General features: G+C 31.6%; 8 protein-coding genes across 10 annotated transcripts; 5 read left to right on the top strand and 3 right to left on the bottom strand.

Annotated features, from left to right (window-relative positions):
• Positions 1 to 2430: 2430 nt before the first annotated feature.
• LOC113394012 (esterase E4-like) lies at positions 2431 to 5644 on the top strand. The gene is made up of 3 exons (XM_026631179.2): positions 2431 to 2713; positions 3199 to 4496; positions 5399 to 5644. Exons 1-3 carry the CDS (start codon positions 2585 to 2587, stop codon positions 5559 to 5561), a joined length of 1590 nt encoding a protein of 529 aa, XP_026486964.2. The 5' UTR covers positions 2431 to 2584; the 3' UTR covers positions 5562 to 5644.
• On the bottom strand, positions 5544 to 8254 carry LOC113394011 (juvenile hormone esterase-like). The gene is made up of 3 exons (XM_026631178.2): positions 8036 to 8254; positions 6515 to 7806; positions 5544 to 5851 (listed from the first exon to the last, which is right to left on the bottom strand). Exons 1-3 carry the CDS (start codon positions 8168 to 8170, stop codon positions 5686 to 5688), a joined length of 1593 nt encoding a protein of 530 aa, XP_026486963.2. The 5' UTR covers positions 8171 to 8254; the 3' UTR covers positions 5544 to 5685.
• Positions 8255 to 13401: 5147 nt separating this feature from the next.
• LOC113394014 (10 kDa heat shock protein, mitochondrial) lies at positions 13402 to 14003 on the top strand. Its single transcript, XM_026631181.2, has one exon. It carries the CDS (start codon positions 13542 to 13544, stop codon positions 13851 to 13853), a length of 312 nt encoding a protein of 103 aa, XP_026486966.1. The 5' UTR covers positions 13402 to 13541; the 3' UTR covers positions 13854 to 14003.
• A 186-nt stretch (positions 14004 to 14189) lies between these two features.
• LOC113394013 (glucose-fructose oxidoreductase domain-containing protein 1) lies at positions 14190 to 15942 on the bottom strand. Its single transcript, XM_026631180.2, has one exon. The coding sequence runs from the start codon at positions 15809 to 15811 to the stop codon at positions 14606 to 14608; it is 1206 nt and encodes a 401-aa protein (XP_026486965.1). The 5' UTR covers positions 15812 to 15942; the 3' UTR covers positions 14190 to 14605.
• Positions 15943 to 24252: 8310 nt separating this feature from the next.
• On the top strand, positions 24253 to 31384 carry LOC113393931 (transcription factor 23). The gene is made up of 4 exons (XM_026631053.2): positions 24253 to 24523; positions 26717 to 26804; positions 27047 to 27194; positions 30975 to 31384. Exons 1-4 carry the CDS (start codon positions 24427 to 24429, stop codon positions 31284 to 31286), a joined length of 645 nt encoding a protein of 214 aa, XP_026486838.2. The 5' UTR covers positions 24253 to 24426; the 3' UTR covers positions 31287 to 31384.
• Positions 31385 to 34156: 2772 nt separating this feature from the next.
• On the bottom strand, positions 34157 to 54717 carry LOC113393930 (arf-GAP with dual PH domain-containing protein 1-like). 2 transcript variants are annotated; one of them, XM_026631051.2, is made up of 8 exons: positions 54523 to 54717; positions 46297 to 46522; positions 44866 to 45039; positions 43013 to 43105; positions 42005 to 42181; positions 41137 to 41372; positions 38670 to 38864; positions 34157 to 38025 (listed from the first exon to the last, which is right to left on the bottom strand). In XM_026631051.2, the coding sequence occupies exons 1-8, from the start codon at positions 54602 to 54604 to the stop codon at positions 37961 to 37963; spliced, it is 1248 nt and encodes a 415-aa protein (XP_026486836.1). In that variant the 5' UTR covers positions 54605 to 54717; the 3' UTR covers positions 34157 to 37960. The 2 variants fall into 2 exon arrangements, with proteins under 2 accessions (XP_026486836.1, XP_026486837.1); XM_026631052.2 differs by lacking the exon at positions 43013 to 43105 and having other exon boundaries at positions 54523 to 54713.
• Positions 54718 to 67168: 12451 nt separating this feature from the next.
• LOC113393971 (WW domain-binding protein 11) lies at positions 67169 to 73351 on the top strand. 2 transcript variants are annotated; one of them, XM_064217335.1, is made up of 11 exons: positions 67169 to 67361; positions 67438 to 67563; positions 67644 to 67741; positions 68031 to 68177; positions 68718 to 68831; positions 69456 to 69614; positions 70302 to 70513; positions 72105 to 72256; positions 72342 to 72476; positions 72608 to 72802; positions 73091 to 73351. In XM_064217335.1, the coding sequence occupies exons 1-11, from the start codon at positions 67298 to 67300 to the stop codon at positions 73297 to 73299; spliced, it is 1611 nt and encodes a 536-aa protein (XP_064073405.1). In that variant the 5' UTR covers positions 67169 to 67297; the 3' UTR covers positions 73300 to 73351. The 2 variants fall into 2 exon arrangements, with proteins under 2 accessions (XP_064073405.1, XP_026486904.2); XM_026631119.2 differs by having other exon boundaries at positions 70293 to 70513.
• Positions 73352 to 87009: 13658 nt separating this feature from the next.
• LOC113393893 (ATP-binding cassette sub-family G member 1) lies at positions 87010 to 143838 on the top strand. Its single transcript, XM_026631001.2, has 10 exons — positions 87010 to 87099; positions 103362 to 103426; positions 124339 to 124459; positions 124743 to 125000; positions 129943 to 130129; positions 138300 to 138414; positions 138622 to 139002; positions 142022 to 142186; positions 142586 to 142842; positions 143131 to 143838. The coding sequence occupies exons 2-10, from the start codon at positions 103372 to 103374 to the stop codon at positions 143470 to 143472; spliced, it is 1881 nt and encodes a 626-aa protein (XP_026486786.2). The 5' UTR covers positions 87010 to 87099; positions 103362 to 103371; the 3' UTR covers positions 143473 to 143838.
• The last annotated feature ends 341 nt before the right edge of the window (positions 143839 to 144179 follow it).

Below are 144179 nucleotides of genomic sequence, written 5' to 3'. Positions count from 1 at the left end.
ATGTCCATAGAAGAGTTTTAAAGTCTAGGCCAGTCTTCAACAAAACGGCTTATAATCATGGCGGGTGATTAACACCTTCAAAGATAAAATTCATTAAAAATAATAATATAACATTAAAAATTGAAGATATCTAACATCTAACGCGTCTAAAACATAACTATTCATCTTCGCGTCAAACAATAATACAATTTAAAAAAAGAGTACGAGAGAACATTCGACTCGCTCTGTGGGAATCAAATCACGACTCACGCGCAGCATCGTTAAAGGATCTTAGTACATTTTCGTATACAGCCTGCTTTAAATTTCCGATTTATTAAAAGTACAATATTGTTTTAATAATTTGATTTTATTATTTATTTTGTTGTTATCATGATTATTAAAAAAAAAATACTTTTAAGCCTTATATCGTACAAACAACATTCATAAGAATTTTTCGCTTTTAATGTGTTGCTGTCACGAAACAGTAAAAACAGTTTTTTGTGTTTCGTGGTTGCTGTACCTTTATGGTAGTTTTTGGGTTTTTTATAATTCATAAATAATTATTTGAGTTATTACTATTTACTAGATAAGAGTTAAGGAATTTTAATTTAGATATTACATCGGATCCTGTTTCTATAATATGTCAATCAAATCAGTTCAATCAAACTAATCACAAAACTTATAACGTAAAAGCATTTAAGAGCAGCCTGTATAAAATCCGTAGACAGGTACGGATGCACCTGAGTATTTTACGCGGCGACTCACAGGCGCCGAACTGACCGTCACCGCTTACCGACGCGTTACAACGACAATGCCCACATCATTAGTACCTACCGCCGCCTAAACAAACTGCTTTAACCATATAGATCACTACAGTTTACTGAGATTTCGTTCATTAATTTTAATGAGCACAGGTGTCTTGCTAACTTCAAAATAAATTACGGCAAATTACTTTATTTTTATAAACGATATTAGTATAACATTATGGAAAAGGGTGCGCGTACGCGCCTTAAATGTCCAACTTTTTTGGCATAATTAAAAATAGTTTTTAATTGCATGCCAATAAATAATAATGATCTACTTATTAATAATAAAATAATTATTATGATTACGATAAATATAATTTCTTTAAATTTGTAATAAAATACACATTGTAAAATAAGATAAGGCGTGAAGTTGTCTATTTCGAGTGACTTGACACTTATTGGTGGTTTTGCGGGCAACTACATCGTGTTGTTTTCATGTCATCCTGTGCACTCGCAACATAATATAATTATTATTTATTAGTTGATACATACTCTCATAACTTTTTCATAATTCAATTCAATATGAAATGTCATCATAATAGATATTCTACCGCCAAAGAGCAGTACTAAGTATTGTTGTGTTCCGGTTTGAAGAGTGAGTGAGCCAGTGTAACTACAGGCACAAGAGACGTTACAACGCCATTGTCTATGGGCGGTGGTGACCACTTACCATCAGGTGGCCCATTTGTTAGTTCGCCGGTTTTAAGAACATTTAAGAGCTTATTTAAGAACATTTGGAGCATATTTCACCAATCTGCTCGTATGCGGATTCTTGTATACTCATTGACGGTTTTTCATACAACATGTGTAGGATTCCTCAGTATGTTTTCCTTTACCGCCGAGCAGGAAATAAATTATAAACACAAATTAAGCACGTGCAAGTTCAGCGGTTCAAATAGTTCAAACAGTATAGTTTAAGCCATAATCTATGATTAAGATTCATATGTCTTAATTACTAATAACATACGAGGGTGCGTTTCTATGTTCGCGGAATGAGAGCGTTGGGGGGGGGTGATTAAGCTCTTTAAGATCGTAATGTGTTCAGAGATTCATAATTAGTATAAATACGAAGTTTCATTTCAAAGATCTGAAAAATGTATCGGTCTTGCAGATATGGCAATAATTTGGTTTTTTTATGTCCCCCCTATATACCCCATTCCGCGAATGTAAAAACGCTCACTCGTACTTTTAAATAGAACCTTGATATGCGAACAAAATGTTGTCCATCTTTTTGCTAAATTCTTTCCTAAATCAGCTCTTAGAAGCTAAGCAGTTTGACCGATTCAGAGGCCCCAGGTCAACTAGCACGCAAGGGTTATTCTGTTATGCCTAATTGGTTCTTAATGTTGCCTCTCTCCTTGTGCAAATGTCGATTATATCCAGCGGTCGGCCGATTGGTTTCGGTAATTATAATAAATGTGCATGAGTGAGGCATCATTCGAACAAAAACATTATTTAACAAGAAAAGTATTCTGTTTGATGATTATGTAGCAGCCTCCTTGTTTTTGTATACCACAAAATATTCGAGAATATTTTATCTTGCGACGAACTACATTGGTCATTTCTGCACGTGACCACTTAAAGCCCCCACTTCAAGACTCGAAATGACGTATGTAACTAAAGCATATTTGCTTCGACTCAATCAACACAGTCGTGTTGATTAGGTACGGTCACCGTTTTACGAATATAAATTATTATCACAGTCACATTGATTTGATATCTATATACTGTTTAATATTTTCTTTTATAAAGATAACATTTATAGGATAAAACTCAGTGTAATAAGATACCTCGGCGCAATGGGTGTCGTATCAATAAATCAAGGAAAGCTGAAAGGTGGTGAGGCAATAAGTGATAATGGTGTACCATATTATGAATTCTTGGGGATCCCATACGCGAAACCCCCCATTGGAAACTTGAGGTTTAAGGTAAGTAAAAATATAACTGAAATATTCAATGATTTCCTAAAAAAAAATCACTTGCACTTATGATATATGTATCGGTGAATTCTTCATAGGATTAATAACCTAATTTTTTTAACAGTCTCTAACCTTACATACACACATATGTACGACACATCAATTGTGTTGAAATCATTGTTCCGCTCGTCTAATTTAGGTAGGTAATTGAAAAAAAAGAGCCGTATGTACGTATCATCGTATGTTATAAAATATTCACACTAAGAAGAGAATGACACATCGACATTATTGAATACTCAAATCGTATGTACTGAGAATTGCAATTTGTTTTCGTCTATAAACTGCAATAATTATTTCAAATACTTTTGTTATAATTAATATTAGTTAAAATAAATATAAACTTTAAAAAAAACTTATGTCAAACTCAGTCAGTCAGTTGTTAAAAATATTGCAATAATAAAATCTTAATAAAATGATATTCTGTTTTGTTACAGAATCCTCAGCCTCCAGAGTCATGGGATGGCGAAAGAGACGCGACGGCTATTAATGAAGAGAATATCTGCTGTCAGATAGATATGATGAAAGGGACCCCAATGGGCAGCGAGGACTGCCTTTATCTCAATGTCTACACTCCGAAGTTACCTGAAACGAATACGAAACCTTTAGCAGTAATGGTTTTCATTCACGGAGGAGGTTTCATTTATAGCAATGGTATTGTCAAAAAAGATTTGGGTCCAGATTACTTGATTGACAATGACGTAGTGGTAGTTACTTTTAATTACAGATTGGGTGTACTTGGTTTTCTATCGTTGGATATTCCTGAAGCCACTGGGAATATGGGCTTAAAAGACCAAGTACAAGCCCTTAAATGGGTCCAAAATAACATAAGTAAGTTTGGTGGAGATCCCGAAAATATTACAATATTCGGAATAAGCGCTGGGTCAGCTTCAGTTGACTATCTTCTTTTATCACCTTCAGCAAATGGTCTTTTCCACAGAGCAATTCTTCAGTCGGGTTCCAGCCTTAACCATTGGGCGATTAATTATGAACCCAAAAATATAGTAAACAAACTTCTAGAAAAAATGGAATACAGCGGATCTACACAGGACGAGCGTGCCATATACGAATACCTTATGGAAAGTCCTATTTCCAAATTATTAGAAGGAAGTTACAAAGCCATTGATAATTTTACAACCGACAGAATTTATTTCGGCTTTGTGCCAACTATTGAAAAGGATTTCGGTGATAACGAGGCTTTTATGACTGATAAACCTTACAAATTATTTAAAGAGGGCAGATTTAATTATGTGCCGGTCATCAAAGGAGTTTGTAATAAAGAAGGTTATTTAAGTAATGCCTTAAAGCCAAACGTTGTCCTTGACGTGATCGAAAACAAAAATTTCGTCGAACACTGGGCATACGAATTAAAAGGAAGTGACAAAAATAAATATAACGTAGAATTCCTAGAAGCTTATTCAGAAAATCCGCAGCCCGAGGATGAAAGCGACAAAATAGGAGTAGACTTCTTCACCGACTTGGATTTTACGTCAGGCGTTTGGTTAAGTGGAGAAATGATGGCAAGGAAAGGTGTTCCTGTATACCTTTACGAATTCTGTTACGAAGGGAAAATGAACTTTTTCCAGCATTTTTTCGGAATGCTGCGGAAGGGTGCTGCTCATGGTGATGATATGTGTTACGTTTTCAAACACGATATCTCTAATTTTGGTGACGCAAAAGACAAAGAAGTGAGGACAAATGTTTGCAAAATGTGGACCAATTTTGCTAAAACAAGGTAAGTTACTTTTTATCTTAACCGCTTACGATATGATAACCAATAAATCACGTAACAAGTAAGTGTAAAATAATTATCGAAAAGTGACAGATAACATTACGATTAGTGAGAAAAAAAGTCACGACTTGACGTCGAAAAATATACGTTTTCATATAAAACTAAAATAAAATAAAAATTGTACTGTCTTAAAAGATAAATAAAAAAACAGTGACACACAATTAAGTACATGAAGTTTGCTCATCTTGTCAATATATTTGATAAGTATTCCATTCATGTATGCTGCTGCCAGGACCATACATAATGCCATGTCGTTTAATCATGTATATACATATTTATATGTATTGAATAAACGACATATACATATTAAAATAAACTAGTAAAAGTGATAATAATTTTGTAATATGAAGCAGCTGTCCGTCCCAACTTCGTAAGTATAAAATTGATACAAATATTCCTTCCCATTTTGTAAACAAAATTAAAGTTGAAATTTCCAAAAACCCTTAATAAACGTCAACGTCGCGAAAGTTTATATGCTAAAGTTCAAGTCAATCGGACTTTTGTTTCGGAGATCTATTGATGAGTGGTATTTTTCTTGTGACTGCAATGTACTTCTGTGAACTGTCAATATTGCAACTTTAAAATTATTTTTTATAAAAAAAATATTTTGCAAATAATCATTTTATAAATTTAAAGTAATTGAAATAAAAATAATGATTTTGGTCCATTGCAAATTAAAATTCACGCACTGTTGCTCTTTAATTAGCTAGCTATCGTTGATTTAAGTAAATATGTAATATTTATATTTAAAAAAAATATGTATAAGGTGTAAATTGTAGATAATTCTTCCATTACTAAGCATAAACTGAGTACAGATATTTTATGAAGTTTTAATTCATTCACAGCAATCCTACATCAGAGGACATATCTATTGAATGGACTGAGTATAAAGAAGACCTACCAGCCTATCTCTGTATAGACGAAAAAATGACAATTAAAACTGACTATAAACCCAAAAAGATGGCTATTTTCAAAGAAATATATGAGAAGTATGAGAATAATGTATAATTATTATTTGAAAATATAACAAACTTCATATTTCTACACTGAATTACATTAATAATATAATTATCACATTTAAAGTACCAATATTCCTGATGTTTGTTTTATTTCGGAGGTGATCCGAAACCCCTTAAGGCTTATAATATTTTTCATAGAGCTCCTTAAACAACTTCATTCGTTCTGTATTTTCATATTTCATAGTCATTTTATCATCAATCACTAAATAAGCCAAGCCAGTCTCGGCTATTGGTTCCCATGTAGTTGTAATAACATTGTCGACTTTCGGTGTTGGGTCTCTGCAACAAATTAATACATATGTATGTTACACATTTGAGATGGCGTCGAATAACGCGATACGAGATTGTTACATCAATATGGCTGTAAATCAGACAATGCGTTGTAAATATAATTCAAAAATTGTATCATAAACAAAAAATGTAAAAAAATATATTTATATACACAATAATAAGAAGAGGCATGCATGTAAATTTTAATCATATAATTATCTGGAATGTTGTATGAAATAGTCATTTATTAATGTGCATTGATATGTGAGCATAAAAGTTCATTGAATTGAAATTGAAGTCCAAAATAGAATACTATTATTAAAAATGAACTTAGGATATAATCTAAATTTTTTCAATACATTTTAGTTAATATTGATTCTGTCAACAAAAATTCATATTTTTTTAACTAACTATCAACAATTTCTTTCCCTTTTAGGAAAACTAAAGATACCTAAAACACATTTAGGAAAAAAAAATCGATTCATACACTCCATAGCATTAGCTTTTTTTATTGTATATTAATACAATAAAAAAAATGTTATAGATCATACTTTACTAGATATAATTAATTATGTTGTTTTAAAAAATATGTATGCAATATGGACATTTCACTTAACATAAATACTTTGAGCATACTCAAATTATTTGCTCATAATAAGAAATTAAACTTACCCATATTTAGCAAAATTAGTCCACATTATACACATTCTATCACAGACCAGCTTATCAGTATCAGACAGATTGCCTTGCAATAAGGCACTTTTAATAAGATAGCCTCCATCGTCCCCATGACATGCTCCTTTCCGATCAATATTCAATTTCTTTTTTAAATAATTCAAGCCACCATCATATGCAAATTGATAAAAGTATACAGGTGAATTATTCTTTGCAACTAATACAGTAGAAACATAAATGCCCCCTATGAAATCAACGTCACTAAAGAAATCAATAGCGTACGAGTCAATGTCATCATAGTTTTTGTCTCCTTCTAAATAAACAGTTTTTAATTTGGTTTCCACATCAAGTTTCTGTGTATCATCAAGTTGGAATGGTAAGTGGAATAAAAAATCTTTGTCTTCCAATAATCTTTCTAAGTTAGCTGCATAATTTGAAGATAGCATCAAAAGTCCTTCTCGATTACAGAAGCCAGCCATGTATGGTACTTTTTCAAATTCTCCATGAGACAATAAGTCATAAGTAGATTTTGTTATAAATGGTTCCCAATCACCATCTTTTTCAAGGGCCGGTACAAAACCAAAATGTATTCCCCCTCGCCATTTATCAGTAGCCAACACTAGCATTGAACTTGTAATAAGATCTTTAAGAGGCATGTCTTTAAGATATTTCACTAAATCTTTATCATCAGTTATTATTTTCTTTTTCGTAATAGGAATCTTTGCTGCTAATGTTTTTACATGATTATTTTGAGCCCAATGTATCAATGATGAACCAGACTGTGCAATAGCCTTGTGAAACAAGCCTTTTGACATAGGGGACAACATAAGGTATTCTACTGATGCACCACCAGCACTTATTCCAAAAATAGTTACATTATTAGGATCACCATTAAAATTTTTAATGTTCTTTTGAATCCATTTTAATGCCTGAACTTGATCCTTCAACCCCATATTACCAGGAGCTTCTTTGCAGTCTAGTGATAAAAAGCCAAGGACACCAAGTCTATAGTTAAGAGTCACAATTACAACATCTTTTTCTATAAGATAATCTGGTCCATGAACAGCATCATCTGTACCATTACCGAACATAAATCCTCCTCCGTGAATAAATACCATTACAGGTAAAGGTTGAGAATCAGAATTAGGTAAGCTTGGTGTATAAACATTTAAATATAAGCAGTCCTCATCACCAACAACTTGCAATGTTTCTCTATCAAACTGGGCACATATATTACAGTTAGTTGTTGCATCTCTTATTCCTTCCCAAGGTTCAGGTTGTTCTGGTGGCTGCAAAAAAATATGATGATTAAAATGTTTGTGTAATAGAAGACTACTTTCTTTTTAATATAATGTAACGAGCTATAATAACTATTGTATAATTTTACAACATATATTACTACACTGTTATATTCTGTTTTAAATAATATAAATTATTGGTTAACTATTTTGTTACATATTGAAAAACCAATATAACAAAAAGCAACTTTTAGCCAAGATAAGTTTGAGTTATACTTACAGCAAATCTTAATTCTCCAAGTGGTGGTTTAGCATATGGTATACTTTTAAAGGTAAAAAATTGTGTATTATCGGATGTTTGACAAACTTTACCAGATAATTGACCTTCCGCTACTTTCACAACTGGGCTCGACATATTTCTTTCGTACAATATACAAAGTAGAAGTCAAGTTATTGCAGTAAGAACTATAACCTCTGTTGGTTACTGGTTTCTAAGAATCAAGACTTTATCTACAGATATCGTAATATATTTATATTTAGAATTAACACATTTTTCACTCCTAGTAAGTATTTAAGTACCTATTAATTATTACTTGTTACATTATATTTTTAAGCCATCAAATGGGTAAGGCATATATATCATGGATATTAGACTTGAGAATAGTTATTTTATAAAAACAAAACCGCAAAGTTGCAAAATGCTAATTCCACTCTTATATTGACAATTGACATTTGTTATTATAATATTTAAGCTAGAATTGCCCACATAAATTTTGTCCTTAAAAAACATTAAATTATGCCTAAATAATAAATTACTTATAATATGCAAAACCAAATTGTTTCAATTAATCAAACGAAAACAACGCAAAATTGAGATTTAAAAAAATAAATTATAAGGAAAGAATATTATTTTGTATACTAACAAATATATTAATTTCTCTTTATAACTTAATACTTAACAATTCTTATTAATTATAAATGCCAATCTAATAATTTTTCTCTAAAGCTTTTTATACGTCGGCTGAGATATATGTTGGCAACATTGTTTTAACAAAATACAATCGCAACTTTGGACTTTAAAATTTAAAATACAGTACCGCCAGAACACGGGCAAAATTATGAACATGCTACATCACAATTTGAAAGCGAAACAATTCCTTTTTTGATAACATATGCAAGGGGACAGGAAAATGGTCATCACTGCCTATAGTCATTGGAGCCGTATCAAATTTTAACCATTGTTTACGTCGCCAATGCGCCATGAAAACTAAGATGTTATATTCTTCGTGCCTATTGTTACACTGGCTCACTCACCCTTCAAGCCGGTACACAAGAATACTAGTAATATAATATAATAATCGTACTGTTTATACTTTTTTTTACTCTTTAAAACTATCTATCTTAGAAAAATAAATGTTACCTAAATACGTAATAATAACAAATTCTGTATAATCTATATATTTATGGATTCGTATAAAAATGCCTACCCGTAGCAACTTTCCGCAGGTTTACAAGGTTATTGCAAGGAGCAGGTCAGAAACATCGTCGTTATTCATACTGGGCATGGTTAGCAGTTTCTCGGAGTGCTTATCAGCCAATACCGACCTACTGCGGTGACGTTTGTACCATATAGATCGCTCCTATCAATTCTCTGTTTAGCAGTGTTCCACATGAGCGACCCTGTTATACTTCGGGGCGTACGAGGAGTTTGGTGGGCCTAGTGTTTTTACACAGGTAAACCAGTCATAACTTAGCAGAAAATGGCAGAGCCAGGTTATTAGAGAAGGAATTTACAAGTGTATTTCCTGCTTATGATTATCTCGTACGATTGCTTAAATTTTAAAGCAATAATAGCCGCCTCTGAAAAAAATCTATACAATTCTAACTTTAATAAGTTTATCTGTATTTAATACCTTTTTGGTCAAAGTTATATAGTTATATCTTATGTGCAAATAACATATTTTTACTTATTTTTATGCAACCAAAATATTTTTACTGCACTTCAGACTGATGAAGCATATTCTAAATAAGTTGTCTTAAGATATTTTCTAAGAATCAAGGTGGAGCATAGTTTATAATCCTTCCCGATCCTCATTATATAAACAAAATGGAGGGCTTTAATCCCGTGACGTTAATAACTCTGATAAATAACTGTGATCAAGTCATAGTAATCCCATTCACTCACCTCGGTAACTCCATTTAATCGCCATTTAATATTTAGATAATAAATAAAATGAATATAAGACATTTTCACTAAAATATAACACATATCAATATTTAAAGGAATGCAATAAGAGTTACATTATTAGGATGACATATAAATCGTAGGTAATAATGGTAATAAAATGAAGTCGTTTCTTAATGAGTTTTAATAACTTGAAAAGTAAAAGAATAAAATAAATTAAAAGATAAGATTAATAAGTAAAATAAAAATAAGTGTCTTGTGGCACTCCTGAAATGACCTTTATCAGTGACTGGTGGACATAGTACATTTACACACAAAAATAATAAATATACAAACAACAAAAAAAAAAATCCTTTTTATCGTCAGTATCTCTTAAATTGTAATAAAATTCCGATTCCAGGGAAACGTAAAAAATAGAGAACATTTAATATGGCACGGCAGTCAGATAAGATAACGAAATGAACAAGTTCTTAACTAAAAAAGATCTCAACTTAACGTCTAATATTAAGAATTTATGAAGAATATAATAAAATATATATATATATATATATATATGTATTTATATAACCAACTTCCAAGTACTTATAAATAAATTCCGGGTGCTATAGCTGCCATTGCGAAGCTTCATTATGTAATAAGTCTATTTACATAAATATTGTTTTAGTTTTTACTAAGGACTAGGTATAAACCAAAACATTTGGCAATAGTATAACTTACGATAACTCACGTCTGAATATTTTTCTTTCATAAATTCCAATCTGTTGTTTCACGAATATAATTAGAGCCGTACTAAAATGATTCAAATCCCGGTGTGGGACTGAGATAGCCGGATGCGCACCTGTGCGTGGTTATGTCGTGAGAACGAACCACGATCTCTTCCAGACAAAAAACAACTCTATCTATGCGGCCAATAAATAAAACATATTTAAATTTGAACCTTAAATCTTACACAATTAGGGCTAGGTTTCGATAATTAATGTTAATTTTATAGAAGTTGTACGCATATATAAAGCTGTATCAGGTGTTTTGCGGTGTTTGTTGTGTTATTTTGTACGCTTTGAACATCCGCGTAAGTCTATTATCGCAACTTTTTATTCTAAACAGTAACCACGTTTTATTAAATGAAAATACTATTCAATGCCAACCCAATGTTTAACAATAATCGAATAACAATAACCACTACTTAGACTACCGAAAAGTCAGGATCTGAACTAATAAAATGTATCAAGAATGAGCTAATTGGATTGCATCTTATAATTATTTATTAGTTAGTAAAAGTACGGGTATACATAAAATTAAATGGAAACCTCTTTGTTAAAAGAGTGGTAACAATTAAGAAAATACATTTTACATTTAAAAACTTTTATAATTAAATGTAGTTCAAATTAATGCATTATTAAATATTTATGTAACTTTTGACACTTAAATTTTGATTGCGTAGTATGGTAACCCTACATCTGTACACGTGAGATGTTTGCAAAATTTGGCTCCGTAGTCGGCCGTGTGAACCCGATCACAGAATGATCTTTTTATCTTTTTCGAACTATAAAAAGTCTTTTTAAAGCTTATTCAATTCGCTTTGTAATTTTAAAATACCTTATGTATCATGGGTCTCGTTCTCATCATTCATATGATGTAAAAGAAAAAAAATTGAAACAATGAGCTCATCGTTAGTATTAAGGAATATTGCATTAAACGTTTTTCTTAATATTGTGTGATAAATATCATAAATAAACTAGAAAAAAAATCCCTTGAACTTTCTGTTTTTTATTTACGTTTCAAATAGTTAAGCCAACTGGCAAAAGAACCATCTGATGGCGAGTGGTCACAATCGCCCATCGACTTTGACACTACAAGAAATACTATATACTATATGTCAATGCGCCACCATACTTGGGTACCAAGATGTTATGTCCCTTGGTCACAATTACCCCTAAAACTGGAACACAAAAATAATAAGTATTGCTGTTTGGCGGTAGAATATGTGATGAGTCGGTTTTAACTATTAGGACTAACCCAGTGGGCTGCCATAAAGCCCTACCACCACCAAGAATTTAATGTATAAATCTTTATATTGTAACAGTAATAAAGACGCTTTTATATAAGTACTTTATAAACAAAATGTTTCATAGAATAAGACTTAAATTTCCTACGTACACAAAGAAACGTAACTTTTAATTAAGTTTTATTTTGATTTCGAGTCTTTAAATAAAAAAAAAACATCAAAATCTATAGTCTATTATTATACCGAGTTATAATAATGATTAAGGTTTCTATAATGTTTGAGGTCAGTGTAGTACAGTACAATGAAGTAAGTGTCAATTACGTATTCAAGAGCTGTCAAATTGAACACGGGAACAATAGCGACTGTGCTTTTATGTTACCGCGCAATGCGGAGGCGCGGTTATTATAAATTGCGATGCGCAGTCTTCTTTTCGTAGTATCAGTTGAAGTTGCTATTCATATTTAATTGAGAGATGATCGTAAACTGTAGTATGTATGAAAATATATTTAAGAATAGTTTTAACTGCTACATATGTGCAAGGATTAGTGTATTCGTTTTAAATCAATGAATGAGTTTGGTAAAATAGTTCGGTTTTAAGTAAGTACAATCAATAAACACAAGTAATTTCATATTATTTAGATTAGGCAAATTAATATATTGTCATTAAGGTATCTCATACCTCTACCTAGGTACATACCTCTTTCAAATAATAAATCAGTATCTAATTGTAAGCGTATAGGCATAAAAAAACCATAACTATTATTTTGATAAAGAATAGATCTACAGTACCTAGACATTATGTTTGGAACGTAAGTTGGTCTCAAGTATTTTGTTAGTGTGTGTTCTGCTCGCGCAGGTGTGTCCGAGACTGGCCGGCGCCGGCGCACATTCCATCAACGGTCACGGCGCCGAGTGCGTACTTGATGATTGCGGACATGATTGCGTTACTCGCCCTTAGAAACCCTTATTTTATCTTAACATTAATTTGGTATAAATATTTATTTATCTCGCTTATTTATTTCATTTATCGTCAAACAAAATTCATTTTAAGAATTTTATAAATCTTATACGGATGAAATAATAATTATAATTATTTTATTATCATTATGAACATCAGATTGACCTTTATATAAGATTAATTTTCTAACTACTAGAGACATCTATGTCAATTATAGTAAATTTTAAAAGTTCGTTTTAAGCGCAGCGCCATCTATATATAAATTATGATTTTTTAGTTTTTGCTATTCGACAATAGATGTCACGTCAATTTAATTTATTATTTTCTTAATATTATAATTAATTATTCATACTACCAATAATAAATAACGAATTAAAACGACTAACAAAGTTTTATTTATTTACCTGTAATAAACTCCATATGGAGTATTTAATTTCTAGAAATATCTATGGATTAATTTAATTTCAAATATTATTGCTAATGGCAGCCCCATAAACACATGGAATTCTGATCTTCGGTAAAATTCGTGCATATCGCCGGTAGAGTCACGAATATTCTAGATTTCTAGATAACAAGCAATTTGAAAATCTACATTCTTATTTCATTTGTCTCACGACTTGACAGACATAATCCAAAAAATGGCCAACGCTGTGAAGAAATTAATTCCGCTGCTCGACAGAGTTCTTATTAAGAGAGCAGAAGCAGTTACAAAAACGGCGGGCGGTATCGTAATTCCAGAAAAGGCGCAGTCCAAGGTACTTCATGGAGAAGTGGTCGCAGTAGGCAACGGGTCAAGAAAAGATAATGGAGAGTTCATCCCCGTGCTTGTGAAAGTAGGTGACAAAGTTCTTCTACCAGAATACGGCGGCACCAAAGTTAGTCTAGAAAACGACGAAAAGGAATACCATCTCTTCAGAGAATCTGACATTTTGGCGAAGATTGAAAATTAAATTTAGTGCTAGTCTTTATTTTATGCGGTTTCGAATTAATTGGTTAGTTAGTACATTGTAGTGTATGAACATGATGTGATTGTGTAATATGTTCAATTCTGTGGAGCATGATGTTATCTTCTTTGCATTTATTATAACATTGTTATAAAACTGGTTGTATTACTTGCCCAATATTTCCTCATTAATGCATAATAAATATAAACTACTGATATTATTTATCATACAATTTCACAACCATGATCTAACTTATAGGTTAGATCATCAACACTTCATATTTACATAATTAATGTACTTCAATGACCATCTAGAAGATACAAAGTTAAGGAATATACACCATTATATATTAAAACATTTATTTTAGTCGGTAGTTTTGTACATATCATGAAATATGTTGAAACATTTAGTGGTATTACCATTTCTGTCTGATTAATGACATTAATTAATGTATTGATATAAAATTTTAAACATAAAACATTTGATGGCAAGTAAAAACATGAAAATGTAAAAGATTTGTTTTTTTAATAACAGCTTGCTAAAGCATAATAATACTGTGATATACTTTTTTAATTTCTAACACAGATAAAACATTTTTCTAATTAATTTCTTAAAACATACATTTCTCAATTCATGGAAGTTATTAATCCAAATAAGATAGACATTCACACATAAAATATGCAACATTTACAAATCATTTTAAAAGCTATTATATAAAGGTACATCATAATGGCATACAGAAACATTTTTCGATAAATCTACTGAAGGGATATGGCCGTGCGTCTCACTGCTGCTGATAGTGCAGGGTTTGGATCTGGTGGTTCAGTGAGAAGCTGTACAGTTTTCCAACAACCATCTTCACTAGACTGACGTAAAGCTTCCATCGTTGCTTGGACTCTTTGTCCATCTTCAAATGTAGCAGCCGCCTTCACTGGCTCCTTTATCCAGTCCATTTGTTCCTTGACTGGTAGAAAGGCTTCCTTAAGAGCACTTATCATTTTACACAGTCCTTTTATATATGGCTTCGGAATAACACTAGAAGCACAACTTAGATCCTCAACATCAACATAAATCACTTCTTCCTTATCATGAGGTCTTTTGCCCTCTTCTTCAATTATACTTTTGGAGTTTGACTTGTGTAATCTTCCATGCAAGTCTCCTCCTCTAACAACTAAGTAACCTTTTTTACTGCACACATATATTTCTTGGTTGAAACATGGTCCAGGTAAGTGATTGTTCAAGGTTGCTGTTACTAGCAAGCCTTTGTCCATTTGTAATTGGAATGTGCAAAAATCTGGAGCAGTGATTTTTCTGATTCCATTTACTTTTTCCGTCTCTTCTACAAAAGTTCTTAGTACTCCGTGGGCTTTCATAACTTTCTGACCACTAAGGTATGAAACCAAATCTATCACATGACTACCAACTAATGTGAGAGTACCACCACCCATAGTATCGTCACACAACCAATTATATGTTTCACCTAGCAATGAACCCATTTGTACTCTAACATCAATCAGAGTTAACTCACTTGGATTGCCTAAATATCCATCATGAATACATTTTCTCATATGAATAAATGCTGGTAGAAATCTAAGAGAGTGATTGATTATTGATATTAGTGTAGGGTAATACTGAGCTGCTCTGACCATTTTCAACGCCTCAGCTTGGCAAAGTCCTGCAGGTTTGTCACACACTACATGTTTCCCAATACCAAGGGCTTTTACTGATATTTGCGCGTGTAAGTTAGGCGCACAAACGATAAACACTAGACTCACATTCTTCTTAAGCAAAACATCGTCAATTTTATTGGTAAAAAAAGGGATTTTGAGTTCTTTTGCTGTACTTTCGGCTTCTTGTAAAGTTACACCCCATATTGCTTCTACCGAGAATCCCTTTTCTCGTAGAAACGGCACTAAAACTTTCGCAACTGACCCAGTTCCAAAAACTCCAATGCCAGGCAACATTATGATACTCTTCAATCAAATTAATAATAATCGCACATAATTTAACAACAACTTTGTATAAAGCTTTGTGTATACAATCTGTACACAAAATATCGATGATCTTGTCAAACAAGTTGTCAAAACTCAAAATCAAAGGGAATCAGCTTGACTTTGTCAACTTGACAACTACGCTTTGTGTTTAGAAATAAACTTGAAATAAACTATTATTTTTTACTTTTTAGAGCATATTATTTTTTTTCTCTTTTGAAGTCGGTTTTTTTTTGTCAAAATTTTTGTTTCTAAAAGATTCGGCCGAGTATCGCTAACGTGCTCCTTAGAATTGTTCCGTTCCCTTCCGTACCGTTACTTTGTCATGGATCCTATGCTCAGAACCTTACCAAACTTTCACCATAGTACCCTTGAAGTATATCCTTTATAATAAAAAAAGAATCATTAAAATTGGTTGGCACAATTTTGAGTTATTCACCTATTTATCGCGCACATACATAATGCACATTTAAGACTTATATCGTTTTCATAAGGATACCATCATCGTAACAGGATAAAATTAAAATGGGGCCCCACGGGAAGCACTACCTTTCAAACAAAAAAAAATTATCAAAATCCAGTGAAAAGTTATGAGGTAACAGACATATAAAAAAAAAATACAGACGAATTGATAACCTCCTCCTTTTTGAAGTCGGTTGAAAACAAACAATATTAACTTAAACGTAATAAGATAAACAAACCGAACAATAAGAAGTTTAGATTGTTTCTCCTTTGGTGTTATTATTTCATAAGGTGATTATAGTACAACCGTGTTGAATATGCTTGAACGTAATAGAAATTACTTGAAATATTGAACTACCAATTTATTTGTGTAGTCATTTTAAACGATATTCACCTATTTGCTTATTTGCATAATTTATTTTCTCAGTGATGATTAATCTGCATCGGTGAAAGTATCGCTCGCCATTTTGAACTTTTTTACGTGTGTAATGTAATTTTTATACCTTATTTATACCGTGAAACGTTTGAATTGTTTACTTGCAAAGTACGAAGGAATGTTCATTGAAATTTTATCTTATATCGTAAGTTAAAACTACAGCAGATTATGATTTAAATGTAACCGATTTTAAACGATAAAAAATAATGAGCAAATAAGCTGATAACAAAACCTAATTTTGATAAATAATTTAACTATTAAGAATGTTAATTTTTTTAAGTCGTTATGTGCATTGCTACTTCGCAGAACTACACCGCGGGTGAGAGTGGCGAGCGCGGCGGCGGGGCTGACCCGCCTCCCCCTCATCCGCCGCCGCGCCCCGCCTGCTAGCACACTCTTAACAAATAGACATATAGTGTCACGGACTTTTTTTTTATTATTAAAAGAGGAATATATCTTTCATACACATTTTTTGAGTAACTTAAAACGTTTATGCTGCGCACGCATCGAAAGTCCATAAATGTGAATAATTTTCCCCGTTTTTGCAACATTTCTCACTGTCGCTGCGCTCCTATTGGTCGCAGCGTAATGTTATATAGCCTAAAGCCTTCCTCTATAATTGGACTATTCAACAAAAAAAGAATTTTTCAAATCGGACCAGTAGTTCCTGAGATTAGCGCGTTTAAACAAACAAACAAACAAACAAACTCTTCCGCTTTATATATTTATTATTATTATTAATTATTATATTATTATTATAACATGATTTGGAACCTCAAATACATTTATAATACAATTGCAAAAATGGCTTTTATTATAATTCCGTTTCTTTTTTATATTTGTCTATATTATTTTGAGTTAATTATCTATACTTAAGAAAGTTTAATTAATTATAAGTATATAAAATAGTTAACTCTAAATAATCCCTTAAATTGTATAGTCAAAATCAAAATATACTTTATTAAAGTAGGCTTTTACAAGCACTTTTGAATCGTCATTTAACAAACTATATTCAGTATTTACTTGGTGGTAGGGCTTTGTGCAAAACCCGTCTGGGCAGGTACCACCCACATCAATATTTAAATATACAGTCATGTTAGTTAAATACAATTATATATGTTTGTAATGTATTCCGCCTGGAAGTCAACAAGTATTAACTCCACGTTTTTTTATCATCTGTATAATCTTGTATTGAATAATATGCCTTCTTTACCAATGTATCTTTTACAAATGATTTGAATTTATGAAACTGTAAAGTTAAAAATGTCCTTTTCTCCGAAAGCTTGCATAGAAGATCGGTTTTTAACAATAAGACCTCCACTTGTAACATTTGTTACTTTCTATTCGCGGGTAACTGTTTTGTTTTGGTAAACATTAAACTTAATTATTTTTTGTTATATAGTTTACTATAGTTTAAAAAGCAAAAGTTTTTCTTGTATTTTATAAAGACTTTGCAATTATTATCAGTCGTCATAGTTGCGTGTTTTTTTTTTTCATTACTGAATACAATCATGTTTAGCCATATTTCGTAGGATTATCTTTACTCGTTTGTGATCGATACTAATGTGATCGCTGTCCTCAAAACAGGTCGTAGAAGTTGCAGGATCGATTTTACATAGGCATGCTCTCATGTTTTACGCAGCTTTTGGCTCGTCGAAGCTCTCGTCGCACCCGTCTCTAGTGTGCAGCGCCGCCCGTTGAGGCCATTTCACAGAATGCACATCGTGAAAGTATAATCTTTAATAATTTACAAATTCTACATCAATTGAATGAAAAGTTTTTGCGTGAATCTGGAATAAAAAAATTAACGAAACTTATATCTTTAGTACAAATGTATAAAACTACTAACCTAAAATTTTATTATGCAATGATTTTTATGATAAGAAATATAAGTGCATTTAATAAAAACTTGAATAAAGGTAGATTTGAACAAAAGAGAAAGAAATATATAAATCCATGAAATGAGAGATTTATTTATAAATGACGTAGGGTGGTATTACCCCGAGGGTAAGACATGCGCAAGCGATCCTCTGACGTCCCTGAAAAGACGAAGTGGGTACCGTTGGTCTTTTAGTGGTTATTTCGATGCACCCAGTGTAAGTGAGTCCCACAAACCCCATCTTTACGTGGGGGTAACGCCTAAACGTGTTTTACAGCGAAAAAAAGGCCAGTGTAACTACAGGTACAATGGACATAATATCTTATTTCCTAAGGTTGGCGGCGCATTAGCGATGTAAGGAATGATTTCTTATAGCGTCTATGGGCGGTGGTGACCTCTTACCATCAGATGGCCCATGTGCTCGTCCGCCTACCTATATCAGATATAAAAAAATGCCTTGCTTATAGCTAGGCACCGGTTTGTTGACTCTTTGCGGCATTGATTATTAATATTAAGAGTTTCCACGATCTGTTACTTCTTCTGTTAGCAAAATATTGTGGCATCTTAATCAAATCAACGTGTTACATTACCACTTTTCGTGTTAGTATATGTGCGTGTGGGGTGTGTGTATGTGTATAAGTATCATATGTGTGCTAAGTTGAGATTAAGTTATAGAATGAATTTATTTTTCTTTATTATCGTACGTCATTTTTAGTAGAAACGCAAGCACTTTTTTACAGAACACTTTTTTGGCAAATCATATACCTATAGACAAATCTGCTCTCAGCTTATTATACAAGTAAGGAACGATATAATAACCGAATCGTTTAGTGAAAGCAAATTTCCGACTATGAAAGCAATAAATATTATTTTTGCGTCGTTTAACAGTAGCAGTGAAAGGAATCTCCTTATTGTGGTATAGAATATAATTTAAACACAAATTGAATACAACAAATTGGTTGGATGGAGTTGTGGCCGAAAAGTTGACACTTTTAAGATGGCACTTTGAGCGATTTCTAGGGGCTTTATAATAATTTTCTGTGCATCATCCCAACATGAGATTTAATATACAATGAAAGATTGACATAATGCATAATAAACTTTTCGATTTACTGAAAAATTTGCATAATATTGGGCCCAAAATAGGGTAGTATTTTGGGGGCAATATTATTTCTTACTAGCTGTTCCCAGCGACTTCGCTTGCGTCAATTTCTATTATTACAACCGCGATTAAGAAGTTTTTAAAAGAATATATTTTGAAGTACTTCTGCGTAATTGATATTTTTATTTTCTTGTGGCAGAAGAACATACTGATTTTCTCCGCAATCCGATCTTGACAACGCAACATTTATAGTTGGCCGTGTTATGTAAGTTTAGCCTAAAGCCTTCCTCTATAAAAGGACTATCCAACACAAAAATATTTTTTCTATTCGAACCAGTAGTTCCTGAGTTTAGCGCATTCAAACAAATAAACAAACTCTTGCGCTTTATATATTAGTATAGATATAGATTTTTGCAGAATGCCGTAAGATATCGTTAGCTCATCACTAAGACGGTTGCAGATTTTAGTAATTTGAGATCGACGAGTAAGATAGCTGCGAAAGATATTGTTTTGAATACCTCTAACACCTAGTCTTTCAAGTTTTAGTAAGAGTGTGGGAATTTAAACGGTGTCAAATGCTTTGGTAAGATCCAGGTTAGAGCTTAGTGTCCGTTATTGAGATGTTCGACTATGTAATTGGTAAGCTCATGGACGGTATCTGTTGTACTACTTTATTTTCAATTTGTATTGTTTTTCGATGAATTTTGTCACTAAAATTTATTCTCGTAATTATATAATTCGCATGTTTATTTCCAGGAATTTGAAACATTATAACTATATTTCTCAATTTTTATAGTTTGTCTCAATAATTGATGTGATTGCACCTTACCTTGGTTCTGTATTCACTAATGTTGTTCTTAATGGCGTGTTTACCTGACCTACCTAATATGCCATAGTATAGTAGTTCCAATATTTAAATCCGGTAGTACTTCAAGTCTAATAATTTTAGGCCATATATAACAGGTTGCTACACAATAAACAATTGGACATTACAAGGGGTCGCTCGATAACTAACGCAGGAGTTGTGCTCGTTAAATATATTAATAAGGCCTGGATTTATATTTATATTTGATTATGTGCAACACGAAAATTTGGTCAGAAAGCTACGTCATTATGGCATTAGAGACACCGCACTCAATATCCTGATTTCGTATCTGAGCAATCAGACACAAAAGGTTGATGTAATTGGAAAGAGATCTTCCGGGGCTCCAGTTACTATAGGGGCCTTCAAGGATCAATTCTTGGTCCATTTCTCTTCCTCGTTGTATAAATGATCTGCCACATCTTCTAGATAACACGAGATATTATTGTTTGCTGATGATACTTCTTAATTTTTTAAAATAAGAAAACGTTTTTTAATATATGACGATGTGAATAAGTAAATTGGAAGTAGTTTAGTAGTAAATATTAAGAAGACAAAACGTATTAAATGCACTACTCCTAGCGTAAGATGTGTCAAAACGAATGGACTTTTAAATGGGGAAGCGCATTCGATGTTTTAGATACAACGAAGTTCCTTGGTATCACAACAGACTCTAAGTTCCAAACGTTTATACAATAAGATCCCATAAAATTTTCAAAAATAATCAATTTTAAAATTTAAAAGAATTATTAAAGAGCGTTTATGTGCTAAAAGATATTACAAAACTAATGACTTCTTAGTTGATTGCAAACCTTGGGAATAAGATAAAAAAAATTTTTTTTGTATGAAAACAATAATCGTAATTTATAAAAAATTATTCCCGCCGAATTTCTTTCGTCGGTTCTTCTCAGGTCTGAAGTGATTATTTTCAAACTAGTGTTAAATTTATATTTACTAGTAGTTAAATTTATATTATATTATATAAGAAGCAAGTGAAACGCTTCCATACTTAATGTAGATATTTGACTTTGACTTTTGTCAACAAAAGGAACATTATTTAGCTAGGTGGTATGGTAGACCATTATTTTTTTTAAATAATTTTTTCATAGCTTTGGCTTGTGTAAAAATAAAATGTTTGATCAAGGTCTTTAAAAATAAATTATATAAACACATTTGCTTTAGATTAAATTTGGCCTGAAACGATGATGATATGAACCATTTAAAAATAACGACCAAGAAACAAAAATTGAGGAACTTTCCACAAATGTACCTAAAATCAGTATTTCTATTGTTATTGCTAAGACTGAAAATGATAATTTAATTGATCTAAAGTACCGAGTCCTAAGATTTTTTTTTAATTTTAATAAACTTAATAATAATAAAGCTTATATTAAGCTTTCTATATATTTTTGTGCAACAAACTTGTTATGAATATTATTCAAGCTCTGGTAGTAAATAAAAACTGGGTCTTGCCGGTCAAACAAGGATTTCATGAAGGATCCATTCAGTATTTTAGAAATCATGTGAAACAATAATAAAAAACAAAAAGACTTAAGTGTTTTTCTTTTCAATTAAAACGTTTGATTAGATAACGTATAATACAAAAAATAAACTATAAGGAAACGTCGAAAATATTTAAAATAACAATATTTTAAAGTAAAAATATACCCTATACTAGTTGAGACGGGTACGTCGACCCTTTTTTAAATATATTATAATTATTAACTGAACTATGCAATCGCTTTAAATTTTCCAAGGTATGTTTAATTCGTATTAGTTATAGAACGTGTAAGTGGAACAAAGAATAATATTTGTAGAGTAAACATTAGGCACCGTCGTAAGTCACACTGGCGCTTAAAACGAATCACTTCAGAGCTTCAACTCAGTGCTTTGATACTTGCCACCTGGACAAGCTAGGGTTGCCGATACAACTGTAAAATGTTGGAGACATTTCAGTTACTTGAGTCGTTGCTTATACCGTGAAATATTTAAATGTAAATAAAATTAAAGCAACTTTATGCAACAAAGCAATTAATGAATCATATTTTTATTACAATTTTACTCCCTGAAGGGTAAAAATAGAGCCTGTCCGTCTATGGGATTCAAGTATTGCTTCGTACCAAATTTCATCAATATTGGTTCTGTGGTTTAGCCGTAAAAGCGTAACAGACAAATAGACAGACGTACAGAGTTACTTTCGCATTTATAATATTGATATAGATGTTAACAATATATTTAATGTAAACAAATTAATATAAAGTTAAATAAATACTTCAACAAAATATTTAAACCTCCAAGATGGCAACCCTACCCATATCCTATTTGAAGCAGACTTACTTTCTCAGTTTAAAGCCACTGTACTTTATCATTTCCACAATTAGGACCATCTCAAACAAAAGCTTTGCATATCTGTATACAGTAATTTATTTATGATATTTTTTCCTCAGATAGGTATAATACGCTAATCGATACTGCTGATGGAGAAGGTCATGAAAAGATCAGGCATCGGAGTTGTGCTTTTAAAAAATAAGGAGTGAAGTTGTGTTAGTAAACATCATTTGCCAGAAGTGTCATTTTGGCGCTTTAGCATTTTTACTTCCTTTCACGATGTTTACATACTTTACAGCAGAGCACTATTTCCACATATTTATTATATATTTTTTATATCCTCTTAAGTATTTTTTACGGTTGGTACAGTTATCTGGAAATAATTATATAATATTTATTAAATATTATAAAATTTATAAATAAACTAATGCTCCGTCCCGGTTTTGCACTAGAATAAGGATATAGAAAAATATTTATTAAATATTTATATTTTTTATAAGCCTCTTGTTGGTGAAAACACCTCACAAAAGTGTCACCTCGATCAGACGAATAGCTAAAATATGTACAGAGGTCAATAAAAAAATAAAAAATACTTTTTAATTTCTAAGAAAATGAAGAATCATAATTATACTCCTATGAATTTTTGATATGATTCAAACAATTGTTTGAATTTTGAAAAGGAAACTAATTTGGACTTTATTGGAAACAAAACAAAAAAAGATTGAGTAAAGCGAAAAGAAAGTTAGTTTTTTAGATTAGAAAAAAAATAATTGCATTTTACGAATCCGATTTCTAATTCTGTAAAATATGCAATAGTGTAGTGTAGAACGAACGAGACACAATCTTTGATATTATTCGGTTAAATTGTGTGGGGTTGCATAGCACGTGTTGGCGTTTTCAAAGTATAATATGTCGCGGAAGTGTGACCCATTCTGAACCCATCCGTCAATCTCTTTATCCTTATTCCTTACATATAGAGTTCTAACCTTGTTCGTGAAAAATGTGAGAATGCACTTAAAAAAACGTAATTAAAATACCATACTGGACCTATAGAGAAAATCCCATATAAAAAGATATAAACGTCCGTTTATATCTTTTACCGATTATAAAATTGAGTTTACTTATGCAATATTATTCTGAATGCAACTATTCTTGGTGTAATTTAGCAAAATCGTAATACGTTAAAATGTATAGGAATATTCATTAATGTATTCCTGCATTATATATGCACTCACAAATTAACGTAGCTTAATTAAATCTTTCATGTCCCATTAATTACGTTTTCAAAAGGCATTTCTCATTTGTCGCGGGATAATCCTGAAATCGAAACGGGAGGGGCGTGCGTAGGCGCCGCCCAACACGCCCGCCTTGCTCGGGCGCATCTCGAAAAGTCAAATGATAAACTTCACGCAACTAGTCAAGTCACGCACCCCCTAACCACAGTTTAAGGTTTGAAGTCTGATGATATGAGTAAAATGTGTCGAAATCAGTGTTATATGTGTAACAGTGAAATTTAAAAATGCCGAGAAAACGTATTAACCGTTCACCGCCTATTGAAAAGAGAGATGACGTGGACGATGATGATTTCCTTTTCGATGATTCTCAGTCCAGTTCTGGTGAGTTATGTTATACAGTTATCCTTTCTAGTGAGGACTAGCATATATAGAAGAATACTATTGTATTTTTGTAAAAAGGTTTTAAGTAATTTATTTTTTTTCATTTATTGTTTTCACAGTCAAAATCAAATTAAACTTTATTGAACTAGAGAAGTTTTCAGGAAACTTTAGAATTGTCGTATTTCAAGATATGTTTAATTCTAACTTCCGAATCTATCTATCTAATCGGATTGTAGATTTTACCGGGGATAAACTTTAAGAATTTTTTGTAGTAGGATGGAATAGAAATACCTATTTAAATGCAATAAGCATTTAATGCAAAATAAAATATTCAATATATATATACATGAATTATGAGTTAAACTTTTTAATAAATTAATATTCGATTCGTTTTTAAACTAAGCTGTTTAATAATGACTATAGTAAGTTAGTAGGTCTGTGCTTATATTTACTAACTAATATAACTTAGTTTTTTAAATGTTGGACTAGAGTAACTACTGAGTTTTTTGCTCCAAAACGTTGTTCCAAAACGGTGATAGTTTAATATAATATATGTATTTTTGAAAAGTTTTGATTTTTGATTTTAGGTACGAATAATTCGCTTTATAATCATTATAATTTGCAATTATTTGAAATACATGTGAGAGCCGAGATAGCCTAGTAGTTAAAACGCGTGAACCGAAGTGTGGGTTCAAAACTACTAAAGAATGTCTTACAACGTTCACAGTTTTTCAGTCATTAGACAATACAATACAAACCGCTATGTCCTTGCGTTTTAAATCTGTAATATCTTCGATAATATTAATTTAAATTAAATGATGTAAAGGGTCATATTGATATATGTATATTAAATGCACAATGTATTTAAGGTACTTAATTGGATAAGGATTAATGCTGTATCTATTGCTTAAAATCGCTTCGAAAATAAGCCATCATTTCTCGTACAAAGTAAAGAATAAAAAATAGTTATTGTGGGCTATCCCTAAGAGATATACATTTACCATCGCAGACTTTCTTGAAGACCTTTTTAAGGTGTACAATACTGTAGTACGTTATATTGATCTATCTCGTAGGGTTCCGCTAGCGTTTGCAATGTAACCGCAAAGTGTTTATTTACGACATCACTTTAGAATTCTCTAAAATTATCAGTTTATCTCTAGTATATTGTGTATGTATTATACATATAAACCTTCCTCCTGAATCAATTTATCTATTGAAAAAAAACCGCATCACAATCCATTATGTAATTTTAAAGATCTAAGCATACACAGGGACAGTCAGTGGTAAGCGACTTTGTTTTATACTATGTAAATATAGGAGATAATATTCGATTATCGTAGGTACTTTTTAAATTTACACGGAACTATATCGAGCAGAGTATATGGTTTATATAATACGTGGATTTTAAGTCGAAGTTCGTAGAATATTTTCTAAGAAAACGTCAATGATTTTTTCTTGTAATTTTTTTTTTAATATGTAATTATGCTACAAGTCGTAATTTTGATTCATCATGGATCAGCGAAGTGAAATAAACTCCAAATCCATCTCCAGTATACTAGCGGTCTAGTGCGATTCTGTTCTTAACAAGCACATATTATATCTTAAAAATATGGTAAATTAAAGAGTTGGCATAATATTTACTATAAATACCTACGCGTTAAACAAAGCGATTGTTATGTGATAGAATATATACATTTACATATTTTGTTTCTGTATTATGTTTGTATTTTATCAATGTTTATTCTAACAAATAGTAAGGGCGATTTAACATTACTATAAATTTTATTATAAACTAATTAAAGGATCGTGAGTTTATATTATTATCGATTATATACTGGCAAATGTGGAAATAAAATACGTACGAATTTACAATGATTCGATTTTGGTGAAATATAAATCAAAATATTAATTATAATATTAATATCATTAAAATAGATTCTTATTAAGCACTTTGTATGGTCATGTTAAAGGATTAAATTGAACGTATCATTCGGCTTGTGCCTTATATTACGAATTAAACCCTGTAGATACACTTTCTCACCAATTAAATTGTGATCTACAAATAAATGTCACAATATAATAAATCTCAATAAAATTAATTAGTATGTCTTCTAATCAATCAATCTGCGCAGCAATTTTTTTTATTAGTTACTGTTAATTTTTAAATATATTTTTGTTATTTTTCTATAATAGGAAGAAGTGGACATGAGCCGCAACACAGGAACGCAGCCAACGCCCGGGAGCGGGCTCGTATGAGAGTACTCTCCAAAGCTTTTTGCAGGTTCGAAACCACTCAATAATAAACTTCTAGATACGTACATGTTATCAGAATTATGCCTACAGTATATAATTCTGGTTCCAATCCATGGAATCGTAGAATAGAAGCCAACGATTAATATAGAATATAACCTTGCTTAGTAAACGGACACGCAGCACCTGAGATTAGCGCGTTCGAAGATTATAATAGATTTCCTCTCTAGAATTATAACATTAGATAAATAAATTTCATCTTTTCTATTTTAGATTGAAAACCACTTTACCGTGGGTACCGGCTGACACAAAGTTGTCAAAACTAGATACATTACGGCTGGCCGCTTCGTATATAGCACACCTACGGGCGTTACTGCACGAACCGAGATCTGCGCACACGCCGCCGCATCCTCTTAACCTGGTAAATATCTCAAACATCATTAAAATTAAAATTATTACATAATATACTAAATTAATATGATTATAATACGTTTTGTAAGCTTACTTATGTTCTAAATCAATCGTAAAAAGAGTACTAATAGTAATAAAGAACAAATCTCAGATTTACGTATTCCATATAATTTGTAGAAAGTTCTGTGATAATATAAACGTTAGGTACGTTTATATTATCACAGAACTTTCTACACAAACAACTACAAACAATTCTTGATTAATATATCTATTACTAATGCAACACTGTTTCACTCAACTATTTACTTTTTTTTTTAAAGTAAATTGTTCGTAGATACTTTATTAATATCATAGATTATTTAATATATCGACCATTGATATCTTGTCAAAGTGGTGCTGGAATAAGTACACTTTTATTGCTTTGTACTGTGCACAATCAATTCTTAACGTTAGAATATTTAAAGCAATAATTTATTTAAGTTGTCATACTAGTCTATTTCGGATGTATAATTAGTTCCATTAGTTAATTTGGTAAAAAAAAAAAAATTAGCTAGTATCGTAAATGAATTGAAAGAATTTTGAAAATATTTAAACGTAAATAAACCGATTCAAGCGCTTTAGAAGTATAAAATAAATAAAGTTAAGTATTTATTTTTATCATGTTGTTGGATTGTTTGTACGAAGAGGTAATTTATTGGGCACAGTTGATCGGCTTTTTTTTAAAAAAAGCAGCGTTGAAACTGGTCGTCTTTTACACTCCCGTGCTTCAAAAAACTCAGCCGTGGGTCTTAAATGACTAGAATATCTCCTACGTAGTGCATAGTTGACTAGTGTCCGTTGAGAAAGGCCAATCGAATTTTAAAATAATAATATTTAATTATTCACTAATTGTCTCATATTGATCTATATAAAATGCGCAATATATTTAAAGTCCTTAATTGGATAAGGATGAATGCTGTACTGCTAAAAATCTTTTCGTAAATAAATCATTATTTCTCGTAAAAAGTAAAGGATACAAAATGGTTATTGTGGATTATTCCTAAGAGTTAGGCATATACCATCGTGAAATTTTTTTGTAGATCTTTTATCATTATTTTGATCTATCTCGTAGGCTTTAGCCAGCGTTTGCAATGTAAGCACAAAAATATGTTAATTTGCGACATCATAATAGAAACCTATAAAATTAACAGTTTATTTCTACTATATTATGCATGCATTATACATACAAACTTTCCTCTTGAATCACTGTATCTAGTAAAAAAAACCGCATCAAAGTTGTGCAGTTTTAAAGATCTAAGCATACATAGAGACAGACAGACAGCGGGAAGCGACTTTGTTTTATATTGTGTAGTGATTAGTAACAATAAGCATTTTATTTAAATAAAAAATTCGAACGCATTAACGCGACATTTTACCGCAATGAATCAAAGGCATTTGCTAAACGCCACCGTGAACTATAGCTGTCGTCGACGGATTAGGGGACACGTTCCAAGAAGATCGATTTGACAAATATGTCTCCTTCATCTTACTATTTATTTCTGTTTACGATTTTAGTGACATTCCGGGTTACAGTTATTAAATTTAAGGAAGAACATTTGAAAGCTTCAGTTTTTTTACTAGGTTTTATATTATGTTTTAGGTTGTTCTAGATGGTAAATGATTTTCTAATTCATTGAAAATATTTGAGTCAACTGATCAAATGACTTATGCTTATGTTTTTAAAATTATTATACATTATATTTGTAATAATAAATTATGTAAACTATGTATAAAAGTCACACCAATATTTGCCTTATTAATGTGCGTTAGGTATACAATTAATTTATTTATGTACTTATATCTGTGCTTATACACGACGAGAGTTTGAATTTTTATTTTATGTTTATATAAAATGATATTTTTTAATATGATATGATTTTAATCACTTCAAGCATTTTGTACCGCATATAAAAAATTGTTAGAATGTATTTACGTCTCTTTAGAATCAAGATGTTGGCTAAACCTTACCGCGACGCATGAGTGCCGTCTTCAGTGGATTATAAAAATTCTAAGAAGGATGTGTGATCTATGTTAAGCTAAATCTATGTTAAGCTAATATTGTAATCGCTAAAATTCGTGAGGATGGTAGGATCATTGTCAAATTTTTCACGCAAAAACTGCTGAACGTATTTGAATTTAATTTCAATAGGGGTAGCTTATATTCTGACAGTACACGTAAGCTACAATTAGCCTTATAAAGATTGATTCTAATTTTCACGTCATTCGTTCGATTGAGTTAAAATCATACTTTTTAAAGCATCTGTGAGATAGTGTCTGTCATATTTCTAGTGTAGTATTGTACTTCCAATATATGGTGACGCGTGAGTCATTTAGGATAATAATCCTACAAATTCTACAATATTATAAAATCCGACAATATTGCCTACAAAAATAATATGGTATTGTAGCGTATGTCAGACAATATTGGTTACGATGCCCAATTAGCTAGTAGTAGTAGTATAAAGTAGTATAAAGGTTATATGCAATTGAACAGCGCTGATATATAATATACATATATATGAAGATAAACAATGTTATATTTGTATATAATAACTTTACGAGGCTCCATTAAAATCTTCCAATCTACTTCCCGCCAACTGAAAAACTACACTTCTAATTAAAATGTAAGCTGGCTGAATAGCATTTTTATTTTATAACGATAACGGAGCACTGCCATGTCGTATTGCTTTAAATAAAATAAAATATGTTTAAGTGTTAGAGAAAATAAAATTACTCACTACATTTGCCTAAATCTTCAGATATTCAGTTTAAGTGACTATATAAGCTCCGGTTTATGCTTATACATGCTCATTTTTTCATCGTTAAACACACTTACGGCAAGAGGTTAAGCCTTTTAAAAAGTAAATAAACAATACATCGGAATCTGGATGCAGAGATAGAAACAAAAAGATTATAACAATAAACACGGGTTTAACGCGCGCTGACCAAAAGTTTGCAGCTGTTTCGGGTATAAATAAAATTTATCTCCGGACGTTAAAGAGATGATCCAGTTTTATTGTTTCCCTGGACATGCCTTTGTATTAGTGAAATGTAATTGTTAAGAAAAAAGACTAATCAACTATAAACTATACTCTTATTTTATAAAGTGGATGCCTTTTTATTTCTAGAATCATTCGTTCCGCATTTTATAGCTTTTTTTTTATCGGTTTTCTATTGTATTCTCTTTCGTTCTTTTATGTATAATTAATTTTATAAGCATTTTACAATTAATGAATAAATGAATTACTATATCAGAAGTTTTAAACTAATTTTTTTTTTATGAGTCAACTCAATATTTGAATATTTTATGGTGCTATAGGCACATGTTTATGAGTCAACCATACAATAGCTATTCGCACTTTGAATATCGAATGTCGCGTTGGGAGGTCGTTTAGACCATACGTTCTGTATATTACATTCTAGTAATATTTATAGATACAAATTTAAAAAAACTGAAAAACTTTAGCAAAAATAAAGCAATTTGTACACGTGTGAAACAATGAATGTACAATGGCCTATTAGACCTAGTCAATTTTATATTAAAAATATATCATATTATCTGTTAAATGGAAGAAACGCAAAGGCGCCAAATTGTTTCATTTAGGAAATGAGGTTAGGATGATGATGATAGGTATATTTTGAAGTGATACCTTACTTTTCCGTTCTTTAATAAAAGTCTGGTCTTAAAAGTGTTCACGTGTTCAGAATTTAATATTCTATCGATTCATATAAATCCTTTTTTTGTTCTCAGGCCTGGCCATTTGCTTTTCAACATGGCGGCACATTGAGCTGCACGATTTCGCAAAGATGGAATATTAACTCACAGAATACTGAGTCTTCAGCTATGAATCGAAATCAGACTTCGAGGGAAATCCAAAATGGCGTTAATTGCAATGACAGTTATGGGCAAGATTATTCCGAAAACGACTACGAAGAAAGAAATTATGACGATCACAATGAAGTGCCTTGTAATTCGATGCAGTATTGCAATTATGGTTACAAAGAAAATTTTTATGAAATGAGAAATTCGTACTCATCCGAAGGTTTAATGAACAATGTATGATATTATTATGAATTTTGATGAATTATATTTATGTACGAATTATTTTGTATTTTACGTTTAGTATTTAACTAATAAATTACAATCACTTCTTGTCTATATCTTCTTAATACTTTATTTTTCATCTCACAATGTTACTTTTAGAGGGAATCAATTATTTTACCTTATGATTTTATTGATCAAATTGATGTAGGTAAACGTAGGTACCAATTGGAACAATCTTGTCTTATATCATAGTCTAGTTATTGAAGAAGTAGATCTTATTACCATCAAGATTTTTTTTAACATTATTTTAACTGATATTCGGTCATTATTAAATTAATGTTTCAAAAATACAAAGTCAAGAAATCATTACAATATCATTAAAAAAATTATGAACACATTATTTTAACGCCATGTTTTTAGAGTATTTAGCAATAATTTATCTGTACATCATCTAGTTGGTTATTATATAATGTACAGATAACGCATAACGATTGCGAATTACAAAAAGGTAAATCATATTTTCAAAAAAATCCCAGTTTTTAATTAATAAATGTTTTTTTTTGTCTAGCTAATCTCAGGAACGAATAACTTTTGAATAATTATTTATGTGGTACGAACTTGCTAATAAATCATTAGTAAATTTTCTATAAAACAGATACACACTCGTATATATTCTTAATTATCACCCCGTTGAAAACTACGAGGCACAACTAGCCATTAAATAAAATTGCAAGCAAATTATAACAAGCTGTAATTTCATGTCATTCGATATGAGTTTACGAACTCTGTCTAAACCGTCAGCCGACGTTTGATCTAAGATGAAAGTGACGTTGTAAGTGGTAACCGAATATCTTAACGCTCCCTCGACACTACGGAACCTGACAAAACAAACAACGTCTTCCGCAAAAAATATCCACATCCATTAAGATGTTTAAGCATATTCATTGTGTAAGAAAATTCCTTTCCACAATTTAGTGTAGGTACTTTAATTATTTATTAAAACTCCACGCTCAGACTTTATTTTATCAATTTGTGAATTCGTTTTTCAAATGTAACTTATTGTAAATGCCCGCTATAAATACCTGTACATTTACAACAGATAATACAATCGTAACTTCGGCCATAAGTCGATTAATAAATGAATATTTGATTCAAGTAGACATATATAATTACTGGTTCAAATATTAATTACTATTATAAATTATTAAATACTATTCTAAATTTAAAAATGAAAGATTATTATAATTTCATTCTTTACATGCACACATTTGTACATTTACATAGAACTTTTTAATCTAGAATTAGATTTTTTTAACAGTTCGTTTTATTTATGGTAATATGTAGATGAAAGATTTTACTGTAAAGTTAAACGTGTAATAAAATTTATGTTTTATATAATCTTATCCATAGGTATTTTCATCGGATGTATGGAATCGCATGTGTTTGTTCCTTCGTCTGTTAGTTTAATTTAGAATAAAAAGTTTAGCCAATCCTACTACGCTTTACATGAAACGCTCACTCTTATGAAGGCGAACATAAATTGAGATTAAGAAACTCGGGTATAACGTTAAGTTATAAGTATGAAAGAATTGTAGGGCTTTGTGCGAGCCCATCTGGGTAGGTACCACCTACTCATCGGACCATTCTACCCCCAAACAGCAATATTGTATAGTACTGTTGTGTTTCGGCTTAAAAGGTGAGTAAGCCAATGTAACTACAGACACAAGGGATAGAACATCTTTGCACAAAAGATTGATGGCGTATTGGCGATGGTAAATATTTCTTACAGCGATGTCGGTGGTAACCACTAAGCACCAGGTGACCCATTAAATCGTCTGCCTACAAGTACTATAGAAAAAAAAGGACTGCATTTAGCACGAGCATAGTAATCAAAGCTTTCCTGTGTACGGCGTGTACAGATGAATAAAATTTATATAAACACGTCTTTTGTCTTTATTAAAAAAGATGTAAAATGAAATCGGATATTTAATTGAACTACTTTTGTTAGTGGATATTTAAATAATAATGCTTGTATTTATTTTTGCATCACGTAGAAAAGTCAAACAAACATTTTAGCCAATGGAACTTCTAAAATTTTACTTTATTCGACAACAGACAACCGCTGCGCCAATTAAAGGTGATTTTGGATTCATAAAAATAATTATAAAAAGTGTACGCAAACATATCAAATGCTTCATATATAACATAGTAGGTACCCGTTATGTATGAAGCATTTGAAATGTTTATTTTATCATAATATATTTTGGAAAATGTTAAAATAAAACAGAACATTAGCCGGTGAAAATGTTTATTAATCTTATAAATATTTAATTACATGTATGTATTATGCCAGAGCACACTAAAATGTTTTAAATTATTTACAAAAAATAATAATGTAACTTAAGCGAGGCAACGTTTTGGTAAAATTTGTTTAAATAATTATACTACAAGACTAAGTAAAGCGAAGGTGATATTTTTATCTTATACACTTATTTATTTATGGGTAATTGTAGTGGCAGTACAATACAATGTAAGGTTTAAAATTAGATATAATTATATGAGAAACTACAGGGTGTATCTTTTACATTGGATTATATGCGATTTATAAGCATTGCTACTCAGGCGTTCAATAATGAAAATTTTACAGAAAAAATATCGTATAAGTCCTTAATTTTCAAACAAAACCCTTTTGATTTTGATACATTTTTCTCTATTCTAATAATGATTATTAGAATATATTTATTATATACTTTAATTACAACTGTTTCCATGAACAAAATATTTTCTATAGAATTCTTGTTTATTACTTTAGTAACGATACTGTAGTAATCAACAAAACTATGTTTTAAAATAAATATTCCTCAGTGATATTGTTTTGTATTTGATAATATGTGTTCTGTGCTGAAGCATAAAATGAAAATGGCGAACACAAAATTGTATTCAACTTATTTTTATTACAAAAATCATGCAGTTTTCTTTATATTTCATATTTTAATTTAGTTACTTGAATTAATTACATTTAATTTCATATGAAATGTCATGAATGCGTTAATAAAAATATATTTGAAAACCACACGCTTATGATAAAACATATAATCTCTGTATTTGCGGTGGCAACACAGAGAGACATTGTATACATTGAAAAAAGATTTTGTTCAGATTGTATCAGCAATTTATACAATATTCTTAGCATCGACGAATTTTATTCATCATTTTCACACACATTACCATTCCTCTTCAAAGAATACATTAATATTAAAATATTATTCTACCTTTTTGGTAGTCTCCTAGCTTTTAATACAATCTATTCAAGTAAATAAAATCATTCGTTCTTGTCGTAAATATCACTAATAGATTTAGGTCAAATTATAATAAAAAAAAGAAGAAACAGATGTCAAAATTTTAAAATAATAGCATAATAATTAATTTCACGGCAAATGTCGTTGTAAAGGAGAACAGATGAATTAAACAGAAATAATTTTATTATCAAAAATAAGAATATCAAATTAATTGATTCGAAATTGTTAAGTAGGAAAATTTTGAAATTGAACTATAAAGTTCAACTTAATAGTCATGAAATACATAATTTTAAAAACATGTCGATGATTTATCAACAACTAATTGATAAAATTTCATAGATGTTGTAAACGGGGTTATTAATTAAACCATAGTCAAACAGAACTGATTATTTTTCCTTCGATTATCAAATTAGTGATGACAGAAAGAAAGATAAAGTTTAACTAAGATTTCATCATCTTTTTTAAGAAACAAATTGATTGTACGTAAAGTTTTTACATGAGTAGATATTAATCTCTGAAATTACGATTAACCCGATATTAGCTATAAAATCAATATATAAAACTTAATTTATATTGAATATCTTACTCTAGCAATAAATAATAAATAAATAAGAATATAAAAATTTCGTGATATTAAATTAACTGTTATATAGAATTCCAAATACAACCCGGTCATAATCTGTGCACCTAGCGTAGATGACGTCATATCGATACTGGTACGGTGTGAAGAAAAAATATCAATAACTAAATATTTTTTTCGTAAATGTACGGAGTAAAGAATATTTTACGGAAAATAAAGAATACAATCGTAATTACAAACATATTAATATAACTGCCCAAAAGAGAAGTGTTATGTGATTGGGTTCATGTGAGTTTCTAAAGAAACTCACATACACACACATGAATCCACTTATTCCATCATAACTATTATAGTTTAAATGCCTGAACACATTATTTAAACAATATACACATTCAAACTAGGTGCAAGGGTGTGACCTTGTTGTATATTTTCAACTATTGCAATTGATGATGAAAATACTACATCGCTAAACCCTACTAATTGTACGCTAAATTATTGCGTTCCTAATTACTTATGTGTATTACGTATTAGATACATAACTATTTGCATCAAACGATCGATTATTTTATTTCATTATAATAATACATTTTAACTACTACTGATATAGTTGGTTATATTTTATATTATTACACTATAACGCTATTCCAAACGAAGAAGGAGTAAAGATAAACCTTAGTTTTAAATATGCCATGAGATTTTCTAATAGCTCAACGACATTATGCACTACAATTTTTTTTTCATTCACAACACTATTTCACTTAAATACTAATATCCATTTTAATTTTACTTTCAAAGTTTCGACCACTTTACCGCCTTCGTATACGTAATGAATATCATAGATTATTATTTAACTTTTCGACCAATGATATCGCGTCAATTCAATGTCAAAGTTGTTTGTTTGTCTCTACTCCTTCTATGATTGGCTGTATTATATCATGCTAGAAAAATACGTTTTCATTAACATCAAACCTTCCTTTCAAATTAATTGTTAAATAATAATTTTGTCTACTAACATTTGCTTCATCATTTTAAATAAACAAAGCAAATAATTAAGCTATATACGAAAACCCCCGATATTTAATATCGGTCGTCGATATCGAGTATCGAATTGGTACATTACTGTTGTTATTGAATTTACTAAATTGTTTTTTTTTAATTCCATTAAAATATGATACTACGTTAAAGATAAATCCCGTCAGCCAGAAACAGTTTACGTCAATTTAACAACACACAGCTTTAACTCATTATGATTAAGACAGATGAATACTGTTATTGCTGTCTTGCTCATACGCTAGCCGTTTCAATACGAGTGACCGAGAAGATTTTAATTTCGTAGACGTGTATTTCACCAGTATTTTGTGATACTGCGTTAAAGATAAATACCACGAGTCAAAATCGATTTCCGTCACTTTAACATCATACAATCTTAACTTAGTTGTACGACAGATACAAGTTCTAGAGCGTGAGTACTGTTATTGCTATCCTGCTCCAACGCTAGCTGTTTCAATACGTGTGACCGAGAAGACATAATTTCTACTGAAGTAAATTTGTCTATGTAATATATTCATGGATCTACAATGGTACAAAATCTATCGAATACGATTACAAATTAGTCTTAACTTACTTATGTCTACAATTATATTGCTTACGACACTAAAGCATTATATACGATGTTTATTGTAATTTTGTTCTACTATAATATGTACGATTAAATTTTTTACACGAATTCCCTGTAAAATGTCTTTTTCATATGAACGAGAGAGCAATATGTTATTTTAAATAACCTTTTGTGATAACGTGAAGTGATTATAAATATTCTAAGCAGGAAATACGATTAAATAGCATGCTTACATATGTATATTTGTTTTAGTAACTCTCATATTCGGGATACACGCTATTGACAATATGATTGTATCAAATACCGACCACTAGTAATAATTATTAGGATTCTAATGTGTGATTTAAATGATGATACATTTACAGTAGTTAAAGATCACTATGAAATTAATTTAACGCTTTATTTACATAAGAAAATAAACTAATCTTACGGTGCATTTGCAGAGTCCGTTACTAATTTTGCATATATTTTATTTCTCAATAGCATATCAATTTTATTGTTACCTGGATGTTAACTAACTTTTATTGCCGATGTGTGTAACAAAAGTTTTTAATACTCATTTTAGTAGCGACGCAATTCTACAGAAGTCATAACGTAATTCACATTATAGTAAATTGAAGCATGCTACTCCCTACATCCTGTTTTACATTCGCAATTGCGAAATTATTCTCAACATGCAACCGACCGAGAAGTAAGACGTAGAAGAAAATTAAACATAAATATCTATACACATGTTTAAAAGATGATATTTTGTGCGTAGCCTGTAAACATATTACAAAATTTCATTGATTTTATTTGTGAAAAAAAAAAGAAATATCTTAACGAACTAATCACAATTAATAATAACATAAATAACAGATTCAGTCCCTTCACTGTTAATTTTATAAATTATTTTCAATAAAATAATTAATTTATTTACAATAATAAAAACTATTTTGACTAAAACAAAAGTCTTACGATAAAAATAATCATCAGTATTAAATAATTCAATTAAATCACGAAATAAATTTATTTACAAATAAAATATTTCTTAAAATACATGTGGTGTGAAGTGAAATTAATGTATTTATAATAATTAATTAGTTTTGCACTGGAAATACGTTTAAATATTTTTAAGCGAGATGAATACGGTTTAATTTCTTAGAGAATACTTTCTATGTGGTATAGTTCTATAAAATAAGTTTATAAAATTAAACTACCTCCCTGAGAATATGCTGATCGAATTTGACGTTGTGCGTTTCCGGACGAGGGTCGCTTCGACTGAAAAAAAAACACATAGCTTAGTGATACTGTAGTGAATAAACTATAGGGCTGTTTTTTGTATTGGTTGAAGTGTTTTATATAAACAGTTTTTTGCATTAACTTATAGTTAGCCTGTCAATGTCTACAGTTGGGTTCTTCTCTTGGGGAAAACGTTTGGAGATTAATATTTAGGACAATCATTTGATTAATTTGCGAGATGTTTTACGAGGCATTATTGGCCTTACTCATAAACGTTGTTTTACAGCTGTTTAGTTAAACGCTAATATCTCTCTTTCTGTCACCATTGCTTTGACATTCGAAAGAAGAAGACAGAACTTTGTTTAATAATTCACATATACAGGTACTCTTTGAGAATATTTTTTAATACAACTAAACAACAAAAAATACTTGATAGTGGTGTGACCCTTCTGGGAAGATCTACCCGTTTTCAAGTTTACCTTCCTATAACGAATAAAATAGTAATCTTTGTGCAAGTCTGTCTGGGTGTGTATTGACTTGAAGGTTCGGGAGCGTAACGCTGTCAAAATTCTAATTTCAGGTTGCTGATTTTTTTTTAACGAAAACCCCCATAAGAATTATTTGCCTAACACGTGCTTCGAACCCAGGACCTCAAGACCTGCAGCTTCGTTTTCTATACTTACTCGTGGAGTCTTGCGGCGTGAGTGGTCTTTTCAACGCTTGCTGTATAACCGCAAGCCAGCCGGCTCTGTCCTCGTGTGTGGTCGCGGCGAGACAGAACGTCCGCTCGGGCGTCACGAGGTGGAACGGAAACCGCGCCTCCTTGCAGCCGTTACCCGTGTTTGAAACTTTGATTTGGTAACCATTGGATTCATGGCCTGGAATATGAAAATTTATTAGATAATTACTTTTTTTTATATTATAATAGGTCGGCAAACTAGCCAGCTCTTAAGAATTAGTTCCTAGCTCCCTTGTATCTGGCTCCTTCAGCCCTTAAACCGAAAGATAATAATACTATTGCTGTATGGCGGTAGAAAAAGCGACGAGAGGGTGTTACCTACATAAGATGAAAGTAGAAAAATAAACAAGAAATCTCTTATTTTAAAATAATTAATAAAATAACAGGTTTCCCGGATTTGGACCCTGTCATTTACTACTAAAGGTCAATGTTCTTGAAGAAAAACATCGTAATTAAACATAAGTTGGCTAAATATTGAACATACAGCAATCATAATAATTCTTTGTACAATTTATAAACTGTATAACTTTTTGACAATAAGATATAAACGCATGAAAAAATACGGAAATCCGAAAAAATATATCCGAAATGGATATTCATTTAAACTTTCATTGTACATTAAAGTAAAAGATATTTTTTCTGGATTCGAACCCGCAATCTTCAATTAAGGTTCGAGCGTTCTATCCACTGGATTACCTGGGAATCAAAACTTGACTGATTGTTTAAAAAGCTACGCCAATATCCAAAGAATTCCAAGGCAATTGCTTTATAATAATCCACTAAAACCTTTTTTTGAATTAAACGTAATTTCAATACGATTTTATCATAAAATCAGCTCCACCGATATCTATAATATATTTTTATGTGTTTTCAAGTTTCTAATCGTGTACTTTATGAAGGTAATAAACTGCGTAGGTTATTGTTTGAACTGTGTTAGTAAATGTTCCGTACGTAATACAACATAGAGATTACAGTCATTTACAGAACATTCTACGTCGGTAACACGTCATTGTACGTCAGATTGTTGTTTACTTGTCCCGAGTCCGATGACCGTGACTCTTGAAGACATGGAATAACGTGCGACGAAGCGTTGCAAAAATTATCAACCGCAGCATCGATTATAAAGCTACGACCACATTTGGGGATGCTCTTCTAATTGGTAGAGTTGAACAATTGTATAACTTTTGCGTCAGTCTTGGTTTACTTTGTTTGGTTGGTTTTGTTCGTATGGGTAGGTACCACCCATTCAACAGATAATTTAAAGCAACACTTAGTATTGTTGAGTTCCGGTTTTAAATGTAAGTGAGCCAGTGTAATGTCTATGGGCGATGGTGACCACTTATCATCGGGTAGCCAATTTGTCCGGGTGCCTATCTCTATCATAAAAAAGTAAACGAAACAAGTACTATTAATTTTTTTTTTATTTGAGATAATAAGTATTTAAGTTTTTCTAGCCTTACTATCTAATTTTGTAGAAATTGTCCAATGGAAGTGACCTCAGCTAGAGGATTATGCAATATTTCAAGTGCTAATTTCTGATCTACAATCCCTCTAATTTCGAAAATAAAGACATTCTGAAGAAACTTCTCAGAACGAATGACTACGACTAAGACATATCTTATAAGATATAAATAAACACGTAATTGTTTCAAGTGCAGATCTTCAGATTGCTATTATAATTACTTCCTAGAATTTTATCCTAAGTGTTTTTCAAATGTTTCTTTTCCTGGTGAGGACAATTTGAGTAAGTACCTATTTTAAACGCATAAAGTTGTACGAGAACAATTTTTTTTTAACCTTTTCGTGTTGACTCTCTTTTAGTGCGCAACCAACGTCCAGTCTCTGTTTGTGATTTTTTCGTTCACTCAAGATATATCTATATTAATATAAATAAGGTTATATATATTTATATAAATACATGTGTTTGTCACCGTAAAATTACGTTATACGGAATACACGTTGAGTTAAGTCGAATCACCGTTCACAATCTTTCGACAGTTTTCAATCTCGCGGGATAATCTAACGGATATACAATTTTACGGTGATATATATGTATATATAAATAAAAAAAACGTTTGAAACGCAATGTAATACGAGACAGGTAAATATATCTTATAATATTAAATGCGCGATTTTAGTATATCATTATATTTCGTGATCTCGGAAAAGACTAACAATTTGGTTCATGTTTTGTATTTAGCCAAGGTTTTGCTTTTTAAATATATTTATTTTTGTGCGGTCTTTCTTACTGAGGGGATCTGAGTCCTCTTGGTACTTTTACAAAAGGGAAATTATCTATATATATGTACCTAATATAAATAAACATAATACATGCATACATACATAAACATATAACAATATACCCTTATATTTTTTTATATTCTTCAAAGTAAAGTGGGTCATGTACTCACCAATAAATATTTCACCCTTAGGATAAGCATCCAGCGGTTCGTCGTGGTACATCAACTTCCTGGTGTCGAGCGTGAACCAGCGCCGCCTGTGCACGTCAGACGGCCGTGGCCCCGTTTTCCACAGCCAGCCTTCGCGTGCGAAGTCTTTAGGCAGACGGAGAATGAGGTCGGATTGAGGGGTCGATGGAAACGCTACTTGCAGTAGGTGTAATTTGGCGCAACGTATAGCTGTATACCTAAAATATAAAAGGAAATACTTAGAACAGAAGAAGAAGAACAAAAATCCTATTATTTATATATATTTATATACGTACACTATATGCATCTTAAATTAAACATTACAACGGTACGGAGACAAACGGACAACGCTATTTTTTTTGTTAAATTAATCATTGTTTACATATATTATCGTTTTACATATGTCAGCCTACTAATAACCTGTATGTTTTTTTTTATATGCTATAAGCATCAAATAAATTTGATGACATTTTTTTACAACTTAGTTCGGAAACTGACAAGATTCAACAATAAAATGCAATTAGTAATATATACATACATTTATTTTAAAAGAACTATGTGCTGTAATTCTGGAAATGCAATCGTTCTTACTTTTGAATCTATGTTTATAAAATACTTAGTATATTATATCAATTTAATAACATTAGTAAATATCAAAGGAAAAAATAGGTTTTGCTACGATGACTACGTCTGTGTACTGTAAATATTGATCTTTATATTATTTCTAGCCGGTTCTTTTCGGTAGAATCTGCATTCCAAACTGGTCGTAGCTTTATATAATATAATTTGTTAAATGACGTTTGATAGCCTATACGGGGCTGTATAGTAAAATTATATTTGTATATATTACCAGCAGTTGATGACTTCTGGGTCCTCGTGGTACACGTAAATATGCCTCGTTGATCCATCCTTCAGGAAAGTCAGCTGCATAGAGTTCATGTGGCCGATCTTAGAGGGGGCGAAAGATACGTTTAGCTCAGATAATTTTAACACTCCCTTTGGTTCCTTGTTCTCCTTGACGTGGTACCTATGTGGATATATAGTTAATTTTATTATTAAATACATTATATAATACGTGTGTCTATATATTGAAGAAATGTTATTAATATATGAAGTGGTACTAATAATTATATGTTATCAGTGACAATAAGGATTAATGGAATTATTATCTATATATAATATTTTATGTTTAAATCGCCCTTTTTTAGTCAGTTATTTCTTTACTTTTCAAGGGCTTACTTTATAAAATAGATCCGATTTTTTTTCTATTAGAAAATAATTAATTACATTTTAATTATATATTTATCGGTACGGTTTGTAATTAACAATAACAATTAAAAAAAATTAACGCAAAGTTATCACTCGCGTGATGAAAAAAAAAAACTAATGGTTGAACCATAACTGTCAAATACTGTCAGTCTCGAAGAAGTATTTGAACTGATTCAATAAAAGATCCTCACTGAATCAGTTGATTTATAAATTATAATCCCATTATGAAGATAGCATATCGTTAACTCTTTCTTAAATATTACGAATATTTCGTTATAGACTGAAGCCATACAATTTTGCAAGCGTGATGATAAAATGATTAGCACGTACAAGGCAAAGTCGACAATGATCTTATAATAAATAAGACATAATTTTGCATGCTTTATTTATGGAAGCATTCTGTTCGTGTTATTTAGAAGACCAACCAATGATGAGGTGAATATTGAATCAGTAATAATTCTAATTTAATGTTATGTATTATATAAACGCGGATACTATAGTCGACCTTTATTTCGATCGAATTTTCTATAAGCTTATGTATACATCCTACCTAAAATTGTGCTTATAATTTTTAGTACTCGCTTCTTACCTCAAACGACCCAAGTTTTTGAGTCGGAGATGATCGAAAATCCGACCGAGACAACCCGAAGCACGGCTACAGCCGTCGGAAGCGTGTTGGTACCTAAGAACCATTCCGAGTTAAGAGAATCTATTAATCTTAACACAGATCTCAATATTAAACTTCTATTACGTCTTTTTTTACATATTCACGACGATTTCGCATCATTATTTACGTTGTTTGTTTAACGTTTGACGTTGTTTTTATGAACTTTGCTAATTAACGCCGCGAATAATGACAACATTATATCCTGTTAATAATTTTATGTCGGTATTATATTAAAGTTTATTGTTTGAAAAATATTATTAAAACGCCTTTTTGGGAATATTTCTCGTTTTTAAAGAAACATTATATGTCCTTTATGTAATTCTCTTCTTTTCAATTCATAAATTATTAGTTAAGATCATTGCAAAGTTTTTTTTTACATCGTTGTTAACAACAACAAAAACCAATATTTTAAATAGATTCGACTTGGCCTTGCTTTAAATATAACATTAAACGTTATATTCTTACGTAAATTATTAAAAACAATATTATTTACTATGCTAATTCAATACTAAAATAAGTATCCATATGAGCAAAAAAAACTCTACTTAAATTACTCATAGTTATAAACATACTCTAAGTATCAAATTTTCTAGGTTAAATTACATGAAGGTCATTTAGAAAGAAATAAAATATGATTTGCTAAAAAATAACAAATGTCCTATTGAGATTTAACATAAAAAATATATTATGAATATGTCATAAAATTTACGTCTATTAAGTGTTTTCACGTGTAGGCGTAGGTATCGTGACGTCTGTATTTATATTGCCTTTAACGAGTCGTCAACAAAACGGCATAACATTCATAAAATTTAATAGTGAAATTCCGAATAACGGCGCGAAACGTGACCGATACTTTTCACCGTGGTGATTAACCTCAGTAACTGTCGCAATGAAATATTAATACGATTCGTAATTCACGAGAAAGTCTTCGAAATTACACAATATACGAACGAGTAGGTAGTAGCTACACCGAGTATGTTAGCTGATAAAATCGAGATATGCGTGTAAATCGTAATGCAAAGTCATCACAAGCATTCCGAAGAATTTAAAATTACGTCGGCAGTCAATATTTGTACTGGGCTCTTGACGTAGCGGCCTAGAGGTGTGGAAGTTTTGGTAAAGAATACGTCATAGGCGACATTTAACCACGTGTTTTTATTTAAATCTACAACATCGTTACGTTCCGAAATGCAATTTATCATTATCATAAAAATTCACAACGTTTTTAAGAGACTATAATTAAATACAATGTAAGCTTAATTGTGCAGACGACCGTGTAAGACGGACTTTACACCTTAATCTTTCTTATCATTGAGAGAATTTGGTAAACAACATTCGTTTGTTGGCAAGAGTACAGATTAAATAACAACTGCTCACAGTTTGCTTGGCTATTTCATCACTTTGCGAAATTACATTGTAGACGCGGTTTACGCTATATAAATAATCGTTTATCGCTATGTCGTTAACTAAACTACCTATATCGCGTGTTAGACAAAATGTATGTCAATGAAAAGCGTTTTGATTAAGACAAATTTCACAATAATGCAATAGCTGATGTAGAACGCCTATTACAGTTTCACGTTTAGTGAATGAACATAAAAACGAAATGACGATGATATAAAGATCATGCATGTTAATAACGATGGAACAGAATTAATTGCGCGTTGATTCTACATTTGGTAGTCGGTCGTATAACCGAAATCACTTAAACGATCTGAAACCTTTATAATATGTTGTAGAATCAACAGCAAACTTCGCTAAATCGAACGACTTACTTCAATGTGTCCTCGTTTTCGTTGAGAACAAACTTTCTCAGCTGATAGCGACTGTCTTCCTTGCCTCTCTTCATGAGGAATCCGACCATGGTACCAGAGAGGTAACTCTGACGTTCTGGATGACAAAATTCCTCTCTTTCGTACTTGGCGCGTATCCATTGTTCGATCAAAACTCTGAAATAAATATTCGTAGTAACTAGTGCATATTTAAAGGTAATTGAGGATATGGACATGTTGTTTAAATATTGACCTCGATTTAGAGAATAGGGTTTTCACATTAATAAGCGATAACCGTAATCATTTATGAAATAAGTTCAATAAAATGTTGTAACATTAAAATAATGTATTTCAAAAATATGCAATAGCTTTTATTTTTTTAAGTAAAAAAAAAATGTTTATGCAAATTAATTGAATATTAATTAAATAAACATTAAAGTTGAATCGGTTAATGAAAGTAAAAACTGGTCGGAGTATATATTTTTTTTTATTAAAATTTATATGAAAACTTTCATACGAGTCTTGTGACGCTACATATTAAAATTATGAGTTACTTTTGTACATTGTAGTCATCGTATTCTATGGGATAGTTGATAATGTCGAGATAACACATGTAGGTCAAGTTTTGATATAATATTTATTCCTTGCCGATTCAATTCTATATAACAATATAAAATGACTCGTACGTTATCGTACTTATTTTGAGTCTCCATTGGTCTTGTATTTCCCATTTAGGAGCACTTGTATTCTATTCTATTTTTAAAATGATAAATTTTGACAGATCTCTATGTTTTCCTCGATGTCCGAAGAATTCATTTCAGTATTTTAGTAACGGGGTTTGCTTATGTGTTTGTATATATGTACGAATGTTTGTAAATATTTCATTCGACTCTAATAACTTGAGTAAGATTGATAGCATTGTTTCCAATTAAATGATGTTTACCTGATATATTGATAATAGTGTGGACAGACTAATTCACATAATTTTCTTTAGTTAGATCGCTGTATTGAAGTATCAAAATATAAACTCTTAAGCCTCACTTTTGCGTATTTTTATGGCTTTCTGTAGAAAAATATTTATTTCTTGTCAATTTGCAATGTATTTCTTACTTTTTTATATTATAGGTAGGCGGAGAAGCAACTGCAGGCACCCGATTAAAAGTGATCACCAACGCCCATAGTTATTGGCGCTTTAAGAATTATGAATCATTCCCTACATCGCCAATACACCGCCAACCTTGGGAACTAAGATGTAACGTCTCTTGTGCCTGTAATTACACTGGCTCACTCACCCTTGCAACCGGAACGCAACAATACTAAGCAATGCCATTGTTCTAATCAACCTTCGAGACTCTGTAAGTTATATATATATCACTAAGAATACATGTATACGTTATATCAAGGACTTGAAGTCATGAAAAAAACAATACTCACTGTGGGTCGTTCTTCGTCGGTCGCCGATAGCATGGCGGTACGCGCTCTTCGTATTTGTTCTTTGCTGCGACGTTTCCAACTTCTTTCATTCGCTGCACTTGTGAGTCCTCCCAGCGATCTAAATCTAGATGTTTTACTTTGCTGATATGCGCTCCCATGCCGCGGTGAATACTTGCACATCGCATGCATATAAATATACCCAGATTATAAGAAGCCCAGTCCGGCCCTGGAAATAAATGTGTTCTCTGTTACTTAAATGTATATAGAGTATGATTGAAACAAAAGATCACAGAGATGTTCTATCAATAGATCCTTATCTATTGATAGAACATTTTTTATAATATCTGATTGTCATTATCTTAATAATTACACTTCGAGCTATGATATACTCTTAGAGTCGTAAACAATCTTTAAACAATATCTTCTTTTTAATTTTACACAATAATGTCATCTTTACGTTCCGCGAAAACCAATTTAATATTATATTATAACCAAAAAATTTATTGGGGTTTGAGTCCAGGACCTCGATGTATTTCTTATGGCAAATCACTATAACGACGTGATACACGCTTATATAATAGTCAAATAAACTAAAGTCATACTATTTATTTCTTTTCGACAATATTTTTTGTGCGTATCTTTTTGGAAAACGTCTAGAATATTAAGTCTACATATAAAGTTTTTCTTGTTGTCGTCTTATAATAAATACAAAGATCAAGTTTTTATACACACACTGCATATTTATTTAGTCTCCCCGGGGTAAGTACCTAATATTAGATTGTTTAAAAATATTTTACTTATTTTCTATATTAACAGTAATGCGACTATTCCGCTCTACCCTAAGATTTCTTTCCTTACTCATGTAAATCAATTATATTGATTATATATTTCTATAAAACTACTAACTAGATTATACTAGAAATTGTTTTAAATATTTCATTATATTATAAATCCGAAAACGTATTTTTTTTTTACATTTTCCTGTATTAACTACTCAACCGATGGTCATGAACGTGCGTTATTAGGCGTGCAGAAAAGGATATTAGGTACCAAACATCTGCCACTTAGTAATATTAAACTATCTTAACAATAATACTATAAATGTTTGCAGTATTTATACTTAAGAAACCGAAAGGAATGCACATATGTGTATTTGTTTACGACGGCACTTACGTTGATTTGCAACACTATCAGACACTCGACATCTAATCGTAATCAACTCAATACCAAGTAATTATCGTTCCAAACAACATTATACAACAAATATTTGTACATTCGAAATTACACCAAATACCGTCTGGTACCAAACATACCTACGCGGTTAGCACGTGCGATTTGACAATAAACCTTATTCGAATTCATATCAAATTTTATTATTCATATCATTGAACAGTTTTTGTCAACTGTATTTACCTTGCCTTTATATAGTTTAGGATGTTCTTTAGTGAGAGTAAAGGGCTCGCTTTATCTCTAGCCGCGATAGTCATATCTACAATAACACATTTCATGACGTCAATATAAGAAATAAAAGCTAAAACCCCGATAATACTTGCAATAGCTTCGCAAATAACAAATCAATAAAAAATGAACGCAAACCACATCCGTCTACAGGCATGTTTGTGTGTGTTTAGACATACCTTACCTATGAATGAAGTGATTAGTGACGTGTGACTGCGCGATTAAAAATGTTCGTCGCGAGGGTCGACTCGAAATAGAAACTCCCGCAATGTTTCGTTTAGGAGTCCTGTTAGTCTTCAGACTGATTTAGTTCTAGACATAATAGAGTTTTGCAACACCACCACAGTATTATATGTTTACTAGGGCACACCGACACGACGTCACGCGCACGCACACAGACAAGAGTGGCCTCTCTCCAGTCGTAAATAACACGCTATGTTTTGATCATACAGTTGTAGGTGAATCTTCTCGTGTGATTTTAAACTGGTTTTGATGAGAAAAAAACAATATGAAACGGTTTCGATATTTGATTTAATTATGGGGATGACATTTTTGTTAAACACGAATTATTACTTTTTAAATTAAGATTTTAAAAGTTTAACCGTAATATTTTGGTAAAAACTCAAGTATAAATAATTATAAATACAGAATTAATTTACAAAATCGTGAAAAAAAAACATTGAACGAAAGATAATAAAAACCGGTATTCATGTGGTTTTGTACAAAAAGAGTAAACACTGTTAAAAAAAATCGATTAAACACAAATAAACGTATAATGATTCTATAACGTTTTTAACTTAACGATAAATATCTGTAGGACGTATGCGGCCGATTTAAAGAGTTAGTAGAATTTATTTTGCGTATATCTTCATTATTTTGAGAAGAAAATTCAAGTTACTATTTATTTTACACTACGTCTGGCAATATTTCTTCAGTAAAATGGTTTTGTTTTTCCTAATGTTACCCACATTAAGAAAACCACCATCATTAATTACAAGATGTGATGACAAAATAAATGAAATATAAAATGTAATTTCGCTCAGTATTTGGTAGATATTTTCTACGAAATATAACATATTCGAATAACCGGTTATGTTGTAATGACTAACATTAAGTTAGTCTTAAAGTCACACGATAAAAAAGGTTTTGATCATAACGAAATAAATCGACTCTTATGAAAATAAACCAAAATATTTGATAATGCCACTTTCTTTCAAAATTGATGTTTCTTTGAAATCTGGACAGTTTTCAGGTACATTGAAATCAGCAAGCAAGACCAATCAGGATCAAAGAAACAAATTGGAACCTACTACGGTCATATTATAAAATGGCACTACATATATATTGTAAATACTGTATAGTTTTTATAAATTCTTTGATTAGTTCATTCATACTTTTTTAACTGTATATGAAAAACCAGTGTACAACCAGGGAGTTGAATGTTTAGTTTATCGATCGATACAGTAACTTTCTTTTGATAGAACTGGATTGCCGTTTGACAAAAGTAATCACTCGATTTTTTAAGAAAATTAAATTTAAGAAATTAATTTATTTTTTTATCTCGAAAGGACCAAACAGATTGCAATGAAGGATAATGCAAATCCACCTACGTATCCGTATTGTTATTATTGGAACATCAGGGGTACTTCGTGGTTCAATTTTGGGACTAATACTTTATATTATTTATAATTATATAAATGACTGCGTCATTTTCAAATGTATGCTGTCTTGAATATATTAAGTATCGTTATAATGCAAAGGGCTGCGGAAATATATATAATGACCATAACCGGTTATTATTATAAGAACTTTGACATTGCTTAGGCATAAAGAGGCTTATAATAAATGTCAATACATAGAATTTATAAAAAAAAAACACAACATTATCAAGCACACTTATATTAGCGACATTCCGGTGCGTTTAGTAAATTCAATTAAGGATCTTGTTGTGTATTTTGATAGTAAGTTAATATTTGACATTCATTTGGAACACGTAACCACGAAAGCTTACTAGTTACTAGGTTTTTATGATTCAACATTTTAATAATAAATATTCATTAGTGAGATCAAAGAGAATATTTGTTGAATAAGTACTAACAACTTATTGACTGAGCGACTGTCGTTTGTTGTGTAATCTAAAGATACTGTGTAACATAATATGTTACGATTGCCTAGATCTAGTTAAATAAATTAAATTATAAATACATTCAATGTTCTGTGTTTAACGATCCTTCAGAAATCCAGTATTTCCAGAATTCTTACGTAAGATGTGTAATCTTTTATGTTTTTCCGTTGACATATTAAATTTTGTAGCATTTTTCCAAAGTAAACGTGTAAACGAACTAATTGGGATGTTTATATATCCTAGTAAGACGTGTTTTACGATGTAGTTAACAATTACTAGTTTAGGTATATTTTATATATTTTTTACTACTTTTATTTAGATTCTTGTCCTGTTTCAGACCAAGTCATATTTTTTTATTGTTTTAAGTATTCTTGGTCTTTCATTTCGCTCTATCACAATGATCTCTTAATTGTATAAGTGATCTTTAAAAACAATAATACCTAGTAGATAACAAATAATACCTTAAAAAAAATCTATTTTCTAATACTATGATACTATCTATATAATGGTAGAGATTTTTTTTAAATAAAATATTTTATAATACTAATATTATAAATGCGAAAGTAACTCTGTCTGTTGTTTTTTTTACGGTGAAACCACTGAACCGAATTTGATGAAATTATTTACATGAAAGGACGAAAGTATAGAGCAAAGTTGAACTCCAAGGACGGATATATGCTACTTTTTATGCCTCTGGGTGGCAATTAGTTTATAATATAAACTAATTAATAATAGTTTATAATATAGTATAAAGATACCATTACCTATTTTTTTATAATGTTAATTGAATTCGACAGAGTAAGCGATACTATATCTAGTAAACAACTGTGGGTCCTTCTATGCCATCACTCTCATAATCCATTGGAATTTTAATCCGACTGAAGGGGCGTCTTCTCTCTTACTGAGGCACAGGATTATAATACCAACTTCCTAAACCTAGCGCCTAGAAGAACCATTAAAATTATTAATGACCCACGGGGTTGATGTCTGCAATCTTATAAGCTGGACCATTAAACCAACGATGCATTTATATTTTATGTATTATCGTTCAAATGTTTTCATTTAAAACTCTACATATATCTTGTTATAAATATTGAGTTACTGTATAATATACAAATCGTTACGATACAATGTGGCTAATAAAAATTCCTACTCAGAAACACCAAACAAAATGTGAATTATGAATTAAATGTACCTACATTATACATATTATCAAACTAATTTTTTACAAACGAACCGAAACCGAACTTTTAATTATTATTTTAAGCTATTACCAAATGTAAATGATTAAATAAGGTTAAAGACCGTCTTTTTTTTTGTTTTAACGTGTGATTATGTAAGGTTAATGAACTTTAATTAAATATAAAGCAATTTGTCATAAAACGTAAATATATCGTCGTTATTATAACAATACGAGTATTCTAATGATGTAATATATATACGAATATTCTAAAAATGTTAAGTACAAGTAAACTAAATAGTTTTTCCGTGTTTGAACCGACAATCTTTCGCATAATTCACGTTGTCTAGCCACTGGGCCATCTGGGCTCTATGTTATCCTTATCATCATTTATTAAAAGTTAATTACGTAGTTTTTAGAATATTATTATAATGATTGTAATTAGATTTGGATTTTATAATATATTATGTAACATATTATATATATAATATATTATGTACATTAATGTTTGTTTGTGTTGTATGCGTTACTAAACAATTCATCCGATTGAGTTGAATATTTGCACAGTTGTTGCCGAATCACGAATGCAATCTATTTCGAATAATACCGATATTATCTAATAATACTAATAAGTAGTACCTATTCAGCCAAAAAAGTTAAATCAGGCATTGCAAAGCATGGCATTAGCCAGTTACCGATAATAATGCAATATATCGAACATTATTTATTTTTTAATGTTGGTAGCATATTGGTTTAGTAATTCTGATTTAGCAATTATTCCCACTCAATTTTAATGAATCAAACGAGGAAGTAAATCATATATATATATATATTATATTGAGAATAATTGTAACATTTATTATTAATTACAGAGTATTATTGAACAAACCACAAACGCCGACTCTCCACGAATACCAAAATAAAATAGAAAGATAAAAGTAATAATTTTCTACGTATAATAATATAATAGTGAATTCAAAGTATTGAATTAAAATCTTGATTTTGATTAGTATTACACTTTGCTATTAATTGTATTGTAAACAATAGAAATAGGCATATACCAGATAAATCATATTTATATTCACTCTAATTAAGAGCTAAATTTTTGAAAAGAATTTGGTTGGGTACGAAAAAAAAAAAACCTCCAATTATGTGTTAAATTGCATATGTTTAAATTTTTGAGGCTTGTATGCTTTTAAAAAAAAGTCGCAAAACGATTAATATTTTTGTTCAATTTCAAGTTAATTTACGCAAAAGTCGATCAAAACTGATTTAACAGTGCAACATTTGATTGTAACATCTGCATAAAAAGGTTTTATTTAAAAAAAAATACTATAGCACTTCCAAAGCTTATTATACTATTTTAAAGATCACCATTAAAGGCACTATTACAAAGTAAATAAAAAATTGAGTTTCTTTCATACATCTATCTCACACATTTATTAAACAAGACCAAACTAAAACTAAACGTACCTAAAACATATCTATTATATAGTACTAATTCATTCACTTACAATGCCATATTCAATTTTAAACAAGTGAAAGTATATTAGGCCAGAACTGTCAAGGATGATAACGCTGAAGTACTCGTATTATTAGAGTCCTTCTTTACTTCAATAATAAATTTCGTAGCCAACAAAAAATATTCAGAACACAGTGTCATTGTAATGAATAGCAAACTTTAGATGAGTAATGAGAAAAAATCATATTCAATAGAAAGTAAATATCGTTTGAATCAAACTTTCTTTCATTCCAATTTCATTATTTATATTTTATCTGTAGCCGTACGTACTTAAAAGCTTATATTTGTGGTCAACATTAGTCTAGTTTTTTTTTAATTTTATTCAGACAAATCATTACGCTTAATGTACTGTAACAGAGCACCATAATACAAACACAACTTTTTCTACCGTGACTCATATGAAAGTAGCATGGGTCTGGCATAACCTCCCTCCCTCCTCCAGTGCGATGAGTCACCCGCATGAGGAAAACCCATAATATTTTGGCACCAATAACCGTTCTGTTACTGTTATTTGCTGTATTTTTATTCTAATAGACTATTTACAGTCACTTTACTTGACATTTACCTGTTCTAAGCCATAATGAAAGTAACAGAGAAAAAACATAACAGATTTGTTAAATATTTAGTCAAAGTAATAAAATAAATAATGTGCTTAAATTTTAATGTATGTATATATATTATTTAAACAAAATGTTGGGATGTTATCATATTAACTATTAAGATTAATAACTCTGTTATGTTTTGCCAAAAACCCTGTATTGCCAAACGCTCGACAGACTAGGGATGTTTATTTATAGCCATTAGCCGTGTATAATGCCTTATTTAAAGATATATTTAATTTTATTGCTATTACTTGTAATTTAAACACTCATAAATGTCAAGGTTTTTGATTTAAAACAGTATAAAGTCGGAATGCAATTATTAGAATTGGTAGAGTCTATTTAGAAAAATATTTACGTAGGTAAATCGTTTTTCTTTTATCTTAAAACGATGCGCTGAATTTATTATAAAATACATAAAACATTTAAGAATTAACTTATGAAAGAATATATTAAATCTAAATATACATAAATACTTACTTATACATAAATTAAAATTAAAGTCTATTTAAAAATTTTAATTTAGACAAACTCAATTGATAATAATTTTAAATACTATTAATTATGATTAATTCTTCGTATTTGGCATATTTAAAACGTTTTTACTTGCTAATTGTAATCTATACGGAATATAACCCGAGAACTACCATAGAAAGAAAGCAGGTACGCTTAGCAAGAGGACAAACAAACAATAAAAAGCTTTGAAGTCTAAACGTTTTCTGTTTATGATTTTTTTTTTGTATAATAAGCATTATTTGTTTTAATACAAATTACGAAGACATTGAAAGTTATTTCTATTTAATTCGGTAAATATTTAACTGACTCTATTGATGATGGAACCTCATGTTCGCTATAAAGTTCACAAAAACTTAAGGATAATTGGATTATTTATATGAAAATCGTTTCATCCTTCCTTAATATATTTGCCTCATGGTTTTCCAGCTTAATACAATAACATTTTGTGTTTACGGAAAAGGGAATAGTGCATTCTGGAGATGAAATATTGTTTGCCCTCTTACTATAAACAAAACAGAAGCACATCGTGGCCAAGGGTTTGGTCGCACAAAATTAATTTTCAATTCGCACGAACTCATATAGGCTCTACAGACGGATCAAACCTTATACGCTTAAATTACCTACTTACAACATGTTCGCTTGTTTGATCATCGATCATTGTTATTGCTCTCAATGTCGATGATTTGTTTTCATTGAATGCATTTTACGTCGAGGTCACTGAACTCCCGAGCATGGACGCACTTACGCCCCCCCGCCTATTCACCACCCCATGGAAATACCACGCTTTACAAGGTAAGTAAATCACTAATAAAACACTGTAACATACCCTGGCTTCCACAATCGGCACACACATTATTCCCGGGTTTCTTTAACAACTCCTGTAATAATTTTTGGTTATGATCTACCATCGTGGAACTTTTGCATCAATAATGAAGACACACGCTTAGCGTACGTCGCCGCCCGAAAGTCGAACGCACGCCTCGAACGCGTTCTCCGCTACTGCGCGAGGGAGCGAGCGAGACTTCGACCGACCGACGCGGCGATTTGGTTCAACAAACGTCATTTCGTACGTAAAGCTTCCCCCGTTTCACTCGCTCCTATTGACTTACCATTAGCATGAATGTGATAGAAAGAGAAGTCTAGTTTCGGTATATGAATGAAATCAGTGAGTAGTGGATTACACGAATATAGGTGTCTGCGCGGCAATGTAGTGGATGTCTCGTAAAGTTTTGAATGTGTGAGTATGGCGTAGTACGTGATACGACGTAATACAAGCGCCGTCGCCGTCTCGCGTAAATTCTATGTAAGCATGTACATCATTATACAAATTGCATACCTATTTACTACCAAGTAGACTCAAAGGTAAACGTTATAATGATTGAGAAAGGATGTTGCTATATCGATCTTTTTAAATTGTAATACAACTAAATAAGATCGTCACTATTATTAATAAAATTTAAACGATTTCGTATCATTAAAGTGTTATGTTAAAGATAGAAGCACACAAATATTTCGCCTTGGTGCTAAGTGTTTAAGAAACAATAGTAATAACGTTTTTAATAGTTTATTTTTCGTGTCATAAGATAAATCACTCATTTACTATTAAATCTAAATAGTTATTCAAGCGAACAATAAAACGATACTGTATAAAATATATATTTTGTATTGAGGCTACATTTCTCTCTACCAGCGAACTTCAAGATATACACGAATATTCAAAGCGTGTTAAGAAGCAATTCAAATGGGTTGAAGCAAAATTAATACTGTACTGGCTATCCGTTTTATTATGCTTGCTAATACTCAGATACCATTGTCATTCTACATTATATGGCTTTAAAATGCTACTTGTTTAACTCTACAATATTTCTTTACAGTAACATATTGCTTCGATTCAATAAATACCGAATACTATTAGTATGTAGGCATAATATAAAACTATACTCATCGTTACAAAATATATGTTGTTATATACTTCCGTAGTCCTTAGCAGGTACGTCTAGTTAGTATTCATTTGTATAGTTATGTTTTTGTATATTTAGTTTTAATTAATATTTATGAGACATTGTTTGGTCAACGTTGGTAATTATTTAAGTAACAAACTGTAAATATTTTAATGACTGACGACGCAGTAGCCAATGAATTGGATACTCAAGACTCGGCAAATGCATATGGGTTCGATTCCTAAAGTTGATAAATATTTGTAAGCACAGTTTATACAATTAATGCGATTAAGCAGCACAGCTGTCGATTTATAAATTAAAATAAGTATAAGTTACTTAATTAATTAACGCCTTGACCACATTTACCTGAATTAAGTAAATACAAATCTATATAGGTAATTGTTTTGGCATTTGTGTCGTGTCAGGTGTGTGATCGGATCTGCGACAAAGGATGTTCTAGATTTTAATCTTCATTTAATTCAATCTTGTTAATTCATTGAAAACGACAAACTGTAAATCATTTCTGTACTAAATGTCGCATAAAAATAATTTAATTTGATTTGTTACTAATTCAAAATACTTGAAAATAGTTAAGATTTTTTAATAAATGTGCTAATGAGTTCTGTAACAATGCCCTTGTTACATTTATTTGTTTATTTCACAACTGACTATAATAAATAAATACATAGCTAGTTAAGTACCGGGGGCGCTACCGAAGGTTTTTAAAAAGAAACCAAGGAGTCTCGACGACAGTTTTATTCAGACTGAAAATAAATCTAATACAATATTCCTAAGTCCTTATCTCTACGGATGGCTGTCGCCGGGCGCTAGTCATAACATCCCGGCGTTGCCGCGAATGCTGTATCAGCGTAGGCCGCCTATGGCGAATACTCGCTAACAAGATGTTATAATATTTGGGACAGATACTGCATGCATAACTCCTCCCACCATAAGCACGAATTTATCGGAGGGATTATCATTAGCATGGTTATTTTCATTCCGATGATTTCGGCAAAAACAATATTTTACGATACTTTTATACTTATGTGCTAAGATTATACAGGCGCTTAAGACTATAATTATATATTACACTAGAGTGCCGACACTCACACTTTTCACGTTAATGACCATTTCCTTGTCGTTATTCACTTCACTTTTGCTAACTTCTAATAGATTATTTAATTGTTGTAGATTTATTAATTTACTAGTGTCCAAATTAATAGGCTTGCGTTGTAGTCGTGGCTCGATGGCTGCTACATCAAGAAGATTGATAATCGATAACTTTAAGAAGTCAATTTTACTCGTAGTAGTATAATGAGATTTCAGGGTAACTCTGCCAATCTGAACATCGCATTGTCCATCCAAGGGAAGAGAGTAAGTGCCTTTTATTTTTTCTTTCGTTATCTCGCTATTGCAGATTTTCGATAGTATGCTTTCGGTTTTGGTGTAGATAATCCAATGCCGTTTTCCAACAGATTCTATCTTAACTGTGTTTATTTGAACTGGTACAGGATTGCAGGACCTCATGTTGTGTGAAAATCTCATTAATGCAGTTATACAAGTGTCTTCAACTGGCAGCTGGGACTCGTCTTCGTAACACAGGAACTTCGTCTCGTAGAGTTTGTTGCAAGGCTGGGAGAGCGAGACCATTTCCGACCCGTTTACTAAGAGGTAGGGATATTTGGGAATAATAATGGTGGTTTGGTTAAAGTGATTGGTGATAGGTATGGGAATTGCCCTGTACTAGGTATATATTTCATTTTTAATTATAGGTACCTCTAAAACGAACGTTATTTGACTTCCTGTCGAATAAGCTTTTATTTCAATACAGTGTTCTATTTTGATCAAATTATTATAGCTTACTGGATATACTAATTTGATAGATCTTTCTATAATTTCTGACGATTTCAACATTTCATCAGAGTCTAATAGAGACGGGTGTAACAATTTTAATTTACTAAATGTGACAGAAGTTTCAATCTCACCCAGTCGACTGTAAAATGGTTGGAAATTGTGTAGGAATAAATTATAGATAATAACAAAATTATGTATCGTAATGTTAATGTTAGTTTTATCAATAGTTTGTTTTATTTCCCAAATTTCTTTTTCTATTTGAGCAAAATTATTCTTCGTAGAATTTGCGTACCTTATAATGTTAAATTCTAAGTCTTCGTGAATTAAACTTAAATCTAAAATCGTAATAATATTCCACTTATCGTAACTTACGCTAGCTTGACCTTGTTACAGAATCAACACGCTTGGATTCTTATCTATCCTTTGAAGTTGAAGGCTGTGAATCCCAATGGCCAGGGTCAGGAGCACGAGGGGGAATCTGTGGAGGTCGTTTAATGTTCTTAATTGTCAGTGTTCATATTTTGCTTATATTTCTAAAATAGTTGAGTGTAAGCGCTGTATTAAACCCATAGAATTAGGATTATGCGCAGTTCATATGTGCAGATCGATTTTATACAATTGTAGTGTTTCTTTAAGGAATGTGTTGTTAAATTCGGTCCCAGGATCTGTACTTATCCGATTTGATACGCCATAAAAAGAGAAAAATGTAATTAAAGCACGGACTACTTCAGGAGTGGATCGGTTTGAGAGCATGAATGCTTGCCCTAATTTACTAAAAGCGTCTACTGTGGTCAAAAAGTATTTTCCTTCTATTAAGAAAAGGTCCATGAATGTTTCAGCAAAAGGTTTTGTTTGTATTTGAGTAACACCGGTTTCATAGGTTTACGACCATATTTTAGTTTTTTACAGGTTTCACATGAATTAATTACCGTAGCCACAGAAACGTCCATATTAGTCAAGAAGTAAGTTCGCTTTATTTTTAGGAGAGTTTCTTTGATGCCGCGGTGACTGGTTTTACCTTGGTGGTAGGTAAGTATGATTGAACGTTCTTCGTCTTCATCCTCGACGTATATAATTCTTTTGGTACACTCATAAATTTTAACAGTATTCTTCTTAAATAATTTAATAACAGCGTCTGTAAACTGACTGCGGTGTATTTGTTCTTCAAAATAAAATAAATATTTAATTTTAGGTTTTATGTACTCTAGAAGGAATCTTTTAAGTAATTCGGGATTTTCTACAGGTGTGTGTGTATCTCTAAAATTTTTTGTTTATCACGTGATATATCTTTTACTGATAATTAATTTCTGTTCCAGGTAAAAACAAGGACTTGATGGGGTTTCGTGTCGACAGCTTCATCTAGGATGGGGATACCGTCTGTGTCGATGTCTTCGGCAGAATGTATGGTTTCAGGTAATGAACATGCTGTGAGGGTACTAGAAGAGGGGGATCGAACTGGATAAGATGAGATAAGGTCTGAAGGTGAGAGAGCAATTAATGTTTCCGAAGAGTCTGATATTACTGTTGGACTCTCGGGTCTTTCAGTACCAACTACATTACATTACATAGTTATTCAATAATTCATCTGATGTAATGTTTATTTCACATATATTAGTGTCTTTTAGTGGACTTGTCGTTAAAGGTTTATTAAATGTAAGAGTCATGCTCATCTGTGAAGCATTCTGAATAACAGTTGTTGCAAAATAATCTATACATGTGACTATAGCGCTAGGCATACGTACGTCATTACCGAAGTCTTTAAAGTCAATAATTGCGTCACCATTATCTAGGTCAGTTGGTACTTTTACTATAGTTTCAGTGCGAGGGTCTAGAGTAATTTCACATGTGGGGTTACATATTATTTCTGTATCTTGTGTTCATAAAATTTGCGTCTTCATATCTATTGTTGCGTTTAGCATTTTCAATAAATCCGAACCTATTAATCCGTCGTATCGCTTATCAACATCGTAAACATAGAACTTATGTTTAAGAGAACTTCTAAACAATTTCAGTAGGAGTATATATATAACTTGGTCATGTGAACTACACGCGTGAGTGCTAATAACTTAAAATGGTTCGATATATTTATGTGCGGAAAAATAGTGATCGACCTTTCGCGGACTAATAAAACTCCTTGTACTTCCGGTGTCGATCATTAGACGTGCATCAATTTCAGGAATATAAATATGCGGTAATCGGTTTATACTATTACAATTTAAATATATCACTTCGGATGATCGCTCTCCGAGGCTATTATGGGAAAATTTACGTGATCTTCTTGATTTGTAGACTCGTGGACAACAGGCTCTACATTTTCAAAATAAAAATTGTGAAAGGCGTCCTGTTCGTTATTTTCAGTAAAATATAAATTATTTTCACAGTTCCGTAATCAGGCTGATAATCATAGTCTTGAAATATTTGGGAATCATTGTTGTCGTGCATATAAAACATTTTGTTTTCGTCATAATTATGTGTAATCATGTTTTGCCTCAGGGGACGAGCAGTGCGCATAGAAACGTCACTATCTTGTGTGTGGGATAAATTACGTTGTGGTTGATTTTGTGATGGTATACTGAATTTAAATTGCTGGTTTGGTGCGTTAAAATTGGGTCTGTTCTGTGTATTATCAAATTGAGGTCTAAATCCTTGTTGAGGTGCAAGACCAAACTTAAAATTGTTGTGATTCTGTGGACTACCAAAATTTGGTCGGTAACCTTTCTGATTCTGGATACCAAAATTTGGCCTGTAGCTTTGCTGATTCGGAATACCGAATTTAAATTTACCTTGAGGCTGTGATACATCAGGCTTAAGGAAAGCTTTGTTTGGTACACCAAACCTATAATTATTGAAAGCGGGTCTAAAATTACTTTGAGGCGTTTGTGGAATTCCAAACTTAAAGTTTCGTCTAACAGGAGAGCCAAATTTATTTGAATTCACATTATTTGAGACTGAAACTTAAAAGCTTTATTCGCAATCAAAGTATTTTGATGAGGGTGTTTTGTGTTGTTTTTATTTTTAGAGTTATATTGAAATTGAAAATTAACTTCTTCCATTACGACACTGAGAGCACTTTCCAAACTTGTGCAATTCCTTAGCCTTACTATTCGGATAATGTCTTCTGGCAAATTAAATAAAAACACGTTAAGACACAAATTATTGTAAATAATCATTTTTGCAGCTTTCATTTCCTCACTAGCAAGCAAGTTGACCTTGGAAAAAAGAGTGCTACGAATTTGTTGAATTCTGTTACAGAATTCCAAATAACTTTCATTAACATTAATTTTTAAATTTTCGAACTCAATTGCCACGCAGTATTCCGATATGGGGTCCCCAAAATGTTGAATAAAAATAGTTTTTAATTGTTCCCAAGTAATTATGTCCTCCCTCTCACTTAATAAAGCCGCTGCTCTACCACATAATCTACTAGTAATAGCATGAAAAATATATGTTGCCTGAATAGCATTATTCGGTCCATTAAAATTTCTTAATATGTACTCACTTTTCTTAATAAATAAATTTAATATATTTTTATCACCATCAAACTTAGGAATTAAATTTAAAATATACTTAGGGATCATTTGGAAAGTTGCTCCGCTTTGGTCCGGCATTTTTATAATTATTTTATTTAATTTAATCACTTAAAACACTAAAACATAAAAACTCGCTCATAAAATATGTCTGCCAATTTCTTGCAAAAGTCAAATAACTTTTAACGATTTTAGTTTTAAAGTTACGCAATAAAGTCCTACAGAAACAACACAGGAAATAACAAGGACGAGACAGGATAGTAAAAAGGTCTACTTACAGTCTGCTCGATCCCATGCCTACCCGTAGAGCTGCTTGTGTCGTGGACAGGAACCTTCAGTGCCAGGTATATTTAACGTATTTATTTGGTTCGAGAATACCCGGAGCCGCGCGTGAGACCGATTTTCGTGTACTCGAATACAGCGTTAAACTCGGTGGATATCCTACCAGGCTGCGCCAGTTAAGTACCGGGGGCGCTACCGAAGGTTTTTAAAAAGAAACCAAGGAGCCTCGACGACAGTTTTATTCAGACTGAAAATAATTCTTATACAATATTCCTAAGTCCTTATCTCTACGGATGGCTGTCGCCGGGCGCTAGTCATAACATCCCGGCGTTGCCGCGAATGCTGTATCAGCGTAGGCCGCCCATGGCGAATACTCGCTAACAAGATGTTATAATATTTGGGACAGATACTGCATGCATAACTAGCTACATTGTGGTAATCTATTATTGATTAATCATATGTTTATTAAATATAACCCATTAAGGTCTATATTAAAGTACAAGATAAATCTTTAGACTAAATTATAGTCTCTACTTTTAATTTTTTAAAATAAAAAATCGTGGAGTTGACTTCCAGGCAGGATATAAGGTGGGTGGACCATGGAAGGCCACGCTCCTTTGAAGGCCAACTATTGAAAATTCGTAGTTATTGACATGTAAAGACATATTTCTTCTGCTATACACTAAGATGCATCAAAATCAAGGCCACAGATGCAGCGGCAAGTCGCATGCGCCGCTATTGTGGCTGTGCGACCTCATGCTTCGTAGACTTTGTCGTTGACGTTACAATTGTTAATCGCGCGCACAGATAAACAAAGGTTTTTAGTTTAATAACGTATTATTATCTCATAGTTGTTACTGTAAATTATCGTATAAGCATATGTTTATGGTATTTCAGAATAATAAAATAGTTTTGCCTCGATATAAGTTAAAATATTGGTAGTATTCTTAGGAAAGTCGGCCTTATAAGGCCAATTAAAAATTTGACGGTTGGCCTTGCTAGGGTTACATGGACCTTACAAGGAACTTCTACAAACCATATAACATATGAACAGTTACTTTTTAGTTATAAATACGTACCGTTACAGTTAAAACAATGTTTTATATTTATAATATTTTTATTTATAAGGTTTATTAAATATTTTTAAGTCATATTGAATACTCTTTTTCAAAATTATTTTGACAAAACAATTAGAAGAGGATTTATCACAGCGAATCAAACGTTTTGCAAAACTGGGTGTACCGCTAACGCCTAAATTTAACAGGAAACAAGCCTTTTTATTTTGTAAGAGGTTTTTAATCAAGAACACTTTCAATATGTATGCACAAGAATGGCCGGACACAAATGGTTCAATATGTTTTTAGCTCGAAACCCATCTATTTCAAAAAGAAAAGCCTAGCTAATGAATCCAGCTAGAGCTCAATAAATGAATAAGCCCATTGTAAAACAACATTTTGAAGAATCTCACTTCTTAAAAAAAGTAATTGATAATAATTGTTAGTTTGGCCTTCTTAGGAACATTTTGGCCTTACAGAGAACGGACACATAAGAAGGCCATATTAGGTAAAAAAAAAATTTTTTTATTTTATTATAAAACGCGTTAGCAAGTTATTTGATGTCAATAAAATACTCATTACTACTATTTTGAAATAATTCCCATTAATATATTCTTAGTTATAGGATGGTGTTCAAGTAATGTTCGTTGGGTTTTTTATAGATGATAAAAACATATTGAGCATTTAATGTTTCACTTAAATGCAAGAGCTTATTATGTAATTTTAGTAAAAGGAGATATATCAATTGTTAAAATTCTATTTTTAAGTTAAACGACTGATTTATAATATTGGCCTTGTTTGGAGCCGTGTTCTTTGCAAGGCCATTTGGAAGAGCTTAATAAAACTTAATTTTAATAAAAAGTGAATAAAGCTTGTTTAAAAAAAATGATTTATATGGTACACAATAAAACAAAGTATTACTTAAAAATTTGATTAATTAATTTATCCAGTTAATTAACGAATAAAAAGGGTTTACTCGTTAAGGTGGCCTTCTATGGTCCACTCACATTATTACAGACATATATTATTGTATTTAACTAACGTAACTGTAATTTTAAATGTTGAAAAAGAGTAACTACTGAGTTTCTTGGCGATTCTTCTCGGTAGAATCTACATTCCGAACGGGGAACAATTATATTATTAAAAATAAGATAATTTTAAGCAATATCTATTGAATTAGATTATATTTCCAATACTAGCAATACCAAATTACGTTGATATGTGATATTTCTGAAATATTAAAGTAATTGATATTTGTTCATATCACATATCATAATAATAAGTATTATCAATAAACTAAAGCTTGAACAGGGGATTCAAGATATTTTTGTCATTAAATAAAGTTTTAACATTAAGTTCCTTATACAAGAGTATATGCAAACACACAACTAAGGTTGTCTGTTACAGTAGACGTTAATCAATAGACAAAGGAGGAGCCATAATACGTTCGTGTATTGTACGAGCTCAGATTAATTGTCATGATGTTCTCCTGTCCACCACGGCGACCATTTTATCTATGGAGGGGACATTTTAGTACATATTTGTGTACAAAAACACAGTTGCACTCTCAATTCCCACACTTTCATGATTCGCTGAGACGGTAATCAGTCACGATCAGAGAGGATTCAAGTGCAGTCCCAGTGTCTTTATGTTGGATAATTTATAGTCAGATATATATATATATCATCGTTTTGTTGGATTTGAGATTAGAACCTATCGGATTTAATCTTTTTAACTAGCTACTTTTTAGCCCCGGGAGTTGTGACATATGGAGGGCCAAGAGGAACCTGCGACATCTCTACCAAGCAGGATCGGCCCTTTTTTCTTCCTGTTTCGCCGTCTCCTCCTGGACCATGATGGCCTCACAGAAATAATCTACGGCCCTCCCCACCGATTCTCTACCGATTAGTCGCAGGGAGAGGACTCGTCCGACGCGGACCACGATCTCATATGCCTCTCTACGTTATGAACTAGCCACTAGATCAACGATGCAGCTAAATTGCACTGCACTCATCTACAAATTAACACCCTACTATAATAGTATCTAGTACCTACTATCTAAATACACAGGTCAATATTTAACATTCAAATTATGATAACGATTGTAAAGCGTAGAAAATGGAATTGTGCATAAAAATTTAATCAAGTTGTGATGCTTCCATCTTTGGTATTAAATTAGTTCTTAATTAACTCCAAACAGTCTGCAATACATTCAACATTAATGAAACAGATTAATGAATGTCATAAATATAGGACATATTGTATTGGTATACATTTGCTCTGTTTAAGGCATGTCGACTTCCGCCGATGCCAATCTGAATGTGCCGCTATGTTCTGAGAATATATAATGATCTCGCAATTATGCCAATTGACATTGTCAGTTGTATTGTGAGATCTATTTGATCGAGAAATTCGCCCGTTATGAACAACAATTGGATTTATGTCAATAAAATCGAATACAATTCGTCTTCAAAATGCGAACATTAACAGCTATTCTTAAATTCATAATATGATTATTCTAAATTTAAAGCTGTTTTTAACAAAAACAAGTGTTAAATACATTTATTATAATATATATTGATCGGTGAAAGATAGATAATGATTACGATATCATCCTGACCGATTTCATCCACGGTGGCCATGCTCTGAACAGACTAGCCAACTGCGCATGACACTTTATAGTCAACATGTGTGTGTTAACTCAGGTGAACTCTATTACTTGACACTTTAAATACAGGTTTATTGGTTATTCGACGTATTCCCGTTAGGAGGTGATATGGGTGATTATTTGCGATAATTTTAACCCCCATAAGCATGATGCAAAAGTGAACCATTTTTGAGTTATCACGTTTTTTAGATTTTTTCAAAATAAGTAAAAATTGCAACTTCAAAAATTTATTAAAAAAAAAGTTTCGAATAAAATCTACTTTTTTCTTCTGATTTATAAAAACGATTAAACACTGGATATTTTTCAATATTTAAACAATAATTATCGGTCCAAATTTAATTTAATTGTATACGCTTATTGTGTAACTTTATAAAAAGTTAGTATAATATTATTACAATGGAACATATATCTAGATTCATAATATACAACAAATTCATTCATGAGGTCATTGATGAATGAGACATTCAACAATTTTACGTTCCCACGATCAAGACTAGGAAAATGCTTTATACAATAGCCTGGGACGTTCGACTATGGGAACTGTTTCTGTCACATGGTATTTGTTTACTTATTTAGATTTCATGGACAACATTTTTTTTATAAAAACTGAATAAAAAATATATATGTATTGACGACTGAGGAGCTGAGGATCTCAGAGCAGGATGGCAAGCTTTGCTTTCCTCACGGGAGGAGTGAGAGTACCTTTGTCCCCCAAGGAGAGCTCCGCTGAGCTACAAGGGGAACATAGCACGGGAGAGTCCTGGTTGCATAATATCATCCCGCAACATCTCCGATCCTTGCCAAAGACGACCATAGCAGTGGTTTTAGGCGTAAGAATCCCACATAACCTGGTATATATATTACATAACCCAAAGGGGTTTGTAAAGGTTTCCATTGCGTGAAAAAGAGATTACACGATTTTCGTTGCTATTTTTTAACGAACGGGACCGGTAATATCAATGAGGTAAGTAGATTGGATAGCTAACAAATAATCGAAATAAATGCATCGAGTACCTACCTACTTACATACTACCTTATAAATAGAATTGTTTAAAAAAATAAAAAATAAAGCTTATTTTTTCTATTACGATGCAGGTGTAGCTTAATTAGTTAAATACGGTTTTTATAATAAATGTTGATGGAAAGGGAGTGAAAACGTCGTTAATGAATAATTCCCTGATTTGCATTGTTTGAAAATATAATGAAGAATCTTGCATAATATGTCTGATAGTATTCTGCCACATTAATGTAGTAGGATAAATTCCAATTCTTCGTCTACAAGGAAAAATATTCTACTTTCTTTTCTAAATTCGAAGCCAATTATATATAAAAAATCAACTATTCATTTAAATTACATTAAATATTTATTGTATACATGCTATATAAAATTAAATTGTACACTGTTGTGCGCCCTCCAAGCCGTTCTACAGTTAATTTATTTCTGTAGTATCGCGTCACGATCTTGTGGGACTGGAGTAGGCATTGTTTTAAGGATAGCCACGCAAGCTAGAATAAGCTTTGACTAACTTCTATATTTAATATATACTAATAATACTTGCCCACCATCAAATGGGATATATTATATGAATGTGATGGGCAACAAAACTACTTATAAGGGTGCAATATATATTGGCAAAAGACCAGGTCGAAAAGAGGAAAAACATCTCGCATCGGATACAAGATTATCATGAAAAAATACTTTTTTTTATCGCAACGCAGTTGAGAAAATTTGTATATCAGCATTCAATTTTTTTCACCAGTATGTTTAAACAGCTTATAGTATAGTAGCTTTGGAAATGAATAATAACAATGTATTTAGGATATATTATATCATAATTTTTCAATTATTACTATTATTTTTATTTTTTTTCCATAAATTTCAATAAAAACAATTCATTGGGTTTAGTAATAATTGCGTGAAATAGTTTAATTTAAAATTAAGATTATTATTACTTATATTATACTCAATTATTTAAATCGACAGGATTTATTAGGAATATATTGTAAGTATCCATTAAAACGAATATGATCGATTGTTGAGCATTGTTATTAAACTTTGAAAATTTTCTTTTGCTCGTTTATTTTTAATCTGTCACTAAACTCTTCAAATGTCTAATGTCTATTAGCTTTTGAAATGTCAAATGACATGACATTTGATTAAATGTCGGATTTATAGCGGCGCTGGTTTTTGTTTATTATAGGTTCTTAATAAAAATATTCAATAAAATAGTTGTATGTGTTCATAGTTAGTAAGTAAATAAAGCTTAATTTAATCATGGGTCGGCGATCCATTAATACCACCAAGAGTGGTAAATACATGAACCCCACGGATCAAGCAAGTAAGTATATGTAATACTTTGGACTTTTAACCAAAGTTACTTTATTTATTATATATCTTTGGTTTAATTTTAATAGGAAAGGAGGCTCGAAAGAAAGAATTAAAGAAAAATAAAAGGCAAAGACAGATGGTAAGAGCGGCGGTTCTTAAAATGAAAGACCCCACACAGATCTTAGAAGAACTGCAAAAAATCGATGAAATGGGTATGTTTAAACATTTGTTATATTTTCCTTATCAACTGACATACTCAGAATGAGTCTCTCACTGATGATTTATTTTGCAGAGTATAATGTATTGCAACCATCACCTCTCAATGAAAAAGTATTAAAGGAAAAGAGAAAAAAGTTACGAGAGACTTTTGACAGGGTTTTGAAGATGTATGTAAGTAATTAAAGCTTTTTCGGAAATATAAATGACATATATATTTTGGTGTTATTGTTATTAACTTATAGATCTAGGTGGATAGCATTGAATCCGAATATTTTTTTAGTATTTATTGTTGAATATTTTGAGTATAACATTTTTAATATGATCCAATATTTTGTTTGGTCAAAGTTATTGTTAGTTGTGGCATTCATGGCTCGATACTTTTCTATTTGTGATTTTATTCATATATATTTTGTAAGGTTATGGATGCCATATAATGCAATTTGTAAATTTCTCATTTCAGGATAAAGATGATCCAGAAAAGTGGGTAGAACTTAAGCGTCAAGAGATGGAATATGATAAAAGAAGAGCTCATTTAATATCTTATTATGAATCTGTGAAGCATGCTCAATCTGTGCAAATTGATGATATTCCTCTGCCCACCTTACAAGTATGTCTTTTGATATAATGAACAAACATAAAATAAGAGAAACGAAACAGAACTTAAATTAAAATTAAAAAAATATATATTTAATCTTTAATAATTTAAAATTATGAAATCTTATTATGTTATATTGTTCTATGTAAATTGATTTGTTTTAGTAGTTATTAAGTAATAAAACATATATATCTATATAAAATAAAGTAATAAAACTTATATATCTTTAACAGCGGTATTTATCAATATTTACTCCTACACTCTCATAATCCAATGGAATGGCAAATGGCATTACTGGAAAGAGTTCAAGTGGATGAGTTTGGAGGCACAGGAGTGTAAACACTGCCGACTTCTACGTCCAGGCTGCTGTTGAGATTTTTTTGGTAGAAATAACCTGATAATTTATTTTAATCAAAATTGTACATAAGATAGGTAGCCCCAGCTTGTATAGTTAAACATGTCAATGATCAAAGCAATGGCAATTGACTATTAACAGGTGTATTTTTAATTGTATATACATTTTAACAGGGATTTTTGTTTTTTATATTTTAGGTTCCTGATAACCTCATTTATGGCAATGTCCCATCGCAAATACCTCTGCCAATGGATTCAGTTCATCCCAATTTACCAGTCAGACCCATCCTGAAGAAAGACTCAGTTTATAGAGTAAGATGACTATTTTTCATTGTAATTAATGCCAAAAGTCAATAATGTTGGTAGATTATTGCAATTAAGTTACTTTAGTCATAAATAACACAAAATTTTAACAGGAAAGTAACCAACTTCAAATTTTTCTTCAAATTTAAATGAGACCAAACAAGTAGTACAACATCCTAAACAAAAAAATATCTTTCCAAATCAATTCATAAATGGTTCATTCTAAGGAAAAAAAAATAAGGAAATTGTTTCTAAGTTTGGTATGTTATTAGAGTATTGTAATACTCCTCTCTCAAAACCTTATTTACTTACTATGTTAATAAGGTTTAGTAAGATTTCATATAAAAAAGTTGTCAACTTCTGAACAAGATTATTGATTTGTATTTGATGGATGTAAATAATTTAAATTAACATATTTTCTTGTATTCATAAATTCCAATCTAATATCTGCTACTATCTAACAAGAACAAATTTCTTTATTACACACAAACAATCTTATAAAGAGGAAACTTAACTAAATCAAATTGTTTTGATTTATATAAGTTTACTAAATAAAGTAAACAAAGACAATAATCCTCCTTAAGATTTTTGTTAAACATTATCAATTATTTAATAAATTTTTCTATGTTCAAGGAAAGACCTTTAGGGATAGAACCGCCAGGTGTGCCTTGTGGTCCACCACCAGACTTTGAAGCATTGCTTTTAGAAGCTGCAAAAATGGACAAAACACACAAGGATAAGAAAAGTCTTCGCTTCTCTGATCTCCCTGACGAAGGACCTCCTGGTGACTGTGTACGTATACTTGTTAAGTCATTTGGTATTAAAGCTTATTAAGTCTTAATTAAGATTTTAATGAAAATAGTTTAATTTTATTAACTGGCTACTTTGTTATGTTTGATTGATAATCATATTGGTGCTGTAAGAAATGTTAACCAAACCTTAAATTGTCAATGTGCCACCAATATTGAGAACTAAGATGTATGTCCCTTGTGTCTGTATTTACACTGCCTCACTCATCAACATGGAAAACAATAATACTAAATTTTTCTGCTTGCATTTACTTGTACAAAGCTTTACCATCAAGTGTGGTGTTAATGTTATATTATTATTATTCTATATTCATAATCAAATTAGAGCCGAGATGTCCCAGTAGTTAGAACGCGTGCATCTTAACCGATGATTTCGGGTTCAAACCCAGGCAGGCACCACTGAATTTTCATGTGCTTAATTTGTGTTTATAAATCATCTCGTGCTCGGCGGTGAAGGAAAACATCGTGAGGAAACCTGCATGTGTCTAATTTCAACGAAATTCTGCCACATGTGTATTCCACCAACCCGCATTGGAGCAGCGTGGTGGAATATGCTCCATACCTTCTCCTCAACGGGAGAGGAGGCCTTAGCCCAGCAGTGGGAAATTTACAGGCTGATTATGTTTATGTTTATGTTATAATCAAATTAATACATTCACAGTTACCACAGGCACAAATGTTGGAAGATCTTGATGGTGAAGCTATGGAGGACGATCGTGGACCTTCGCCAACATTGGCCCAATCAACTCAAGCGCCGAAGCCAACGTCATTACAACAGCGAATGTTGGCTCTCTCCGGGCAGAACATAGATGACTTTATGAAGGAAATGGAGGAAGTGCATAGAAAGAGGGAACGAGACAGAGCTGCTGATTTGAATGCAAGGTTTGTATGAATTATAATATATGTGAAATAATACTTGTTATTGAATACATACGAAAACATAGCCCATGATTTCGAACTTATAGAGCACATTTTTTTATTTTACAATTACATTGTTTTCAATCAGAGCATTTTATGCAAAGCAACATTATTCCAAAACATTGTCTATCCTGTATCTTGCTGTGTTTCTTAACCAATCTTAAGTTTGCATAACCCGGAATTAATTCTCTAATAATTTATTAACATTATGTAAATGATATACCAAAGCTTACAGAAAACTGTAAAGGGAAGTCAGATAGAATATATTTTCAATACTTCAAATAGATATACAGAATCGGCATTTTTGAAAAATATATTCGTGTTTACTTGTATCTGTTGAAATAAAGTTTTTTATTATATAAAATTTGTTAAAACAAAATTTATTTTTATCATTTCCGCGCTTGGCATAACGGTTTTAAGTATGTTCTGCAATCTGTGTTGGCAATCGGCATATCGGTTGTACGTCTTAGATAAATCTAGTAACGAGTAAGCGAAATCGTATATCAAGATATCTGTCGTACGTGTCATTTATTTCAAACAAAGTGCGCATGTATATAATAATATCGTCTTATAAATCACTACTCAAACAATGTCCGAATATTTTAAGAATAAAAATCGTTTACGTACTTTCAACAACCAGTTCCTCATGCTCGTTCGCAATTCGACTAAATGAGCTGTGGTCAATTGACCGTAACTTAGTGCGCAAAATAATAGTACCGGACAGTACGTCTGGTAGTATACAATATATAAGTCAATGATTTTTACTTGTACTTTTAATATACCATACAACAATCCCAGACAATCCTCGTTGCTTTTCAAAAAGAACGAAATGCGTCCTGGGAAATATAAGAATTCCCAGTAAATAAACACAACCGTTGTTGAAAAAACTGGTGAAATTATTTTAAATATCGAAGTAAGATTAAAACCGTACCACGAGGCGACAAATATCCAATTATAATAGTTACATCAAGTATTTAATCAAATTTCTTCAAAATAGGACACATCGTTTTACCAAACAACTCTATTCAAGAATATTCAGAGTTTAAAACAAAATAAATGTTATTAAAACTTCGAATATAAATTTAGGTCGCGTTACGACTCAAAAACCGGAAAGAAAGTGAGGCCTTAGACGAGAAGTCTAAGGCTAGGCTAGTAGTACAAATAATGTACTCATGTAAGATTCGCCAAAATTATCTTACAACTCGGTATTGAATTAATAATAAAATAAAATAATTTGTGTAAATAATAACATTATTATTAGTTTTAAATTTTATTAAAAAAATAAAATGGAAATTATCATTAAAATCTTAATTTTATATTTATTTCGTTATTGTCATAAATATTTTTGGATTTATAATGCTAGGGACACATACTTCGCTTCTGTACGAGAGAGAATTGTAGTTTGTTCTTTAGTTTAATCATTCACTTGGGTCAATTAAAATTGACTAGTGATACCTTTATAATCAAATCCAAATTTACCTTTAAAATAAAGTGTAATTTATTTGTTTCGCTTAAAGTAGTGTTAAGCAAACGATTACTGGTTTATTTTTTTTAGGCTAACTGCTCTTAAACGTTCTACTGGAAGGGACAGCGACTCTGACAGCGATAATGAAGGTCACGCTGGCCACCATCATAACCACCACGACTTTACACTCGAGCCACCTGGAGCTGAGATCAGGCAGATGCCACCGCCATTGTTACCACCCGGTACGAACACGAATGGAGCTTAAGATTAGTTATGCGATAACTATTGTATGGTTTTATGTAAATTCAATTATATTTTATTTATAAGGAATGCGGCCGCCCATGTTACGACCGCCCGGTGCTCCACCTGGGGCTCCGCCTGGCGTACCTCCCGGACTTCCTCCCGGAGCGCCCCCTGGCCTCCCACCAGGTCCGCATCCTGTGGGAACGCATGGACTATCAGGTATTGAGTCTCTTGCATTATTTAGCCATTTATATAAAATATATTCATAATAATTTGCCTGCCCAGAACTTTTATTTTACATTTCACTCACTCGTTCCATTTTTTTAAAATTTTGTAATAATTTATTCTAGGATTGCCCGGTATGCCAACTGGGGCCCCACCGGGACCTCCACCCGGGCTCCCGTCTCGTGGGGGCCTACGCCCGCCGGGCCCTCCGCCAGGTGCCCCGCCTCGCCTGCTCCGTCCTCTGGTGCCACCGCCTCCGCCTCATGTCTCTGTGCTGACTGCGGCCCCGCAACTCATATCAAAGAAAGATTCATCTCAAGGTCAAATAAATAATATTATATTTATGTCTTTAGCATCAATAGCTCAACGGTATACGTGGCTCTTATGGAAAGTCGCAGGTCTTACCCGTCTCTCACTCCCCGTCTCTCACTCCTAACACAATCTTTATGTTTCATTGGACTTCAAAGTAACTCAAAACTAAAATTTTTGTTAGTTAAATATTTTTTTTTAAATAATTCATATGGTAAAAATATATAAAAACACATAAGCGAAAGTAAGTAAAGAGGGTTTTTTTGCTTTGTAATTGTCTTGTTATTATATATTTATAGGAGCAACAATAAGCGCGAAGCCTCAGATAAGGAATCTATCGGCGGATGTGACTCGCTTCGTGCCGTCCGCGTTGCGCGTGAAGCGAGAGGACAAGAGGATGAAACCGGACCTCAAGTCGACCCTGCCGAGACCCTCGGAACAGCCCAAGCAGCCGAGCAAAGACGACGCTTACATGCAATTCATGAAAGAAATGGAGGGATTGTTATAGAATTTAATAATAGGTCACTTTATACTGAAAATAACAATAAAATAGTTATAACGTCACTTTTGTTTTATTGCAATACTATTTGCGCCCAACAGTTCCGTTCACATATTTTTATTAAACATGGAGTATAGAAAATCCGTAAACCTTACCTTGTTACCAACTTACAATGTAATGTAAAAAGCATTTTATACTATTAATATTATAATTGAGAAAGTTCGTCAACAATCGCGCAAAAACGGATGGATGATTTTTCTTAAACTAATTTCACATTCACGAACTTCTTACTAGTTTGACTCGAGATGGATATAAAACTAAATCCATTAGGTAAGCACTGCTGAATTTTCATGTGCTTAATTTGCGTTTATAATTCAATTTGTGTTTAGCGTTGAAGAAAACTTGAGAAAACTTGCATATGCCGGATAAAACACTGCCATATTAGTATCCACCAAACAGCATTGGAGCAACGTGGAAGGATAGGAAGCCGTTGTCGAACAGACATTCATTAATAGACTGTTACCTTGTAGTTTAAGATTTAATTTAATATGGTTTCGAAGGTATTTATAGGATCCTTGGAAAATGAAATCGGAATGATACTTATTAGACAATATGAGATTGAATTATTTATTAATGGTAGAAGTGTATTTAATTATGCTGCAACGTTATAATATCTTATACGGCCGATAAAAGACGGTAGACTCGTCAAAGGACTATTTAAGGTGGCTTAAGTTAGTTATGCATCAATAAAAAGAGCAAAATCCCAGTAATTTGTTTTTTGTTACATTTCATCTATAAATATATGTCAGTGGTTAATTAATAGATTCACAAATTATTCAGATAACTTTATTGTCTCGATAACACTGAACTTTGTGTTCTTTGACATTGGTAAAATAATCTGTGTTAGCCAAGTCATGAATGTTGATTAATAAATCTTTATTTATAATGCAACATTATTCCATTGATACTATTTAAATTCAATTTTATTTAGTCCTAAAGTTCCGATAACAAAATCGCCGAAATTCCAAACAACTTAAACAGGATACATCATTGTTCAAAATGTTAATAAATTGTTATAATAACGTTACAGCATTAATTAATACACATCTTAAATTAATTAACTATTTAAAACTGTCATATTGTAATACAATTAAGTATAAATAAATATTTATTAGGTACCGATTCTTAAAATGTACTATGACGTTGAATAGACGTACCTAATATCATTGATATAACTAGATCATGAAAAATCAATATTGTTAATATGTACATACGCCATAGTTGATAATTTTCTTTCTCTTTTTCTAATTGGAATATGCTATAGAGTCAATTTGTAGCATAAAATTTAGCGCTAATTAATATTTTACCGCAAACATCGTTATTACAAGAGTGCACTGATATTTCAACAATATTTTACTATTATGACTCAAAATAAATTAATTTGAAATTAAATAACAATTACTCACGAGTAGAAAAATTCTGATTAAAGGATTATGGGACTCAGAATTTGAATCTCATTCGGTTGCGTCTGCTCTAAAATGTATTTAGGTACCTTCTCTAAATTCTTATTTAAACGTCAAAGGTAATTCGATACAAATAAAGGTAGTATTAAAATACGAAGGCGCTATGATGTTAAAAGATCAAGCTCACGATTTTTGTAATATTTAATATAAGCCGAAAAAAAAAACGTTATTCATAGACAACATTTACTAGGATAAAATCCTAATAGAGTTACCAAAGGTATAGTATAGAATAAAATTTACTTTACTTGGACATTACATTGGCCATTCACTCATCTTTATATATTCTACTGTATATGTAATATTTGGTATTGTTGTGTTTCAGTTTGAAGAGTGAGTGCAGTGTACAGACACAAGAGACATAATATCTCTCCCAAGGTTGGTGGTGCATTGGCTATGTAAGGAATGGTTAATATATCTTACAGCGTCAATGTCTATGGTGACTACTTATCATCTGATGACCCATTTGCCCGTCCGCCTATACTATAAAACCAATACCATAAAAAAACTTTTTTAGTATTCAATCAACTGATTCGTTCTTGAGATGTCGTACGCCAAAACATATTTACAAACACACTCACACACACCCACACCCACCCACACACACACACACACACAGACACACGCACACGTATCCGCGCATAGACACGTCCATACACACGTCCGGACGTAAAAATATAGAGATCTGGATCTGATGAGAACTCGAAAATCGTAGAGAAAACTTTTTTTTTAAATACTCGATTTTCAAAAAAGGGTGATTTTAAAAAGAGAATATGAATGTTATACTATTATATATAGGTAATATTATACCTTGTTATTCCATAACAAAAAAAAAACGAAATTGCGTGATTCAATGTAAAAATGGAATTTCCAGGACAGGAAAATTGCTGAGCCAAGCCAACCTTTTAACTCGTTATTATATTTATGTATAAATGGTAAACTGACAACCTTTACGAACTTAACCTTTTTTTTAGTATCAAAGATGGATGAAATATTTCGTATGCAATGCCGTTTTCATTATCACAAAGTTTCTTAAATAGCTATGTCAAATTAAAGTTAAATTATTTTGTTGTTTTACAAAATTCTCAGAGTTTTCTGAAATTTCCGTGATATTTAAGTACGAAGGTATTCCTTTATTTTTTAACTTAAGGTCAAACTAAATAAGTACCTATTTCCTTGAGTTTAACTCACGAGTCTTTGTATATAAGTAGGTAGGTACATATATGTATATTGTTTTCTGAGAAAATATAATCCATTTCCTTAAAGATTAATAAATGCAGAGGCGAGATTGTGGGTATAAAACTTAGATAAATACTAATGAATTCATGAGCTTTTTGCGGTGTTTTAAGTATTTCGGATAAAAACTATCTCTGTGTCAAATTTCTTTAAGATCTGTTCTCTGGTGTGATTTCTTCTTCTTATTATTCTAAGTCCTTCACTGTTGAAGCTTCTCGAATTTGGAATTCATTATCCTTAGCTATAAGACGCGCACAGTCATTAGCCGTTTTTAAAAGTATGGTTAAGGAGTTTTACTTGTCGCATTAAGCAGTCGTTGTCGTTAATTTTTAGTCCTGTTATATCACCTTTTTTATTATATATATTTTATGTATTTATTTATTTAAATATTTATTATAGTATATATTTATATTATATATATTTATTTGTATCTGTGTATTGTGTACTATTATATTATGTATGTATTATATTATGATTTAAAATTACTGTACCCTTCCCATATATGTAAATATTATGATCCTCTGCCCAAAGGTTGCCTGGAAGAGATTGCTGCTGAACAATAAGGCCGCCTGTTGCACCTCATGCAACTTTGTGTAGCAATATTGTAATTTTTAGTTCTGAGTTTGGGTGCAATAAAGAATAAATAAATAAATAAGTAATAACAATAAAAATATATATTTTTTTATTTTATTAAAAAAATGCGATAAAAAAATAACCAATAAGGTAATGACATAAAATAATAAGTAAGTAGATATTAAAATAAAAAATGACCACTCTAGGGTCCTAATCTCAGTTTGAAAATAATAATAGTTGAGTAATTTATTAATTCATTTTTGTATATATTTAAAATAATCATTAATTATGTATAATATTTATTCACATTAAGAAGTAAGTCGATTTAAGTTAAAACTTAAACCAAGGACAAGATTAATAAAAAATAAGTAGGCTGTGTTTAAATTAAATCGCTATAAGCTTGTAAAAAATTATGAACATAAAAAATTATAATGAATAATTTATATGTGTTTAAATATTGATTAAAGGGCAAATTTATTTTTTTATTATGAGCGAATCTAATACAGGTTTTTTGTTTTATATAAGATTTTTTTCTAGTCAACTAACTAAATTGTACAAAAATATAGTTACATAATAATATATCAATAACTCAATAGACCAACGAGGCGTATGCCTCTCTAAATATGTATATATTTATTAACTCTATCTAGTGACTAGTTAATCTTGGGAATCATTTCTGTTTTATAAAGGTTATTGTGGAATAATGGAAGCTAGCAGATCTTGCTTCTGAACTCTCTCCGCTCGTGTTGGATTGCTGTTAATTTGTGTGTACCTATTAGTTTAAGACCAGAGCTAGTTATAGTCAGAGATCTACAGATCGAAAATTAATAGGTCACTTTATTTGCTTTGTTGGCCGATAACTAGACTTTAATTAATAGAAGTCATATTTTTGAATTCAAGATTATATGAAACGGTGTTAGTAGGCATTTATAGGTTTTTAGACAGGATATTTATATATAATTATTTATAGAGAAATAATGTGTTTTTTTTTTCATAATATGCAGGTGGACTGGCACATGGGCAACTTGAAGTTGTTCCCTGCTCAAGACAAGACATATTAACCGTTCATTACATCGTCAATGCACGACCAATCTTGGGAGTACTGCAAAGTAAAGGTATCATTATGAAGTGGTCCTATATTGAAGGTTTTCCTTCTTCACTTCCTGCTTGACTTTTGTTTAATTTCTTTGTCAATAATAATTCAAGTTACCTTATTAAACTTTAATAAGAGAAATAAAAAGTATGTGAATGTTTTCAGTTTATTAGGTACATATGTATATAGATTATAAAAACCAGAAATCGTATGTGGAATAATAGCTCTTAAGTTTTTTAACATGTTTTTTTTTTGCGATGATTATATTATGTTAAGAGGACAGTCCTTGCGGAACGCCTAAATAGCGCTTACTGTTTTCGAAATATCTTAAAACTGGAGCATTGATTATGGATGAAAAAAAACATTCAGTATCTTAATAGATAGATCTCAAGTTTCACCGCATGATATTTATAAAATTTGTATAAATAACTCAGTAAATTCATCGTCAACATCACTCCAAACACTGAAATCGACCTTTTCTATTAACGTTTTTTAAGCTATTTAGCTGCTAGTTTATACATGTATTTTTGGTTAAATGGGGACACAAAAGTGTAAATAATAAGTTCACCGTGTTAAATTTCTATTATATCACATAATATTATAGTAATTTTTATTTAAATATTGCTTACTTTTTGGCATTCGTCGTCCATACTTTTTAGTATGGAGAAAATCATTTGACGGTTTTGACTTATTATTCGACATCGCTGTCAATAAATTTTCAGTCCCTCCCCAGATCTCAAGGTGGGAGCACGTCAGTTTTTATTTCGAGCCGAGTCTTATAATTTCGCGAATCGTCTACGCACACATAGACAAGTTAGCATAAGGGTGGGGCGCGAGTGTCGTGGGATGCAATTGTTAATTTTTACTTTTCAAGATTTATCGACTATTAGTCAAGTCACATATTATTAAGTTAGTTCTTTGATAAATAAATATTTTTGTAATAATTAATAAAAATTGAACGATTTTAATTGGCTTTTTAATTACCCTGTATGAATCTACCCCATGGCGTACGAATTTACCGCATTTACTGTACGAACGTACCCCTACCATACCAATACGTGGGGTACATTCGTACAATTATTTTCTGTAGAAAAAAGCCTATAACCCTTTAACCTTTTGTCATAAGAATTTTGGACTTTTTTGTAACAAACTATAATATATTTGTTACACTTAAGCACATAAACTAGGTAAATACGACAATTAATCACATCGTAAAAAAATAAAATCGGAAAAGTGTACGAAGGGTAACTATTTTCCCCTAATGTCGAATTAAAAGTACAAAATTATAAGGATGAACATAGTGAATACCCGAATGAACCTGAATGTAATGTAATTTTTGCACTATCCTGCTTATTTTTTTCTCTTAATACGAAATTTAAAACAAACGCCAACTCATACCCAAACTCATGTCGTTTAGTTCGTCTGCTTAATTCCTAATTATTTAAATGCTTAATTAAAATAGTGCATAATGCTAAGCAAAAACGGTTGATATACATTCCATTTTGTACTGATGCTATACTTAGTTAGTACCTTTCATGACCAGATACCGTCAGCGGGCCGCCCCCCTGATTTTTGTGTAATATAAAATAATTTTAATTGACTTATTTAACTAAGAAGATTTATGTCTTTAGTTAATTAAAAAAAAACTGATTAATATTTACCTCCATTATTTTTATTTATAAAATTTAAGTAAGTGATTATTTAATGTGTCTTAACGCCCTAATTCGTTATACCTACCAACCTTAAAATATCCAGAAAATAATTATTTAGTTAGAGGAGAGCAGTAGAATCAATAAAAATCATAATGTATATGAGGCATCTTAATGCACTCTGACCGCACCCTATGCTAACAAATAATTTATAATTGTGTTTGCGAGTGACATCCTTATAGCTAATACATTACTCATAAATAAATGTATTTTTATAAATCCTACGTTATGAACGCGCAATGAAAATTTAATTTATTCGTTGCAACGAAAACAAGCAACTAATTGTCTAGGGGGTGCGTACGATACACTGCACAATGCAAGTGTATTATTGGAAAGTACCTATGTGTGTGTTCTAAAATAAATTCCCACGCTGACAAACTATGCTCTTAAGGTTCACTGAGATGATGTTTTTGCTTGTGTTCGTTTTTCAAACTTCTATAACGTACACACGCAACGATTTTTTTGCTCACAGAGTATTAAATATGAAAAAAAAATGGGTAAAACATACTTTGAGGAGTACAACGTTTAATAGAAGTGGTGCTTACAGATTTTTACAGGGTTCAATTAAAAATCAAAATATACTTTATTCAAGTAGACTTTTACGAGCACTTTTGGATCGTCACTTTACCCAATTGTATTAAAGGTAAAGCTACTGTTGGTGCGGAATGTAGATTCTACCGAGAAGAACCGGCGAATAAACTCAGTAGTTAATCTTTTCCAAAATTTTAAATATAAAGTTATTTCTGTCTGATCTGATGTCTGTCTGAAATTCCACAAGTATTATATCCACGCTTTTTTATCATCTACATATATAATCTTATTTAGATTAATATATCTTAATAATATATTTTTTTTTTTAATAAACGATTTGTATTTATGAATTGGTAAAGTTCAAAATATCTCAGGAATTTTATTATAGAAACGAATACATTGTCCACTAGTTTTATTGACTTTGTGGAGTCGGAAGCTTGACGCTATAAGTTTATCCTTACTTCTCGTGCTCATACAATGTTTATTACTGACTATAACAGTGATCAATTACTGTGAAAATATATAACGTTTTTGATATTGTATATATATTGTGACGCAACTGTAAATATTGCTTAGGAATCTGTAGGATAAATAAAGTAAGAGGAATAAATAGTATATTAAATATATGAAACCCATTGAATCTCTTTTAGTAAATTTTTAACTTTTTAAGATGCCAAGGAGACTGGACTACCAATATAATTAAAACAAACTTCACATATGTATTTGTACCATTTAAACCTTGACAGGAGTCCTGGTTATTTTTTTGGCTCGAGGGTCGGAATTGTGATTCAACGGGGAAATGTTGCTAGCATTCTTGCTGCCATTCCACACGGTCGCGATCTGTACAGTAACTATTTTTAATTATTTGTATACTAACTGTATGTCAATAATTCTTATGTAAATAAAGTATCTCTTAAACGATGCCTTTGCTTGACAATGTGTAACCGGCTTTTCTAAGCGACTGGAGGTTGGACCTAGTTTTAGATTTCTAAACATTTTACTATTGCAAATGTGAAAATGAGACTGTTCGTCCTTCTTATAATCAGTTACATCGCAACTTACAGTCACTTACAAGGCAGAGGTTAGAGACGAACTTAGGTCAATCTAATCTTGTTTTTGTTTCCGTGGACGCGTTGCCACGTTTGTATTTTAAGAAAAAAAATTTAAGTACGATAACTTGACATCAATATCAATCTTTTTCCTATAAACTGTCGTCGTAATGTAAATCTTCGTTTTCAATATCAACGGAAATTTCAAACTTTTACCCCTAATTTCACCTTATAAGGTGATTAATTTACAAAAACGATGTAACAAATATATAAAACTCATCAACAGATGCCTATCCATTTTTAACATGTCTAACATCAGATATGACGCATTTCCTTATAAATCCAAATAAATAAAAACTTTCACCATCCATATAAACTTTCCTCCTTTTCCCCTTTTAAGCCCCCTAGGAAATGAATTTCGAAAAAATCCTTTCACCTACGAGAAAATACTGTTCAAAATTTCATTTTTTTAGCCCCACCGATTTAGGCTATGCGTGGTATGTCAGTGAGTGATTTTACCTTTACTCTTAGGCTTGCGGAAATCGGCTGATTATATTATTTCCGTTGTCCTTGCATTCTTTACTCCATTAAAAAAGAAATCAATGGCGCCCGAGTATTTCAAGACGACGTTTTATTTTTTACAAGTTTGTGACCCTCCCACTCTCTTGAGTTACGCTCAAATCGAATTATTGAAATGTTCACTATTCAGTTAGTAATTAATCTACATTACTTTAATGTACAATTATCTTACACGCTTGAGTATTTCTGAATATCGATTTTGTTTTACTATTCTAATGGGCTACACCAGATATATAAACGCACGTCGTATTTATAGAACTGACTGATACACTTATTATGGAGTAATCCCACCTTATTTTGATTTGCCAAATCCAAATATTCAAATTCCCCCTTGGGCTCCCCTACTAATATACACATACTTAGGCACACAAGCTTATAAAAAAAAAAACAAAAATTGTCATACTACAATTTCAATAAAGGCTTTAATAATTGTCTTTAATTATAAAATTCTATTGTCATATGCTGGGCGTTCCGTGACGGTATTTTTTTGAAATATGTTTATAAACATCTCGTTTAATATTTTAATAGTATAAAAGAATATCATAATTATATATTTAGTACCTATTAATTTTCATATAATAAGTAGTCAATGGTTACTTTTAATTTACAACTTTGTTTTACGACACCGACTTTTAAAGACTTTTTCTTTAATGTGAATATGAAAATAACATAACTTTATTTCTTGTAACTTGTAAGTTTCAAACTTGCTATTTAATAAATAAGTAAAAAATATTGAACCGAATAGATTTATGCGGTGAACCATAGTTATAACCTGTAATATATGGCATAAACTGTACAGGGATCGTTCACACATATGAACATAATATATTCGACCTTGGGTTTAATTGGTAATAAAAAATAACGATTACAATTTTATTAGCTACCTACTCGTACCTCGTAAAAGCCGATTTTAAAAGGGCTTAAATGTCTGTAAATATAAATTCATATTTGATGTATAATAAAATATACAAATTAGCCTATTAGGCTCTTGGAGTAATCGTACAAAAAACAACCATAGATAGAACCTTCCTTTTTTAAATCCTTTATAGTAAAAGTAACGAGTAGGGATGGGCTGAAATTCGTCTTACATTAGGTTTAACCGAATTTCGGCAGCTTGAACCGAACTTCGACATTCGTCTGAAATACGGTTCAAATGCCGAAAATTTGGTGCAACAAAAGAGTAAAATACCTACTTGCACCATTTTGACCGAAATTAATTGATATCGTAACATCTTTCATAACTGAAAAATAAAACTAGGCCTTTATATACTCATGGTCATTTATTTTATTAGGAACAAGTAAACCTTAACTTACAATGTGATAAAAATTATCATCTTCTTATCTGTATTTTTCTGCTATTTAGTGGGCAAGTCAGTTTTTTTTTTGAGTATTCTATATTGCTCCCATACAAAAATATGCTATATTTGAGCACTAAACTCAGTATCTAGGAGGTTATTCATATTTTAAAAGCTTTTATTTAACTTGCAATGTATGTATGTGCGGGTGGGATCTTGCTACTCAATTTTGAAGCAGATATCTTTAACCGATTTGGCTGAAATTTTGTATACACGTTAAGTTTGGATGACAATACACGATTTTAATAACTATTTTGCCATCTCGAATGTTCCACCATATTGGAATTAGAATGACGTCACATTATTAAGAAGCCTCGTTGGTTTAGTAGCTCGATATAAGGCCGCAGATCCAAAGGTTTTGGGTTCAGACTTCTATATCTGCGGCCGGGCCGATAAAATATTGTTATTGGGGTTTTTCAGTCGAAAAATTCTCAGTAGCACCCTGGAGTGGAAATTGTGTGAAAATGTCTGTGTGTGTATACTTCCGTGTTTCGGAAAGCACGTAAGGCCGTCGGTCTTGTGCCTGAAGTAGGTATATATATATTAATGTTAATATAGGTATGTATGTAACAATCTAAATGTTTTTTGCATTAGATATTTTAACAATGCAAGCCCCCATCGACTCATTGGTCTGTTATAATAAGGATATATTTAGAGTTAACCCCGAAATACTACTAATACAGGTCAACAACATTTACAAATATGTATTTTACATTCCGATATGAATTATGATCATAAAAATATAATTAAAGTATAAACGATCGAATGTTATTTTATTCATAACTAGTTACCCGACCCGACTTTGTACATGTACAATATAAGTATAATATGCTGAAATATCTATGTTGAAATATCGGTTTAAGGTTTTAACGATTCCATACCGATTGACAGATTCCAAGCAAGCACATAAATATTACAATTATGTAGATTCTTACTTGGTGGTTGAACCAGTCCGTCTGGTAGGTACATCATATGCCGCCAAGTAGTAATAATTAGCATAGTTGTGATCCGGTTTCAAGGGTCAGTAAGCCCGTGTAACTACAGGCACAATGGACATAACATTCGGTTCCCAAGGTTGATGGCGCATCGGTGACCACTTACGTGATCCATTTGCGCGTCCGCCTACCGATGACACAAGAAACATTGTTTTATTTATATTTATTAAGTTATACAGTTATATCTCTATTACATTACACACATTACATTAGCAGCCTGTAAATTTCTCACTGCTGGGCTAAAGCCTCCTTTTGAGGAGAAGGTTTGGAGCGTATTTCCACCACGCTGCTCCAATGCGGGTTGGTGGAATACACATGTCTAATTTGTTTGAAATTAGACACATGTAGGTTTCCTCAGGATGTTTTCCTTCACCGCCAAGCACGAGATGAATTATAAACACAAATTAAGCACATGTAAATTCAGTGGTGCCTGCCTGGGTTTCAACCCGACATCATCGGTTAAGATGCACGCGTTCTAACCACTGGGCCATCTCGGCTCATCTTATCGTATCTTTATTATTAAATTTAAAAGGTCTTAAGTTGTTTCGGACGTTATAAGTTGTTACAGAAATTTATTTCCACAAATCGCTTTTGAATGATTTTGCATTAGTCTGTGCATTTTTATTTTTATATTATAGTTTATTTTAGTAATCGATACCGTAATATAATCATAAATCATTATAAAATTATATAATTTAGAATCATTAGCAGCCGCTGTCATTCAAATCTTATAGAAAACAGCCAGAGGTTATAGACCCTGAAAATAATTCCGTAGTAGACCATATTACAATGTTAAAGCTTGCGGTTACATTACGAAAATTGTTTGAATAGATGTTTTTTCAATTTGTATATCTATAGTTAGGTGGTCCCTTTTGACTTCGAAGGAATACGAATATTTAACCGCTGTGTTAAATATCTGTTTTTAACTGCTCACACTTCGTAGATAAACTTTTACATGGAAACATTTCGTGTTAATAAAATAAAAGCAGATAAGAATAAGTATTTAAGGTACGTTTTCCTTAAGAAGTTCAGAACGATAATATAGAATAAAAAAAAAATTGTGTATATAAAGGGCATAAAACAAGACAATATTACTATATATAGAAGTTGTACTTCTTAAAAAAACAATAAATTCAATTCAATTACATATTCATAAACACCACCCATTCAGACTAAATTGCACTTTGATACTACGTATTAGAGTAACGTGTTCGTCAAACTGCCACTACATGGTCGAACGTGAGGGTTGACACTATTTGGAAAAATATAAAACAACAGAGTATTATTTACAATTGTTTCACTTTAGGTGATATAACGACTGACAGATATATTTTCTGCCACGTTTATTAAAATTTGATAATAGAATATGTACAGTTCAAAAAGAAATAGTTTACTGCAGAGGAGCGACTTAATGTAGTAACGAATCTAACATCAGTTGAAGAGATGGTAGAACTTTGTACAAGCCCGTCTGATGAGGTACCAACTACCACTTTAATTGAACTACCACTCACTCATCATAATGTATTCTATCATCAAACAGCAATACTAAGTATTATTGTGTTTCGGATATCATCTTTGCTCTCAAAATTGTTGACGCATTGGTAATGTAAGAGATGGTTAGTTGTGGGTTTCTTACAACAACAATGATTATGGGCGGTTGTCGCCACTAACCATCAGGTGGTCGATTTGGCAGCTTGCCTTGAATTGAGAATTTGACGTTACTCTTACATAACGGATCCCGAGATGCGACAGCCCTAGTGATTTCGCACGGCCGGGCCGTGGCGCTGCGGTTATCTCACGCCTACACACGGATGGATTACTAGTAGGAATGTTTCCTATCATTTACGAGTATATTTGTTTATTTTCGATTGAAAAATACATGCTCCTAACTAACAACCTAAATTTTTATTTATGTTTTTATTTACCGTTTTATGACCATTAAACATATATTCAATGTCGCTAAAACAAGCTGATTTTTTAAAATGTTTCTTTATTTATGGTTGATAAAAACTTATCAAATTATACGATGCATAAAATATAATAACGTAAAAAGTACCTATGCTATTTAGTTTAATGTTTCATTTTGAGATTTGTCATTAATTGTATTACTGAAAATCCGACCCATTGTAAAAATATGACACAAACAAAACCGTTGCCAATACTTTTGCTTTATTTAAATTTACTTAAAAGGTACAATATTATGCGAATTTTAATTTGATACAAATGATAAGTATTTTTAGCATTTATGATAAATTATTCAAACATTGTTACGGTGCAGTTAGTGAGTATAATTCTCACTAATCAGCATATTTATAAGCCATTCATTCAATACACCCAGCTCGAAACTCTTTTTTAAATATTTTTTTTGTGTCATTATTATATTCATAATGTGTAAAAAATATATGTTTCATGTGTAGTTCTAACCTATTAATTAATTAATTTTTTCCTTTGTAACCATGTATCGATAATATTAAATCATTAATTTTATAAATAAAATAAAATCGAAATCGTATGTTATTCAGTTATGAATAATATAGTAAAAAAAAATAGACACGTGTGAGTCGTTTGATAAATTTCTTCTGATTATAATAATATTTTGATTAATTATTACAAAAACAACGATTTTATAAAAGTCCATTTTCCTTATCAGTTTCACCACGACTTATCTTTTATTGCAACATATTATTTATATCACACCTTTCAAAATCTTAAATAGCTAATTGAAAAACGGTAATGTTATTGAATTTCACGCTTCATGCGTTTTTATGTAGCTATTGTTAACGTTGTTATTGTTTTGATTAGTTTATTCAGAGCGCGCCGTGCAACCGGGAGCGCAAGCGTGTTGTGGCTCGGATCGTTCGGATACACGCATGAGAAGCTACGGGTTGAGCAGTGACGGGGGTGGCTGGAGTGATGGTATTTGCTTTCAAGCTTCACTTCAGTGCCAGTTTGCCACTGCGCGCCACAGCGCTGGTTATGTGCAACATTCGATTTTGGAACATAGTCGAATGACATCGCTTTTTTTGCCGCGCGGTTTGAAAGTTTTATTCGTGCGGAAATTAAAAGTGCATTAGTGAACATCGTTTTCTATAAAGATTTGGTGTCACTTTTTTCTATTTGAAATATATAAAATTGTTCGTGTATTTTGTGACTTATCGACAACCGACAGGTAAGAGTTTTATTTTTTAAATTCTTTACTGTTCAGATAAGAAAAAATAATTGAAATATAATAAAATCAATTATAATCGAAAGTAAATTAATAATATTCTTACTATAAGTCACCCTATAAAATTATTTAAATATGTTTTTATTATAATTTGTGTTGTTCTATGCTTCCGTTAGGTTTTATAATACAATACCTTTATTTTTTTTTAAATAACGCTGTAGAAAGATTATAAAGATTATGTATAAATATCATCCACCTGCCCTTATCCCAAATTTACTTGGGGTCGGCGCAGCATGTCAGATTATGTATAAAATTATTGTTATTTAGACATTTACACTAACAAATCGGTTATAATTAGTGTCAGTGTTAATAAAAGCAAAGCAAATCTATTAAGATATAAACAGCAAATACTAAAGTAAGTAATTACATTTAAACTGAAATAACCATTATTTTATACCTACATAATCTTTATAAGCTTTCTAAAAATAAAATGGTCATTTTTTGTCTTGATAAAAAAATATTTTTAAAGTGGTAATTTAAGATTATATATTAAATATGGGTAAAAAAATATTAAAATCTCCAACAAAAAACACCTTACTTTAAAAACCAAATTTAAATAGTATCATCGTCATCAATCAATTGAATACAAAAAAAAACATTATTATTGTTTCACGATCGGCCTTGGGACATTAACAAATAAAGTTGAATTTTAAACCTTCTTTTCCTAAATGTAAATTAAGAATTCTAATAAATCGGATGTGCGATAAAACTTAAGAACACGAATTTAACAGTATCTTAAAATTGGGATGTGTATGTGTAAAGCATGTAACAATAGCGTACATCAAAATGCCACGAATTAAAATGCTTTTAATGTTTAACGATAATATTCTCCGAATAAATAATTGCAGTTCCGGTAATAAAAAAGGAGTTAACTGGTACCGACAGAATGTACACATTGACGTTTTTTTTAAATATTTTGATTTAACCATTTAATTTACATTGCTGTGTTACATTAAACATTTTGATTAATATTTTTAATAAAAAAGTTCAATATTTGATACTAGTGTCAAAAACGAGTGAAAAATAAATGAATACATTTGAAGTGTACCTACCTGTTCATTTATTACTTCATTTAAAAATTAATTTATGAAATAAAGGTATGGGAATTTACAAAAATAATAAAAATGCGAGTAACGTTTAACGCTGATATAAAATAATTAAAGGTCTGACATTCGTTTTTTTTTTTAAATAAGTATTTTGTTTAACCTTGTAATCGTGTCGTAGCCTTGTAAAATTCGATTAATATGAAAGCGTGATTACTATCGGATCCTGGTGCCTTGAAGAAATTAAGTTTATGGAATTATACAAAAAAGTTCGCCCTTCAGTAGGGTTTAAAAGGGATTATAATACACTAGACTCTTTGGGACCATTATATGATGGGATTATAAAAATAACGTATAATTATGCAGCTTAAGTATCTATGGCTTAGATTCTTATACGTATAATTCTGTTGTGTATTGATATATATCATTTATTTTTTTTAAAGTAACGTAATCTTGTATCATATACAACTTAGTTAAATTTATATTGGAAATTTATTATAAAAAAAATTCCAATGATTGTAAGAATTAATTAAAAAGTAATTTTTGACAATTATTGCAGATTATGTGGCGTTAAGAGTCCTATGTCAATTTCTGTATCCCTCACAACGTGTATGTAAAACTTCGTAATGATCGATTGAGTAGTTAGGACTTGAAAGCGTAACAAACAAATAAATAAAAACAATTGGTAAAGGTGATTTATTTTATTTAAAGTGAACTTTAACAAATTTGGATGTTAGCAATAGTTTAATAGCTTGGATGTTTGTTTTTAGTCTATGATTGCAGTCACGATGGCTGTACAGATTAAAAAAAAAGTTAAAAGGATGGAATATTTGCTTGTTTAAAATCGATAACTCTAACTAATGAGCCAATTTTATTAATTCTTTAACTGTTAAGAACCTAATTATTAATTAAGAAGTAATATAGTTAATAATTTCTGAGAGATTTTTATCGAAATAATGTTATTTTTAAAACAATCCATACAAATAATAATCAAAAATTACAGATGGCAGATTTTGAAGGATTTTCTTTACAAAACAATGACGGCCGGAAGCTCTGGTTGAACTAGTACTTAATAAAAGTACATAACCAGAATTTAGACTATTTATTTTAATGCCAACGCCCGCCTGGGTAGGTACCGACCATTCATCAAAATTCTACCGCCAAACAACAATACTAATGTTATTGTGTTTCGGTTTGTAGGGTGTGTAAGCCTCTGTAACTGTAGGTACCAGGGACATATAATCTTATATTCCAAGAGCGGTGGCACATTGTCAATGTAGAGGATGGTTAATATTTCTTACAGTGCCATTGTCCAGGGGCGGTGGTGACCACTTTTCACAAGGTGGTCCATTTGCCAGTGCGTCTACCTAATTTAAATAAAACAAAAATCGTTAGCTTATCATGAATCTCTTAAGCATCTTATCCTAATTAAATTTGCCATAGCGCCTATTCACTGGAATAATAACTTTGACACGGATGGAGACGCCGGAAACGGTTAATGATAAATCGTTTGATAGTGTATTACGCATTATTACGTAAATTGCTGATTTTAATTGATTATAATAAATTAATTTATTAATAAAATTTTTAGGTTATTGTACCTATCCTTGTTATGTTTTGAATATCGATGTAACTTTTGTAAATATTCGAATAGTTTAGCTTATGCTTATGACATAGGTTGGCGGACGAGCAAATTGGCCACCTGATGGTAAGTGGTCACCCATAGACAATGGCGCTGTAAGAAATATTAACCATTCCTTACATCGCTAATGCGCCACCAACTTTGTACCTCTAGTTACACTGGCTGACTCACCTTTCAAACCGGAACACAACAATACTGTTGTTTGGCGGTAGAATATCTAATGAGTGGGTTTTATTTACCCAGACGGGCTTGCACAAAGATCTACCACCAAGTAAAATATAGCTACGGCTCGTAAATGTCCACAACTGATCTACCACAAATATCCTTCTATTCTTAAATCCACTACGATTTTCCAGTTCACGCAAGCAAATTAAAACTTATCGTTTTTATTTATTTTGGATCTTTGTCAAAATATACCGGCATAATGTGTTGAAAGATGAATTGAAAAACAAACAAAAACTGATTAATGACGTTCAGATATAAGATACCTCTCATAATAAAATGAGTAGGTCGTCGTTGTAATCCTTATTAATATATATAAATACGAAAGTAACAATGTCTGTTACCTCTTCACGCTTAAAACTCTGAATTAATTGAGATGAAATTTGGTACGGAAATACAGTAGTGTGTGTGTGTGTGTGTGCTATAAAGTTTTATAAATTGTGCGCGGGTAAATTCGCGGGTTCGGCTAGTATGTCTTTTTTTTGTTAAGTATATGATCCTTTAGAGTATTTGTCGCGTTGTTATCATTTAATTGTTGTTTATTAGCAATAACTGATTTTATTAAATTTTATCTTTCACTGTCATTGACATAATTAACGGTATCTTAATAACGCCAATCAAACCTTCATATTTACAAAAAATATCTCTATTAATAATAATAATGTATATAATTTTACCCGTTGTGACAAAAATCTACACAGTTTATTTAACACGGCCATGTAAAGATGACTAACTTACCGATTTCGGTCACGGAGCGCGACGGCTACTCTCACTGGATACGAATCTATTGGGCAGATGTTATATTCGACAAATATGTGCGTAAAAAGTTGCACTCTCTACGTATTAGTCACCGGCAATAGTCAATGTGATAAAATCATCCGGTGGGTAATTGATATTAGTTTAATGCTGTATAATTCATTACAATTCATCTTTAAATAAATAAAATTCTGAATTTTGTCATCAAATTAAAATGGTATAAGCGAAAAGAATAACCATCCTAAGCAAGAAATAATAAAATCGCTTCATAATTGAATTTATTAACTCCTATTTCGGTAGGTTATAAAGGAATATCTACCAAAAAATAATCAGATTAGAAAACATACTTATATATGTCATTTGGATGATGACGTCAGCCATGACGTTTACAATTTTTCAATCGTAATGAAATAAATCAAAAAGTAAGTAGCATGCATAAGCAATTGAATAAAGACACCATATTCTGTTAAATTCATTTTCATTTTTTATATAAAAATAAATGTATAAATTGTGACGTATCTATATAATTGACAAGTTACTGGCAGGAATATGTTGATAATGTCCCTTATTTATTTATTTGATTCCCTAACAGTTGTACATAATATAACATCCAAAACATCCAAAATACGCTTAACATTAAATTAAAACGAACTATGTACAAACGATTACAGGAAAACACAGCAAATAAAAAAAATGCCAGCCAGCACAGATCAAACACAAATTAAAAAATATTCTTAATAAATAACAAGTATTAATACTTAATATTAACACGCGTCTACTGCTGGCTGGCAGTGCTGGCACTAGCCTCAAAAAAATTGTCGACGTGTGTACTGAATTAGGTATATCTTAGACAAATCCGTTTTGGAATTTTGTTTTATTTTCCGTATGTCCTAAAAATATATATATATTTCTATTTTTAGTCCATTAGCTGTTTCTAATTTTGAATTCGGTTTAATTTTTTTATAAATTATATTTATCCGTGATTGAATTAATATAGGTATACCGGTTGTCATGGCGATTGTTTGAAGTACTTGAACAGTATAGTATTTGATTTAAAGCAGTGTTATGCAGTGTTGAATTTCAATAACGTGTAACATAACAACATTCTCCACAATATAATGTATGTATATTCCAATTTTCGTTATAATTGATTAAATAATGTCGAAGTATCTTAATCTTAAAAGATGTATACCCAAATTTCGTATTAAAATACGTGACCGATTATAATTACAATTCTTTAATCTGTACATGGATGTCATTTACAAATATAATTTTGGCCTGTAAGAGCTATTCTGTAAGTAGAAACTCGATATCAGAACATTAGCGTTAAACGTAAATATTTGATAGGTATGCGACATTTACTGTAATCGTTATAAATTTTGTAGTAAACATGTATCAAAAAAGTGTATCACCTTGAGGCGGTTATCCACATTTCACGAGTGTGATACGAAAAATTCTTACAGAATCGCACTGCCGTCATTATCATTAGACGCACGGCCTTTACTGCGTCGTTATGGAGATTATACTAAAGTAAAGTTGACAGGATTACACGACGTTGATAAAGCTTCCGTTGATTTCCAGGAAGTAACGTAAATTACACGATTACAACGTTGTTATGACTAAAGGTTGGAGGACAATAAGATAAAGAGATAAAGACGTACAAAAAATTGGAGATATACTTCAATTATTTAACCAAAACAAATGTTGATGTTGTTTTGTTATTTTTTTAAAAATATAAATTCAACATATTAGGTAATAGAAATGTTATGTAAATATCGTTTCTTGTTACATAACTGCCTAATTACGGCCAAGGGAAGTAAATATTTATTCGTATGTTCGGTCTACAGAATGTCTAAACGTTTTTATCGTGATATAATTAAGTACCTAATGATATGGATTGATATAGAGGTAGGGGACGACCAAAGAAACGATGGATGGATTGTTTGAAAGACGATATGGTTAGAAAGAATGTTACTTGTGAGATGACGTCCGAGAGAGAAGTATGGAAGAAGAAGACATGCTGCGCCGAACCCGAGTAAAATTGGGATAAGGGCAGGAGGATGATAATTAAGTACCTAAGTGATTTTATGATATACCTGAACGCTCTGTATTTTTTTTAATATAAAATAAAATTACCTAAGAATATATGTATATTTTTATAAAAATGTAATGTATGTACCTATACAATAATATTAGTAGTATTACTGCTTGATAAGTATCATTGCATTTGTGGATCGTAGTATTATGTTATATAATCTATAATATTTCTCAATAAAAGGTCTTAAGCAATATACATCGAAGTGTTAGATCAAAAATGATGCTTTGCTTTTTATGTAGTATTTATATATCTCTATTTATAACGTTCGATATTCGTATATTAGTATGTCTGTGGATGTATGTTATTTAAAGCGATGCAACAGATAATATATAGTAGATAAACCAATAATTGTTTATTTAAATAGTTACAAACGGCAAAAGTTATACTTACCAAATTCAAAATACCTTCGCTACTCCTAGTTTTCGTATATATGGGACGCTACAATAATATTGCTTCTCATAACATTGATGTATACAGCAATAACAGCAATGGTTTTAAGAAAATGTTAACGTCTTTGCTTTAATAGTGTTAGTTCATTTTTTTTTAATTTCTTTTTAATTAATAATAATTTATGTTCCTTCATATTGTTGTTCCTGTTTTTGTTTGTATTTTAAAGATGTATTAATGTATGAGTGTAGGGTTTAGTTTTTTTTTTGTATGTAATGTAAATGCCTGTAGTGGCGTATTCTCTACTTAGTAGAGCTTGTTTTCTACTTTTACTAAATAATTTGTGAATATGCCGATAATGTTTCGAAAATCTATAAATATTTGTTACTAGAATTTGATATTCACGCTTGTCGCGTCAATAGGATATAATTAAAGCGGGTTCTACTGCGAAGCGCCGATACTTATAAAATAATATTATGTACCCACTAAAACCTTCTTCGAAACGCGATGCATTTTTTGGTATAAGTTTTATGTATATTGGTCTAGTGGTTATTTCAATACGACATTACAAAAAACCGTCTAATAATTTATAAGTATAGAATATTTAATTTTTTTAATAAATCAAAAAGGTGTTAAAAGATATTTTTTATTATACATATACGACCTTATAAATGTAATTGTTCACTAATTAAGTTTTATCTGGCCAAACAATGATTTCTCACATATCCACTCCGACATCATTGATTTGACATTCGAGAGAAAATGTTGTTTAATTATTCAATCCTTATATAAATTTTTTAGGTACCTACAACCGCTATTGTTTAATTCTTGGAAGGAATTATTGCCAGTCAGTTTAAGTATTTAATAAATCTTTTGAAATATTATTACAATTACATCACAATGATTACGAACACATCGTATACCCGATTCTATTTCGATTAAAACTTCAACTTTGCTTGGTGGTAGGGCATTGTGCAAGCCCGTCTTGGTGGGTACCACCTACTCATTAGATATTGTTGTATTCCGGTTTGAAGGGTGAGTAAGCCAGTGTAACTACAGTTACAGGGGACCTTACATCTTATTTCCCAAGGTTGGTGGCGCATTGGCGATGTAAGGAATGGTTAATATTTCTGACTAGCGCCATTGTCTAAGGGCGGTGGTGACCACTTACCATGAGGTGGCCCATATGCTCGTCCCTCATAAAAAAATACTGAAACCGGATCGTTTTGTTAGTAGAATAGGAGAACAACAGAATGTTATGGTTTGATTCGATTGCGACAAAGAGACAATTTATTAATCGGAAAGGCCCCCCGTTGTCGTAAGTTGTCGTTGCGTTATGAATGCATTAGATACGATAATTAAAGGCACGAGGCACTGGAGACAAAGATCACATGATTGTCGGTGCCACACTATACACCACACTACACACACACTAAGAGATTTCTTATAATGCATAATATACGAAATAAATATTTTCTCTTATTGTTAATATCTACGGGTTTGATCACCCAACCCGAATTTTATTTATCGATGTAAAGTCGATTTGTCTACATGACAAATATAAATAAAACATACACGAAACATTTTAGCAAAAATACTTCTCTACTTTTTAATACTCTGTGAATTATGCGTTTGTCTGTGAACGTTGACGCTGTGTGAACTGTCTTTCTAAATAAATAACGATCTCAAGGTTGTTTTGGCGCTTTCGATTCTTTGTTATATATATATTTTTATAATTATAGTTAGAGATAAAAATATACATTGATATGCCTAAAGAACAGACCAATGGAATAACCACAGTTCATTTCCCGATAATAATACTACTGTTTTTATGTTATTCATATTATCATACGTAACCCGGTAACCTAATTTTGAAGTTCAATGCCTCTGCGTTCGTCATTATATTTCCGCCCCGAATTATATCATACATTATATATATATATATTATATCTTTTTTATTGCATTGTATCAAGTCCTTCATAATTTTTGCTATGATTTACAGAGCAATACAAAGTTTTTTTAGTAAGTTTACTATATAGATTAGTAACTTTATAAGGTCGTAAGTATTTTTTTAGTTTCATCAAGAGAATGCAGTTATTTAAAAGTGAAAGTGTTTTGAGCGCGATGAGTGTGAATTATTGTCAAATTACTTTATAAGCGTCGGAGTAAAAAGTTTTGACCCAAAAAGGTTTCGTTTCTTTATTACAATAAAGAAACCTGTTATTGTAATATTCTCTAGCAAAGTCATATATATATTAAATTGGTATGTATATAAATATTAAATTTTTGATTATATGATAATTTTGATGATATTTGATCCACGAAATCCACGCAAACGAAACAATATTTTCCGAATTATAATCTGAAATGTATTCTTTTGGAAGTATTAAATTTTTCCATCAGACAAACTGTAACGATAAATACAATTTCATAAGTGAAACTTTGTAACGCAATTTTCATTCGATCTTTTGATCTTTCCACCTTTACAATTGCCATTATTATGCGCATTTATTGACTTTGTTACAAATAAATGTGTCAGTTTAGAATAATGAAAAATAAAACCAAGTTACATGAACAAAGAATGGGTATGATGGGCTGGATGTACTGTATCTTTTACACGCGTCTTCGCGTTTTAGCAGTTTGTCATCAGATGTTAGGAACGAGGTTTGTCCTTTCTTGGAGTTCAAGCTTGCTTCAAACCAAATTTCGTTGGATTCTGTTTAGTGGTTTCGTGAAAGAGCAACAGACAGACGACCAGAAATACTTTCACGTTTATATTATTAGTAGGTATAGATAGGTAGGTAGGATAGATACCTGGAAATTATGAAATAAAGACGCTTTTATTCCGTAATTAATTGTTGACTTATTATTTTATATTGTGAAATATATTTGTCTTTCGTCTGCAGGAATAAAAATAAATAACGTACAATAAGTATTTCAAATAAAATATATTTCAGTTATGGTAAAAAGCTATGTATTTATATATAATAAAGTTGAGCATTTTGCTGTCGCCGACTTTATTTTTATGTGGATAGTTATTTTCGTTAAAATATTTACAAATTATAACAAACAACGTGGAACTTCCTATTAATATTTCCATTTGATGAACTCTAAAACAAATTTAAAAAAAAACGCTAATTCCTTTTCTCTGTACTCTTGTTGTTAATATGTAGAATTGTGTTTAAATTGTAAACGAGACTGATAACATACCTGTATTCAAATAAGTTCTAATTGGATTATCGTTTTTCATATTTTAGTAGAATTAGCCATTTATATGAATTATGAAGAAACCTTCCAATTTCTCTTTTGAATATATTTAATGAAGACCTTCTACGTTCCAAACTGGAGATAATAAGCGAAGAGAAAATGAGAAAACAGTCCCTTCTGAGTTTAAAAGATAATTAGAGATGTGAAAATAATATTTCTTTTTAAGCCTATAGTAACACTTCTGTCCTTCGGAATAATTATTTCCAATGTTGAATGATTTATTATCTACAATTAGCTTAAAATTATAACAGAATGACGAAAATAATTAAAAAATACATTTTTTTGTTTATAAATATTTATCTTCCCATTTCAGCTCACTACATATATGCAGGTTTCCTAAAGAGGGTTTCCTTCCCCGCTGAGCACGAGACGAATTATAAACAAATATAAAGCTGGGGTGTTTGAACCTTAAGCCTCGGTTAAAATTCCTCTTGCTAGCTAGTTTTTTTTTATTGGATTTTTGAATTAATGCGAAAGCAGTTTACCAACTGATAGGGAGAACTTTCCTAATTTAGGCCTATCTAGTTTGTTTATTTATTGCATATATTTGAGGTGTAGCTATGCAAATGCAACCATTGTGGTCGTATGGGCTCTTGATTTAAGGGATCCACAGCGCGTTTGTTTTTATTTGATATTTAAAAAAGTCCGCAGACACAAAATATCCTCATTTTCCGCAACAAAAATAATAATAATGTTTCAATTTCAATCAAAGTCATATTCGTTTTGAAGTCAGAGACGCTGTAGGAAGTAATATTATCTTCAAAAAGTAAAAAACTGTACCAGTTATATTATATAGGGTATTATCATATTACATAATCCAGTAATAAATAAACCTATATATTTAAGCTATATCGACTTCCCAGCTGCAGCTTTCCCGCGAGTTCATTGCCTCTCTCGCGGTCAAGGCGAGGCGCCAAAGACAGTTCAGCGTAATTGTCTATGGCGAAATAATATCTTCGTAATTTAATAAACGATTTTGAATCAAACAATAATTTATTTCATTTAAATTCGCTTATAACTCTAACGTTCTCATTAAAACGTTTGTGGAATGTTAATATTAATCAATTGTTATAAAACAGGAGTCATTTAATTGTGTTCAGTTTTTTATATTACAAACATTTTATACCTGATTATTATTATATATCGAGAATGTAATCCACTACTGAATTTTCGCACCACTTCTCACTCATTTCGTATTCATAATTCAGTAAAATATTCAATCAGTAATTTTTTTCTTGGACATTTTTTGATTCTTATAAAAAAATGAGCAGATGCTCCGTCCGATGGATAATGCTCAAATCTTCTATACACGAGTACAAAATAAGGGCTGTGTGCGTTGTTCGCCTTCCAGGAACCCTTTACATTGAATAAGAGGGTACATTTCAATGTATTTATATATAAATACATTGAAATTTACCCTAATATAAGATTTTAAATTAACATGGTTATTTTTATTACTAACAGTATTTAAAACGTCTCGTGAACAAGACATTCGTAGATAATGTCGAAATATCGAGCTCCACCAAATAAAAATAAAAAACATGGTAAATATCCCGTTTTAAATACTATTTATATAATTTCCTAATATTAAAAAAAAAATGGCGTTTTGAATGTCGGCAAAATTGTTTTCGTTACTTTGAAAGTCAAATTTAAGTGGATTTACGTAGTTAAGTGAAATATTGTTATATTAAAAGTGAAGATATATTAATCAAGAACTGTTTGTAGTAAATCATAAAGAGGACTTATAAACAAAACACTCCTGATATTGAAAAGTACGGTTTGTTTTGGTTCTTTCCTATTCCCATTGGAATAGAGTATATATTTTGTTGCGTATAATAAATAAAAACTTTTTTTTTTAAGTCCAGGATCTCATGTACTGTTAAATTATAGATAAAACAGCATAAATGATAAATAAAAGACAAATTGTAATAGAAAAGCTCATATTCAGTATATTCGAGTGTTAGCCGGTCGTGGAGATAGTCGAATAATGTATCGGTTATTGATGTATGCGAAATAATAAGTTACATAATGATTTTGACATGGTTTCCACAGATAAAAAATATGTAGTAAGATGCGTCCCTTTAGCTGGTATAAATTTATATTTTCAGTGTTCCGTAATAGTTACAAATTGTAAATCTTCTGTATGAAGCGGCAATGTATAACAGGTTTGATAATCTTAGTTTAATAGAATTATACCTATTCAGTTATATTAATTTTTTTTAGTATATATGATAAATTATGTGCGAGTTCTATACTCAAGATCACAAAATAATTTCTTTGAATCATAACTTGTCAAAGATGGTTCAGCAAACAGCCAATATTTCAATTAACTGTGATCGTACATAGGAAATTTCTATATTTATTTTACACCATTTATTTTAGAACGACATTATTGCTTGAGTTACGATATTATGCAAATTTATATTACATAATATGAATCGATTGTCTAAAATTCAATTGAAAATCATCTCATCAAAAGTAAGTGAGATACGAACACAGATATATATATTTTTTATTATTTTTAATACGTTAGAAAAAAAATGTGTTACCTAATTACAAACGTAATTAATTTTTTTTCCAGGCTTTTAAATTCTATTCTTGTAAAAAATATAAGCATTATCTTGAAATATATCTTGAATGATGTAAATTATTTTTTGCTATAAGCAATCTTCTACTGGACGAACAAAGTGACTCAGACATTTGATTCAGTCGTTTCTTTTTTTTTTTTTAATGTGTTATGACATGTATGGTATTTCCATTTAAATTAAATGTTGATTATAATTTATGGAAAAATACGAGGTAATTCTGAAGCTTTGTCGAAATGATGATTGATGAATTATATATGACGACTTATTCATTCTGGGATTAATGTTCGTAATGTATGTATCATATTTTATTGGAGCCTTTTTTAAGATGATAGAGAAGCAAATCTCTCTACCGTTCGTAATAGTTCAACATAATCATAACCATAACAATATGAAATACCTTTTATATACAATACAAATAAAGCACGTTAAAATTCAGTGGTGCTAGACCGGGTTTGAACCCGCAATCAGTGGTTTAGACGTACGCATTCTAACCACTGGGTCATCTCGTTGAGCCATAGCCTTATACACCATTGTATGCAAACTCTTAGCGCACTCTCTATTCTAAGACGATAAATTCGATACGAGCGGAACGAGTTCACGTGTAGGACAGCTTTACGTGATTTTTGGGACGCCGTAGGGTTCTGTCAAACTGTGTCAATTTCTAGTAGGATTTTTTTTTTATCGGCCCGCGTATTTTAAATCTTTGAACTCGGCATGCGGCCATATAAGCTAGCCACTTAAGCGACGAGGCAGGTAACCAGATATTCTTTCATTGTTGAAGCCATATGGATACAAATTATTAAAATTGGATTAAATTTATATAAATACGAGCGTATCGCTGTGCGAACAGGGAAAAATATAAGTGAATTTTACATCTGGAAACTCTCTCGTATAAATGAGTATTTTAGTAGTTTTGAATTTTTATAACTATGTAACTGTGTGAGCGTGTGTGTGTGCGTTTGTTTTGTCTTTTAGCAACAAAACTAAATGTCATTAGGTTTGCTTAGAAATTATTCGGGTGATTTCTATTATCCTAATCGTTGGTACAAAGTAAGTATAAAAAATATAGCAACGATTTTGGTTTTAGTTCAAATTGCGCACCAACACTTATGTCTTAAGCTTCAATTTATATAATAGTAGCATTTATCTTTAAATACTAAAATAATCATGGCTTTGACGGTATATCAAGGCTCATCTTTAAGTCAAAATTGTTTGAATGTGTGTGTTACCATTTAACATAATGTAAATATAAATATAAATAACACTAATTACAGCATATGACCGACTTTAAAACAACATCATGATACCGTCGTATCTTTGTCATCTACGCTTTGGTCTATTTGAGTAAGTTAGAAATATTCGTTCCGTTTGACCTTTAAGCATTCGTTAAACTAAAATAAACTGCTTGAATATACTCACATATTCGTGTAGTTCAACTTGAGGGAATTTAAGCAATGTTTGGATGTGCAATGTACTGTACAAACATACAAAGTGATACGAGGGCCTAGCAGAGTAGCTTAACAGGGTTACAACGATGTTGAAAACAAAATTTCAAGGCGAAGCAATCAAAACTATTATTTCTACCAGCTGCCTGCCGTAGAAAGTTTTTAGACTTATGTAACGCAAAGCATCGTTTTTATTTACAATACCCATAATAAAGAACCTTCTAGATGTGTGACAATATTAGAGACAAAAGAAAAAAAGAAATATTTATGCAAACTAAAGTTTTATGTAGACATTGCATAAATTATAATAAAAATAAAAGCTTTATTAATTATACGGTATAATTTGTACGAAAATCATCGATGTAACCCGCGCTGTCGGCCAAGGCCATCAAATGCATTTACATATTTGCTCTACGGTTTTAGTACAACATATTTTGTTTCGTAACTATTATCAAATAATCTGTTAGATAATAGATACGAGACCCTTATACCTTTACTTAGTATAAAAAGAGTTTTAAAACGACGACATAACTAAACCTCATCAATTTATAAGTATCTATATATTTTAATGTTAATGTTATCAACTCCGATTTACTTTTAATTATTGAAATATCGTGTATTTATTTTTATTACTATTTCAGCAGACACGATGCCCGTGCCTTTGGTGCATCTTATCTTTAATTTGTAAATTTTTATTTTAGTGTGTCTGCATATTTTTACTACCAGGCAGAATTAATTATTATGTAGAAATACTTAAGAAGTAAATAAAGCTATTATTTAAGGTCCAGTATAAAATTAAATGATGTGTTATTGTTTATATCTGGTAAGAGATTTGCGGAATCCTAAAGGGAAAATATTTCTTCGTGTCAGTGAAAGCAGCTAAGCGAGTCTGGTGAAACCGAGCTCTAAATTACCTCTTTACTTCCCAAGATACTATTTTATAATAACCAATAGTATATAAGTATTCATATAAATAATATATTTTTAAGTTTTTATGTATTTTATTATTTTTTAACAAAATCATAAAATATTTAAGTTAATGATCTTGTAGCTTATAATCAATAGAATTAAAAATGTTACTTATTCTGACAAACATTGACACATTCACAAAATTATATATAATATCGCTTGTCTGCTTTACATTGAAATCTCTTCTAATTCAAGATCTGTACCTGGCTGAAATAATAAAAAAAAAAACGAACAACAGAACTGGTCATAAAAATATGTACTATTTTTAAAAATATCATATAATTTAAAATAGGTAGATACTTTTTATACTACTACGTTACGTTACCTCTTCTGTATTCTTAATCTTAAATAAATCAGGCTGAAATAAAAAAAAAAAAACTATAAATCATAAATTAAGCTATTGTATTAGTAACAATAAGTTTAAACAAAAAAGTTAATACTTCATTATCTATGGAGGTACGAGTATATAAATCTTAAATTCAACGAAATGTTATTTACAAAAAAAACGATATAATAAAAGAACACTGTCATGTTGAATTATACTAAACACTTGTACATTTAAATTTGTAATTAATGTGTATAATTTTTTTTTTGGTTGAGTTTAAAACTTGAGAAGGATTTTTTATGTTGATTCGTATTTTTTAAAATTTTATAGTCGTAGGCTGCACGTAGACACGGTAATAGTCTCTGTTGGCTTGTTGTATGTGTATAATATTTTATCAGGTCATCCATTAGAGTAACAACTTCCGATATCCCTTTAAAACTATTGTGAAATCATTAAATTTAACTTAGGTTTTTTTAATAAGTATATTTATATTACGGTTGAATTCGGCTAGATTTTACGGCATTTTTTATTTTAAAATTGAATAAGAGCGTCAAATGGGCCAAGTGATGGTAGGAAGTCACCATCGCTCACAGACATTGAAGCTGTCAGAAATATTAACCCTTCCTTATACTAAGATAATTTGTCAATTGTGTCTCTAGTTACAATGGTTAGTAGTGGTAACTACTCAGGCAGCTTGCGAAGTGAAACGGCTGCATATTCTGAGTTTCGTGAGAGAGTCCTAGGCTCGAACAGGTTGATCATCGCGTGGTACCAAATGAGTTTCGGAGTGTTATACTCCTGTGCTTCAGTAATCACGTAATGCTACGCACTCTAATGGTCTGATCTCTATATAGAATGACTATATGCGTACATCTGTGTTTGCACATACATTTTTATATCTCCTGCGCAAATTGCTAATCTATGACATTGAAACGGTAGCTAAAATTATGTCAGTATATTATAATCACTGCACACACACGTCGGCAATTTTTTTTAAACCTAATCTTAATCTGATATCATTGATATTATCATTAAAGTGTCCCGTTCAGAAAATGTTACCTCAGTTCATATAATGAACACGACACAGGTTATGTTTTTGAATATATTAAAATGTTTATTAATCGTTCCTTTGGTTACGTCCACAAAATAAATCGTCATTTTTTTATTTTGTTGATAAAATGATCATATTCATTTAATATCCTTACACGTGTCTGGATTCTTAAATTAATTTTTGTTCCATTAAAAGTCTGGTCGTGTTATATTACACATATAGAAAGGATTTTGAATTTACGTTTTACAAAAAAAAAGAAAAATATTTTGTGGTAACCGCTCAGCACCTGTTATTGAACATCTGTCGTGGATTTTGTATATATTATGGGGGTAGTTTTTTATTTATAAGGCCATAAGTCTCAACAGTCATAAATTTAATAAATAAATTTTAATAATATTTTTGTTTGTTTCAGCCTTCTCAAAATGGATCTGGAGTTTCGAAACTTGTCGTACACGGTGTATAATAAAATAGTAAGAGGTAATTATATATTTATTTTTTTTTATTTTACGTTTTTCGCATTTTATCGTATAACATTATTCAGCAGATTTTACTTTACAAATATACTCTAGTTATCGTCATTGAAGTTACGTATCATACACGTACATATGTATTTAAATACACAAGAGATTTGATTAAAGGTTGATAAGAAAGAAGACTTTTGGCCAACTTTGAACCAAGTAAAAAGTTTTTATTGCACCATTAGCTGAATAGGTAATGTTTCTAGATAAATAATAAATATTTCTAAAGTATGCAAGTATATAAAATATATTCTATCGTCTTACTTTTTGTCACATTTTTAGGATAGCAGCGAACTTTCTTTTTTATCTTAAATATGACTAATATTTTTGTTTCCACACCAAATATTTAGAAATCAATGTGAAGATTTCAGTAATATTATTTTAAATTTCAGAAAAAAGTATACTAAAAATGTTTACCTGTAGGTACTGGCCAGTAAAAACTAAAAAGAATATAACGACGGCATTAAAATGTTTTTTCTTTATTGTTTATACCAAAAATCTATTTAATAAATTCCAATTAATCTTAAGAGCTGGTTTTGAGAAACTCAAAATTTACAAATTTACTCATTTTAATTTACATTTTATAAATGACAGAGACGATCTGAGTGATGTATGTCCTCATTATTTACAATAATAATATTTACAAAATAAAAATTAATGATAGCTACTGTACAAATGGTGCGTGGTTTACTTAGTGGTAGGGCTTTGTTCAAACCAATACTTGATATTGTTGTGGTCCGGTTTGAGGGGTGAGTGAGGCAGTGTAACTACAGGCACGAGGGACATAACATCTTAGTTCCTAAGGTTGATGGCACATTAGCGAAGTAAGGAATACTTAAAATTGTAACAGCACCAATGTCCATGGGCGGTGGTGACCACTTAACATCTGGTGGCCCATTTGCCGGTCCGCCTACATATTACATTAAAAAAAAATTTGGTTGAAGAATGCCATCAGAATTTTCAATCGCAATTCCGATCTTAATCAGCAATTATTCTTTCAATAATGCAAAAGATATATAAAATGTTATAAGTAGGAAGGATTGTCCATAAAAGTTCTCGTAAGATAAAATTTACGCATGCGCGGCTTCGAAAAAGATTATTAAGCGACAATGGACCTTAAACACAATTTTTAAGAATGGTTATCGCTTGGAAGTCATTTCTTGTATGTACGGTTGTGTGATTACTATCACAAGCGAAAGCACTTTCGTATTTTAAGTCAGCATATGACCGTGACAACCGGTTCTCTTCAAATAAAGACTAGTATTTAAAATGTTTTATTAATACTTTGTAGTATTCAATTCATTTATTGAATTATTAGCACATGATAAATGTGCCTATATAAAAACTTTGTTTGAACTGATTTATGTATTAATCAGATTATAAAATTTAGTATTATTTTTTATGTGCGAATGTTTGTGAAGATGTATGGATATTCGTTACTATTTTACGAAAAAAGTAATGTATTGAGTGGATTTTAATGATACTTTACAAATTCATAGCTCATACATCAGAATAACGCATAGGCTGTGATATCAAGATATTGAGTATAGTCCATACTAGGATATTGCCTGGGTAGGCAGTGTCTTTTTATCTTTATTGAATGAACGCTTAAACTGTTGCACGAATTGCGATGAAATTGGAAGAAGGAGATAAGATTTTTATCACAGAAATCATCCCAAAGAAGGTAAAAAATGGTAGACATTCACTATAGAAGTGTGTTTAATGATGCATCACTTGTGGGTTTGTGTCTAATCTACATAGTTACTTATAAAATAACACGTTCTGAGTGACTATTCGCCGAGCGTAAATTATTAAAGTTAGACCCATGAAATTTGGTGAGTAGGATCGTTTTATTGAGTAGACACCCACTAAGGAAGGAATTTTGGAAATTCTTCCTTTGAATATGAAACTAACAATCAACCATGATGATGAAACTTTATTTTTGATATACTGATTAAAAATGAGTACATACGTATTTAAGCGTTTCTGGATATTCTACCCTTAAGTGAAATACCGACCAATGTGGTATACAAAGAGGTCTAATTAATGTATTATTTTAATTTAATCTGTATATATATTCAACTTCCACGCGAGCAAAGCCGCGGGCAACAGCTAGTATATGTATACGCAAAAGAAGTCGAGGGGAAAACTAAGAATCCCTTTTAAAATATTTTATCAATACCTAAAGTAGAAAACGATTAAGTTATTGGGTTGTTATATAAGTCTGGTAAATGTGAACTACAAGTAATCTTGTACATTTACGGATTTAATAAGCCGAAAGAAAATTACTTCCTATTGAATGATATTTGTCCGAAGGTTGAAAATTATTATTAACGACAGTGCGGGGATAAAAATCATGCCATAAAAATGTAAATTAAACGTCACGTGAAAAAGAAATTCATTTTTAATACAAGGAATATATCATAAAATATTTTCTCGCATATTAAGTACAAGTTGAACCTCCGGTTTTAACCGCGCTTAATTCATAAAACTTCTATTTTAGCCCATCGAGGGGTGAATTAAAATAGTAACCTTTGTCCTTCCCCGGGACCCAAACTATCTTCTTTCCAAATTTCATCGTAATCGGATTTGCGATTTAAGCGTGAAGAGGTAAGAGACAGAGTTACTTTCACATTTAAAATATTAGTATAGATTTTTAAACATTTCGTAAATATATATATATATATGTATATATTTATTTAATTTTTGGCTCTTGGGTCTTAGTTCATATTTCTCTGTCTATGAAAAAAAAACGATGTCAGAAAAGGTTAACAACCAACAAAAATTTATATTAAATAATTTAAAAGTAGAATGTACACAGAGCGTTTTTACTTATTAGCGAAATACATATTCTGTTTTTATCATCCAATATATTCTGTAGACACCAGCGAATACAATAAAAATTACATAGTAAATAAGTATGTTAAAAATGAAATTAGAAATAGTTGCAACATTTCAAAATATATGATTTCATAGATTTGAACTGTTTCGAACTCAATAACAATATTTTCGTTTATATTTGCTTTAATAAATTATAAATAAAACAAAAAACCTATATAAATTATCATCGGTTATAGGTCTACTTTTTCAACGCATCAATTTTTTATCTCTATTTACGAACGCAATTTTTTTCTCGAGACCTAACAAAAAATGTGTTCTTTCAAATAACTGTTTTCCGCGGTGCTATTCTGAAAGAACTCACTTCGTATCTTAGTCGTATAATGTTTAAAGCCGATTAACGGTGATACTGTTTACAAGTGTATCATTTAAATGTTATGATTATTAGTGTAAGTTGCAAATCACCTTCTACTGATGCGATAGTGTTCTGCGGTAGCCTCGAGTTTGTTCTAACAGAATAGCTACACTTTACTATCTTTTGTTACAATGACACAAATAAGTCGGTGCCTTGTTTTCTATAACGGTACTTTTAAATAATTCGTATTTTAGTTTTTTTGTTGTATTTACTGTTTTATAGAATGTGTTACGTTCTCAATTCATAACTGAATATGATATTTGGGTTTCTAATTAGACACGTATTGTTCTTTCTTTTTTAACGTTGATTATTCCAGGTAGAGATCTAGGTTGAGTGTTGCAATATAAAATTACTAAAACAAACCTTAACTTTATGATCTTGTCGTTTTTGACAGCTACGTATGACACTCACGAAACGCCATGTTATTTTACTATTTTTTTCGACGCGTTCTCAGCTATTTAGAAATATAAATAATCATAGGATTGAAAAAAAAATTGGTACTTAGTTTTTAATGTTTATGCATATTAATTAAACGATATGATACGTAATCATTTTATAATCTGTAAGCATAAATGTAATAGGTATATAATTACAATAAACGTTCAATTTATTCTACTACTGCTCGTATTATTGAATCAGTAAAATATATAAAAAATAACGTAATGACTTATGCAAGAGATCATTGACCTTCTATCTTAAGCTGATCGTAGACGGCGATTTTACCTTATTTATATATTTTTTGTTTCCATTATTTTGTGGCTTTCAATTTTTTTCTTTTATCATTAATTTACAACAAAAAAATTATAATATTGTTTATGTTTTGAAAGTGAAATAGACAACATGCGTTTTTTTTTTCATGAATAATAGTTTCAAATGAAAATAATTACAATATGAATTTTCATCTACATTTTACAATAAAGAAACTTTCCAAGGTTACGTTTTAGTTAATTGTCCTTGCGCAAAGAAACGCGTTGATAACGAAAATGATATTTGAGCGTTGTGATGTTTGCGTCAGTATTTATTTGTCAATATGGCCATGAAAGACAAATTGAACTCTTGTAGCCTTGCAGGAACAGTACGTACAATGAACTCACTTTCTCGTGTTACTCTTGTATGGCAACAACCTTAAATTAACTTCCTCTGTATCGTTTCATTTCCTCTTATAAATGTATGGCGTGTTAATTATGTACATTAAGTTTATTCGATGACAGTAGCGTTGTGGGGAGATTATGGTTGTTATATTTTCTTGGTGGTATGGCTTTGTGCAAGTTCGTCTGGGTAGGTACCACCCACCATCAGTCAAGGCTCGTTGTGAGAAAGTTGTTAACTCTTTTTATAACAGACATATAAATAGAATTTTACTTTTTTTTTTTTATTAATCAAAATTGACGATATATAACATATTAAAAAAAAAAATCTCCAAATCAATGATGCTTATTTATTAGCTATGCTATGTCGTCCGGTATGTGAGAGTCCCGGAGGCCCGCTCCTCCCCCCAAAAAAAACAAAAAACACGATGGTTATTGCAGAATTTGGTTATATTACCCCAGGGGGGGTATTACAATCAGCGATTGCGGTGGAGAATCCCCTCTATGGGCATCCATGCTCAGGATGTACACCACCTAAGCAGGGATGCCCAGCCTGCCCACCGAATTTTTGGGGGTGTCAATTTTGCGCTCGCCACTGTTCTGTTCTCTACCACCCTCTCTGTGGACTTACCACTAACATAAGGGTAAATATTATAAATGCGAAAGTAACTCTGTCTCTTACCTCTTCATACTTAAACCGCTGAACCGATATAGATGAAATTTGGTATGGAAATAGTTTGAGTCCTGAGAAAGACATACTTTTTTAATACACTATTTGAATAGGTAAAATTGATGGAGTCGGTTTGTGTGCTGTAGATAATGTTTTATAATTTTTCTCGCGGGTGAAGCCTCAGGTTCAGCTAGTTCTTGACGAACATAAAGCAAAAAAACAACATTACAATTGTTCTGCAAATTGTTTATCAAAACATAACAAACCTCATAAAAGTAGCATGGACTTTTAACGATTACTAATCAAACTGGTCGAATTGAATGATTTGAAGTTTTCTGTTGAGGTAGGTTTCGAAGTTGGCTCATATATTTTTATTCTGTCAATGAAAACTTTTTACGAACTTTGTTGTTGTTTTCTTTTTGCTATAAATATTTTTTAATATAAATACGTTGTTGTTCGCAATTTAAAATATAAAACTAATTGTTTTATTTCGTCACATTTTGTGCACAATTCTGTTATTTTCGAATTCAGATATTATTTTAAAGTTGGAGTTAAAGAAATAATTGTGATGTAATCTTTGGTATCGTTGGCATCACTGAATTTTCTTAGACCCTTCATGCCGTAACTGTTATTATTATTCAATGTTGATTTAAGCCTTGACCCGACTTGTTCACGCGTTTATCAATGGATTTATAAAAAAATTGAGGTCGCTTCGTTATAAAAGTTTCTATCCTATTGGTAGATATATCTTTACTAATACAATAAATGCGGAAGTCACTCTGTCTGTCCGTCTGTTTGTTTGTCTGTTACTCTTTCACGGTCAAGCCACTGAACCGATTTTGATGAAATTTGTAACGAAGCAAGCTTGAATACCAAGGAAGGATGTACCCTTTATACATTTTTTATGTTTAACACGGAGTTAATCACACCTGACGATCAACGCGAGCTAAGTCGCAGACATCAACTAATTGTACTATAATTCTAAATTATTATATAAGTTTAAGACTGTTGATGAGTTTCAGACAATGTTTAAATTTATTTTTAATAAATCTCTTATGTATCTTAACACTCTTTTTCTTGTATATATGATATGTACTTATTATGAGTATATAAAATTGACATTACGAGTAAAATTTGTAACCAGATTCATTTGAAAATTCCGTTCTAAATATGTCCTAGGCTTTTAATATTCTAGTTAAAAAAGTATATCGATTACTTTTATAGTAATAATAAAAAATCATTTTTATTTCAAAAAATAATAATTGTTTTCCATTTTGCATTCTTTGTAATATGAGCATACTCGTATGATGTATCGAATAAGTGTCTCAAAAAGCCGGGACTATTATTTTTAAATCGAAGCCTTTCTAGAATGCTCTCTAATCTAGATTTTCTTCGAAACAATAAAAAAAAAAAACACCACGGCATAAATTTTAAATTTATAAAACCACTATAATTTTATGGACCAGTATTAAAACACGTTAAAAAAATCAAAACAGATGTTATTCAAATTAGTTAGTCACTCATAGAATCATTTTACAAGATAATTATTGAATCCTCAGAGAAGAACAGATGGGAACAGTAGCCCGTAGATTGCATTTGATACATAAATTGTATTCTGATAGTAAATTACCGACACGCGTACTAAGGAATTCAAAAATCGTTCCCAATACAAGATATATTTATAGGTCGAACGAAATTTGGGCCAAGTCGAAATAAGCTGGACGCATTACGTTCGATAGACATGCTAAGAAGGGCCGTTGCACCGTGTTGACGTGTTATTTATTTTTAGAGTTATTTATATTCGCCTCTAATAATAGTGGAAAATCACAATTATTGGTAGTTGAAAATATTTGACAAATAATTAGATATTTATCAGTTAATCGAACAAAATGTTATTACTATTAATTTGTTTTAGCTTATCAACTAATTCTTATGATTGAACAGAAAATTCGAGAAAGTTTTTAGATAAGTATTGGACTATGTTTTTAGATAATTAATATAAATATGTATTAAACATAGTTGTTTTTAATTATACCTACCAGATAAAATCATTTTTTCTTACCTTATTTAAAAAAATACATAATTATATATTAGTTGACTAGAACAGTATGTGTTTGTAACGCAATACTTTATTTTATTTAGCTTTTATTTTAGATAACAGATTTTTATATTGCGATAGATTCATAAATTTATGATTATAGCAATAAATATTGCAGAGGTGTAGCTGTTTAGTTTTTATACAATGAACACGTGTATATCACCGGGATCGTGCCACGTGCGTCCTTGTCGAATACACTAAAAATAAATTTATGGTGGTGATAACGCCAACATTTAATTACTTTTAACATTGTATTTTTTATATTTTAGCATACAGTGTAACACAATCTTTAAATCATAAATAAATAGAAATATTTCTAAACATCACGACACACATATCCTATATATGTAGGATATATATCTTTATCTATAATATCTAAATTTGATTAAAATTGGAGTAGTGCCAGCAAGACAATACTAGTAGACCTTTATGTCATCCGATATTAAGAACTCTTGCACTTTTGACGCAGGTAGAACTAAATTCTCTCGTCGCATATGATTTTAATTTAAAAATAAATAAAAAAGTAATTATATTTGTATTTTATATTTAAGTAATAGTTTAGTTCTTATAGAATAATAAATATGAAAAACAAACTTGTGTGGTTTCTTCCGGTCAGAGTGGTAGTTATTAATTCGAATAATTAGTCAATTAATTCTTAATAGATAAATATTAATTGGATACTTGTACTATATCCAAGGTCCAAGTGAACAAGGTTCGACCCCAACATTATCAATACCTAACACTAGGGAAATATGATAAGTTTTTTTACGACCACATCAATCATATTATATGCAATGTAATAGATTTAAAAAATAAACTAGCAATTAATATCGCTGAATTTTATAATTTCATATTTTTTTTTTCCTGCAAATACTTCATCCTTTAAGCAGTCGATGACTAGACTAAAATTCGTCTAACTTGTAAATTAATCAGATTTTTGCGAAATTGTGCGTTTGTAAATAATATTAAATAACTCATTTGTTTACAATAGCATGTATGTTTATCTACTTAATAAATGTAAAACAGATGCATTTGCTCAATTTTAGTGTCAAATTTGGTAAAACCTACGTATAATCCAAATTTAATAATGAAGACGATGACATCATATGCTTTTTGTAACCATATCGTACCTTTTTTACCTAAATAAAGGGAAATGTATGCGGAACTCACCGAAGTAATTACAGGGCGTCATTATGAAAATTCATAAATTTGTTACAATGTTTAGTGTAATTATCATACTCGTATAGTCATGACTTTGAAGTCATGTTTATTGATTTGAACTCTTTCGATAGTGAGTCATTGACTCGTTAGTGATTTAATCGGGATGTTTACGATTTGAATGATGTTTGTAAATATCATAAAATAATAGTGATAAAACATTTTGCGTATTTAAAAAAAAAAAATAAGTTAATACTTTAGTATTTTTATAATAGGAAATACATATTAAGTATAAAAAAGACATGTGTTTTGATGACATCAAAATAAATATATTGGTTTAAGGTGATGGGTGAATGTTCATCTCAAACAAATACACTAACATCCATTTATATTTATAAGTATAATTCTTCTATACGCGAATGTCCCTGAACTCCTAAACGATTAGACCAATTTTGACAAATTTCTCCGGCTTAGGTCGGACTCGGTAGATAGGACTGCGATTGGGTTCCAGGTTATATATATATATATATATATATATGTGTAAGAATTTACTAACTAGAAACTATTTATCATTAATATTAACTATAAGATATTGTTGCATTATTTATAATCTATTATTGAAACGTATTAAAATGTTTTATTTAGCCATTTATGTTTTGGTATCAATTCAATGGTTCGTGTATTTAATTTAATCTATTAGTCTAAAATCTTTCGATTGCACGATTCACACGAATTACAGTAATCGTTGTTTTGGCAACAGCCCAAATTTGAGGTATGATTTGACGACATCGGAAAAAAGCGTGTTTGAAACATTGTTGGAAAACGTGTTCTACGAATTTGGAAATACACCATGAAGTATACTATCACAACAATGCTTATTGACCGTGGATATTATTGAGAGTGGAATAAATAAAAACAGACACGTTTATTGAATTCGAATTGTTGGTATATATAAAGAAGAAATAATAAAATTCCTAAACATATTGTTTATTATTCTAATGCTTTATGATACACAGCATTCTGAGTTTTATTTTCTGGTGCTTTTAAGAATTGTTTTGTCACAAGCCTGCGCCATAGAGTTGCACATAAGAAAATATAATATGGTTGTTCAATTTTCTTAAAATATTTATTGTTCCACGCAACTTTCTTAACTTTTTTCTCTCAGTATAACTTTCTCCTGACAATAACAAATGCAGCATATCATATCATATCATATCCTAGATGTCCCAAAATCTTCAACAGCGCGATTTTTAAGACATTTTCTGCCTCGCACAACCACTCTGTGGAACCAGCTTTCGCCGGCGGTTTTTCCGAACCGATACGACTTGGGAACCTTCAAGAAAAGAGCGTACTCTTTCCTGAAAGGCCGGCAATGCACCTGCAAGCCCCCCGGTGTTGCAGATGTCCATGGGCGGTGGTAGTCACTTTCCATCAGATGAGCCTCCTGCTCGTTTGCCACCTCTAACATAAAAAAAAAGCAAATAAAAAAATAGTGAAATTGGTCTAGCCGATTACGCGTCATGCCGTGCTGTAGGTTGCGATTAAAGTTTATCAACTTTTCAAACCAGAACACTGCAATCCTCAGTCAATAACTTGTATTGCTCTAATATTATAAACACGATTGTGTTGAAAATTGCCATTCCTTTGTTCAAGCTCGTCTAGGTAAATACTGCGCGCTAAAAATATAGATGTAGGTATCAACAAGTTCAATGAGATTTGATGCACTAAATTTAACTTATGTTCAAGAAAATAACCTGATGACCCTAAATAAATTATATCTAGTAATATGTTTAATTACACATATATCCGTGACATGACTTGCCTAATTAATGACCACAAAACAAAAACATTTTTAAAATTGCAAATAATAATAACTAATTTGATAAGAAAAAATGGTAAACCGAGAGTTACGTACCTATTATTTTCTGTAGAATCTACATTCCGAACCCAACATAAGCGTTGCATTTAAACCCTTATTATGCACAATAAGCGCCCTCTTGTCAGTATGCTTAAGAGACCTTCTCGAGCGTCTAAGTGATGACCTTGATCATGATCACCGAGGTGTGTTTTAAAATGACGATTCAAAATTGCTTGCAATACCTTACTTGAATAAAGCGTATTCTGATTTTGTACAGCTCCAGTATTGTCGAGAATTGTTGTAAACGGTTTTTTTTTTATCAATAATTGCTCTGGCGTATAAGTTGCTTTGTCCTGTTTACAATGCTCTAATTGCTGAATGTTCCATCCGTTTGTTTTGTGACTGTGATAAGTTAAGTACATTTCCATGTCGGTAAATATAATATGAGAACATGATATCTTTGCAAAATAACTATTTACTATTATTTTTATTATATCTCGGTTTCGGTACCAGACGAGTCCAGATCACCATAACATCAAGGTAGAAAATATACGATTAATATTTATCGACTTTACAATATGTAAAAGTATTCAAATTCGCATAAGCGTCGACGATCTAAGAAACCTGTTGAGGAGGGATATGAGAGAGATATGAAAGATGAGCCGAGATGGCCCAGTGGTTAGAGCGCGTGCATCTTAACCGATGAATTCGGGTTCAAACCCAGGCAAGCACCACTGAATTTTCATGTGCTTAATTTGTGTTTATTATTCATCTCGTGCTTGGCGGTGAAGGAAAATATCGTGAGGAAACCTGCATGTGTCTAATTCTGCCACATGTTTATTCCACCAACCCGCATTGGAGCAGCGTGGTGGAATGTGCTCCAAAACCTTCTCCTCAAAGGGAGAGGAGGCCTTAGCCCAGCAGTGGGAAATTTACAGGCTGTTGATGATGATGTTGTCAAAGATCTGATGAAGAATAATAGAGAATGGAAAAAAGACATGCTGCGCCGACCCCAAATAGAGTGACACGGGCAGGGAAAAGAGAAGATATAAAAATGTTCAAAGTCAATGAGCTTCATTAATTGGGGTCCGGATTAGTGAGACTTTATATTAATTGCAAGAACATGAAATCACGCTAGTCACGTCATTAGTCTAAATTTAACAAGTGAAACTCCAAAGTGCAGCTGCTCATACGTTATAAACATGATGACTTTGAATATCCTAATAAACAAATGTCAATAATTTACAATATAATTTATTATCTTAAGAAAAGCATTCCAAATATACCTCTCGAGTTAAATCGAGTATTTTCAGCCTTAAGTACAGAAGTCGATAAATTACTGTCAAGTATCACTCCATATATCTCAAATGACATAATTCCATGTAAATGATTATCTGACCTAAGCGTCTAACAGATTTATCGTTAGTATCAGCCCCAACCTTGAAAGTAATAATAATAATTATTATTGAAATAAATGATGGGGAAACAAATCGTGACCTACTTAGATATATGTTAGGTAATCTAGCGTTATTTTATAGAACATAATATCAAATATAATAAATTCAAGAATTTCTGTAATAAACGTCTGTCCAGTTGTTTCTTCAAATTATACTCTAATTTGATGAAACGACTGGGTAGATTTATATGAAGCATAGCTGGACATTCTCGGAGTTTGGAGCTTGGGACTTGAGTGATTTATGTTCAAGTTGGACATATACTTGATGAAGGACAAAGACAGGAAAGCACACATAGAGCCGAACTGGACGCACCGGCTAATAAGGAATTTATTTTAACTGATATGGAAGAAAATTTTATAGAACAACTTCATTACAATTCACATTATAACGTCTTTGACCTTGCGAGCACAGTATCTTTTCATATAGAGCGGATGGAAAGGATTCTAAGAGCTCGCCTAGAAAAAGGTCCGAATTGCATATGGGTATGATCTTTTATTTTCACGGGCGGTTGGCATATGCAGCGGTTTTGTTCGTCTCCGAATTCGGTCCGGTTTTATTAGTTTCCCTCACTTTCTTTTGGACAGTTTACAAATAGATGGGACAAAAATACCTCGCCGTCTCTTTATGGATGACCTCAAATTGCTGGCACCTAATGTCACCTAAAAGAATTTTTGGTGACTATTGTCTATCTTATTTAAAATAAAAATGACTGCCTTGTTGGTTTGATGGTCTCGAGGTATCTTGGGTTTAGCCCCCAAGACAGTCCGATAAAATGTTATTGGGTTTTGCTGGCGAAAAATTCTCAGTAGCCTGTAGTCAGGATATTGGATGTGAGTACACTTCCGTGCCTCGGAAAGTTCGTATAGCCGTTGATCCTATGCCGGGTCTCTTTCAGGCCGTGTCGGATTTGCCATCCTATCGGATTATGAGAGTTAGGGAATAGAGAGTGCATCTGTGTTAGCGCACACACTATAATATTTCTTGGGTAGTTAGCTATTTTCCCTTGAGGTTGGTTGCTCCGACCGAAATAGGTCAGTAGGTGATCATCATCATAATAAAATAGAATAATATGTTTATGTTTTTAATATTTCAATGACTCCTGATGTCGTCTAACTAGCTAGGATCTATATAGCATTGTCTTTGTTTAATAATTTAGACCTTTTAGAGCGTCATAGATAATAACTTTATCTATTTGATAGGTTTTATTGATTTGGATAATAAATGTAAATAATTAATTAAGGGAAAATCTTGTTGAAATTATAAAATATCGGTCCAGTGTTGAATATCATCACTGACATCAGTAACATTAGTGGATCGTGCTATTGACATGTGCTTGACCTTGCATGTGAAAAGGTTATGCATTCGCTGACATTAATCTTTCTGAAGCTTAGTCATACTCATCTTTGCTTATGTCATAATAATTTTCGTGTATACAGGTATAGCTAAGCAGCTAAAGCATTTCGCCGGGACCACGATCTAAAGCATAGTTACCTGCATGAGACAATCCAGAGTCCTTTTAGGACTAGCCCATAATCACAGACAAAATAATTCTGGCAACTAAGCCTGATATCGTAGTTGTCGACCGGGAACAGGGTGTTTTAGGTTGACATTGCCACACTGTATAATGGTAAGAACGCGAGCGCTCATGAATATATAAGTTTAATTGTCTTATCACTAAAGAGCGGCCACTTCGTGCCTCTAGGAAAAGGGCATGACAAAGTACGCGAAAACAATGGGACTAGAAAAACGAACTCCTAAAGTGTGCTTGTTTACTAGCTGTTTAAAATAGTTGCATATAATCTCGCCAACTTTTTGTACAAATGAAACACAAAGGATCATAATTCTTTAGATACTAACGACCGTTGGACAGTTTGACATAATTTAAACATCCTTGGTAGCGCCAGTGAGAGAGAAAATTTGTTATATTAAGAACAACATTTCGTTTCATATCAGCGGTTATGTATTGCAACTGTAGAGTATTTATGTTGCCTTCTTTCATCGACATTCTAATATGCGTTCAGTCAAACCGTATATTATATTTATCCAATATATAACTTTATATTCAAATTTACCGTACTCCTATATTATTAGTTATCATTATTATTATATTCAGGACATAAAAAAGTGATTGGTTATAAACAAATACAAAAGGGTTTAGTTATAAAAAAACTCTGCGTATGTTCCGTGACTTAGGGCCTTTTTATATTAATTTAAATAAATATCAACGATTTTCATTTATTTAAACCTATTTTATTAATTTAATTCAATGAATTTTTTATACTTTTGTTAATTATTCACGCTTTAATATTTTAAAAGTATTTGTTTTGCGTTCTATGTCAAGGGACATAAATGATTATTTAATGATAAACGAGTTTTTAATAAATTCGCATTAGGTATGTTTAATAAGTATTTTTACGTTTTATGTATAATACGATGATTTAATGGTTATCTCGAAGATAACCAAATAGATCCCGTTTATATTATGAAACGTGTCTACGTGATTTAATTTTTTAATTACCAGAAGTTAACCTGAAGGTCAAATTTGTATAAATAAAAATCATGGGTACCTCCTTGGATTACTCGTAATTTAACGTAACGCTGGCGCATTTTATGACTGAGAAGTAGAATATAATACGCAATATTCAGTATGATACTGAGCAATTAAAATATTCGAAATAATATTTTTTTATTTATATCACACTTACAGTTTCATTTTGAATGTGATTCTATGCGGGTATTTAAGTTTATAGTATAATCTAGCTGTAAAACAGGAAAGTTATTATCTTAGATTATTCATTTAGTGCGACAGAGTATCGCACTAAAAAAAAACTAAAACCAACGAGCCAACTTTAGTATCTTGGTGTGCGTGAATGCTACGCTTGACAATCACCAAATGTCATCTTATATATTAATAGCGTAAGCCGAATTCATTTTGAAGAGCTCCAGCCGTAAATGTACAGAAAATTAAAGAGGATTCTTGATAACAAAAACTTAACCAAAATTAAAGTATATTATTTTCGACAGACTTTCTAACTGAACTAATGTACAATTTGATATTAAAAAATTCACTTAAAAGAGGTTTCATAATTTTTAAATGAAATCAAAACAAAACCCGTCATAGGTTCCGAAATTAATCTTTTGAATAAACGCGAAGTTTCGCGGGAGATCCACTAGTATTACTTTACTAGCGTGTGTAAGCTATTTAAAAATAAGTAATATATGTTGTATATAAATATGGTCATGATTTGACTATATTTATTAAAATGTGAGAAAATCAGCAAGGCGGGAGACAAATAAATTGCAAATGTAAGAAGGGTTACAGCTTTTAAAAGCACCCTGTGAATAGATTAGCTCTCAGTTCGTTTGGGGCTTTAATGGCGAAAGTCATTTAAGGTAAGATTATTGTACTGATTATAATGATCATTGTATTATTAAGTTAAAATGTATTAATGTTTAAATGTGATTTCTAAAAATAAATATACTGTATGATATGTGTTCTGTTTTATTTTAATAGTAAAACGTTAACACGTGTTTGTACTCAGTGGCCAACTGTTGGTCACCATCATTTCAGTTTCAATGTCGCTGTTCTCAGACATTTGCAGAATCTGTTCTGCGGTGAATTTCGAGTTCTCTGTAGAGCTATTCAGTAAGAAAACGAGTGTGGAATGATATAATGTAATTTGCGACATTGACCAAAATAATTAGAAGATTTATTGTTCTCAAAATGGCGAATATCAATTACCCTGGGTCGGTTGTCGGTTGTGTGAGATACGAAGTAAGTTTTTACAGAATCGCACTTTTGGCCTGTGAAATGTAACTAGTGTTAATTCTGTTTTCTCAAACTTCGGAAAATTAAAATTTGTTTTATTCATGTTAAATTATTTTAAGGTGATCATCCACGGGAACATTCACGTGTACTGTAACAATCTAAGGATCGATTTTGAGCATAACATTAATGTACTATCCCACTGACTAATGAGCATTTTCTTGTAATTTAATAACATCACATTTTTTTTAATGATATAGATCGCGCGCGAGCAAAGCAAATGAGCCATCAGAAAAGTGGTCACCACCCATAGATAATGACGCTGTAAGAAATAGTAACTCTCCTTGTATCGCCAATGCGCCACCAATTTTGGGAACTAACATATTATATCCCTTGTACCTGTAGTTACATTGGCTCACTCACTCTTCAAACCGGAACCCAACAATACTGAGTACTGTTGCTTGGCGGTAGAATATCTGATGAGTGGGTGGTACCTACCCAGACGGGCGTGCACTAAACCCTACCACGACATAATGATTTTGAGGATTAGGCTGTTGTTAAGTCAGTTGTTTTTATGATGTCGGACAATTGTGTTAGTACACGTTGCATACTGTAATACTCAGGTTCTTCTAACTTACGTAATTCTCGAATGTATATTTAAAAAAATACTTACGAATGCATCAAATAACTGATATTCACAATATCTGCTGATTTAAGACAAACGAGTAAATCGCCAAAATAACTAGAATCGATAATAATAATATTTAATAAATATTACTTTAATTAGTTTGCTTAAACGAAGTTATTTATATTAATGACGAAACGTCAGTTACAAATAGAATCAAAAACGACTTTACGAATGTGCTACTCTATTTTAGTATTGGTATGTAAGTTCGAATGGGCGTTTAAATATCAATATTTATTATTATGTGTACTTAAAAGCTGTTGGCTAATAAAATGAAATCACATTTTAAATGTATTTTAAACCTTAGTGTCACGAAACAATAGAGCGGTTACCGCAAAGTCTTATCGTTTTAAAACCACAAAATGAGCAATATGATCTCACAGTAACAATATTAAGCAATATTATTTTAAGAATATTAAGTATAATAAATCAAGAGTTACTTTACTATAGTCCATATCAACTATAAGAGGACAAAAGCAAAAAATAAAACAAAATTTGACAACGAATTGACGCGATATCATTGGTCGAGAGCTTGCGTAATCTATGACATTCGTTATGGATTTTCGAAGAGATGGCGTTTTGAACGTCGACGAAATTGTTGGAAAATATTGATATCGGTCGTAAAGTGGTTATAAGTAGTTAAGTGAAATAGTGTTGTATTATAAATAAATATATATCGATCGAGAATAGGCTATTTGACTGGTTTTTAAAATCCATTTTATATTATTTAGTAGAGGTTAAGGAACCCAGTAAAAGTTGTGTTTTTTAATTCTACTAGATATTTGCTGAAAAATATCAAATTAAAAATTCAATATTAAAATAGCGCGCGAAAACGCTACTTGACAATATGGTGCTGCAATGGGGTCGGTGACGTCACTTGCCTGTACATATAATATATATACAGTAGGCAAACGAGGTTAACAAGCAAGTGACGTCATCATAAACCCTGGTCGGGTTAATCAGGATCGTTTTGTGTCACGTGACAAACGTTTAAAAAAATTTATTTTTATTTTTTGTCTTTGAATTAATTAGTTATTATTTTCAACTTTCTTTAATAAATAACCATCTTTAAACTCATAATGTATACTGATTACAATAATTGACACTTTATTTTTCGCATTGTCAAATAGCCTATTATTAACAGAATATAGTTGAGGTTTATTTGTCATTATTCCTTCTTCGATCCATTCAATCTTCCTTTCGATCGGAATAGATTACAGTTATCTTAACTTGTGTCAAATGTTGTTTATTTGGCTTTTTTCCTGTTATGATTGGAACAGAGTATAGCTTATTGTATTATTATTTTGATTACAATAATAATTATACTACATAACAATCATAATAATTATTTTGTAAGAGATTTTTTATCAATTTATTAGATTTGTTCATAAGTTTTCCCTTTCAACAGAGCGAGGTCATTAATCATATTACAGAATCTGTAGTTGCCGATGTAATGACGATACGTTTATAGCTTTTGATTTAATAATTATGCTCTGTCATTCCACGATCGTTACTAAACGTGACTTTTTTATATATTTTGATAGAATGGAACTATTCTATAAAAAAAAATCACTAATCGTAATCTAATTGGTGAAATGGAACTGTTATTGCCGTCTGTTTAATGTCGTCGAAGCTAAATTGTGCGTAATGAGTTCATTTGGTTTACCCAATGTTTATTTATTTGTAAAATTTTAAACTAAATTAAATTTTGTATAGGAATTCCTTTGGCGCGTAGGTTAAGTTCATTTACTAAGGGAATCAATTGGGGAGTGAAAGTTTGAATGGAAGTTCGTAATTTCTGATGTTTGAAATATAGAAATCAGAAGAACAGATGGCAAAGATTTTATGAAATTTCATCACGTATCAGGGCGGAACTTAGGATGAAAGTTTTCGTTGTTTTTAGCAACCTTGTAGTGTTTTCCAATGTAGATATAAAGAAATACACATATTGGATATATATACGTTTATGCGAACTTCCTAGCCTACCTGGGCCTAAGCCTCTGCTTTTTCTTTTTTATGCTGAAAAGAGAGAGAAGAATATAGGCATTTGCATATATTATACAACTATTAGGCTTTGTATACAAGGCGGCGCACCGCAAGTTTATACGAATAAAAGCGCGTACACAACGCGTTTTATTCTTACTGTCATATTTTTTTTACATTTTACTTCCCCTGAGGCATGACACAGGCGTCTATTATTCCTACATTTTCTAAATTTTATTTGAAACCTAGTAAGTAAAAATACAGTTTAATCTATATAATTTCCTGTTTAATCAAACTAATACCTCTTTCACGACAAGCAGTACTTTTATTACGAAGATAGACAGGCATTGAAGTCCTAATCTTTCTATTATTTCATATAAATACGATGGTTCAGTGTTTAAACCGTGAGAGCATAACAGACAGAGTCACCTTCACGTTTATAATATTAGTATATATTATCTGATTAGTTACTTAAACATCAATTATGATTGTGTGTATATTTTTTGAATTTAGAATTAGATATACACTCTATACTACAATTCGATATAACAATAAAATTTCTGAAGTATAAAACATGCGTCACTAATCCAGTTTCTCTATGCTCGTTCTAATTTGTAATACAGCTTGGTCGATCGTACTGTCCTAGTGTATAGATATTTTAGGTCATCGACCGATGCACTTAGGTCATTAACCCATGCAGCTGTTTATCGTATGGTAAGGACAAGGTACTTTTGTTCAATACCTGTATTAATAATCTTAGCATTTGTTAATAATCTTAATATTTGCTATTAAACCGTATATGTATAATATGATATATATATTTTTACACGGACAAGACGATGTCCGCCGGGTTTTGTTAATACAATATTTGGAGATCCGTCTAAATTGAGAGAGCAGGCGATGCAAATAATCAAGTGTCGCGTCGATTATCGTCAAGTCTCGAACTATCAGAATATATATTGAAATCCTTTTTGAGGAACGGTGGGATGATCCAAAAAAACATTTGCATCTGGGCGTTGTGCTTAAGGTCGGAATGAATGTGTGCTAATACTTCAGTAACATAGAAAAAAATTCAAAAACAAATGTTGCAAATAAAAACTACTGCTACTTGAATTCGTGACGGATACTATTAAGGCACCCTTGTTTTGTCCGTTAGGCCATCTCGAATCTCTTAGATGAGAAGACCCGTTATTTAACTCACACAAAGACAGTCTGCGTGTGTATTGCACTTGTATGTTGTGTAGCCAATCTAAATGCATTTATAATGTATTTGTTATATTACCTACGTCGCATAGGATTCCAATAGCCAAATAAAGTGTTATCGTTATAGTGCTAGTATTCATGAGCAGATGCAGGAAACCTTAGTGTGAATAAATATGTATGTATAATTATCTAGAATATACTTTAAAAGGAAACAAGGTCGGGATTAAAAAAATAATCTTAGCTTAGCAGCGTTCTTGTTTTTCCATGATCAGAGGGAAAGCATTGTAAGTCAAATTAAAGTTGTTTTGAAACTGAACATGAAGATGAATGGTATATTACCCATTGATACAGTAATAAATATGACTTTGATCAATGTGTTCGGCCAACGTTGGGCCAAAGTACTGAATCACATTATAAGCACTGATTATGCGTTGTTTTAATGTTCAACAGACATTGGCCGTTTGATAAGGATGTACGTAGAAACCTATTTCAGCTGCCGCAATATATATTTATATAGCGCGTTCTATTATTATCTAAATGTCCAAACAACTACAGTGACTAAAAAATGACATCATTTTTCTGATAAAAAAATCCTTATGAAATTTTATAATAATAATTCTGTTTGTTTTAATAGATTGAAGTTTTTATCATGGTTGGTTAACAAATATACAAAGGTTTATAGTTAACTATTTATTAAAATATAGTTAACTATTCTATTCGCTCACGGCTTTACTCGCATTTCAGGAGTTGCTTGTCTGGTGTAAGGCATAAAAAGTAGCATATGCCTTTCCTTGGAGTTCAGCTTGCGTTCAAATTTCATCAAATTTGTTTTAGGGATTTGACCGTGAAAGAGTACCAGATAGACAGACAGTATTCTTTTCGTATTTATATGATCAGTAAAGATAATTGAGATTAAATTTTATCCAAATGCCATAAAAGTAAAGTCACAGATAGTAAATATTCTGATGTTGGCCAGTGGTCTTAAAAGGGAATTAGGTATTATAATTTATCGAGAAAAGCCCCAATGGAACCCAAAAATTTCATTTTATTTCGTTTTCATATAACATTTTATAAATAATTGCATTTAAAATTCCTTCACATATTGTTAACATATAATAATGTCAATTTGGAAAGGCACATATTAGTCCAGTCGATATATACAAAAAATGGTTGACAAAAAAATATTCAGTCCTTATTTCAAGTTGGTGGCGAACGTAGGAACGAACGAACATAGGAAATCGAAGTCGACAATTTCAAATTAAATTTTTCTAAGCCTATAACTTAACGAAATATAAGCTTTCTCGGTAAATTTGCTTTTGAAAATATTGACTGGATTATATTATTAGCTCGGAATATTGCTTTTAGTTAAAATTAATAAATATTTGTATAATTATTAATTTTATAAATCGCCATTTATGGTCGCCATAAATACTAAGACTTAAAAATAATAATACAGGATACCTAACACCTGATGCCTCCCCATAAAAAGCAGGCTAAGCCGGAAACGCTATAGTATTTCATAAAACGTGCAATTAAATTTTTAATTTTTTGTTTTATAAGTCGGGGTTATATTTTATATGAATAATGTCAATTATTATTATTATCCTTATTTTAATGAATGAGTACATTTGCATATATTCTTTTTTTTTTAGGAGTGGGGAAGCAAGTCGTCAAAGGCGTTAGTGGCAGGTTTATGTCCGGTCAACTCATTGCCATTATGGGTCCGTCTGGTGCCGGCAAGAGCTCTCTATTGAATGTCATTTCAGGTTACAAGTAAGTATGCCTATTTATATACGTCAATAGTTAGATTGAAAAAGTAACTGATTAAAATTGATTAATAATATCCAAGTTACATGGACCATTGTATACGAGCGAGAAATTGCTAAAAATGTAAATGCTATATCTTAAGAATATTATATCACGAGTTCAAATTTGTTAAAGATAAAGAGTAAAAATACAAAAATGTAAAGATACAGAGTTGTTAAATACTTCGGACGAAAGTAAAATCTCCTTTACGTTGTTAAAATAGATTAATTTGTAATAATTCCTGTCTCAGGTCCGCAGGTGTAAGTGGCGAATTACTAGTGAATGGACAACCTCGTGACGAGCAGCTCTTCAAAAGATCATCATGCTACATAACACAAGAGGATCTTCATCAACCTCTCCTCACGGTTCGCGAAGCTATGGACGTTGCAGCCAAGTTCAAACTTCCAAAGGGCGTGAAGAGACCATCAGAAGATATTTTACAACAACTTGGTCTATTAGAACATCAGCATACGAGGACAGACCAGTTATCTGGAGGACAAAAGAAAAGGTATTTAAACTGATCAGTTTGTTTAAAGACAAAAGAAAAAATAAAAGTTGGTTTGCAAAATTAAGGATTATTTCGTATATTATTCATAGAATTTTAAACGAAAGCTAAGGAACATTTTAAAATCAATAAAAAGTTAATAATTATTCAAACAAGTTAGTTACATAAAACGAAAGTACTTACGCTTACGAATTGTATTTAACTTTCAAACCTAACATTCATATATTATGTTTATAAAATAAAAGTAATAAATGGAAATAAATGAAAAAGACTTCAAGTATACCAACTTATATGCATATGGCATAATTTATACTTCATATAAATAAAAAAATATAAAACCATTTATTTTATCGCAGATTCGATATAAGTGAGATGTTGAGCTGATACTATACCTAATACTTTTTTTATCTTTTTTTTCTTATCCTGATCTGACCGAGGACCAACTGAACAAACTTGAGCGAATATTGCTATTCGATTCATATTTTGCCTACGGAAATATGACCATGTCTCCGAATACCGTTCAAGACTCAAGTGGCTTCCTATACGTCTTCGCCGGAATCTGCATATTCTTTCCCTTCTGTACTGTGGCCTATTTAACTATAGTTTTCCTACGTATTCAAGTGAAAAATTTGAATTTCTTGGGGATCCTTCTTTATTAAGATCTAAGCGGTACCTAACACTCAAAATGCCTGTTCACAAAACAAAATTCCTAAACGGTTCGTTTACTGTACAGGCCATAAAGTTATGGAATGCCCTTCCAGTACATATAAAAAAGCTCCATCAATTTCGTTAAAAACTATTACCTAAATAATAATTAAGACGACTTTAATTAATTTCCTTTATATAACATTTTAGTATCTTAAATATGTATTAGTGTATAATAGAGATATATATTATATATACATATGTATATATGTAGTAAGTATAAGTATTAGCGTGTAAATATTTGTATGTAAGTTTATGACTGCACCGCCTACGCCGATGGTTTTAAAAATTCTATCTCAGATTGGGTTGTCTGGAACTGGAAACACTCGTTTTCAACATTTATTTTTCGTTTTTTTATTTTACTAATTTTGTTTTACTTTTTTTTCTGTGTGTTTCGTGTTGTTTGTGGTGTACAATAAAGTATACTTCATTCATTTCATTTCATTCCCATACGGTCCACGATGAGAGCCGTTCCGACCTCGGCGAGGCGAGCCGCCTCCCGAAAGTCCCGCCCAGTCGCCGTGACGAGGATGTTGTCAGCGTAACACAACACCCCCATCCCGGGAAGGACGGGAGCTCGCAGGAGCTAGTCGAAACCGACGTTCCACAGAATTGGGCCGAGAATCGACCCCTGTGGAACGCCGCAGCCCACCCGACGCCGGACCAACCTCCTATCGACCCCCACCCAGAGGACCTCCCTGTCCTGGAGGTACGCCTCCAGTAGCCTCCTGAGATAGGTCGGCACCCCATGGTATCGGAGTGCCTCCCGTATCGTCTCGAAAGGGAGACTGTTGAAGGCGTTCGCCACGTCGAGCGACACCGCCAGGACGACTTGCCCCCGGGCCACCGCTTCCATCGTCCGCGTCTTCAGGGCGTCCAGGGCGTCGACCGTCGACCGGCCCGCCCTGAACTCGTACTGAGCCTCTGAGAGACCCGGACCGACCTCCTCGAGGTGCTGAACGGGACGGGCTGCTAGGATCTTCTCGAAGAGTTTCCCCGTCTCGTTCAGCAGCACAATTGGCATGTATGCCGAAGGCGAATTCATCGGCCGACCTTCCTTCGGCAACAGGACCAATTTCCCTTCTTTCCAAGGCTTCGGAAACTGCCAGCTGCACAGACACTCGTCGAACAGCTCCCGAAGCCTTGCACCCAGGAATTCCATAGCGTCGCACAGAGCACGCCCTGGAACCCCGTCCGGACCCGGCGCCGTGTTCTTGGCCCTCAAGCGGCCGAGGGTCATCTCCATCTCCCGCTCCGTGAAAAATGGTGGAGTCACTGCGTCTTCGATCACGGAGCGGGGGCCATCTGTGGAGGGACATGGTCGCCTGGAAGGGGGAAGAGATCCCCAACCAGGCGCAGTAAGAGTTCCGTCGGCATCGTCTCAGTGACGGGGGCGCCTTGGTTGCGGAACTTCCCGCGCACACTGCGGTACGGGTGCCCCCAAGGAGCTCGATTGAGACTCGCCAGAAGCTCCTCCCTGGCCTTCTCCTTGCCTTGCTTATCGTCAGCTGCAGATCTTTTTTCAGCTGGCGATAAGCGTCTAGCCAGAGTCTCCACTTCCTCCTCCACTCTCCAATCGACCACTCTGCGTGCTACGACAGGGGTGGCGAACGAAACATCTACCACGGAACCCCTCTGTTGGCGCACGCAGGTGTGAATCTGCCCCCTGTTGAGAAGGGACAGGTCGGAGAGCAGGGCCCACACCTGAACATCTTGATGCCCTCCCCTATGCCCAGCTGCGCCAGGTCGACGCTCTGCTCGGCCTTCTCTAGCACCTGGGCGTACGTCACTCCTTTCTCCTCTACCTCAGGCTGCAGAGAGATGATGACGGCAGCGGTGCGGGGCATGGATATTTTACCCTGTTTCGATGTTACCGCCGGGGTGGTTGTGAACTTGCTTGCCAATGGTGGGGAAGGTTTCTTATCCTTTTTCCCTTTCCGGACAACAGTGGCCCAACTTTCCTCCTGCTCCGTACCAGCCTGAGCTGAAGGGACGGGCGTCCTAGCTGCCGGTGGGACCGTTGCAGCCGGAGTTGTCCTATTGTTCGTTCAGCAGAAGCCGTGGGTGGCATGGAAGGCCTCGGTGCGTTCAGTTCTACGGTTGTAGCTGGTGGACTGCTTAATCTCGGGGGAGATTCTCAGAATCTCACCGATCGAGATCGTGATGAACTCTCACAGTTCATCAATCATTGCAACGGTAGATGGAGTGGCCGCAGTAGGCCCACTCGAAGCCGTCATGGTCGCCCTCATGTCGGCGAACTCCCTCTTGTGAGCCTTCAGGTCCTCTTTGAGGCTTTCGACCTCCCGGCGCAGGCGGCAATTGTCCGCCTGCAGACGCCGTGTCTCTTCCGCCTCAGTGTGAGGAGAGAGGACCTCGACTATAGCCTGTAGGACGGCAGCCAATTCCTTCAGGCTTTTAATGTAGCCGCCCTTGAGGTTGCCCGATTTTTTGGCAACCGTGAGGATAGCGGCTACGTTGCGCTCCGCCACCGCGTGCAGTTCCTCCGCTCCGAGCGTCGCCGGGTCCGCCATGTTTTTTGTTACCGACGATGACGGCACTACTGCGTCCTTCTCTTCGGTTGGTGCCTTTTTAAAGGCACGGCTACGGAGCGCCCTCTCGAAGGCTACTTCCCGTTCCTCCTCCTCTTTTTCCTTTAATTCGGCCCTAGCCCGGGTGAGGCCGTTACCGTTATTTTTGCCGCGGCGGTGGGCAGCGGGTCTCGCCGTCTTTACTCCCTCGTTTCCGGAGTCGGAGTCGTCCGTCTCCAGCGGTCGAAGTTTTCGACAGAGGTCTCCGAAGCGGTCTCCATCTCCGAATCCATCGGGATATAACTAATCTGGTTACGTCACAGACTAGATTATCCCGCACGACAGGTACGGTCCATATGTTCTGATTATGCTATTACGTCATTTTCGTGTATAATTCACCCGCCTGAGAACAAAATGACCTTATTTAATATTAAAAGTTAGCCTGATGTGCAACCGAAACGAAAGTTTAATTTGTAAAAAGCGGAACAAAAATTTTGAATGTCCTTTACAAGGTCATCTGAATCAATATACCAAATGACAGATTGGTCTTTTTTTTCGATTTCCCGAGTGGAAATAGAGAAAGCGAGTGCGGGCCGATGATCTGGGGGTGGATCCGAGTAGGATTCACGAAAAATTGCGATCAAAATCGAACAAAAATTTTATACGAAAAAATTTAATACTACGTAACGGATTGGAATTAGCGAAACTAGTATAGACAAATTAAAATATGAAAAAATATGAAATAAACGATAAAATTAGTAAGAATAAACAAAAATAAAACGAAAATGTGCAGTGAGAAAATGCGATATCTCTAAGATTTTAGATGATAGCAAGCCTGTCATACTATACCTAATCCTATAACAAGTTGATATATATTTTTTTAGTTTTACTTCAAAATATAAATATTAGTAATATCTTAAAAACGTATCCGAAATTAAGGTTAAATAAGGCTTTGTAGCTTTACATTATTTTACCAGGTAGAATTACGAAACAAGTTCATATTTAAATGTGTATAAAATTTCGTAATGTTAGAGGAAGAATCTACTTGAATAAAATACATTTTGATTTTGACAATGATGAACGGAGGACGAGTAAAAATTGTATGCAATATATGTCAATGGATATTACATATACATACATAATTGCTATTTTATGTCAATTTTTCTGTTTAATCAACAAACATTAATAGAAATAACCGTTTCAACAACCGAGAGAGAAATAACAGCCACCTTTATAAAATAATTCTATATATTTGATTAAAAATTTTTGGAATTTAAATGCAATGAGAAAAATCTTAAAATATAATATTTAATAATTAGTTAATAAATTTAAAACACTAATGACAACATGAGTGACGCGCTGTTTTCGGTAGCCGGCCATGGAATCCCTAATCTTTTAATCCTCAATATTCCTTTTTCATGCGTGTAGTTAGAAGATTGTTTGGCATTCTCAGCATTATTCCATATTAAAAAAATGAATACCCAAACATGGAAATGAGCTTGAAGAGTGAGCATGTAATATCAGACACAATAAAAAAAAAATTTAATTCCCATGGTTGATAGCGTATTGACAAAGTGGCACATCTACAGATGGCAAATTACCAAAACGGCTTCTTGTTTCAAAATAAATAATAAATATATCACCAAAATTTTGCGTTTAAAATATAATACAAAAAGCTAGCTTTAATAATTTAATATTGGTATTATTTTCAGATTATCGATAGCACTGGAGCTGGTGAATAATCCACCAGTGTTTTTCCTTGACGAGCCTACGAGTGGTTTGGACACAGTCACAACAGTTCAGTGTGTGAAGTTGTTGAAGCAGTTGGCGCGGCAAGGAAGAACCGTCGTGTGCACCATTCATCAGCCTGCTGCTTCTCTTTTCGAAATATTTGATCAGGTAAAAAAATAATAACTTAAAGAGATAGTTTGATGCCTCGTCCAATACGCTGGTTCACTGCGTGTTGGAATATATTGTCGGAAATACATGTGGCAGTACTTATTTCGACGCATGCAAGTTTCCTTACGATTATTTCTGGTACTGCTGATTATAAGATGTATTATTATAAACATAAAACATATAAAAATTATGTCATGCTTGCCGGGATTGCAACCTGCTATCTCTAACACCGCTAAAATATATTTATATTATTAAGTTGTCATAAACTCGTACCCTTATTAGATTCATATACCCTTAAATAAGTATAAAATGCAAAAAAAATAAATTGTTCTTTTGGTATTCATTACGTTTATATAAGGCGCACATGGATTGAAATCTAAGGAGCAATAAACTATATTGTATGGAACTTTTTAATTGGTTAGAGGGAACATTTTAATTGCATAGAGGGAAGCCGTAAAAACAGCTGCGTTCTAATTGGTTGCTTCCTAAAATATCTTAACTTACATACTATTCCAATCGAGGAATTACTTATTCTATTCGATTGCCTAGTACTAGCTGTATTATCTACTACAAACAGTTCGTTATTAATATTTACTTATAATAATATCGAATTATGTAAGGGGAATAGAGATTGCACCTATGTTTGTACGCACGCTTGTGCAGTATATAACCAGTGCAGTTGCCTAGTCTCACTTGAGAATGGCTATCGTAGAAAAACCGGTCGGGAAAACATCATATTATTTAATCTTACGTCTCATCATCATAGTAAATTGTCAAGTAATCACGAGTACAAAAATACTCCAGCAGTTTGCATAAATCTATTTACAAAGACAATAATTTTATATTTGACCGCTATTGAAGTAGGTTTTATTAGCATTGTTTACGGTGAACAGTCGTTTAATGGTGTTGTCTTTGACCCAGTATTATTCAATATTGATTTTCTCCATTTAATTATAATCAGCGACCATGAATTGTTTTTGCTGTCTCGAATTGCTGTTGAATGTTCTCGTAGGAATTAACAAAAAAATTGATCTTTGCTTGTTTCGGCCTAAGATACCAATATAAAGGGATTTATGTTGATTTATTTTAAATGATGTATGAAAAATTTATAACCTTTAGAATTAAAAGGTAACTACATAGATACTAAACTGGAAGTCCTTATTGTAAAAACCTTAAAAAGAGCGAGCCATGACTTTCTAATAATTAAATTTTAATTTCTTATGTATTCAGACAAAGTTAAGAGATGACAATTTTTTTATAGAAAAACGGCTCCCAAACTTTGTTGAATTAATGTTTTTTGTAACTTTCACAATCTTGAAGTAGTATATAATGTATTGCTTATGAGCAAAGTGTTGCAATATAATTGCAACATTATTTTACTAGCATTAATATCTTGTTTTTGTATTAATGGTGTGTGTTTCGATATTGACTACAGGTAAAAATCATTAGGATAATTGTGCGCTCACGGCTTCTACAAAATACCTCATTATTATAGAATAACATATATGTACTTTAAGCTTAAAACAAAAGTATTTTATTAAAAATAAAATTATTTGCTTCTAATTTGGTAAGAAATAACTAATTATTCGTTTTTTAATGACGCGATCTGGTTCAAACTAGATTTTCCGATCAATTTTTATAGAAAAAAAATTGTTAATTTTTTTATTCATTTATATATATTGAACCATCACAGCAGTCCATTCTAGTCCATAAAATCTAACCTTATGGAAAATTACAAAATACATTTATATGTTTTTGCCTTATAAGAAATGTTTTTTCTTTTTTTATAAAGTTAATTTGTTCAACGGATAGCCTTTACAGATAGACAACAAACAAGGAGATACTGTATCGATATCACGCACGAATAATTTTAAAACAGTTCATAAATGGGTTCAGTATTGACACAGACTATATTATATGTTTAGATAAAGCACATCACACAACCTACACGTCTTTGTCACACAAGCAAAACATCTGTGTGTTTTTGACACATGTGTCATGCATTGTTATGATTTTATTATTGTTCTCTCCAACGCACATTAAGGGGACTACAAGAGCTAAGTGCCCTTGAGAATTGCACGCACACACTTACAAAATCGACAAAAACGGCAAGCCCGTGAACTAATGGTTAAGCGAGGTAACGAGGTTACGCCCAAATATTCTAATAGATGGCGCCAAACCGAGCGAAGTAAGATCAATCATAAATCTCATAAAAAATAGATAGGACAACAGAATTGTTTTTATTTCTTTCGATGTTAGTTAACGAATGATTATAAAAAAAACTGATTCAATTAAACTTACAATATTTTTATTTATATTTTGTACACAATAAAATAGACAGTTAGTTTTAACCTTTTTTTCTTTTATTTATATTATTATACCTACCACAATTAGTTCTTATACTAAATATTAAAACATACCAATTTTTAATATTTTATAAAAGTTTGATAATCTATTTATATAATAAAATCGTAAGTGTTCGAAACCTGTAGTGTAGTAACCGTGGGGTAACATATAGCGTAGTGTTTGTTCGTTTTATTAATATCGGTTCACAAAGAAAAAAAAAATTCAATTAAAACAAAAACATCTAAATATTTACAAGAAAAAAATGTCGTCAAGTCGATTTGGTTGAATCATTGGTTAACTAGGTTAATCATACTAGGTTTAATTATAAATCTCATAAAAATAGATAGGATATTAGAATTATTTGTTTTGCTTTGGACTGTTATTCGAAAATGATTAAATAATAAAACTGATTTAATTAAACTTAAAATATTTGGATTTGGTACTACAAAAAAAAAACATTTAGTGTTTATTTTTTTATTAAAATATTTTATTTAATTTCACTTGTATGTATGAATGTATGTACGTATGTCCTGAAATCTTGCAATCAATATTACACCTACTTCCATTGAAGCTATGGAGCTGAAAGTTGGCACACATATTTAGTCTCGATGACAATCCACGATTAATGAATTGCTTCCATTTTCAATCTAATATGGCGGACGTTACTAAAAATTACAATTTTTGAATTACGTACAAATGACACTTCTAAATATTCTAGTTCTCTGGTTCACAACAATTACATTATTTTTTTTATTATTAAAATTAGTTCATACATAACTTTAATTCCTATTATAAACAAAATCGATAAAATTAAACTCTTACGCAATATAAATAGCTTCCGTGTTATTGTTTTCGACTTTCTTTATTCTGTAAAAAATAAATATATGTTAGTAATTATATTTTTATTAATTAAAAAATTATGTAATTAAAAAATTATGTATTTAAAAAATATGTATCTAAATATGCCCCATAGTACTTTTAATGAAAAATATCAAATTGCTTCGAGATCATGGGGATCGAACGTAGTCACTCTCAATTGATTTTATCCTTACTTTCACCAAATACTCTATCATAATATTTGAAGAACAACTCGAAAAATCTGATTCTATGCGAACTGATTGCACATTTTTTCTAATAGATGTTTTCAATATTCATAATTTATAAAAAAAAAATATGTTTACTAAAAAAATACTCTTACCTTTTAATATCGTTCATAAGTATGTTCGGCGCTTAATTTATATAAACGTTTTTTAGTTTTCCTCACGCGTTTCACTTCATTTCCCATATTTACACAATTAAAATTTATGACAAATAATATAATAAAAATCAAATGCCTAATTACTACTACATTATTTTAACTTAATATATTTATCTACAAGAAAGAATAATATTTATTATAAGAAAACATGAAACAATGAATTTACAATTAAAATTACAAAAAAATATTTCGTTACGTAATGAGGCTCGTAACGAAAAGATCGACACGTCTGTATAGCATCAGGCCTCGGCCGGCAATGTCTGTACACGGCGTTTACGCACACATGCGTACGAATTTTGTTCGAAAATAAGAATATCTGATTTAAAAAAAATCTATTGAAGTTATTAAAAAAGTGACGCAGAGGTTAAATAATATATTGCTTGTAGAATAATCTGACAAAAAACCAGAATTATTGAATGTATATAAGTATAGTTTTTATTTATTAAAAGATTTTTTTAGAGGTAACTTTGTGATTTTTTTCTATCGTACCAAATTAATTACATCATGTTTTCAAAATAGCAAATAACTAGCATGTATCCTGAAGATTATCATATATTTTTTTCATTTGGTTTACTGCATCGGATCTTATACTTTTTTGCATTATAAAACTTGCATTTAGCTCATGTAGTCCCCTTAATGTCGATTCGCATTTGTTATACCTACATAGAGTAAAAATATGTGCAGCGTATTCCTTAGATTTACATATTCCACGCGATTTCCGAATGGTTCTGCTATATTATGCACACTAAACAGTTCTTGATTATTTATTAATAACTAGAGTGTCGACCCCGAAACTTCGCGTTTATTCAAAAAAAATTTTAGTAATTTCGAAACCTATGATAGGTTTTGTTTTGGTTTGATTTCATTTCGTTGTAAACTGCAAGTCACTCATCTACATTTTGTGACAAAATTATGAAACATTATTTAAATGAATTTTTTAATGTCAAATAATATACATTTATATTACTTCAGTTAGAATGGGATAGGTTTTTATACAGCCGCTCTCTAATCGGCCAGTAGCTTTTTTCCTCTCTCTGAAAATAATTATTTGTTAAATCTTAACAATTTTGTAAATTGCAATTTTTTTCACATCTACGACTGCAGCTCTGAAACAATAGTTGTTTTATTATATGCAGCTATCGCCCCATAATCACTGGGACAAAAATTGGCTTACGCTATTAATATATAAGATACAATATTCAAATAACTAAAATATAATTATTATTGTACATGCAAAATGGAAAAAAAAAAAATATCCCGCTGAGTTTCTTTCGCCGGTTCTTCTCAGGTCCGAGGTGCTAAATTCCGAACCGGTGGTAGATTTTTGACAATCAATAAGCAAGTGTAAACACTTCTATATTGAATAAAGATTTTTGATTTGATTTGATTTGACAATATTATTTCACGTAAATACATAAATTTTAACTTCACAAGTTCCGATAACAAATTCGCCGAAATTCAATATTCACAATTGAAGGAATACCATAGATTATATTCCAGAATTCGACCAATGATATCACGTCAATGCAATTTCAGTGTTGTTTGTTTGTCTTCGTTCCTGTAATTTAGTGATTTATCTTCGATCGTTTTGGTTTTTACCTTAGACTAGTGCTAGATGATGGTGGTTGATGGTGTGAGTTGCTAGATGGTGAAGAGATAAACATATGCATGCGTCTTTGAGGTTTGCCCAAGTAACTCCTGTGTTTCTTGTCGGTTCTTCTCGGTAGATTTTTTCCCAAATCGATAGCTAGTGGTAGTTTTACATTTAATTTAACGGTGTAATATGACGATTCAAAAGTGCTTTTATGAGCCGCGTATCGATGAACTGTGTTGCATGTGCTTGTATGCTGGTGCATGTAATAAAGTATTATTACACTTATTGCAAATATTGTTTATGACATAATTTTTACACTATCGTCATATCATAATGAATAATTTACTACACTTTTAATCTCCATTTTTAATGCAATAATAATCAATTCAAAACATTAATAATAAAATTTAACGATCGGTTGTAAAAGTTAATTGCAAAATTTTGTGCAATGTTTTATTCGTTTATAGATTTGAATGGCTACCGGCCAGAAATTAATTATTTTATTTAGATTAAAGAGAAAGAATAACATGCCAGTGGGCTGCCCATTGTATGCGTATGACATTGGAGTCTGTAGACAATGGCTCATTTATCGTCCGAGCTGGAACATAGCAATACAAACGAAGTACGGCTGTTTGGAAGTAAATCAACTGAATAAGTGTCCATTACTTTATTAACTTACTTCTTATTTAATTATTTGCGCAAATTATTCAAACCTTGCCTAGCTTTGCATTAAGTCAAAATATTTTTTCTAGTCAACCTTAATTTGATGGAGAAAATATATTTATGTATGTAATACGTAGGAAGAGTTGTAAATTGGTAAGTTGGCCACCAGATGACAAATGGTCACTCCTGATCACTGACATTGAAACTGTAAGAAATATTAACGATTTCTTCTATTACCAATGCGCCACCAACCTTGGGAGCTAAGATGTTAAGTCAATTGTTGGCTTACCTGGCTGTTTACCTTTGGGTCACTCATCCTTACAACCACAACACAACAGTACTAAGTATTACTAATTGACAGTAGAATACCAGATGACTGGGTGGTATCTACCTCGACAGACTTGCATTAGCCTTGTAAGGCGTGAACATTAGAACATTTTGATTTAAATATTTGTCGTTCTGTTGATGTTTTGGCGGAACTTTATTAAATCTGTAATACCTTAATTATAATTGTAAATTTATTAATCTTAAAGTATTTTGATTATTATTAATATTTTGCCAATGTGATTTCCTATATAATGATTAATGCTTAATAGTTAGCATTAATATTATTTAAGAATCGTGATATGAAATTAATTAAAATAATAATGTTATATATGTTCAGCTTAACATCAACGCTGTATAAATAAATAATCAATTTATTTAACATTTAGCGAGAGATTTATTATGAGTATAATATAAATATTAACTTAGATTGTTTTTATAATGATCAATCATATTATTAAGCGTACTATTAAGCTCGGTCGTCACTAGCCTATGCTTGTCTCCCGAACAAAATCAATCTATTGACCTTCCATGACTGAATAGTAAGAATGATTAATAAAATAACTATTTATTAAAAAAAAATATAAAGGTTGACCAGGAATTCTGCATGTTTTGAATGAAAATCTGCCACTTACGAGTATGATATCTACACGCTATCTATCTATCTATCCTCTGACGGAGGAATGGCCTTAGCTAAACAGTGGGACACTTTATAAACTATTATTCTACTATCCCGTATTTATATGAAGCTATTGAAATAGTTGATATAAGTCATTGGAACCGTTTTATGAATATAAAATTAGCGAACCGTAAATATCGTTTTTGGGCAGTCATTTAAGAGAAATAGTATAATGCTAATCCCGTGACGCTGCTCCATGATAGGTGAACTCATATATGGCATTATATAATCTGTCATATACAACATTTCTTACGGTGTTTTCCTTTTATCGCATTTGAAAATTGTTGCTTGAATTCGATTCAAAGATCTTCGGCTAAGATTGACATGTTCAAACCAATGTGTTATATCAGCTCTGAAAGAATATATTAATAAAATCATAATAACCTGTTCGTGTCAGATCGAAGATAATGAATGGTTGCCTTTTGATAATAAGATTTACATAATTATAATAACACAAGGGTCACGATAACGTATATTTTATTGAAATCAATTATTTTATTTAAAGAAATACAAATGAATTATGTGTTATATTTTATTGTAAAATTAACACTACCCGATGCAACGTTAACGCTAAATTAAGAAATATTTATACGTGTTTATCCGTTTTCGGCGTGATACATATTTTTAATCCCAAAAATAATTACATATTTTTAATGCATAACATATTTGTGTGATGTAAACAGAACGAGACGAGTGAGAAAATGCGCAGTACTTAACTTTAAGTCAATTTAAGCGAAATTATTTCTTAGTGTGAGTTAATATTAAGAAACAATAAATTTAAATTATTTGTTTTATAAAAAGAAAGTTGTGCGTTGGAAGAAACACAGTCAGCATATCGTAAATGTATATACTTCCATCGCAGCTACTTGTGGGATATGAGGACATCACTAGGTTTAAGCAAATATTGGTTGTACTGTTGATGTTTTTGTTAAATTAATATTATTTACTTCGGTAAGCGTTGGTACTCTTGGTCATCTTTGATCTCCTGAATATTAAAGATAACTTCCCTGTGTATATGAGACTTGTAGCCTGCTACTTCGCTCGCGTTGTTGGGATTGGCCGGCAGGTTTATCAAATTCGGTTTAATAGTTTGCTTGTGAAAGAGCAATAGACATACAGACAGACAGAGTTACTTTCGCATTTATAATATTAGTATAAATGTCGTCGCGAACTATTTCATTGAACTCTCCGTAAGTTTGGTAGGGTTCCATTGTTGGTTCTATAGTTTAAGCTGATAAGGTGATGTCCAATATTTTGCTATCTCTTTTGAATAAATATTATTATTGTGCTTATTTTAAATTTTTAGGTATACGTATTAGCTGATGGGCGTTGTATTTACCAGGGCGACACAGACGCTATGGTACCATATTTAAGCAGCGTTGGCTTATCCTGTCCAAGACATCATAATCCAGCAGATTTCAGTACGTATTCCAATTCAAGGTATATCGATATTAAGAAATGTAAACATAAGAATACATTATTGTACTTTGTAACGACAAGTGCATCTATCCTCTACGAGCGTTGGTACATCTTTTGTAAATCGAAATTTCCTTTAAATTTTCAAGCACCATTCAAATCCACTCCCATTCTTAAGAGTAGAGTCGTGACCTACTTTTTTAAATTTTCAGTTATCGAAGTAACAGAAAACCCACATAACACAAAGATGTTGTGCGATGAAATATTAAATGGGCGCATTTATAAATCAACTAAAATGGACACAACTATAAACGAACCAATCAACAACATGCAGCTGAAAATCTGTTATCAAATCGAAGACGAGTCAGGAGAGACGGAAATCGTTTTATCGAATGATAAATGTACTTTTAAAGTGAAACAGTTAAATGAGATAAGTAATTCGACGACGTCATTGGATCAAATATCGAGAGATGATTCGTCATTGGCTTGGATGAAAATACAGGAATCGACACATCAATACCCTACGACGTATTTCCAACAGTTTTCGATACTTCTGCGTCGAATGTTGTTACAAATATCAAGAAATAGACAAGGTAAGCTTTCTCATGTATACCTAAATAAATAATCATCTGGACATTGCTTTAGGTTTTCGTGGTAATTACAAATTATTGTAAAAACAAGGTTTTATCCATTATTATATTGTAAGATCTCCAAAATTACTAAACAAAATATTTGCAATTTGTACTTATAAAGTCTAAGTCTTCTAATATTACTTAAACTTATATATAATAGATAGATATATTTTCTATGGTCATTTTGGAAATTTATGAATACTGCGTAGGTATGTATTTGTTACGTATCTTTTGCTCTCAGGAACATAAACGAAATACAAATATCATTCCAGTTCTAAAACGTTGACAATATCTATTATAAACATTATAAGGACAATATTTATAAATAAGTAAAAATGTTTTTAAAGTAACCGTGATTTCAACCACGGCTACTTGTAAAATAGACAGCACACAAAGACATATCACAGCACATATAATATCATATCTCTCATTCTCAGAAGTATGATATGATATAACGTAAATGAAATCGAAGGGCTGGAAAATACATGTGTAGTTATGTCATAAAAATCCGCAGCACGTCCACTTTTTTTCTACGAATTGATTTATTTATTTATGCGTTTTTTAAAAGATGTGTATCAATGCCCTGTTATAAGGAATTACTAATATTCCAATTTATCAATTAAGCTTATGTTCAGTTTGTGCTTATTACATTGACTTATTACATTGCTAATAGGCATTTAAATCATTGCGCTATTGACTCTTAAATTGCAAATAAATACTTTGTTCAGCTTTTAACTTTTTTGAAATATAATATTCACAATTACTAAAATATTATATCGTTTTAAATATCATACCAAAACAACTATTAGAATAATAAAATTGATCTAGCGTTTGAGTTATTAAATTAATTCATTCGTCATAAAAAGTATTTTCCTTTCCAAAACAATTTTGTTTGTGTATATTGAATGGTGTTTAATTTTTTCTGTTAATGTTTTAAGATAATTTACCTGGCTCATAATATACATATTTTTAATTAAATAAAGTGCAAAAACTAGTTAACAATACGATTTAAGTACCTCTTTGTGTTTTATCTTTTAACAATTAGATCGTATTTTTTATTGAAGGTTGTTGCGTTTTGTGCAATAAATACGAAGCCACTTTAAAAGCATTGCATTTATATTTGAACGTTTTTTAAAGATTTATTGATAATTATTAAAGTATACGAGCAAAGTTATTTTACGCGGCTTACAGTAGAGTGAACGGGCAGAATCTCTTTTTTTGTTTCTCTCTTTCTATTATAATACGATTTTATAAAATGTTATTTAAACTTTTATTTTGATATGGTAATAATTAACACGGGATGTTTAATAATAATAATGAATAAATTCTTGTCATTTAATTATTTTCACTAGTTCTTAATTTATTTAATCGTGTCTATTCGTTAATCTTCTATATATATAAAAGCAAAATACCACTCACTGATTAATCTCGAAATCTTAGAAACAATAATACCTACAAACTTGAAATTGGCAGGTAGGTTCTTCATAGGGTGTAGACCTCCGCTAAGAACGGATTTTACGAAATTTCACCCCTAAGGGGGTAAAACGGGGGTTGAAAGTTTGTGTTTTATAAATTTCGCGCAGGTAAAGCCGCAGGTTCAGCGGTTTAGTAAGTAATATATAGCGAGAGCAATTTCGTTCCTTCTATCTTTGACCTCATATTAAAAAGAAAATTATAGGAATTATAAGAAAATTTAATCGAGTAACGTAAGATAATCTGATTTTCGCCATTTTCCAGTAAGGCGTGATTAATTCTGCGGTTTAAATTCCTTGGAAACAGTCGGACGAATAAAAGATAACAGTGCAATTCATATGCAGCTCGTTGTGTTCACTGAATTAATTTCTGTGATTCATTGTGACTCAATAAAAGCAATAGTAGGATCTTTCTGTCACGATGTGTCATGATGGCTATTGTTTGTTGACAAACATTGACTTATTTTATTATTTAATTTAATAAGTAGAGTAAAGGAACAACCTGCAATAAACCCAATACTGGACTAAAGCAATCTCTGAGAAGGTATGGGACCTATCCCAACGTTGGTAGATTGTGGTAGAAATGGTACTTTCCTGGATTTTATCCAAATTTATTAACTATTGTTATTTTACGTTACCTACGATATTGTATTCAAATCAAGATATTTATTAAATAATGTATTTTTAGCAAAACATTTATTTCACGCACAATTTAGTATTGTAATTAATTGATCTACATTTCTGTACGCTCTATATATTTTTTACACGGGCAACCAACAACTTGCACGGGTGTAATTAATTACGGGTATAAACTTTAAGGATATATTAATTATAGTATGTTTATATATTGGATATTTAGATATAAATCAAATTTACTTTATTCAAGTAGTTTCTAATAAATACTTTCGATCCTTAGTTTACGGTTTGTTTATTAGGCCATTAGGTACAACAGTAACACACAGAAAAAATGATTTTAGTATATAAAATTTAAAGCTGCTACCGGTTCGAAATGTAGATTTTACCGATAAGAATCGGTTGGTAATTTAGTAGTTGTTCCGACACCAATTAAATTAAATGTTAATGAAACGTATAAGTTTATTTTGTAAAAAATATAATACAAAAATGTTTGGGGTGAGGGATTTTATTGAATACTAACGAGCGGTTAGATTACTCCGGGAAAAATCGGGGAACAATATACTTTCGCACAAGAGGATCATTAATTCTCGAACACTTACTTACTACGGGGTCGAAGTTTTCTTTTATGAGATTGGTAGGGGGCGGACTGATTAAGGAGCCACCCGATGGTAATCGCCACTTACGTCTATAGACGGCTGAAGAAATACATTGCCATTGCGCCACCAGCCTTGGGAGCTAAGATGTTTTGTCCCAATCACTTGTAGTTACACTGGATCACTAGCGCCTTAAATTGGAGTACGATGTATATAAGTTTATAAAAATTGTCGTATTCATCTTATAGGTACTGTTTTAACTCTTACACTTTATTCTAGCTTTATGGATCCAAAGCATACACCACGTGATGTGCGCTGTGTTAATAGGCCTGTGTTTTTTCGACACGGCCAACGACGGCACCCAGATGTTTAACCACTTGAAGATGTGTGTAGGTCTTGTGATATTCTTCTCGTATACGCAAATCATGGTACCAGTGCTTGTATGTGAGTAATCACGTTCTACTTCACTTATTATTATAGAAGTTAGATAGGCAAATGTGAACTTTATTTTAAGTGGTCACTTTTGACCATAGACAATAACGTTATGTCATAATAATATGTCTCTGCCAGAAGCCATATTGGAAGAGTGTTTATTCTGGTTCACTTATTGTTTTTATTTGTAGAAAAATAAAATTATTATAATATATTACGTGTATCGACGTATGTTCAAGGACATTACAACTATTTGCATTTAAATAATTTTCAAATTTGTAATCCAGGCTGTATCTTCTATAAAACAGATAATATGTCAATTTCGCACCTTCGTATCTATGACGGGAATAATAATATACTTATTACTAATTTAATAAATATGTCAATAATATCATATAAACTTATTTTTAGATCCTGAGGAAGTTAAACTAGTGAAGAAAGAACATTTCAACAGTTGGTACAGCCTCTTACCGTACTATGCTGCGTTGACGGTCTCGAAATTGCCAGTCCAAGTAACCTTAAATATGATATTTTGTACGATCGTATTTTTTATGGTGGGAGTTCCCTTTAGTGCTGCTAGATTTATAGTTTTCTGTATTGTTGGCAACACTGTTTCTTTAGTGTCTGAAGGACTTGGAATGGCAATTGGATCTGTTTTTAGCGTGAGCGTAAGTTATTTTTTTATAAAAAGCTATCTTAATTGAAAAATATCCATTGAAAAAAAGGAGATTTTGTTATAGATAATAAATGCATTTTTGTAATAAAATCAAAGTATAGTAGATTTTTAAAAAAATAATAATTAGATGGTTAAGTTCGAAAAAAAATACTTTTATTAAAAAAATAGTCACAATCTTAACATATTGTGAAATTTTAACGTTTTAATTATTAATATAATATATTATTTTACGAAGTTATGTGATCAGATGATTTAAAATAAGTATTATGTATAATTTCAGAATGGCTGCGCAATCGGTCCAGCTGCCATCGCACCATTCCTTGGTCTTGCCATCTACGGCTTCGACTTCGCCCACAGGATCCCTCTCCTCATGAACATTATCATGAAAACTTCCTTCATCAGATGTGGTGTGGTCGCTATGGTACTTACCGTTTTTGGCTTTGGTAGAAAACCACTGGAATGTACCGACGTCTATTGCCATTTCGCTAAACCAGACGTTTTGAAGCAGTATCTAGATATAGAAAACAGTTCAGTTTGGCTAGAAATTCTCATCATGGTAAGCATCATGATATCTGTAAGATTCCTCTGTTATATGGGGCTCAGATATCGCTTTGCGACGTGATTCACAAATTTTAATACTAACGTTTAAATTTACGTCATAATCTAATGGGACGTCAGTACAAACTGTTCTATGTGATAGATTTATTTAATGTTTGAAATGTATTCTGTTATAGGGAATATGTCTCGCCAAAGATTTTTTATGATTGTTAAAACGAATTAATAATAGATTTGGTCCAAGTGAACATCAAGATGTTGGAATAGCTTATCCAGTTATAACTTAACAATATATATATACACAACAGGAAATGTTAAACTCAGTTGGAAGTTTTTCTCACAATTCTTTTTTTGTTATGAGGTTGAGTGAGATATTTTTTGGGTATGTGAAGGTACACACGGGTGTGATGAGTTTATGTACGAGACTCGTAGAAGCAACAAAAAGGAAGCAGAATTACCATACTCGTACGACTACGCATACTCGTAGTAATTCTGCTTCTTTTTTCCGTACCATGCCGCAAAAGATCCAAAATTCGATATATAAAAAAATAATTCCTTTTTCTTTGTTTTTTGTTGTACAAATACCTACGTAGTAATAAAAACTTGCAGAACAAATATACGAGCAACAAATGCGAATCACACCATAATATTTTTTATTTTTATGCATTGGACATTTGGTATGCTTAAGTCATTTAAATGGAGAGTGATTACGTTATTAAATTTAATATTATCCACTGTCCATGTTATCGACTTCACATGGATAGGTACGACGCG

The sequence above is a fragment of the Vanessa tameamea genome, chromosome 16 (assembly GCF_037043105.1).
Source record: "Vanessa tameamea isolate UH-Manoa-2023 chromosome 16, ilVanTame1 primary haplotype, whole genome shotgun sequence".
NCBI lineage: Eukaryota > Metazoa > Arthropoda > Insecta > Lepidoptera > Nymphalidae > Vanessa > Vanessa tameamea.
The sequence above is the reverse complement of the archived record's forward strand: the minus strand, read 5'-3'. Positions and strand labels throughout refer to the sequence as shown.

What these genes read in the sequence shown, in the direction of transcription:
- LOC113394012 (XM_026631179.2), top strand. Translation starts at nt 2,585, where the DNA reads ATGGGTGTCGTATCAATAAATCAAGGAAAGCTGAAAGGTGGTGAGGCA. An exon ending in TTGGAAACTTGAGGTTTAAG is followed by an intron (nt 2,714 to 3,198) that starts GTAAGTAAAAAT and finishes GTTTTGTTACAG; the next exon opens with AATCCTCAGCCTCCAGAGTC. An exon ending in ACCAATTTTGCTAAAACAAG is followed by an intron (nt 4,497 to 5,398) that starts GTAAGTTACTTT and finishes ATTCATTCACAG; the next exon opens with CAATCCTACATCAGAGGACA.
- LOC113394011 (XM_026631178.2), bottom strand. Translation starts at nt 8,170, where the DNA reads ATGTCGAGCCCAGTTGTGAAAGTAGCGGAAGGTCAATTATCTGGTAAA. An exon ending in TTGGAGAATTAAGATTTGCT is followed by an intron (nt 7,807 to 8,035) that starts GTAAGTATAACT and finishes ATTTTTTTGCAG; the next exon opens with CCACCAGAACAACCTGAACC. An exon ending in ACTAATTTTGCTAAATATGG is followed by an intron (nt 5,852 to 6,514) that starts GTAAGTTTAATT and finishes AATTTGTTGCAG; the next exon opens with AGACCCAACACCGAAAGTCG.
- LOC113394014 (XM_026631181.2), top strand. Translation starts at nt 13,542, where the DNA reads ATGGCCAACGCTGTGAAGAAATTAATTCCGCTGCTCGACAGAGTTCTT.
- LOC113394013 (XM_026631180.2), bottom strand. Translation starts at nt 15,811, where the DNA reads ATGTTGCCTGGCATTGGAGTTTTTGGAACTGGGTCAGTTGCGAAAGTT.
- LOC113393931 (XM_026631053.2), top strand. Translation starts at nt 24,427, where the DNA reads ATGCCGAGAAAACGTATTAACCGTTCACCGCCTATTGAAAAGAGAGAT. An exon ending in TGATTCTCAGTCCAGTTCTG is followed by an intron (nt 24,524 to 26,716) that starts GTGAGTTATGTT and finishes TTTCTATAATAG; the next exon opens with GAAGAAGTGGACATGAGCCG. An exon ending in CGCCGCATCCTCTTAACCTG is followed by an intron (nt 27,195 to 30,974) that starts GTAAATATCTCA and finishes TTTTGTTCTCAG; the next exon opens with GCCTGGCCATTTGCTTTTCA.
- LOC113393930 (XM_026631051.2), bottom strand. Translation starts at nt 54,604, where the DNA reads ATGGTAGATCATAACCAAAAATTATTACAGGAGTTGTTAAAGAAACCC. An exon ending in CCAGAAGTCATCAACTGCTG is followed by an intron (nt 41,373 to 42,004) that starts GTAATATATACA and finishes TTTATATTTTAG; the next exon opens with GTATACAGCTATACGTTGCG. An exon ending in TAAGGGTGAAATATTTATTG is followed by an intron (nt 38,865 to 41,136) that starts GTGAGTACATGA and finishes TTCATATTCCAG; the next exon opens with GCCATGAATCCAATGGTTAC.
- LOC113393971 (XM_026631119.2), top strand. Translation starts at nt 67,298, where the DNA reads ATGGGTCGGCGATCCATTAATACCACCAAGAGTGGTAAATACATGAAC. An exon ending in GCAAAAAATCGATGAAATGG is followed by an intron (nt 67,564 to 67,643) that starts GTATGTTTAAAC and finishes TTTATTTTGCAG; the next exon opens with AGTATAATGTATTGCAACCA. An exon ending in ACCGCCATTGTTACCACCCG is followed by an intron (nt 72,257 to 72,341) that starts GTACGAACACGA and finishes TTTATTTATAAG; the next exon opens with GAATGCGGCCGCCCATGTTA.
- LOC113393893 (XM_026631001.2), top strand. Translation starts at nt 103,372, where the DNA reads ATGGATCTGGAGTTTCGAAACTTGTCGTACACGGTGTATAATAAAATA. An exon ending in AATGTCATTTCAGGTTACAA is followed by an intron (nt 124,460 to 124,742) that starts GTAAGTATGCCT and finishes TTCCTGTCTCAG; the next exon opens with GTCCGCAGGTGTAAGTGGCG. An exon ending in TCTGGAGGACAAAAGAAAAG is followed by an intron (nt 125,001 to 129,942) that starts GTATTTAAACTG and finishes TATTATTTTCAG; the next exon opens with ATTATCGATAGCACTGGAGC.